Below are 121,958 nucleotides of genomic sequence, written 5' to 3' on the forward strand. Positions count from 1 at the left end.
TGGTGACTAGGAATTCGAAGCGATCATTAGAAAGTCTTCATCAGGAGCTGTGTGAGGCCTTTCCCGACAGTTTCTTGGCCACCTCTGTGCTTCTCCCTGGAGCAGGAAGGCCTGGGTGTTCCCTGCAGGGGAGGCCGAGGCTGAGCTCATTATAAGGATCAGCTGGTCTCTGCCTTGCCTGAGTCATCATCAGCACTCCACTGAGCCCTCTAGCAGACACGGTTCTGGAGTGGCACAGCTTCACTCAAGACAGGGCTCTGGGTCGACCCCCAGACGACCGTATTGTTTTGGTCATGCCTATGAAATGACTGCTGGCTGGAAGGCGTTAAGAAATTGCACCTCGGGCCCAAGGCCAAAACAATTGCCTCGTGCGGCGCTCGGCTTCCGATCTTTCGCGTGGCAGGCAAACGAGCCCCTCAGGGGCGGGACACTGGCAGGCCGCCCGGGGCTGTGCCACGACCACGGAAGGCGCCACCCCGCCCCGGCCTCCTCGCACAGCCAATCGCAGAATTCGTCCCCGCTCACGTAAGGCACGTCGGCAGATTCGGGTGGGAACGCAGGGCGCGCGGGGTGTGCGGGGTTGGGGTAGAGGCGCGTCATCGCCCGCGGGGCCGAGTGGCGGAAGCCAAGGGGGCGGTCTCACGCCGGCCTGCTTTCCGGCGCGGCGCTCAGCTCTTGTCCACGAGGCCCGGCAGCGGCAGCGGCAACGCGGGAGGAACGGCGGATCGGCGCCTGGTGAGAACCGCGCGCCCGCCGGGGACTCGGGGGAGGCGGGCTCGGGGAGCGCAGCCTCCGGGCCCGCACCCCGAGGCCTCAGCTCCCCGGCTAGAGGCTCCGCACCCGGCCCGGGCCTGGCTCTGTCTCCCGCGGGCCAGCACGCCAGGGCCGCTCTTTAGTTCCTATGTGGGCTCAGCCTTTGGCCCGTGGAGCAGACGGGTTGAGTGCGGATCCCGGGCGAATAACCGGGAGTGGGGCGCGGGGTGTTAGAGGGAGGCCAGCTGCACTCCATCCCACCGGCTGTCCTGAAAGATAGCAAGCATCCCGTCACGGAGGTGTGCAGGAGAGGGCGGAGAGCTCCGTGACGGACAAGTGGCCCCGGGGTGTAAAGGGTTGGACTGAAAGATCATCTTGAGGGTCTGCGCCCCACCCTGACTGTATTCTGAGTCTGGGCTTTCTTGGAAGCTTGATATGCGTTTATTTTCCCTCCAGTCCGGAGCACACTTGTAAAACACGAAAAAGTTTTTTTTTTTATTGGAATTCTGATGGAGAAGAGGGGTGGGGTACAGCTTGGCATTTAGAGATAACTGGTTAACCCGATTGTGGGATCTCAGGAAGAAGTCACACCAGAGTATAGCTCAGGATAGAGTTCTGAATTTCAGACCCTCCTGATTCCTGTGTCATCCCGTCTGCACTGAGGGAAGAGAGTGATACATCATATGTTCCCTTCATTTCCATGGTGCCTGGCAGGACCAGGCATAAGGAAGGTTCTCACTCATGGGTGTTTATGAAATGAACAGACACAGGCAAACACTGGATATGGGCACTATCTTGAATGCTGATTTGGTGTTTGGTTCTGGTAATTGTTAACTGTGATTTGGGGCAAGTAAATTGGTTTTCACTGTACCTCATTGTGCCCATTTGTGAAATGGGGCTAATAAGATAGGGCTGTGAGGATGAAGTGAGTTAATGCTTGTAAAGCTCTTAACACAGTGCCTGGCAATTGTTTACTTTGATGGTTTCTTCTGCTCAGAGACTGCTTGAGCCAAGTGTTTGTCTTTTTCTATAGTTGAGTGGGACAACAGTATTTATTTTTCTGGACAGGGTCACTCACCTTTTGTCAGTATTAATAATGGTCAGTCTTGAGAGAATGCAGGTTTCTCAGAGATTGCCAGTGAGATCAAGGTGAAGTTGTATTTTTCGGGTATTTTTCTGGTTTTAGTGGCTCTGGTTACTAACTATTAGGGAATTGAGTGAAATGGATGTAAATGTCCAATCCATGTGCTTTCTGAGCTTTAGGCTTTAAGGACTGTGGACAGTGCAGCTTCAGTGTCCATTTAAAAGATTTCTTGTTTTTAATAAAATATTTCAAATATGCTGAAAAGGGGGCTTCCCTGGTGGCGCAGTGGTTGAGAGTCCGCCTGCCGATGCAGGGGACACGAGTTCGTGCCCCGGTCCGGGAAGATCCCACATGCCGCGGAGCGGCTGGGCCCGTGAGCCATGGCCGCTGAGCCTGCGCGTCCGGAGCCTGTGCTCCGCAACGGGAGAGGCCACAACAGTGAGAGGCCCGCGTACCAAAAAAAAAAAAAAAAAACATTAAAATGTCATGCCCAAGGATCCATTTTTGTTTGTTTTTTGCGGTACGCGGGCCTCTCACTGTTGTGGCCTCTCCCGTTGCGGAGCACAGGCTCCGGACGCGCAGGCTCAGCGGCCATGGCTCACGGGCCCAGCCGCTCCGCGGCATGTGGGATCTTCCCGGACCGGGGCACGAACTCGTGTCCCCTGCATCGGCAGGCGGACTCTCAACCACTGCGCCACCAGGGGAGCCCAGGCATGGCATTTTATACAGAACAAATAATAATGTATACTAGGCGGAGAAAGAAAATTTGTTAATTTTGTTCCTCGTGCTTCTGTTTGGGAAAGTGAACTGGTAAAGATCTACTATGTGGCCAGGTGTCATGTACTAGATTGTAAGTTCCTAAAAATCAGAGGTGAGGTCTTTCTCAGCTCTGTCTCTCAGTTTTTGTTTTGTTTTGTTTTGTTTTTTGGCCATGCCATGTGGCATGTGGGATCTTGGTTCCCCGAGCAGGGATCAAACCCACGCCCCCTGCATTGGAAGCGTGGAGTCTTAACCACTGGACTGCCAGGGAAGTCCCTCTCAGTTTTCTTTACAGTGCACTGCACAGAGCCAGTTCTCAATAAGTGTTTGTGACATTGGTCATTTTTACTTCCAGGGCTCTCATAACCCTACATATATTTGAAAAGCTGATGGCCAGCAGTTTTCAAAATTGCACTTTTAGGTTTGATATTTCTAATGCCTTTGAACTTTCCCATTTTACTACTTAATTCAGAAACATAATTAAGAGCAGTTAAAAAACAAGGTATGCAACAACAGTGTAGCATAAGTTACTAATTGCATGACACACACTCTATGTATTTATAAAATATATTTATATGTGTGAAGAACTATGTATTTATTTGTATATGCATAGTTTATCTGCAGAAGGATAGATAAGAAACTAGTAATTCTAAGCATTCAGGGAGAAGAACTACATGTCTAGGAACACAGATGAGAAGACATTTTGCTCTATAGCCTCCTGTGCCTTTTCAGTTTTAAACCATGTGAATGTACTACCTAATAAAAAAAAGTTAAATAAAATTTTTTTTTTTGCTGTACGCGGGCCTCTCACTGTTGTGGCCTCTCCCGTTATGGAGCACAGGCTCCGGACGCGCAGGCCCAGCGGCCCTGGCTCATGGGCCCAGCCGCTCCGCGGCATGTGGGATCCTCTCGGACCGGGGCACGAACCCGCGTCCCCTGCATCGGCAGGCGGACTCTCTACCACTGCACCACCAGGGAAGCCCAAGAATTCTCCTCCTAACAAAGGATTTTTACCATTATTATTGTTTTTTCTAAGATTTAACTTTATTCCTTAAAAAAGTTTTGGCCTTAGTAACATTGTTTTGTTTTTCATAGTTTGTGTATATGGCTACCTTACTTTCAGTTTTGGTATAATAACCGTTGAGTTACTTGGTAAATACTAAACATTTTAGAATTGCCCAATGGAAAGTTTACTATTCTCTTAAAATAAATACAAATTTATCAACCATGAATGATTTGCTTTGCCTCACCCAGCAAATTAAATATCACCAACAATTTATTCAGCTCACATTTAATGATGAGTGGAAAAAGATTTATGTACAAGAACACTTAGGACAACTGTTTTTGGAAAAATATTTTTGTCTCTTTGGTTAGGTAGTGCTTAGATCTCACAAATACAACTCACTTGACAGAATGCTCGCTTCACTATCTTAAAAATGCTTTCCATTGGGTGAAATTAGCTCTTACTGGAGATTATAAATTCTGAATGGGCCTAATGATGGGCAATTTGTGTGATTATAGAAGTTCTAGCCTACGAGAGATGAGATATCAACAGCAGAAGGCTACTGACGAGATTTCCACTGAGTTTCAGAGTCTGCCCTGATTGAAAAGGCAGCTTCCCTTTTATTGGCGTCCTTACTCAAGCTTCTCTGGATTCCTGATTGCAAATTCTAAATATTGATACACTTCCAGAGACATAAGCATTGAGATGAGTCCGTGAAGTGAAATTTTACATTGATATAAGGAAGTTTTAAAAGCTCCTTGAAACATAGCTCTTATCCCTTGCTCCTGGTTTTTACTTTTTGAAAGGAGGGTATAGAATTGTGGGGGGATGGGTGGGCAAAGGAGTTGAGCAATAGTATATGTGTGTATGATGGGGCCACAGTGCTCAGAGGGAGGCAGCCACGAAGAGGGGTGGAGTAAGGAGGAACTGAGGTTTATGCGAAGGCCTTCCAGAAGAGATGACACTTAGCCTGAGTTTTAAAGGATGAGGAAGAATCCAGGCAAGAGGGAAAGCAAGTTTTAGGTAGAGGAGCTTGCATCTACAAAGGCACAGAGATATGGAGACCCACTGGTTGAACTGCAGGCACTTTGGCATGGCTTTGGTTCAGAGTAAGGATAGTTGTAAGGGGACAAATGGTTGTAAGGATGAACTAGGTCCAGATCAGCAATTTGCAATTTATCCATAGGTGGTATATCCTGTAATCAGATTTATAAACTTTGGAAAGATCACCCTGAAAGTTTTTGGGAGGCAGGGCAAGACTAGAGACAGGCAAACCACTTTGACAGCTGTTAGAATAGCTCTGACCTAAGATCAGGGATTGGACTAGGGGATGTTCTGGTGGGTGGGGATGGAGAGGAGATTGATTTGAAAGATATTCATTCCGGAGGTTGAACTGACAGGACTGAGGAGGTACAGGGTGAGGAGCAGAGAAGACAAGGATGTCAAGGCATTTGGATGAATGGAAGTTCATAACAGAGTTAGAGAATAAGGAAGGAGGAACAGGTTTGGAAAACCAAGTGAGTTCAGTTTGGGACAGTGACTTTGACGTGCCTATGGGACCGGAGATAGCTGGTAGGTATTTGGAGTTGTCAAGTGTGTAGGTACTGGCTATGGATGCTAATGAGACCTTGAAGGTAGGGGTTTTTGTTTCATCTTACTCATCTTTTCCTTAGCACTAATCACAGTGCTTTGTATATAGTGTGTAGCGTGAGGGTGAATAGCTCACATTGCTTATAGGATGTGATCTTGAATGTTGGGGAAGTAATTTCCTCTCTTAAGACTTGTGTTTTTCTCTTTCTGTAAGTGGGGGAGTTGAACTAGATCAGTGGTTCTCAACCAAACTTTCGCTCTAATCTTGTATGTTGGGATCAATTGTGAGGAATGGCAAGTAATTTTTAGTTAATAATAAAGAGCTGATGTTTGCTTGCCTTTTAAATGAGAGTTGATTTATATTAAACTCTTTTTAAATTGCATTCCAGCATGCTTTCTTAAGTGTAAGAGAAAAGGGTGGAGTCATAGTTGGTCTGCTGGAATTTCATAACTTGATATACCAGTGGGTGTGTCACACAGAAGTGGGGTGGAAAAGTTAAGAATCACTATACTAAACGGTGCTTAAGGACTTAAGACTGCAAAATTTTACGTTTATATCTAGGACCTATCATTCTGATTATAAAGAATTTTTATTTTTTGTGTCTATAATATCTTTTTTAAATTCATTTTTTACTGAAGTATAGTTGAACTACAATGTTGTGTTAATTACTGCTGTACAGCAAAGTGACTCATTTATACATATATATACATTCTTTTTCATATTCTTTTGCATTATGGTTTATCATAGGATATTAATTTTTATTTTTGCAACTTCAGGAACTCTATTTTAAGAACCTCTCAAAAAGAAAACAAGTCATGGAGAAGAAGGAGAATAACCGAAAGCTTCGGGTTTGTGTTGCTACTTGCAACCGTGCTGATTATTCTAAACTCGCCCCAATCATGTTTGGCATTAAAATGGAACCTGAGTTCTTTGAACTTGACGTGGTGGTACTTGGCTCTCACCTGATAGATGACTATGGGTAAGATGAAAGCATTTTCTTATGATATTCTTCATTGCAACACGATGTACCAGTGAGAACTTCGGTCTTGGAGCTGTGTGGACCCGGCTTCAAATCCCAATTCTACCACTTAGTTTTTAGGTGGCCTTGGAGAAGTTGCCTAGCATCTCTGAGCCTCAGGTTCCTCAGTTATAAAATGGAGTGAAAACTTGTGTTGTAGGTTATTGTGAAGAATGGAAATAGTGACATAAAGTATCTATACAGGGATGCTGCCTGTTAGATGGTTGGTAAATTATAGCTATTATTATTATTACTTTTATTTGGTATTATATCCGGAAATGCCATTTATAAATATATGTTGTGTGACTATAATGTGATTCTATGTAATCTGTTTTGTGAGTTCTAATGCTAATCCTATATTAAAAATGCATATAAAGTAGTAGATATGGAACAAGATTTTTAAAATCTAATTGATCCACAAGATAAAGTAGAATTTTATAATACCGTTACCATTAATTCTTACTTTGGTGACATTAGGTTTGTTATCGATCACACCCTAAATATGAAAAACGAAACTTGGGAAATCTTTGAGGGAGCAGGTGTATAAACCAAAGGTGAACATTTTGTTACATGTAATAAAGTGGCATTTAGTGCACCCTTGTGGCATGAAAACATTAATGCAGCCACCAAAGTATTAAATATGAAAGAAGCTTGTGTTAAGGTAAAACTGTCTTTTTAAATGTCCTTTAACAATAAGATAATAACAGCAAAAACAAATAAAAACCTGCCCCCAAAAACCAGTTTAGCAATTTGCTCTAAGAAAATACTTTTAAAGACAAGAGAAGAAACTTATGGAGAGCTCAAAAGTTCACAGATTTTTAAAATGTGAAATGAATTCTGGCTGTCTAAGAAAATCCACTTGGGTTTTCTTACATTATTGAACAGAGATAGGACAAAGTAAAGGAGAAATTTTAGCTAGAGCCTGAGGGGAAAGTCTAAGTGTGTTCTTTTACTTCTGTGAGAAAAGTTTGGCAGAAGACTAGTGGGGGAGAGGCTTTCAAGGAGATTGTGGTAGGTTTCTTATCTGCCTACCACAGTAATTAAGCGGGGAAGGTAGTATTTGTCAGGTGAGACTGCTGAAATGGAAACTTGACTAGTACTTAATGGAAATGTATGTCTACAGTGCATTCTAGCACAAGAAATTGGTTGCTTCTGGGGAGAAGAACTGGATAACTGGTAAAACAAGTGAGAAGTAGCCTTTTCACTGTACAAGCTTTTGTATCTTGAGTTTTGTTTTATTTATCTATCTATTTATTTATGGCTGTGTTGGGTCTTCGTTGCTGCGTGCGGGGCTTCTCTAGTTGCGGCGAGCAGGGGCTACTCTTCGTTGTGGTGTGCGGGCTTCTCATTGCGGTGGTTTCTCTTGTTCCGGAGCACGGGCTCTAGGCGCACAGGCTTCAGTAGTTGTGGCACGTGAGCTCAGTAGTTGTGGCTCATGGGCTGTAGAGTGCAGGCTCAGTAGTTGTGGTGCACGGGCTTAGTTGCTGTGGCATGTCTATTCTAAATGTCATAGTTTGCATCTACTAACCCCAAACTCCCAGTTCATCCCTCTCCCTCCCCCACCACCCCCTAGGCAACCACAAATCTGTCCTCTATGTCTGTGAGTCTGTTTTTGTCTTGTAGATAGATTCATTTGTGCCATAGTTAATTTAATTTAATTTATTTGGCCACACCATGCGGCTTGTGGGATCTTAGTTCCCCGAGCAGAGATTGAACCTGGGCCGTGGGCAGTGAAAGTGCCAAGTCCTAACCACTGGACCACCCGGGAGTTCCCTGAATTATCTATTTTTTCTTGATTCAGTTTTGGTGGGCTGTATGTTTCTAGAAAGTTGTCCATTTCTTCTAGGTGGTCAAATTTGTTGGCAAATAATTTTTCATAGTGTTCTTTTATGGTTTTTTGTATTTCTGTGGTATCATTTGAGATTTCTCCTTTTTCCTTTCTTATTTTGTTTATTTGGGTTCTCTCTCTTTTCTTCTTGGTGAGCCTGGCCAGAGGTTTGTCAATTTTGTTTACCCTTTCAAAGAACCAACTCTTGGTTGTATTGATTTTTTTCTATTTTTTAATCTCTATTTTATTTATTTCCTCTCTGATCTTTATTATTCCCTTCCTTCTGCTGACTTTAGGTTTTATTTGTTCTTCTTTTTCTAATACTTTTAGGTGGTAGGTTAGGTTGTTTATTTGAGATTTTTCTTGTTTTTTTGAGGAAGGCCTGTATCGCTATAAACTTCCCTCTAAGAACTGCTTTTGCTGCATCCCGTAGATTTTGTATGGTTGTGTTTTCATTGTCATTTGTCTCACGGTATTTTAAAATTTCTGTTTTGATTTCCTCATTGACTCATTGGTTTTTTAGTAGCATGTTGTTTAGTCTCCATGTAATTGTTTTTTTCTCATTTCTTTTCCTGTGGTTGATTTCTAGTTTCATGCCATTGTAGTCAGAGAAGATGCTTGAAATAATTTCTATACTTTAAAATTTGTTGAGGTGAGTTGTTTTTTGTTTTTTTTTTAAAATTTATTTATTTATTTTTGACTGTGTTGGGTCTTTGCTGCCGCACCAAGGCTTTCTCCACTTGCAGTGAGCGGGGGCTACTCTTTGCTGTGGTGCGCGGGCTTCTCATTGCAGTGGCTTCTCTTGTTGTGGAGCACAGGCTCTAGGCATGTGGGCTTCAGTAGCTGTGGCATGCGGGCTCAGTAGTTGTGGCTCGTGGGCTCTAGAGTGCAGGCTCAGTAGCTGTGGCACATGGGCTTAGTTGCTCCACGGCATGTGGGAATCTTCCCGGACTAGGGCTTGAACCCGTGTCCCTTGCATTGACAGGTGGATTCTTAACCACTGCGCCACCAGGGAAGTCCCGAGGTGAGTTTTGTGCCCTAGTATGTGGTCGATCCTAGAGAGTGTTCCATGTGCACTTGAAAAGAATGTATATTCTGGGTTTTTTGGATGTAAAAACTGTCCTGAAAATATCAGTTAAGTCAAACTTGTTCTATTGTATCATTTAGGATCTCTGTTGCCTTATTGATTTTCTGTGTAGAAGATCTGTGCATTGATGTGAGTGGGGTGTTAAAGGCTCCTACTATAGGGCTTCCCTGGTGGTGCAGTGGTTGAGAGTCCACCTGCCGATGCAGGGGACACGGGTTCATGCCCCGGTCCGGGAAGATCCCACATGCCACGGAGTGGCTGGGCCCATGAGCCATGGCCGCTGAGCCTGCGTGTCCGGAGCCTGTGCTCCACAATGGGAGGGACCACAACAGTGAGAGGCCCACGTATCGCAAAAAAAAAAAAAAAAAGTCTCCTACTATTATTGTTCCCATCAATGTCTTCCTTTATGTCTGTTAATATTTGTTTTAAGTATTTGGGTGCTCCTGTGTTAGGTACACATATGTTGACAAGTGTAAAATCCTCTTCTTGTATTGATCCTTTTATCATTATATAGTGTCCTTCTTGATGGCCTTTGTTTTAAAGTCTGTTTTGTCTGATATGAGTATTGCAACTCCTGCTTTCTTGTCATTTCTGTTTGCATGAAACATCTTTTTCCATCCCCTCACTTTCAATCGATGTGTGTCCTTTGCCCTAAAGTGGGTCTCTTGTAGGCAGTGTATTGTTGGCCCTTGATTTTTAATCCAGTCTGCCACTCTGTGTCTTTCGATTGGAGCACTCAGCCCATTGACATTTAAGGTAATTATTCATACATATGTATTTATTGCCATTTTAAACCTTGTTTTCCAGTTGATTCTATGTTTCTTCTTTGTTCCTTTCTTTTTCCTTTAGTGGTTTGATGATTTCCTTTTCTTTTATGCTTGTGTTTTCTTCTTTTTGGTTTTGTGAATCTGTTTTATGTTTTTGATTTGTGGTTGCCCTGTTTTTCAAGTATGTTAACCCCTTCCTATATTTGCTTGCTTTAGACTGATAGTCTCATAGGATCCGACACATTCTTAAAAAAAAAAAAGCAATCTACATTTTCTTACTCTCCTTCCCCACATTTTGTGATTTTTGATTTCCTTTTTTACAACTTCATGTTTATCCTTTTGCCGTTACTTGTGTTTATCGTCACTTTCACAAATAGGCTTTTTAAAAAAAATCTGTATATTGGCTTAAGTGATTTACTTTCCTACGGTGATTTCCTATATCTTCTTGCTTCTTTTCTATTTAGAGAAGACCTTTCAATATTCCTTTTAGGATAGAGTTTGTATTGCTGTATTCTTTTAGTTTTTGCTTGTCTGAGAAATTCTTTATTTCTCCTCCTAAATGATAATCTTGCTGGGTAGAGTATTCTAGGTTGCAGATTTTTCCCTTTCAAGACTTTGAATGTACTTTGCCACTCCCTACTGGCCTGCAGTGTTTCTGTAGATAAACTAGCTGATAGCTTTATGAGCATTCCCTTGTAACTAACTCTTTGTTTTTCTCTTGCTGCCTTTAGAATCCTCTCATTAACTTTTGTTTTGTTTTGTTTTTTGTTTTGCGGTACGTGGGCCTCTCACTGTTGTGGCCTCTCCCGTCATGGAGCACAGGGTCTGGATGTGCAGGCTCAGCAGCCATGGCTCACGGGCCCAGCCGCTCCACGGCATGTGGGATCCTCCTGGACCGGGGCACGAACCTGTGTCCCCTGCATCGGCAGGCGGACTCTCAACCACTGCACCACCAGGGAAGCCCCAACTTTTGCCATTTTTATTATGATATGTCTTGGTGTAGCTCTGTTTGGGTTCATCTTGTTTGGGACCCTCTGTGCTTCCTGTATCTGGATATCTGTTTCCTTCTTTAGGTTTGGGAAGTTTTCAGCCATAATTTCTTCAAATACATTTTCAATCCCCTCTTCTCTTTCTTCTTCTTCTGGAATTCCTATTATACATAGATTGGCGTGCTTTATATTTTCCCATAGGTCTCTTATATTGCTTTCTTGTTTTTTTTTGTTGTTGGCTTTCTGTCTGCTGTTTTGATTGGGTAATTTCCATTATTCTATCTTCCAAATCACTTACCTTTCTTCTGCATTATTCATCCTGCTATTCTTTGCTTTTTGTTTAGCTTTTACCTCAGCAAATGAACTTTCTAATTTTTCTTGGCTCCACTGTATAGTTTTTAGTTCCTTTGTACAGTACTCTGCATTTCTGTGATAGCCTTTCTTAATTCCTTCAGTATTATCATTACCTCCTTTTTGAACTTGGTGTCTGTTAGACTGAAGAGGTCTGTTTCATTGTTTGTTCTTTCAGGGGAATATTCTTGGTCTTTTAACTGGGAGTGCTTTCTCTCCTTCTTCATTTTGCTTATATTTCTTTTACTCTGTGAGTTTAGGTGAAAAATTATCTACCCTGGTCTTGGAGGGCTATTTATATGTGGGAGCATCCCTGCATAGCTTGTGTGGATTTAATTTTTTTTTTGGCATGAGGGCTGTTTTTAGTTTGGATGCTTGCCATCTCTTTCCTCAGCATGTGCTCACTGTTATCCCCTTGATAGGGGGTGTGCAGGTGTACGGCCCGTGTGCGCTCCTGGGAAGGTGGGGGCAGCGGATGGCACCTGGTCGAGGGATTCTTGGCAGCAGTGGTAGCAGGCCATGCACGCTCCCGGGAAGGTGGGGGCAGTGACCGGCGACTGCTCACAGGACCCTCAGCGGCAGCAGTGGTCCGTGCCTGCCTCTCGAGTCTGAGATGGCAGTGGCGGCTCTCACCTACCCCTGGGGCTCATGTAGGCAGTGCCCTGCCGCTGGCTAGTGTGTGAGCAGAGAAAGAAGCTCCTATGGCGGTCCCGCCCGTCTCCTTGTGTGCCACCCAGCAACGGCACCCTGCCTCTCTGGCGGGCCCAGGCCTTCTCCCATACGACACCCTAGTCCCGTCAGGCTGTCTCCACGCAGCCAACCCCAGTCCTCTCCCCAGGGAGTGACCTCTGAAGCCCGAGCCTCAGCTCCCAGCCCCCACCCGGCCCAGCGGACGAGCGTCTCAGGCTGGGGAGTGTCGGGCAACAGCGCTGACATTCGGTGCAGGTCTCCCTCCCCTCTCCCCTCCACAGACCGCTTGCTGCACTGTCTTCTGAGGCATCCCGGCTGATCTCCCCACCAGTGAGGGGACTTCCCAGTGTGTGGAAACGTTTCCTTTTTTTGCTGGTCCTTCCCAGCGGCGCAGGTCCCATCCTGATTCCTTTCTCTCTTTATTTTTCTTTTTTCTTTTGTCTTCCCCAATTACATGGAGATTTTCTTGCCCTTTTGGAAGTCTGAGGTCTTCTGCCAGCATTCAGTAGATGTTTTGTGAGAATCGTCCCACATGTAGATATATTTTGATTTAAACATTTTGATATGTATTTTCCGTAATATCTTCCATAAGATGTTACGGGAAAACCCGAACGAACTTTTTGGCCAACCCCATATTTGTGGGAGAAGCTAAGCTCCACATCCTACTCCTCCAGTTTGACCGATCTCAGCACATTTTTTTAAGAGGCGAGGGATGTTTCTAAACATCCTACAGTTCACGGGTCAGCCCTCCACGACAAAGAATCTGTCTGGCCTAAAATGTCAATACTGCTGACATTGAGAGACCTTGCTCTATGGTATTTCCCCCACAGAAACATGAAGAAAATGATGGGAACAATGCTGTATTTTGGTCTGAAAGGTTGGCTTAATCATTAGCTAAGTGACTTGCTCGCCTATTAAGGTTAATGTCAAATAGGTGGGATTCAAATTCATGCTTGGCAAAATTGCACATGACTTCACGACCTGGTGCTTCAGGAATGCTTGAGAATTTTAAAGTCATGCATGCAAAAATCTGCTGTACTTTCTTTTCTGTGTATGTAAGTAAATAACCTTCTTTCTCTCTCTCCTCTCTCTCTCCTCAACACACAGTATTTAACACAGATAGAGTGCCCTGCGCTGTATGCTCAACTGGTGCTCATTGCCTTGTGAAGACTTTCCCATACCAACTAGTTTCTCATTTAGAGAGGGTTAAAAATGACTGTCGTAGACTCAGAAGGATTAATATTCTAATAAGTAAAGGAAGTTGCTCTGGATAGGAAGTGAAAATAAAACAAATTAACGTGAAAAACTTAGAATAAGACTGTCAAACATGCTAATTAATTGTGGAGGTGGGAGTATCTTCTCGGGAGGAATTGAGTAATTTTTAAGTCTAGTTGACTCTAACAGAATAAGTATCTAAAGCACAATTGTGCATAAGTTTGGTATCTCAAGACAGCAGATAGTTGGCACTCCTTATGCAGCTGTCTGAGCATTTTTCTGCAGGAAGAAACATGGTAGGGGGACCATCCCAAATGTAAAAGCTGAGGAGAAAGCTTAAGTCCCTCAAGGATCAGATTCCTTCTGCTATTGGAGAGGTGAAGTTTGAGAACTGCTAATCATATTTCTTTATACTTTTAATATGCAACAGCACAAAGAAAAGAAATAATCAGAAAACAACAACTGATAGATCATTCAGCTGATTTTCATCTAAGAATGATGCTTCCAAATTTAGAGACAAGGTTATTTAAGAGGAGGAGGAGAGGTACTATCAGTAAAGATTAATCAGAAGATTGGTTGTGGTGGTGTGGGTACCATGACAGCCCCTACTGCTGTGAAGAGGTTCAGTTTGGGGACTTAAGACAAATGCACTGGATCAAGTCTAATTTCATTTCGAGATTATATCGGTGGCCTAGTTTTGTTACAGTCCCACAGTTTTTGAAAATCTTCAAGTTTGGCAGCAGTTCAAACTAAATACTTAAAACATGTTTGTTTAATACCTGTTTAATACAGAACTTAGTTTAAAAATAAACTCAATATTTCAGTTTAATTCAGGGCTTAGCAAATTCTTCAAGTATATTTGGTGTTATGGGACATAGTGTTTTGTTTTTTGAGATGCTATTTCAAGGGAATTCTGATTCTGGTTCCTGATTCAAACAGTTAGGTATGAACATTCTGTAGGCAGGACAGTCTCAGAATTAAAGCTATGTTGCAATCTTAGAAGAAATACTGGCCAGAGGTTTCCAAATTTGGTAAGAAAAAACAAACAAAAAAAAATCGATGTACAGATCCAGAAAGGTCAACAACCCCTAACAGATAAATACAAAGAAAACTACCTGTAGACAATAGCATAGTCAGTTTGCTGCAAACAAGAAAATCTTGAAAGCAACAAGACAAAAATTACATTTCTTACAGGGGAACAATGATATGAATGATAACTAACTAACTCACTGTCTGACAGTGGAGGCCAGAAGACAGTGGAGCATCTTTAATGTGCTCAAAGGGGGAAAAAAAACTCCTGTTAACCCAGAATTTTTTATCTGTGAAAATATCTTTCAAAAATAAAGTTGAAGAGAAAAGCTAAGCAAATTATCACCATCAGGTATATACTACAAAAAAATGCTAAGGCAGATTCTTCAAACTGAAGAGAAATGATACCTGTTGGGAACTTAGATCTACAGAAAGGAGTGACTAGAAATGGTAAAGTACATGCATACATGTAAAAGAAAGAATGTCTTTAAAAAATAGACCTAATTTTTTAGAACAGTTTTAGCTCTAACAGCAAAATAGAGCAGAAGGTACAGAAGTTTCCCATATACCTCTCTTCCCCTATACATGCATAGCATCCCCATTATCAACATCCCCTACCACACGTCAATGGTACGTTTTTTACAATTGATGAACCTCCACTGACGCACCGTTATCACCCAAAGTCCATAGTTTACATTAGGGTTCTGCTTGGTGGTGTAACCCAGCTTCTCTGGGTTTGGACAAATGTATAATGGCATGTATCTACCATTATAGTATCACACAGAGTCATTTCACTGCCCCCCAAGTCTTCTCCTCTACCTATTCATCCCTTCCCCCCAACAGTCTCCTGGCAATCAGTGATGTTTTCACCATTTCCATAGATTTTTGCCTTTTCCAGAATGTCATATAGTTGGAATCACATATTATGTAGCCTCTTCAGATTTGCTTCTTTAATTTAGTAATACGCATTTAAGTTTCCTTCATGTATTTTCATAGCTTGATAGTCATTTCTTTTTTTCACTGAATGATATTCCATTGTGTGGATGTATGATAGTTTATTTATCCATTCCCGTACTGAAGGATATTTTGGTTGCTTCCAAGTTTTGGCAATTATGAATAAAGCTGCTATAAACATTCGTTTTGCAGATTTTTGTGTGACATAAGTTTTCCGCTCGTTTAGGTAAACCAAGGAGCATGATTGCTAGATCGTATGGTAAGAGCATGTTTACTTTTGCAATAAACTGCCAAACTGTCTTCCAAAGTGGCTGTATCATTTTGTATTCCCTGCAACAGTGAATGACAGTTCCTGTTGCTCCACACCCTTGCCAGCATTTAGTGTTGTCAGTGTGCTGGATTTTGGCCATTCTAATAGGTGTGTAGCAGTATCTCGTTTTAATTTGCATTTCCTTGATGACATATAATGTGGAGTATCTTTTCATATGCTTATTTGCTATCCTTATATCATCTTTGGTGAGGTATATGTTAAGGTCTTAGGCCATTTTTATTTATTTTTAAGTAAATTTATTTTTTTTTCATTTTTGGCTGTGTTGGGTCTTCGTTGCTGTGCGCAGGCTTTCTCTAGTTGCGGCGAGCGGGAGCTACTCTTCATTGTGGTGCGCGGGCTTCTCATAGCAGTGGCTTCTCTTGTTGCAGAGCATGGGCTCTAGTATGGGCTTCAGTAGTTGTGGCGCTCAGGCTCAGTAGTTGTGGCTCGCGGGCTCTAGAGCGCAGGCTCAGTAGTTGTGGCGCACAGGCTTCATTGCTCCGCAGCACATGGGATCTCCCCGGACCAGGGCTCGAACCCACGTCCCCTGTATTGGCAGGTGGATTCTTTTTTTTTAAAGTGAAATGTGATTTATTGCAATGTTTTTTTAAATTTAGTTTTTATTTTTTTATTTTTGGCTGTGTTGGGTCTTCGTTTCTGTGTGAGGGCTTTCTCTAGTTGTGGCGAGCGGGGGCCACTCTTCATCACGGTGCGTGGGCCTCTCACTATCGTGGCCTCTTTTGTTGTGGAGCACAGGCTCCAGACGCGCAGGCTCAGTAGTTGTGGCTCACGAGCCTAGTTGCTCTGTGGCATGTGGGATCTTCCCAGACCGGGGCTCGAACCCATGTCCCCTGCATTGGCAGGCAGATTCTCAACCACTGCGCCACCAGGGAAGCCCAGCAGGCGGATTCTTAACCATTGTGCCACCGGGGAAGCCCTTTAGCCCATTTTTATTTTTTTTTATTTATTTATTTACTTTTGCGATACGCCGGCCTCTCACTGCTGTGGCCTCTCCCGTTGCGGAGCACAGGCTCCAGACGTGCAGGCTCAGTGGCCTTGGCTCATGGGCCCAGCCACTCCGCGGCATGTGGGATCTTCCCGGACTGGAGCACGAACCCGTGTCCCGTGCATCAGCAGGCGGACTCTCAACCACTGCGCCACCAGGGAAGCCCCTTTAGCCCATTTTTAAGTCGGGTTTTTTATTGTTGAGTTTTAAGCTCAGGGGTCAAACAAGAAATCCTAAGGGAAATTAGAAAATGTTTTGAATTGGATAATAAATATTGCAGTGTATCAGACTGCAATGGTGCAGTGGTTAAGAATCCACCTGCCAATGCAGGGGACATGGGTTTGAGCCCTGGTCAGGGAAGATCCCATGTGCCGCAGAGCAACTAAGTCTGTGCGCCACAACTACTGATCCTGCGCTCTAGAGCCCATGAGCCACAACTACTGAAGTCCGTGCACTGAGAGCTCGTGCTCCACGACAAGAGAAGCCACTGCAGTGAGAAGCCTGCGCACAGCAATGAAGAGTAGCCCCTGCTCACTGCAACTAGAGAAAGCCCATGCACAGCAACGAAGACCCAATGCAGTCAAAAATAAATAAATAAATTTAAATTAAAAACAAATATTACAGTATATCAAAATTTGTGGGTATAGATTAAGCAGTGCTTATGGGGAAATTTATAGCTTTAAATACTTACGTGAAAAAAGAGAAATTTAGGGTCAAGGATCCATTTCCACTTTAACAAACAGGAAAAAGAAAATTAAGCCCAAAGTAAGTAGAAGGGAGGAACAGTAGAGTGGAAATCAATGAAATGTAAGAGTAGATTAAACAGTAGAGAAAATTAATCGAGGCAAAAGTTATTTCTTTAAAATAATAAAATTGATTTTATTATTTGGCTGCAGGATTTCTTGTTCCTGCAGAACAAGAAAAAGGGAACACAGTATTTACCAATATAGGATAACAAAGAGGATATCATCTTGATGTTACAGCCATTAAAAGAATAAAAGGAGAATATTAGGCCAGTAAATTTGACAGTCAATTTAGATGAAATGGACAAACTCCTTGAAAAACACCACTTACCAAAATTGACAGAAAAAAATAGAAAATCTCAATAGCTCTATATTAAAGAAATTGAATTCATTATCAAACACTTCCTATAAAAATAACTTCCTACCAAGTTGGCTGCACTTTTGAATTCTATCAAACTTTTAAGATCCTATATAAACTTTTTCAGAAAATAGAGGAGCCACGGGACTTCCTAGATTATTTAATAAGGTCAGCATAATCCTGATATCAAAACCTGAGAAAGACATTATAAGAAAATTCAGATCAGTATCCCTCATGAATTAGACATAAAAATTTTAAACAAAAAATTAGCAAATCATATCCAGCAATATACAAAAACAGATAATACGTCATGACCAAGTGGGTTTATCTCAGGAATTCAAGATTGATTTAACATTTGAAAATCAATTAGTGTGATTCACGTATTAACAGAGTAAAGGGGGAAATCAAATGGTACAGATGAACCGGTTTGCAAGGCAGAAATAGAGACACAGATGTAGAGAACAAACTTATGGACACCAAGGGGGGAAAGTGGGGGTGGGATGAATTGGGATATTGGGATTGACATATATACACTAATATGTATAAAATAGATAACTAATGAGAACCTGCTCTATAGCACAGGAAACTCCACTTCACTGTACAATAGAAACTAACACAACATTGTAAAACAACTATACCCCAATTAAGAAAAAAGGCGGTGGGTGGGGGGGACCAACACATTCATCTCAATAGATATTAAAAAAGCATTTGACAAAATTAAACAACTAGTTATGGTAAAACCTTTAGCAAACTTGGAATAGAAAGGAAATTCCTCAGTCTGATAAAGACCACCTGTGAAAAACCTATAGCTAACATAAAATTTGTGCTTTTCTCCAAAGATTGGTAACAAGGTAAGCACATCCACTTTCACCCTTCTCTGTGTACTGCATGTAACAGCCAGTGCAATGAAACAAGAGATATAAAGGCACAAGATTGCCTTTATTTACAGATGACATCATAGCTTTTGTAGGAAAATCCAAAGGAATCTATAAAATGACTACTAAGGCATCAGTATGATGTATGTAAAGAATCCTTCATGATCTGAGAAAATACAGTGTTAAATGGATTAACTAGATTACAGAATTTTACTATGATGTGTTCTCAACCATGTTGAAATATTATGCATAAAATGGCTAGAAAGAAATCAAAATGGTAATACTGATATTGCCGAGTGGTAGGTTTATGCATGATAATTTTCTGTATTTTCCAATTTTTAAATAATAAATGTATATTTAGAAAAAGTCAGATCTTTTAAAATCTAGTCATAACAGGCAGGAAACTTTAAGGCACTGAGAATTGCTGTTGTTACTGAAGCATGAAACAGACCTGAAACTGCATTTCACAGCCAATTTAAAAACCTACATTTTCACCCCAGTCAGAATTATGCTGCATTAATGGTAACATACAAAGAGAATTCACGAGATAATTTCCATCATTCAGAAATTTATATTATAGTGACATGTCAGGTATCCTGGTTCCATACTATTTTTTTTAATGAGCTCTGCTTTTATAAGTAATTTTTTTCTATTAAGTAGCATATTTCTTTTTAAAAATTTATATATATTTTAAAAAAGAAAGAAATAGTTGTGACCACTGTAAAATTTACTCTCTCTTTTCCTGATAAAAACATCCTCCCTCCAATATTCCTCCCTCCAGGTGCTCACTGAAGGGGGCACAAGTGAGACCTCCCAGGTGTGGGATGTGTTGATCTGGGTGGTGGCTAGAGGGGTGTTTGTGTAGAAAAATTAATTAAGTGATCTGTATATTTATGGTCTGTGCTTTTATTTTTGTGTGTAAGTTACACTTCAGTTCATTTATTTTAACAAGGAAATTTCTCCCTTCAGGGTTAATGTTGATGTTTTTATAGCCCTATACTTAAGAACATGCTCTCACATTTTTATTTCTCTCCTGCTTTAGAAACACATATCGCATGATTGAACAAGATGACTTTGACATTAACACCAGACTACACACAATTGTCAGAGGGGAAGATGAGGCAGCCATGGTGGAGTCAGTGGGCCTGGCCCTTGTGAAGCTACCAGATGTTCTTAACCGCCTGAAGCCTGATATCATGATTGTTCATGGAGACAGGTTTGATGCCCTGGCTCTGGCTACGTCTGCTGCCTTGATGAACATCCGAATCCTTCACATTGAAGGGGGGGAAGTCAGTGGGACCATTGACGACTCTATCAGACACGCTATAACGAAACTGGCTCATTATCATGTGTGCTGCACCCGAAGTGCAGAGCAACACCTGATATCCATGTGTGAGGACCATGATCGCATCTTGTTGGCAGGCTGCCCTTCCTATGACAAACTTCTCTCCGCCAAGAACAAAGACTACATGAGCATCATTCGGATGTGGTTAGGTATGTATCAGACTTCATTCAGTCTAATGGTTGCTTTTGTCCGAAAGTTTGGGTATGCTTCAGTCCTTTGGAAGCTACTGTGGGTAGAATGTTCCATTAGCAATCAGAAGGCGAAGGTTTTTAGTTCATAGATCTCGCCCTATGGTATGACTTCACCTCTCTGAGACTCACCTTTTCTATAAAATAGACTTAATGGATTGAATTTTTAAAATCTGTGCTATTTTTATACAATGGAATGCTTTTAATCCATTAAATATAATGTTATAGGTGAATATTAGTTACAGGGACCAATCCTGATATATCAAAAAGGAAAAAAAAGCAAGCTATAAAATTATACATATAATGATACATTTTTATAAAAACAGTAACGTAGAAAGGTCGGTAAGTATGTGCACCAAGTCATTTATAATATTCACTTCTGGTTAGTAGAATTAAGGTTTTTTTTTTCCTTTATTTTGCTTTTTAGCTCAATGAAACAAATTGTTATTTTTTTTTTTTTTTTTTTTTTTTTATGCGTTACGCGGGCCTCTCACTGTTGTGGCCTCTCCCGTTGCGGAGGACAGGCTCCGGACGCGCAGGCTCAGCGGCCATGGCTCACGGGCCCAGCCGCTCCGCGGCATGTGGGATCTTCCCAGACCGGGGCACGAACCCGTATCCCCTGCATCGGCAGGCGGACTCTCAACCACTGCGCCACCAGGGAAGCCCAAAAATTGTTATTTTTAATTTTAATGCCTTTCTTATGGGCTTGTTGGAATACTCAGATGAGATAATGGATGTTGAAAGCAGTTATAAGGGATTATGATTATTATTAAAAAGCAGAAGTCATAGTTGTACCATTAGAGATTGTTACCTCTGTAAGTAAGCCTTAAGGTCTGAAATCTTCAATGATCAATGATCTAGATTTCTGGAAATTATTTTTGCTACTCAGAGGCAAAGAAGATAGGTTTACAAACAATGTCTATTAGTTAATTTATAGTGAGAGTACTATTTAGAGGGCCAGTCAGGACTAATCGTCTATTTAGGTATTTAGGACTTTCCTCTGTGAAGAGGTAGATCTGTTGAATAATGAAGTTAATAGTAAATTAATTTGGTGATTGTGTAATCAAAGTGATTGTGTATATTTTAAATCCAGATCACATTAGAACAGGAAATAAATTGGGTTTTTCTACTATATAAGTAAGTTAATCCATTCTATATATTTCTTATCCTTGGACAGATTCATAGCTATCAGGGAACCTGTCAAGATAATGCTGATGGAACAGGCTTCTGTCTCTTCAATCTCCCCTTTCTGCATGCTTCTAAGTAAACATTCTTGCATTCTGTTCTGATTATAGTGTTAGCTCACTATGTCTTCTGAAAAACTTTGTATTTCTGAAAAACTTGTAATGAATAGAAAATAACCCTTATAAAGCAGAATACAGCAAAATTGTACTTGTAGGGCTTAAGGTTCTCTTTGGAACCTTTTAAGCAGTTTGTGAAAAGAAGAATGACGAAATAGCAAAAACTAGATTTTTTTTTTTTAAACCAGTGGTGGGGGGAAAAGACATTGAGCCAAAGCCACCTGTCCCTGGCAATAATACCTTTTGTGCAAAGCCTGTACCTGCTTCTCAACCTGCAATTTCTGACATTATCCTTCTGCTTATAAGAAAAATAGTATTGGGTAAGCCACTCAGAACTCGCAGCTTTGTAACCAGAACATTAATAAATAACAGTCCTAATAAAGATATTAGCAAAGTTAAAAAGACATGTTACATTCCTAATACTGAAAGAAATACCACAGTAAATATAGAACTTTTTGACCCAAAACCAAGTAATGGTACCATAATGGAAACGGTTGTGTGGAAGGGCTGAAGCTGCTGAGTTATAGAGACAAAGGCAGATAAATGTCAGAAGTCATACATCGAGGACCAGGTGCAGGCTTTGCACAAAACGTATTATTGCCAGGGATGGGTAGCTCCAGCTCATCGCTCTGTGCTTTCTTTTTCACTGTTCTTTTTTTACTACTTTGAACAAAAATTTAGTAATTATATCCCCACCCCACCCCCAGTTTAGAACATGATATCGGACCAGTCATTTTTTAAAATAAAATTTTGGAGCCTGTAGTCTTCTAAATCAAATACTACTGAAGATTCTTAGTAAAAAATTTCTGTTACCATTAAATCATGAAAAGTAACTGCTGGGCTTCCCTGGTGGCACAGTGGTTGAGAGTCCGCCTGCTGATGCAGGGGACACGGGTTTGTGCCCCGGTCCGGGAAGATCCCACATGCCGCGGAGCGGCTGGGCCCGTGAGCCATGGCTGCTGAGCCTGCGCGTCTGGAGCCTGTGCTCCGCAACGGGAGAGGCCACAACAGTGAGAGGCCCACGTATCACAACAACAAAAAAAAAAGGTAGAAAAAAACAACAAAACAAACAAAAAAATAAGTGAGTAGAGCTAATCTTCAGTTTTATAGGATAATATAGGCCCTGTTGCAGAATTCTTTGTGTTATTTGGCATGGCACTGTCCATCCAAATCTTTTACACTTTACATTTTTGCTGAGGAACTGTCCTTGGGATCCCAGCCTGGGGATGAGTGAAGCCTTTCTAGGCCTTTGAACAGAGTTAGAAACACTGGTGGTTTGTTGAATCTGGTGGGCGATAGTGGGGAAATGCCTATGCATTATACGAAACTTATTTCATGCTCAATCAATCTCTAAACGCCCTGATTTGCAACACATTATTACTCATTAATATTGCTGATAATTCATTAGAAACACTAGTTAGAAATTGGGAAGAGTCACAGTTTTCTAACGCTTTGAAATATTGTGAATTTTAAGACAATGAAGTCTAGTGTCTCCTATTTAAAATTATATATTTTGTTTGTGGTAGCAAGCACCTTTGTAAAACGTTAAGTTCCCTGAAGAATCCTTGGACTTGTTGCTGTAAGTTCTTATCCTTTGATCCGAATTTGGATGCCCTGCTTAGAACGTGACAAATTGTTTTTTCCTCAGAATTTTAAAACATAGACTTTGGGGTCTTGCATTTTAGAATTTGCTTCTTCCTCCTTTAAGATTCTTAACTAATGAAGCAATGTGGTTTGATTTTTCTTTAAACAGGTGATGATGTAAAATCTAAAGATTACATTGTTGCACTACAGCACCCTGTGACCACGGACATTAAGCATTCCCTAAAAATGTTTGAACTAACATTGGATGCACTTATCTCATTTAACAAGCGGACCCTAGTTCTGTTTCCAAATATTGATGCAGGTAATTTAACTTCAAAATGAAAGTATGCCACCTACCTTTCCAGTTTTATGTTTCTATTATGTCTTCTTTTGACCGACCTTCCTATCTTGCTCATCTTATCATTGAAGGCCATTCTATTCTGAAATGCATTCTGATTTTCAAAGGATCACCGATTTTGCAGTAGATTGAGGAGTTTGTGATATTATTGTCTAGTAGAAACTTAATAGGAAAGAAAGAAATACTTTAAAAAAAACTCAAATCTCCATTCTAGTTTCATGTTTAGTCTCTTCCCTCCAGTTTCCATCAACGAAAAAATGCAATAGCCAAAACCATTTTTTTTTTTTTAGATTCCATATATATGTGTTAGCATATGGTATTTGTTTTTCTCTTTCTGACTCACTTCACTCTGTATGACAGACTCTAGGGAGGGAGACACAAGAGGGAGGAGATAATGGGGATATATGTATATGTATAGCTGATTTGTTATAAAGCAGAAACTAACACACCATTGTAAAGCAATTATACTCCAATAAAGATGTTAAAAAAAAATGCAATAGCCAAGAGATATAAACCTTAGAAGCTGAAAGAGTGTCTCTAGGAAAGTAATGATCCTACTGACTGCAGTAAAATAGCCATTATTTTTATTTCTTGTTCTCTTATTTATGTTAGCTATACCTTAATTTAATCTTGAGCTTAAGCAATTTCGATCTCTAGCTCCCAACCAGTTGATCCTTAAGCCTAACCTGATTGATCACCTACTGGTGGATGGAACCAGTGCTAGTAAGACCTTAGGTTAATGGTAGGGATATATAAATGGGAAATGCCAGAGCAGGGCCTGATACTGAGGGATTTTCAGATACTGGTTATTATTAGCTGATACCACTCATTGCTGAGCTCTTAGGCATTTTTTGGTAAAGGAGGCAGGATCCCTTCTCTGCAGTGCCAAGATGTCAGCATCTTACACTGAAAGAATCCTTCCCTTAGTGTGTCTTGAATAATCTTTTCCGTTAGGGGGAACAAAATAGGGTGTTAGTAGGAAAAAAAACTTTAAGACCCCCAACCCAGATTTCATCCAGGTTATGTATCAATATTTCAAAAACCTTAATATTTATTCTTTTCTAATCCCTTAAATTTTTGCATAAATATTTATAATGTAATTATATCTCTTCTTCAGTATTCATTGTCAGTGATATTCTGTTTGTAATATACCTTCCTTATTGTATATACTTTAGAATTTGAGATTTTTTTACCCCTATGAAAGGAAAGGGTCCCATGAATGCCTAAATCCTGTCTGCCACTCGCCTCTCCTTTTCACAGGGTTTTGGATAAAATATACACAAGGAACAAGAGGGAAATAAGAATCAAGGCATCACTTTCTCATTATCTGACTTAGTGCCCCATTCCCTAATGTAGGCTTTTCTGGAAAACAGGTTTAGTGCCTGTCGTATAGGGCCAAAGAGAAGCCTTCAGAACCCAAATCTGAACCTTGGAATAGTAGCAGCTTCTGGCGTGCCCTGCACTACACGAGTTCTAGGTAATGACTGGCATGTTCTGGCAGGAGAGAAGTGGCCGGGCCTGCTCTAAGGACCTGAGTCTGTTGCCTGCCTTGCCATGGAGAAAGTTAAAAGGAGAACACATGCATGCCCAGCTTCTGTTAAATTCGCGGCTCCTGCACACCAGTGGACACGGTGTGGTCGTCGTCCTGCCTTGTAACTGATCAGATTAGCCTCCTTGCCCACCTTGGTCACAGCCACTAGGAAAGGGTGAGTAGAGAGGCAAGCAGAGGGACACTGAATATCGTCTCCCCCTCACACATCTGTAACTTTTCAAAACAAAGTCATGCATGTAAAGTAAAATATCAGCCACAGTATCAGAATCTGTCTGTATTTGCTTAGAGCTTGTTTAGTCCACGTAAGTGGGAGTGCTTGCTGTCCCATTGAGCTGTCCTTAATGTAGATGTGAGCATAGCTGAGGCAGAGGCCCTCTGATCGGCTTGGTATGTGGAGCCCAAGACCTTTCCATTTAGGAACTCCTGGCTTAAGAGATAGAGACTGTTGGCCTGTCTTGAGCCTCTCAGTTGGTAAGGTAAGAGCTTTTACTGGGGAGTTAGTATTTGCTTTGTGGAGTGCTGTTTGAAGAGACCCACTGCTGCTGTTTAAAGTTTCTAGACGAGTTGAAACAGAGGGCTGACCAGATGTTTTGGATGTTCATCATTCATGAAAAGATCAGTAACTAAAAGGACTATTTCCCTAATAACTGTTATGAGTTTTTATAGGGGATATTTCTTTAAGTGGGGCTATACTTGCCGATGAAAATTGTTCCTTTATCTCGTAAACCATTTAACAGTTGGTTCTTTTCATTTTCACAGGGAGCAAAGAAATGGTTCGAGTGATGCGGAAGAAGGGCATTGAGCATCATCCCAATTTTCGTGCAGTTAAACATGTCCCATTTGACCAGTTTATACAGCTGGTTGCCCATGCTGGTTGTATGATTGGGAACAGCAGCTGTGGGGTACGAGAGGTTGGAGCTTTTGGAACACCTGTGATCAACCTAGGAACACGTCAGATTGGAAGAGAAACAGGTATTTTCCTTTGCTTATATTTCAACTGACTAAGCTTAATACATTTGTATGAGTTATTATAAAGTATGCACGTATCAGTGCCGGCATATGTGTTTATCAATAAGTGAGTGAATGAGGTTAATGACCAATTGTAGCCTGAAACCTATAGGTAGCACACAATGATTACCAAATTTTTTATTGTCTTTGTAATATCAGAGCTAAGAGTTTCTTAGTTAATTATGGTCTCTGATGGCTGTGTTTAAGAGAGAATGTGGTTGAATGTGTTATATGAATGCCAGTCTTTCGTTTTCATGTGCCCAGTAAAATGAAGAAGGGAATCAACAATAACTCTTACACTTTTGGTTTGAGTAGTGGGGGTATTTTTCCTGATATGGAGTACCCTGAGGATGGAATAATTTGGGAGTGGGTAGAATTAAGAGTTCTCTAATGGCCATGTTAAGTTTGAGATGCCTATTAGATATGAGTGGAGATGGCAGGTTGGCAGCTATGTTGTTCCAGGGAGAGTTGAAGTTGAAGATACAAATTTGAGAGTGATGGCGTATAGATGGTGTTTAGTTAGGATATCAGTTCAGCTGCTGTAACAGAGAGACCCAAAATAATAGTGCCTCAAATAAGTTAGATTTTCTTTGTTTCTCACTGGTAAGTCATCAGAGACTTAGCCTCCATCTATCTTCTTGATGGTTGCTCCATCTCTTGCTGTCGAGTGCACATTTTAGCCACTGGGAAAGGAGGAGAGGGGAAGATATCCTTCCCTCTAAAAGCACAACTTGGAAGTTGCAAGTATTTCTTCATACATCCTATCAGAATGTCGTCACATGGCCACATCCAGCTGCAAGGGTAGCTGAAGAATACATATACGCTTTAGCTGGGTGATTAGATGCCAAGCTAAAAATTCTGCTACTGTACAAAGGATATTGAGGATAATGACGCACTGTGCCAGAAATGGTATTTAAAACCAAGGGATGAAATGAGATTACCCAGGGGGAACATGTAAATAGGGAAGAGAATGGAGCCTAGGACCAAACTCTGGAGCCCTTCTGATGAGGAGGGAAGGGCCAGGAGGGAAGACTGAAAAGGAACTGCCAGAAAACTGGGAGTGTGATATTATTAAAGCCCAGAAAAGAAAGGGTTTCAAGGAGATGGTGTTGAATGATGCTGAGAGTTCAAATAAGATGTGAACATTGGGTTTGGTACCAGGGTCTTCTATCAAAAGCAGTCTGTCCTGGGACTTCCCTGGTGGCGCAGTGGTTAAGAATCCACCTGCCAAGGCAGGGGACACGGGTTCGATCCCTGGTCCAGGAAGATCCCACATGCCGCAGAGCAACTAAGCCCGTGCACCACAACTACTGAGCCTGTGCTCTAGAGCCCACGAGCCACAACTACTGAGCCTGCATGCCACAACTGCTGAAGCCTGCACACCTAGAGCCTGTGCTCCACAACAAGAGAAGCCACCGCAATGAGAAGCCTGCGCACCACAACGAAGAGCAGCCCCCACTCACCTCAACTAGAGAAAGCCCGCGTGCAGCAACAAAGACCCAATGCAGCCAAAAATAAATTTATTTTAAAAAAAGATTTCTCAAAAAAAAAAAGGCAGTCTGTCCTTTCTGCCACCACACTTACACAAACACACGCCCCTCTATCCTTTCCTTCTTACCTTCTTTACATTGGAGGGTGTGGGGTCACCCCTGCCTGCCCACTGCTCTGCCTTCTACCTGTGTTCTAAATCCCCACCCCTCTTGGCTTCTCAAGGACGTTTCTCTTCCATGTATCTTTAGCCTCCTCGGCATTTAAACATGCCTAAGTCTCTGGTATCTTCAAAACAAAACAGTACAAAACAACCTCTCCCCAGCCACCACCCTTTTGCTTTTCTCCTCTTCATAGCCAAGTCTACTGAAAAAACATGTCATTGTCACTGTATTTACTCCCTCAAATTGGTCAGAAAATGTACGGAAAGGAAGTGACTGCATCAACAGCTGACTGGCCAGTTGACTAACTGGCAACCTGGCCTGACCAGGTGATCCCACGACTGGCTGAGTAGGTGGAAGGTAGGGCAGATGGAAAGAGTGGACATGCTGGATGAACAGATGAGTGGCAAGTGGATACTGGGTTAATTACCTTATTTGTTCCAATAAACAAACAAGAGCTTGATTTATTCTCTTTGGGAATAAAGGAACCTACGGCTCCTTAAGTATCTGATATATGGAGATCTTGCTGAGAGTGCTTTAAAAGGTATAAAGTAGAAAAGTTCGTCTCTCTAATAGAAGACTTGTTTGAAGCCTTCTGGGTTATAGGGCTACTTATGAGCACGACACACTGCTCATTTCTATATTCTTTGGTTTCTCCCACTTCTGAATCACTGTACGGCACTGGATTTACCTAGGGGAGAATGTCCTTCATGTCCGGGATGCTGATACCCAAGACAAAATATTGCAAGCGCTGCACCTTCAGTTTGGTAAACAGTACCCTTGGTGAGTGTGTACTTTTAAAGTGATTTAAAACAGGAGCTGTTTTGGGCACCATTTTCAAGCTGTGTAGTCACCCTAATGGTGCTCGCTCTCTGCATCCTTAGAGGTCCCTATCTGCTGGTGAGACAGGGCTTGCTAATCTACCCCCTGTTACTCTACCAAGGGTTCCAGTGGAGAATAATTTGTCTCAGTTAATACAGCACTTCTGCTAGGAACTACTGCTTTAGCCTATTTTGAATTTCTGTAAGTATTAGAAAGTAATGTAACGATTTTCTTTAAAAATAGTATAGTTCAGCATTTTAATTTAGACTATCCTTTCTGTTTCAAATTAATCAGATTTTCCTTTATGTGATACTTTTTTTCTGAAAATAATTTTTCCCTACAAAAGTAAAGATGAAAACCAAAAAAGCAAAAAAAATTTTTTTTACTGTCCCAAACTATGATATATTCTGAAATTGGCTTAACAAAGATAATTTTTCTTTGATCTTACAGGCAATTTCAGGAGGAAATAGTTGTATTGCAATCAACAATGGTTTTAGATATTCTGTTGATAATATGAAGGTATTTAGTTACAGTGTGGCTGAAGAGATCCAGATGTTGTTATTTTAAAAGAAGAAGCTCAAACTATTTATTACCTGAAATTTCAGATTCCAATAATACTATGTCCTCAATATAATTTAATATGTACAATTTAATTGACTTTTTGGACATTGCAGTTCCAAGATATATGGGGATGGAAATGCTGTTCCGAGGATTTTGAAGTTTCTCAAATCTATTGATCTTCAAGAGCCACTACAAAAGAAATTCTGTTTTCCTCCTGTGAAGGATAACATCTCCCAAGATATTGACCATATTCTTGAAACTCTAAGTGCCTTGGCTGTTGATCTTGGTGGGACGAACCTCCGAGTTGCAATAGTCAGCATGAAGGTAAAATAACTCCTAAGGTTTTAACTTTATATCCCATACGAGTAGTTGATTTTTAAAAAGTGTGGTTGGAAGGTAGGACTAGAAACATACACAAGAGCTTGTAATCATTTGTCCACAGTATTGGCTTTTGGTTCCATTACAATGTGTGTCTCACTATTTTACTAATCACTAACATTTTTTTTTTTTTTTTTTTTTTCTGGTACGCGGGCCTCTCACTGTTGTGGCCTCTCCCATTGCGGAGCACAGGCTCCGGATGCGCAGACTCAGCGGCCATGGCTCACGGGCCCAGCCGCTCCGCGCCATGTGGGATCTTCCTGGACCGGGGCACAAACCCGTGTCCCCTGCATCAGCAGGCGGACTCTCAACCACTGCATCACCAGGGAAGCCCTCACAAACATTTTAAAGAAGTAAAGTTCTCGGGGAATCCAAGTTAGTAGACTTGAGTTGACAATGGGAGATCCACTAGGCATCAGAGAGAGCATCTGCCACCCAGGAGACCTGAAATTCTATACTTGGTAATAGCTTGTAGCATGGAGTATGTTGATTACTCTCACTACCCAGGGGAGGGCGTCTGCAAATGGTGAGGGGAATTGCTTCTCCTCTAGATCATGATTTCAGTTGCATACAGCATACCTTCAACTCTTAACCAAACCATCACCACAGTGTTGACAGAACCTTTATAGAACACCAAACTGTCCATGTTAAAATGATCTCTGGGGCTTCCCTGGTGGCGCAGTGGTTGAGAGTCCGCCTGTCGATGCAGGGGACATAGGTTTGTGCCCCGGTCCAGGAAGATCCCACATGCCGCAGAGCAGCTGTGAGCCATGGCCGCTGAGCCTGCGCGTCCGGAGCCTGTGCTCCGCAACGGGAGAGGCCACAACAGTGAGAGGCCCGTGTACTGCAAAAAAAAAAAAAAAAAAGATCTGATGACTTAACAAGGAAGAATAAACCTAACAGAAAAATCTTTGTTTGAAGCATTGTAGATGTGTGAAGTTTCAGGAATCCATGAGAAATACAGAGGATTTTAAACACAAAGTTGTTTAGATCAAATAAAAGCAAAACAAAACATAATTTTAGTGAAGACAAAGGCCTCCTTTATAAATACTCTTTAAAAAGTATTAATAGAAAAATATTTTCTTAACATAAAGGTGATATATTCCATATCAATGGCGAACACCCTCTGTAGTGGCATTCCTATTAAAATCAAGTGGAAAAGAAGGATGTTTTCTGCACCATTTAACATAATTCTCAAAGTTAGGAAGGGAATAAAGCAAGGAACAAATAGCAAAAATGGCGATTGTGGACAGGGTAAAACAAAGCATGTTATTTATAGACAATATGAATAAACCAACAAGCTTGTAGAATTAATAACACAATTGAGTAAAATGGCTAGATATGATAAATATATAAATATCAATAACTTTTTACTTACATGAAATTGTAGGTAAAGATTTGAGTTTTTCTGTAGGTGAGTATTTGTCAACCCTGATTGCACATTAGTGTTACCTGGAAGCTTTAAAAAATATATGGATGCCTGGCTCCCACCCCAGACTAGTTAGATGCCAGTGTCTGGGGGGAGGGACTAGGCATCAATATTTGTTCAAAGCTGCCCAGGTGATTCTGATGCACAGTGAAGGCGGAGAAGCACAACTAGGTTTATTTTTAATGACAGTCATTAGTGACAGCTTTAAGCCTTGTAAACGGATAAAAATCCATTAATAACAGAAGAATGGAAAAAGTGATCCTATTTAGAACAACAGAACTTATAAAGTTTTCTGGTTTCCTAAACCAGAAAACTATGTGATCTATAAAAAGAAAATCTAAAAACTTTAAAATATAAAGGCTTGAAAAATATCCTGGTTAGGAGTGCTGAGTATTTTTTTAAATGTCAGCACTTTCCAAATTGAATTATGAGTTTAACGTAATTCTAGTCAATATTTCAGTGAGGTTTTTTAAAGTTTAACCACATTATTCTGAAATTTACTTAAAATAATATACAAGTGAGAAGAGCAAAGAAATTTAAAAACAAGAATAATTAGGAGGGACTGTCCCTGACTGGTATTAAAACATATCACTAAGCACAGTAATTTAAATATCGTGGTTCCATACCATTACTGACTTCAGTTACGGCAGATGATTAAAGCTTAATGACTTAGGATATTTATTTAGTTGCTTCAGTATTTAAACAAGGAAATTTTGTCAACCTGAAAGAGTTAAAAATGACCTTTTAATGACGATTCAGATTAGCCAACATTCACCTTATGTTTAAGAGAGGGCCCATCTGGTTGGCTGTGGAGTTGTCATTGCTTCAACGGCCATATACTAGGTTGTCTTCCCAGGAAATTACCTGAGTGTATCCCAGGGCTGGCCCAAGCCAGACAGTGGATCCCTTCCCCAGCAGTCATCTGACTCTGCAGTACTGTCCTAGAGTAATGTCTGATTTATTGTGAAAAAGGTCAAAGATTCAGTGTATGCTCCTTAGCTGAGACCCATGAGACAGATCTGTTTTTTCTCTTTTAGGGTGAAATAGTTAAGAAGTATACTCAGTTCAATCCTAAAACCTATGAAGAGAGGATTAATTTAATCCTACAGATGTGTGTAGAAGCTGCAGCAGAAGCTGTAAAACTGAACTGCAGGATTTTGGGAGTAGGTGAGATTGTAAATTACATACCTAAGCAATGTTCATTTTAATGTACAGTTTGCTGAGTTCTGATGCATGATGGAACATCAGGTCACTGTCTGCCCTGTGTGTAGATGGCTCCAGGTCCTGTCTGTGGGCCCCAAGCATGGGGCCTTCCTGGGACCCCAACAAACATTGTGAGAGAAGCATTGATGGAACTGTCAATCTATGGGGAGCCACAGATTTAGCTCAGAACTGCCTTACATTTCCTTCCAGTCCTTGGTAATGTTTGTTTTAGGAGATCTTGGGTGAATTAATTTGTGTTCCAAGCCCAGAAAGTCAGCACACTTTTCTGAGATTGCTCATTAGAATCATTTTCCTTGTGTTTGTGGTGGAGCTCAGGCATTTCCACAGGTGGCCGTGTAAATCCTCGGGAAGGAATTGTGCTGCATTCAACCAAACTGATTCAAGAGTGGAACTCTGTGGATCTCAGGACCCCCCTGTCTGACACTTTGCATCTCCCCGTATGGGTAGACAATGATGGCAACTGTGCTGCCCTTGCAGAAAGGAAATTTGGCCAAGGAAAGGGCCTTGAAAACTTTGTGACACTTATCACAGGCACAGGTAAGAGGAGTAGAGACGGCTGCTTCAGGAGCTAGGGTGTGTGTTGGGGCACGTGCCTTTACCACTCAGCCAGGCAGTTTACAAGTCAGCTTTCACCTTCACTTCCTGCTTGAGTAGAGCCTGAAGGTGAGAGTGAGGGCCCGCCCAGGTCTTTTCTGAGCATGTGCCCTGCCCTGTGCATGCATGTGGCCTTCTAAATTCCCAGGAATCGTCTGAGCTATTCAAAGCCCTTATTCCCCAAAGCTTCTCATTCTCCAGGATTTCCTCCTACTCTCTTTGGTTAGTATATTGTTTGTCACAGCTGTTGTCCATTGCCCTAGGCAGTAGAGACTAATAACTATATTTTGCCTTTAAATGTTTTTGATGAGTGCCCCCTGGATAGCCCCCTCAGCCCTGGGGAAGTTCTGGGGTAGGTGAGATAAAGGCAAGCCCTTTGAGCTGGTCCTCCGGGAGCCACCAAGCAGGTCAAAACAAACCACCACAATTTTTTGAGAAGGTTCATTCTGCTCTCTCCAGTATTGCCATCTGTACTGGCAATGTAGGCTATTATTCTAGGCCATCGCCAAGCTGGGGGGTGAGGGGTGGGTGTGATGGGACCAGAAAATGCCAGAAATCTCTTACTAAGATTCAGCCGGTTTTTTCTTGATTAATTGTTCCCCTGGTTGTTGTAAAGTTTTGGTTAGTTTCCAGAGTTCCAAAAAACTCGATTCTGACAGTTTTTGCCAGTTTGTTCATTGCTTTAGTGAAGGGATGGGCTTTTGGAGTTCCCTACTCTACCACTTTTGCTGATGTCCCAATTTGTTTTTTTTGTTTTGTTTTGCGGTACGCTGGCCTCTCACTGTTGTGGCCTCTCCCGTTGCGGAGCACAGGCTCCGGACGCGCAGGCTCAGTGGCCATGGCTCACGGGCCCAGCCGCTCCGCGGCATGTGGGATCTTCCCGGACCGGGGCACGAACCCATGTCCCCTGCATCGGCAGGCGGACTCTCAACCACTGCGCCACCAGGGAAGCCAATTTTTTTTTTAAATGAGAAGACGGGCTCAGGTAGTCAGTGTTCGAGGCAGCACTTGGTCCCACATATGCCTAACTTCAAACCGTGCATGCTCTTTTTTTGTTTTTAATTAGGGTATAGCTGTTTTACAATGTTGTGTTAGTTTCTACTGTACAGTGGAGTTCCCTGCGCTATCCTAATATGTATAAAACCGTGTGTGCTCTTAAACTCCACATTATACTACCTCCCTAATGCTGAGCTCATGCACTTCTCTTAGTCTCGGACACAGTTTTAGCAAGCTTGGATATCATTTCCTAGTTCAGAGCAGTAATAACCTGCAAATTAGAGGAGTGAGGGTTCATGAGTAGGTGCCACAAGAAGTAAGAGATGGCAGGACAACTCTAAAATGCAGACCCTATTAAAGCAAAACGCCCTTTACCCCTTACTAGCTCCTCAACTCCATAACAAAAAGTACTCATCGATATTCATAATTATTGAATCATAGATTTTTAGACATGGTGGCATTATGAAGGGGCAAAACCATGTTTCATATTCTCTGTTTAAGAAAGCAGGTGGGGGCTTCCCTGGTGGCGCAGTGGTTGAGAGTCCGCCTGGCGATGCAGGGGACGCGGGTTCGTGCCCTGGTCCGGGAAGATCCCACATGCCATGGAGCGGCTGGGCCCATGAGCCATGGCCGCTGGGCCTGTGCGTCCAGAGCCTGTGCTCCACAACGGGAGAGGCCACAACAGAGAGGCCCGCGTACTGCAAAAAAAAAAAAAAAAAAGCAGGTGGGGTATGAAACCTTTCAAAAAGATTGTCTTATCTTGGGTTTCTCCCACAGCGGAGCCTGAGACAAGGAGTTCAGTGTGGGTATTTTATTTTGGAGGTGATTCTGAGAAGCAGGAGTGAGGGAGTGGGAAGAGTGGGACAGAGCAGGGGAGCCATTAGAGGATGTATTATCAAAGTTGCCTTGAGGACAGTGGGGGTTGAAATCTACCAGAACCTCCCAGAAAGCCTGCAGAATACTACCCAGAGTTGTCCACTTAATCTGCTGGCTACTGTCTCTTCTTGGTTGACAGTTGCTTCTGGGCAACTGTGTGTGCATGGCTACTAGGCTCTTACTTGAGTGTTGGAGAAGGCCTTGGTGAGAACCAAGTTGAAATCATAGTGAGCCAAGCAGATGCAACACAGGGCATTGGAGGATCAGCTAAAAATATTTCCATACAAAATGATTCCAGGTAAAGCTTTGGTACTTAGTAAGTTTCAGCTATCTAGGAAAGTAGGCACCATATAGAACCTCACATTCCAAAGCTTTGCTAAACAGAGGAGGCATTGCCATAGCACAGTTTTCTGTTTCAGGTGCAGAGCCACTTCAGTGATTGTCGTCTCTCACTATAGGAATTGGCGGGGGGATCATCCATCAGCATGAACTGATCCATGGTAGCTCCTTCTGCGCTGCGGAGCTTGGCCACATTGTGGTGTCCCTGGATGGGCCTGACTGTTCCTGTGGAAGCCATGGGTGTATTGAAGCATATGCCTCTGGAATGGCCTTGCAGAGGGAAGCAAAAAAGCTACATGATGGTCGGTTTCTTTCACCTGAGGAATTAAATAGCCAAATGGTAGACAAGTACTTCAAAGTAGATATTCCAAAGAGAGCTGAACGCTGACACCAGAACTTTTAACCTTTTCACTCCCTAGAGGAAAATCAGGGCTCCACATACTGCAGCTCAGAGTCTTCTTGGTCCTGACCCATATTAATACCCTTCCTCTCCAGCACTGGGAGGGCCGGGGTCTTGAGCTCCAGGATAGCAGGGGAGATGTCTTTCCTTTTTGCCTTCTCAGCCCCTAGCACAGGATGGGTACTTTATAGAGATTTTAATGGAGAATTAAATGGATGAATATATTAGTTTTTCAACTCTGAGAGGTTTATTTGAATTACACCTATTCCTGGACATGTTATAAATGTCAGGATGGTTTCTAGTCTAATTCAAGAGGGAGTCATTTAATATCATTACAACCTGGTGTGTCAAGTGCAATAAGAACGATGGCCAAGGAACATAGATGCATATAGGAAGGACACCAGTGTTCCCTCCCTGCCCTCTCCATACAGGGAAGGGAGCGTTAGGGTGCTGTCCTGGGAGTTGAGAGTCAAGAGGGTAAATAGAATTATTGAGGCAAGTTTGGATGAGCCAGGGAGCATTTCCAAGCATAGGAAACAGTGGTGTTGGTGCATAAGGGCAAGGCAGGGTATAGTGTAGCAAGAGGTAAGCCAGGACCAGCAGTTAATGGAAAAACCACTAAAAAATTTTAGGGAAAAGACATAGAGCCAAATTTTAGATTCTTCACCACACTTTTTTTTCTAGTGGGAAAATGGTAGTTGAATGGAGGCTGGCTTCAAGGGGGACAGTTCTAGAGTGACTTCCAGTTTTCTGGGTGGACACCTTTGGGGGTGGGGACATGAGAGGAGGAACAGGGCTTGGCAGAAGCTGACAGTTGGGAACCAGTGGGACATGCAGGTGGGAGCGTGCAGGAGGCAGCTGGCTGCAGGGGTCTGATGCTCAGGAGAGGGGACAGGACTGAAGTCAAGATTTGGAATCATGGGCATTGAGGTGGCCATTAAACCTGTGAATGAGACTTGCAGTGAGATGAGAGTCCAGGGTGGAATCCTGTGAAATGTCAGCACTTGAGGGCAGGGAGGAAAACCAGGAAAGGGTGAAGTCACAGGAAGCAAAAAGGGAGTGTTTCAGGGAGAGCAGTGGGTAGTGTCAAGTGCTGAGTAAGAGGAAACCAGAAAGTTCATTGGCTTTGACCCTGAGGAAGGACATCATTTGAAGCCCTGAAAACAGTGTTTATCTTTCAGTCTCATTTTTATCATCACCCCCCCCACTAAGGAGCCTAAATGTTTAGACAATTTTTCCTAATCATTCAACCCCATGAAACTTTAATACCACAGATACATTGTTTATCTGTTGTTTGTTACTGTCTGTATAAAAAGAGTAAGAATTTTTTTGCCCACAAGAACCAGTTTTTGCCCCCATGGGGGTAAATGCATATCTTAAAGAAGTTCAGTCAAGTGAGGAGCAGAAGCCTAACTACCCTGAGTAGGAGCAGAAGTGAGGGTTGAGAACACAGGAGGGGAAGGGTGGAGGAGCCCTTACAAAAAGGCCCCTGGGGAGGGAGGGAGAGATGAGCTGTGAAGCCCTGGTGGAGGGGCGAGAGAGGGAGAGCAGCGGGATGTGGGAACACAGGCCTATTTATAAGCAGGGGCAGAGGAGTTAGGGAGTTCTACCTGGAGGCATCCTTTATCTGAGAGGTCAGAAATGGGAAAATCTCTTGGTAGCGGGAGCTGGGATAGACGGTCTGAGGAGATGAAGGCTGAGAAGGGTAATGAACAGGAATGGGAGAGAGTGGCCAGAGCAGCTGTGAGGGCCCTTGGAAGATAGGAGACCACCACTTGGTGTCTAGGTAACCGTCTGCTTGGTTGGGATTTTCTCCCATCAGAGCCCAAGTAATAGCAGATGAGGAAGGAGTTTGATCTGGGTTGGTGGCTGGCAGTGTGAGGGGCAGAAAGTCAAGGACTACAGATAACTACAGAAATATCTACCATTCATTTAGCATTTACTCTGGCCAGCACTTAACTTGAGTACTTAAGTCCATTTTCTCATTTAATCCCTAAAGGAATCCTGCTAGGGTTGGTATCATTACCCCAGTCTTAGAAGAGCAACACGTGGAGGTGACACGGGCAGGGTAGTGCAGCCCGTGGTGGTAGAGCTGACAGCTGAACCCAGGTCTGTCCGTTTCTGAGGTGCTGTGCCTTCCTGCCACTGTGGGTCACTGGCAAATAATACAGCCTTGCATCTGGCATAGATGAGGAAGGAGAGGAATGCAGAGGAGTTCTGGTAACTTGGGGGAAAAAAACACTTCAAGGTTGTTTAATATGGAAGGGGGAAGTGAAGGAGGCTCTGGTCAGAGTTGAGGATTTCCAGTTAGAGAAGTTCTGGATGATGTATAATCAGGCAGCAAAGCCCTCTGGCAAATGTATATGGATATTTACGAATGATAAAAAGCTTTGCAAATGTGAAAAGAGATTATCATCTTCCCACTTGGAGGCTTACCGCCCACAGGCATAATTATGAGCTTGGCCTTCCGAAGCTCATGAATGACTGCTTCTCCTTCTCACCTCTGCTCAAACAGAAGACCAGCTCTTGGTGGAAGGGATGTCAGTGCCAAAAGACGAAGCTGTGGGCGCACTCCATCTCATCCAAGCTGCGAAACTTGGCAATGCAAAGGCCCAGAGCATCTTGAGAACAGGTGAGCACGCAGGTCTGGGCAGCTCTGACAGCCCAGGGCTCCGACAAACGCCCAGCCCTCAGGACCAGTGCAGAGGTAATTTTCCTACTTACTGTTCAAGGTATTTGGTAGCGTTGCCTTTTTAAACAGGCTTTTGTTTTGTTTTACAACTATGAAAAAACTACTTGTTCATTTTCTGGAAATTTAGAGAAATACAGGAGAGTAAGAAAAAGTATCTTTTAGTTTTACTGTTCAGAGATATCAACTATTAACATTTCCTTCCAGTCTATTTTTTTTTTACATAGTTGAGATCATATAGTATAGTATATGTACAGTTTTATATCCAGCTCTTTTCATTTCAGAGTATCACATAATCATTTTTTCATATTAAGGATAAATCGTAAACAGCTTTAAAAGTACTGCTTCCATGAGGTAGTGTGAACGAACTATTCCTGGCTGGTGCTCTTTTCCACCTTCCTCTTTGACTTTGGATTTGGCTCTCACCCCGAAAACTTGTTTTTAATTTTTGTTTTCCTGTAGCTGGAACAGCGTTGGGTCTTGCGGTTGTGAACATCCTCCACACTATGAATCCTTCCCTTGTGATCCTCTCTGGAGTCCTAGCCAGTCACTATATCCACACTGTCAAAGACGTCATCCGCCAGCAAGCCTTGTCCTCGGTTCAGGACGTGGACGTGGTGGTTTCGGATTTGGTGGAACCCGCCCTGCTCGGCGCGGCCAGCATGGTTCTGGACTACACGACTCGCAGGATCTACTAGTCCTCTGAAGAGTGGAGGTGGACCGAGATTCAAGAGCTCCTTGGCAGAATCAGGTTGTCTTCTAGATGAGCATTTCTTAAAAGGCAAATTTGGTATTTCAATTTATTTGGCAGGCGACTTTGGCAGAGTTTTTGCTTTTAGTCTCTTCCAGAGTCACTTTTCCCCACCCGTTTTTGTAGATGCTGCTCCTTGTGGGGTCATTTCAGCTCAAACCTTGTCACAATCTTCTGTGCCAAAAGGAGCTACAGTAGTAGCCGAGGAAGCCTTAGGACTCTGCTTACTAGATGTACCACTTAGACCTGCAGGCCTTGCTTGGGGTGTGACCTTGATACTGGAGTTTGGATTATTAATCCTTCCTCCTCTGACCCTAAGTTCAGAACACAGAAAGGGATCCAGTCAGGGAACAGAAGGAAATCTCACCATGAAGGGCTTAAGTAAACCTTTTAAAAGCAGTTTTATTGAGGTATTTTTTAAAGTGCACAATTTGGTTGAGTTTTGACATATATATACCTATGAAACCATGGCCACGATCAGGACATCAGGTGTACGTATCTCTCGCCCCCAAACATTACTTGTTGAAAGATGTTATTTGCTATTACTCTCTCAGAATCTTGAGCAACTTTAGATCAGGGATCTGAATTACAGTGGCCTTAGTGACCTTGTCCTTATCTTCTTAAGGCCAGCTAAGAAGCCATAGGACTTACAGCCTCTGAAAGATTAACCATCCCAGAAGGATCGTTGCTACTGACAAGCAGACACCTCTCCCTTCAATAGCTTTTCATACTATGTTGAATATGACCCTGGAGTGTTGATTAAGGCAGTGTTTGTTGTGTGTCATACCTAGAGCCCACATCTGTGAATCTGGATTCTGACTAAATAAGATTCCACACTCGAATTGGTGTCAAGATAACAAAGGCCAAGGTTCTTGCTATTAATTTCAACCTGGAAGAAATACTGATAGCCACCATTTATTAAGTGCCTACTGTGTGCCAGGCTCTGAACTTGGTGCTTCATATGCATTATTCTAAATTCTCACAACCAGTAAGGTAGGTGTTTTAATTCCCATTTTATAGAACCCCAAACTAAGTCAAGTGGTGTGCCTAAAGCTGCGTGGCTAATGAGTCTTAAAGACAGGGTTTGACCCGGGTCCCTCTGTGTTTTTTCTGCTAAGCCACACAAACCTCTCTTCATATCAAAAACTTCCAAAGTGCAAATATATATATATATGTATATAATATATATATATATAATTTATTCCAGGCTACCAAGAGCTTTGACAAGAATATCTCATTAGCAAATGAATCGATTCATCCTTGACACTATCTCTCAGTGGTGAATTTAAAAAAATATTCCTGTATGCTGTGGAAATTTTGCCAGTACAGTATTTGGTCTAGTGACAGGTTTTTATGGGTACTTTTAGATGACCTAAAAAAGGACATGCGTATGTTTTTCAGATTGTTTATTATTTTAGGAAAACCTGAAGGTTTCTACAACATTATTTCTGTGTTCACATATAAAATGAAGGAATCAAGTTTGCATTTGAATTACTTCCTTCCTGGTGGGTTAATGTGAACAGATACGTTGGCTGATTCTTAGAACTCTGTCAGCTCTGAAATAATCTCCAGGTCTTGGTTGATTCCTGGGAAGGAAGCTAGTTGGCTTGGCCATCAGTGTCTGGGGCGGGTCGGTATACCATGAAGGGGCATCAGCTGTTCTTTGACAAAACCTACAACCACTGTATACACCAGACAGTTGCACTGCTACCAAGTTTCATACCAAATATTTGGAAGGATGGTATTGAATCTGAACCCAAATCTTAGTTTTTATTAAATTCATGGAAAGGCTAATATATTCCAACATAATTATTACATACAGTTAAATGATCACGTCTTAATTTATTTTAATGTAAATATTTTTATTTTACTGTTCTGAGCCAAATTCTAAAAAAATAAATGTATTTCCTTGTGGAAATCCTGCCATTTTTGTATTTTGTTTTGTTCTTAATTAGCTCATTAGCTAAAAGCATTCCCCTTCCCAAAAGAGATTTGTTGTGCTCCTTACTTTCTGAAGGTCATATAACTTCAAGGCATTTAATATTGATTTAACAACCACCCCACCAAAAAACTTTAATAGAAAGCATTGTTATATAACTTTAAAATATATATATTGCAAAATGATCACCACACTGTCTAGCTAATATCGTCACAATACATAGTTAAGAGCTTTTTTCCCTTGTTAAGATCTACTTTCATAGCAACTTTCAAATACGCCATATAGTATTGTCAACTATAGTCGCCATGCTGTACATTACATCCCCATGACTTATAACTGGAAGTTTGTACCTTTTGACCCTCTTCACCCACTCCCCACCTCCCAACCCCCCACCTGTGGCAACCACCAATCTGTTCTCTATGAGCTTGGTTTTGTTTTGTTTTTTTAACATTCTACATATAAGTGAGATCATACGGTATTTGTCCTTCTCAGTCTGATTTCACTTAGCATAATGCCCTCAAGGTCTAGCCATGTTTCACAAATGGCAAGATTTCATTTTTTTTCTAATGGCGGAATACTATTCTGTCATATATATTTACACATTTTATTTATCCATTCATCCATTGATGGACACTTAGGTTGTTTCCATTACCTTGGCTATGTAAATAATGCTGCATGTAAGAGTGCATATATCTTTTGAGTTAATGTTTGTGTTTTCTTCAGATAAATACCCAGAACTGGAATTGCTGGATCATATGGGAGTTTCATTATAATTTTTTGAGGAATCTCCATTCTGTTTTCCATAGTGGCTGCACCAGTTTACATTCCCACCAGCAGTGCACAAGGGTTCCCTTTCTCCACCTCCTCTCCAACACTTATTTGTCTTTTTGATAACAGCTATTCTAAGAAATGTGAGGTGGTATCTCATTGTGGTTTTGATTTTCATTTTCCCTGGTGATTAGTGATGTTGAGCACCTTTTCATTTACCCATTGGCCAGCTGTTTGGCTTCTTTGGATAAATGTCTATTCAAATCCTCTTATGTTTAAATTGGATTATTTTTATGCTATTGAGTTGTATGAATTCTTCACATATTTTGGCTATGAACCCTTCACTGTATGTATGATTTCCCTTTTAGTAGGCTGTCTTTTCGTTGTCGATGGTTTCTTTTGCTGTGCAGAAGCTTTTTAGTTTGAATGTAGTCCCAGTTATTTTTGCTCTTGTTGCCTTTTCTTTTGGCATCAAATCCAAAAAAATCATCACAAGACTGATGTCAGGGAGCTTATACTGCCTGTGTCTTCTAGGATTTTTATGGTTTCGGGCCTTATAGTCAAGTCTTTAATCCATTTTGAGTTTATTAATTTTTCCAATCCATGAGCTTGGGGTCTGTTTGTCTTTAGTTTCTTTCATTGGTGTCTGATACTTTCCAGTGTACAGTTTTTTCACCTCCTTGGTTATACTTATTCCTAGGTGTTTTATTCTTTTTGATGTAATTGTAAACGGGATTGTTTTCTTCTCTTTCTGATAGTTCGTTATTAGTGTACAGAAATGCAACAAATTTCTGTATACTAATTTTGTATCTTACAACGTAATTCATTTATTAGTAGTTATTAGTAACAGTTTTTTTGGTGGAGTCTTTAGGGTTTTTTATATATAAAATCATGTCATCTGCAAATAGTGATAGTTTTATTTCTTCCTTTCCAACGTGGATGCCTTTTATTCTTTTCTTGCCTAAGCGCTCTGGCTAGTACTTCCAATACTATGTTGAATCCATTTAAAATTTGACATAAAAATCAAAGTGGTCCCAAGAAAGAGGTTTGAAACTAAATACTGAGCACTCACTGAGTTTCTGAACCAACTCCTTCCTTTTTAATGAAGCCCCATGTGAGTAATGTAGGCGTTAGAAACAATCCAAAGCTACTACTGCCACCTCAAAACTTAAGAGGCTTACACGGTGATCACTTTCTCTCGTGGTTTCTGTGGGTGAGGAATTTTGGAAAGGCTCTCCCTGGCAATTCTGACTCAGGGCATCAGATGCACGTGCAGTTAGACAGTGGCTGGAGCTGGAACAGGAGGTTGGAATAGGGCTGGCCATGCATCTCTCTTTGCTTGTAGTTTCCCGGTCTCTCCACGTTTGGTTGATTTGGGCTTCCTCATAGCATGGTGGCTTCAGGATTGTAGAACTTTTTACATGGTGGCTCAAGGACTACCAGCTTGTGTGTTCCAACAAACCAGCCGTAAGCTGTGTTGCCTTTTACAACCTAGCCTTGGATGCATATAGCATTACTTTTGTCATACTATCCAGTCACCTCTTGATTTCGAGAAAGTCAGACTTTACTGACATCTGATTAACGGCCACATCCACCCTCAAGAAGCCCATCCTGTGTGGGAGGCAAGACAAGTCCAAATGACACCAAGACAATATCAAAAGGTAAGCTGTTGCACGTAGAGGGCCATGGGAGCTCAGGGGAAAGGAAAGGCATTACGGAGGTGGCCTTTCAGCTAGTTCTTAAACCAGATTTCAACATTTTCAAGGGCATTAGCAAGGCCCAGAAGCAACTAATGGTTGCTTGCAAGTGATTGCTTGATTACAAGCAGAGGTGGCTAAAGGGGAGGAATAGCGAAGAGGCCAGAAATGCGGGCCAGATCAAGGAATGCCCAACTAAGATGCTTGGAGAGGGGAAGGTAGGCAGAAAAGTAAATGTTCCTCTCCCTTCCAGACATAATTACCATAGGAGAGATGGTGGACTTTCCTTCTCGGCAATGGCAAGACCTACCCCTGCTCTACCTCCTGAATGTGGCATTACATCAATCTCCAACTTGGACTAGTATCAGGTAACCATTAGTAGCAGATTTCTGAAATACAGCTTTATCAGTCACTCGAACCATCACCTAAAATGTGACAGGTTCTGAGAGCAAATAATGAATGTGTTGATGCCTGAATGGAACACAGTCTCCTACAGGCACCTATTGTGTGGACCACTGTGGTCCAGAACATTCTATGATGATGTAAATGTTCTATAATCTGCCCTGTGCAATCCGAATGCTACCTAACTACATGTGGACACAGAGCATATGAAATGGAGCTAGGGGCTAGAATTGTATTTTTAATTCTGATTGACTTAAATAGCCACCTGTGGCTGCTGTACTGGCCAGCAAGGTCTAGATGAAGGACTTGACAACAGAAATATTAGCAAAGTGCTAAGGATGGCACAGATCCCAATGTGTGCTACAGGGATTCCGAGTTAATGGGGCCAGCCACATTCATGCCATCCTGACTCAGGTTTACTGGCTGAATCCAGAGGAGTAAGGGTCTCACTAGCTTTATTTCCTAGAGAGACCCCTGCTGAAATATACTATCCAAGATCCTACAGTAAGGGACGGTGACAAACAAGAGCCACCTGGGAGAAAATGTCTAGGGTGGTGTGGGGATTCAAAGCTCTATCTTTTGGTGGGCAATAGCAATAAGGGGTTAACTTTTAGCCAAGGAACTCCCTTTTCAATGGAAACTTCCACAGACTCCTACTATAGACAACAGAAACTCAGAGCTATTTTAGTTCAAGGCAGGGGTTGGCACCCAGTGGCTGTGCCTCAGCCCTAGAAAGGATAAAAGGAAATTCCTCACCAACCTCACTCCCAACTGCAGCATATCTTGTGGTCAATAATGAAGCTTCATGTTTGTTTATTGTCTGAAACAGAAATTTATTCTCAGAATAACGCACGAAAGCATAGGTTGAGGCTGCCATTGGGAGGCTTCCCCTCCCTTCCTCCGCCACCTCCCCATCTCTTTGAATGCCAGGGACAACACAGTTGAAGGAAACATGCAATCACAAACAATGATCAACTCTAAAGACAAAAGGTTTGGTCCAAAAGAACTCAACATAATTAATCCAATTACCGTGAAGAGCTTCACTGAGTAGGATTAAGATATTGCAGATGTAGTGTTTCCACAGGGTGGCTCTTCAGTGCACCAGGGGGGCCTGCTTGAGGGAGATGAGGACAGAACGCATGCGGGAGACATCTTTGGCCTGCTTGCTGGACTTGGGGTTAAAATCACACAGCCGGGCCACCCGCTCCCACTCAGTGCCTGGGGATGACTCTTCAATATCATTTACAAAGGCTTCTTCTGCTGCCCTGGAAGCAACAAAAGATGTTGGTTTAATGTAGAATCCCTGGTAGCTACCTGGCAGCTGCCCTGTTATGAAAGCAACTGCCTCTTTATGCCTGACTTAATGGCATTCTGGTTTTCCAAAGAGTAACAGCCCCTGGCCCAGGTCAGAATCGGGAGCAGACATACGGCCAGCTTTCCTAGGCACAGGGGCCCCGGACTGCTGTGTAAAATGTTGGAATACAGGTGTTTGGTTCAGGACTCATTCTGTTGATAGAGAATTTAAAAAGCCAGTCCTTAGCCAGCTACTCACCGCCTTCATTAGCAAGGGCAAAGCAGCAGGCTGGCCAAGAACTTGAACAGCAGTTTATGTTGGGCTGTACTGAGTTTCAAGTAAATTTAGAGACCTCCAAAGAAGCCCACAGGTCACTGCACAGTAGCCTCTGGATTTATTCCTAAGGCTGGAGAGAAATAGGGCAGCTCAAAAGGAATTCAAGACAAAGCTCCCATGCTAGCAGGCACTAGAGACTAAAGCCATTCTGGAAGGGGTTTGTTAGGACATTCTCCTCAGCCAAAAGTTTGCCATTTTCCCTCCAGCCGGGTACCATGGGCCTCTTGGGGCACTCTGGCAGGGGTGGGCGCCCAACGGCCGAGAGCCAACCAGTGTGAACTGCTTTTTGGTAGGATGCTGCTCCAACATTTTTTCACACCAAGGTCAGCCCATCCCCAGTTGGGAACTAACTTGTAGGAGCTACAGCCTAAAAGGACAATGCTAAGAGGAGGAAAGACACTACTTCATCTACTCCAACAGGCAAAACAGGCAAAGCGAAAGCAATGGAGATGACTGGTCTGTGGGGACAGAGGGGTGGCACTCTCACAGGGATGGCCGTGGCAAACACCGCTGAAGCCCAGAGCCACTACAACACTGCGACTTCATGGCACACACAAGGGCAGTGAGAAAGGTTTACTTAACTGTTCTAGGCTGTAGCAAGGATGGTTTATGTTTGTGCTTAAAGGTGAAGAGAAGAAAAGAAATAAGAAAAACTTTAGGTCAGATACAGAAAATGAGAATGAGCTCAATGCAGATGGTAAGCTAGACATGCCCTTGCCACTCTGTACTCTTGGGGACGTGCGGCTGGCTTTGCTGGGCCACCCTGCTGCCCAGCAAACCCAGACTTGACTTTTCCAGTCTCCATTTCTACTCCAGAGAGAATGTGCAAAAAGTAAATCCAACACCACCTGTAAGTCCAGCATTTCACAAGTCTCATTGCAAATGCACCCACGGGCCCAGGAAACCCAGCTCTATCTCCTAACGGGATGAAGGGCTCAAGGTCGTGCACCCTAAGAGGCTCTACAGACCTGAGCCTGTTGTCTACTCTTCCCACAAGTTCCTCTCTTCCTTCATTCCACCCTCATCTCCCTTACATCAAAAGCCTAGTCCTAATTTTCAAGGAGGAAATAAGCAATTCAGCAATACTGCTTTGACAACAGAAATCCTTAAACCAAAACAAAACAACACTTTTCCAGAGAAGTTGCAGTTTTCTTTAGGAGGAAAAGCCACAGTGGCCTGTGTCATACAGCTCTGGCTATCTCGACCTCAAAGCTGGGGGTCTCTTTATGCCAGAGTGGGGGACAGGGCATCAGAAGCTGGCCACTAAACAACAATTTCTGGTATGAGACCACAGAGGAACAATTACAGACCCCACGGGAGACTGCCCCCTCTGCTGACTCTTCTGCCCCAACCCCACATTCTTCAAAGGAACCCAGTGTAGAAAATGCTGCCTTCACTGGTTCCTAACCCAGGGCTTCTTCCCCCTCCCCAGGTGGGGACACTCCCCCTTCCCACCTGGGGCAGGGAGGCAGCAGTGGCAGCAGTAACAAGAGGTCAGAGCCCTCCCCAGTCCCAAAACCTTCCCAGACAAGATCACGAATGACTCACATTTTGAAAGTGAGTTAGCTTCCTTCCCTCCAAACCCCAAAATGAAAAATGGCAACCAGAGCTGCAGGGAGTCGTGGTTCTGTGAGACAATCAATGGAACATTCCCCCAGCTTATCAACTCTTAGGCAGCCCCCACAGTGCCAGTTTGAAATAATTTTAAAAGCAAAGCAACTTGTAACATAAAAGGAGCATTAACTATAAACAAAAAGTAGGAACAATCAAGACAAGAAAAGGAATTAGTTTTGCAACATACACATAACCAATCACGTCAGCGAAGGGTTGTTTGTAGAAAGCTTCATCTGCCACCCTAGACAGCAAGAGGTCCAAAAGGCAGGCAAGCAGGCAGGAAAAAAGAGAGAACGTTGAGAAGCAGAAACATCTCAAATCCACAATAGAGGCACGACTGTGCTCTGGGGAGCTGCTCCCAAGGCTCCATCCTAACTGAGTGAGGCTTCCAGCACCAGACACTCCAGCAGGTGAGGCTTCCTACTGGCCTTCCCCGCGGGATTCTCCAGGGTGAGTGCTGCCAGCTTCATCCCCAGGCCTTACCCCAGCAACCACGAGCATTTCCTAGGTACCCACTTATGGGCTGAGCCCTCTGACAGACATTGTGTCCATTCCATCCTCAACCCCAAACAACCCAGGACGCTGAGTGTTCTCCCCGCACTTTACAGATGACGTGATAGGGAAGGGAGGCCTCGAGATGAAGCAACCTGTTTGGCAACAAGTAGCAACAGGGGTGGCAGAACTCACAACCAAGGCGGTCTGGCTCTTTTCACTGTAAGTTATTGCTGCTCCCCAGCTGGTGTGCGCTCGGGAAGCCACGCCTCCTTCCTGCCAGCCTCAGTAAACACCACTGGGCACAAACGCTGCCAGACGCCAGGAACGGTAGGGCCCAAAGCCAGCTCAATCTTGGATTATGCGACTACTGCTTCCCCACACTGACTAGCTGGGACCAACTGCCAGTATCCTGGGAACATAGATGGTCATTTCAAAATGCCCACCTTTGAAAAAAGAGGAGCTAGAAGCAAGCAGTGAGAAGACCTGCAGGCAAGGGTCCTAGCTCTGGCGTACTGTGTGTCCCTGAACACAACCATCAGTCCGCTCAGTCCCTGCCGGACTCGACTGCTTTGACAACGTACAGCCCAGAAGCCAGAACTTCATCCCCGCTTCACTCTCACGTGGGAATGGACCAAAATGGCAACTCTGGGACAAGAAGGAAAGGGGGGCAAGCTTGGTGGACAAGTTCACAAAGCAGGGGACAGGCTGAATCCCTGGGCCCAGCCAGCCCCCCTCATCCAGCATGGGTGGGCGGGGAACCTCCCTCAATGAGTCTTACCCTCTCCTTTGCCCAGTGGGTTTGGGGCACAGGAGTGGGAGGGACCCTTTAAGGACAGTCATGCCCGGTCATTAACCTAAGCTCGCATATTTATTTGAAGGGAAATTCTAGTAATTTTATTTTTAAACTCACACATACCCTTGCTTCTCTCCCATTCTGGTTTATACATAGGAGGTGTTTTGTAGAAATTTAAAGAAAGCAAAAAGAACAGCCTGATTGTAACTCCAAATAAGTCAGCAGGAAAACAGAGTAGTCTGTGGGCACAATGAGTGGGAGGAAAAGGAAAGGCAGGCCAGCTTGTAAACCCATAATCCTTTTAGTTTACACACAGGGCTAAACCTAGTCAATTTCAACTTGTGCTTGCCTCTGCTGGGAAAGAATAAAGGTTTAATGACTCCTGTTCAAAGCATTACTGAGACAACAAAAGCTTGCTGTCAGGCTTTTGCTCCTTTGCAGCTAGCCCAAGAGGAAGGAGCTGTTGGTGACAGGACAGCACAGCCCCATAGAGGCTACAGCCCCAGAACAAAAGGGAAACCACACACACGAAAACTCAGCTGGCCCTTCCACCTGCTTAGAGGGGCCTGAAAGCAGCAATCCTCAGGCAAGGCAGGAAGGGGACTCCACACCTGGAGGGTCAGCCTGGTTTTACCAAGTACTTCGGAGCAGATGCATGGCCTGAGGCAACTCGCCAGGGTAAACAGGGCCTCACAGGGTTCCTGCACAAAGCACCCCATCCATCCTTCTTCAGAAATCTGAACTTGCATCTGGGGGAAATCATCCTGAATGAGCACAGGATTAAGGAACCTGGACCCGTCAGCACTTCAAACTGACCACAATCTCACAGCAGAAGCCCCGGCAGCTAACGCTACTACCCTCAGCAACTCAACCCCGACCAGAGGGCCGCCCCACCATACTTGTCACAAAACTTCAAATGGAACCTGACAGGCACACATGCCCCACAGGAAGGTGGCCAGGACAGAGGCTCGAGGCAGTGACAGAACCAAGAACGGGCAACGGGAGACAGGTAGTCGAAGGCTGCTGCACAAACAGTCCATCTGTTCTGCCGCAGCCGCCCCACAACGGCAGAAACTGTCCGGCAAAGAGGTTAGCTCCCTCTCTTCTGGCAGATTTCCACTTAAGAGCTGCCAGAGACAAGGGTACTTAAACCCACTCCTGCCTCAGAACAAGGACCCAAGGCTCTTTACCATGAAAATTACAAACAGCTCCAGGCCAAGTCTAACCTATCTTTTACACTTAAATGGGTGGAGTGACTATGAAGTGAAAGCCAGTTCCCAGTCTCGAGCCTCACAGGGGAAGCAAGCCCATCGGCCTGCGCCCAGGTGAGCAGTGCTGCCCCCATCTCTCTCTGAGCTGCTTCCAAGTGGACTCTGAGCACGGAGCATTTAAAGACCACAGCTGCTGGTCGGTGGTGAAGGAGAATGACACTGTTTACTCCCTACAACTACTTAATCTTCAGTAAGTGAGTAAATTCTGAAAAGAGCATTTTTAAAAAGTCAACTCAAGATTTTCTTAGACACAGATAAGCACCCAGAGAACCCTTAATTCTGAAGTCACTTGGCTACCTAATGACGAAACATACATCCCTACTACTGGACCCTGTGGGGAGCAGCCCTCAGAGGCAGGGGATGTGACATGACTGAGTCTATAATCACCTCCAAAGTACTGAGATCCTGGAATAGTCCTGAAAGTGGCCTTTCATTCCAGGGTTACATTTTTACATGTGGACTTGATCCCGTGAGATGACACTTCCTTCTGCAGAATCATACCATTACAGGCAGTGCATACTAACCAAACTCTCAGCTGCAGAGCTAGACTCACTACAACTAGTGTGGCGAAAAAACAGGCTGAATTACCCTCACAAGATCCAAGAGACTTGTAACCCTTACATTTCAAGTATATTTTCGAAAACCTGCAAAGACATTTCACACTAAAAGACGCGGCAGCTGAAAACCTAACACTGGCTGGTGGCAACGGACCTGATTTTGTCTTGGCAAACGAGCTGTTCTAGAAGCAGTACGGACTGACCTGTTATTCGCTTTCGTCTTCTGTAGCTGCTCGTCCTGCCTCGCATACCACTCATCTAGCTCCTTTATTGCTTTTTCTTTCCACTCTGCTTCTTGCTTCCGAGAATTGGCATCTTTGAAGGGAAGGAAAAGAAAGACAATACAAATGAGGCGAAATGCAAATTTTAGTCCGCTTCACCGTGTATTTGGGCTTATTAATCTCATGCTGTGTGCGGGCGCATGTGTGTGTTGGAGGGAGAACAGTCGGGAGGGAAGATAAAATTCTCTTTTCCCTGATTGTATGTCCAGCTCTCGATCTTAGCAATTCTATCCAAAGTGTTTCACCACCATTTATCCCAGTCCACCTACACGTTAGTGGATCACTAGGTTTGGGGTTTTTTTTTGAGGTGGGGGAGAGGTGGAAATACTGACTTTTAGTTTTAAAAAAGGCTTTTGGGACACCAACTGGGGAAAAAGCAATTACAGGTGATTCTTTTTTTTTTTTTTTTTTTTGCGGTACACGGGCCTCGCACTGTCGTGGCCTCTCCCATTGCGGAGCGCAGGCTCAGCGGCCATGGCTCACAGGCCCAGCCGCTCCGCGGCATGTGGGATCTTCTCGGACCAGGGCACGAACCCGTGTCCCCTGCATCGGCAGGCGGACTCTCAACCACTGCGCCACCAGGGAAGCCCCACAGGTAATTCTTTAATGATGCTGCCAGTTCAGGGTGGACTATTCATATTAAATAATCTTTTAATAAAATCTCCTCACAAACTATATTCCACACAGGTTGGACAATTAATGGTGGATGCACATCTATGAAGCAGGGAGCTATGAGAAAAATTATCAGAGGTAGAGATAATTCCAGAAGCAGGGAACAGTAGGGTATAGATGGAATTGATATAGGGGAGCACAAAATATCTACTCCTGCTTAGGCCACAGAGCGAGTCTGTGGCAGAGCTAGGGCAGAACTAAAGGAGAAACTCCAATGCGGAGAACTGTGGGGGGAGAGGTGAGGGTCGTCATGAACAGCTATCCAAAAGGTTCTAGGTGAGAGAGAAAATGCACACCTAGCAGGTGTGCCAGATTGGGTTCTCACCCACAAAGTTTCTCAGGACTAAATACAAGTTTCCCTAAGATACTAAAAGAAACATGTCAGTAAATGGTAGAGAGAAGGAAATACAGGTCATACTTTTGCCACAGTTGAGACCGGAAGTCACCCTAATACCTAAACTTTAAGCACATTCTTAAGGATGTCCTCTCTGGCAGGTGTTTTACAGACATCTCATTTAATCTTTACAACAATCCCAAGAAGGTAAACTAGTCCCATATTCAGCAGTGAGAAAAGCTACAGCTCCGCAAGTTTGAGTAACGTTCCCAAAGGTTATAATAAGTGGCAGAGCCAAGATTCACACCCAGGTCTGACTCTAAAGCTCACACATTCTTACTTCACTGTGCTGCCTCCAAAGAGAGGGACGAGGGACGGAAAGGGAGGCAGGCCCAGCAACAGTCACAGATGTGACCAGCAGATGGGCATCAGTGATCCAGACCAGAGTCTGGACAGTGCAGAGCCAGAGCCCAACCTGTAATGAGTGTCCTTGAGGAGCAAAGTACAAAGCAAACAACTTCTTGAAGGGAAGAAAGTAAGCATTCAGGGGCAATTATAGGGCCTTTGCAAGAAAGGTCTTGTAGTAACAACCTGCAGAAGACTTTGTAACTACTAGAAATAACCTAGTAGCAGCTAGAAACTCCCGCAAAGTTTCAGATTATAAAGAACTTTTTACCCTGTTATCTAACTTATCAGAAGGTGACATACTGGCTCAGGAGGAGAATTATTTCACTCAAATTTTCCACTGATGACTCAAGTATACACAGTAAACTTGTGATGTGTGTCTGTCCATGGCATTAAGTGTATGTGGAATGGAGGGTGCTGTGATGCAGTGGGCCGACGGTGCCCTGTGGACAAGAAACTGAAAAAACTTTAAAGAATAAGGTCTCCTTTTCAGGAGTTGTGAAATTACTTCCAAAGAATTACTTTTTGATTGGAGAATATTTTCTTTCTGTATAGTCTAATGATCATTTTACTGCATAAAATAGTTCCTTTAAATCATCTTCTTTTATAAATTTATGAAGTAACACTGGCAATAAGAATTTAGAATTCTTAAACGCTTAGCTTGATGGAACAAAGATCCAAGCTGTAATACAGCGTCTCTGAATCTGGGAGGGAGAAGGGAGAGGAGAGGGTGAAAAATCCTCTTAGAGAGCAGGGTACACTGACAGCTGTCTTCTCTGTCCATACGCATTAATGTTCACAGAAGATTATTGGAAAACGTAGCACACAGCTAAGCTTAAGACCATGGACATTGCTTCTCTATTTTTAGCATCTTGCACTTTCTCACAGTTCTTGCAACAGAAAAATGTGAAACTGCAGAAACACCTAATTCACGGACCAGTTTAATTCGGTTCTACTGGAATACGAGGCCAAATGTTTGACTTCCCTCAGGAAGGCAACATGAGTTAAGAAAATAGCACTTCATGGAATATTCCCAAAGGGTCCAATTTGATAACTGAAAAAGAAAATGAAACTTTTCCAGACACCAGAGTGTACACTCCTCCATGGAGAAGACAACTTTGCTAAACTTTGGGGAAAGAGAAAAGATAAAGCTGGGTTCTGCATCATGAAAAAGACTCCAGTAGTACTAATACCTGCTAAGTCTTGCCTTTAAGTCTACTCAGAAGAGATGCTCAAAGAAGAACAAGCAAGGACCAAGGCTGTTTGCACCAAGAAGACCTATCTTCATCTTTCTAAAGCTGCACTATCCAGTACAGTGGCTACTAGCCTCATGCGGCCATTTAAATTTATTAAAATTAAATAAAATTTAAAACTCAGTTTCTCAGACATAATAGCCACATGCAGTTAGTGGCTACCATACAGAACAGCACAGATATAGAACATTTCCATCATCAAAGAAACTACTATTGGATACTGCTGTAAAGGTTAAATGTAAGTGTGCCCTCTGTTCTGAAAGCCACAGAAACTGGGCTGGAGAGACACTAATTGGCTGTATTATCTGGGTCAATTCCTTTCCTATTTCTGGGTGTCCTTTCCTATTTCTACACCATCTGAGTCATATTTTCACTAGTTCAGCGATTCCCAGGAAGGAATAATAATGCTGACACTGTGGTAACATAGAAGCATGTTGCTATTTCTAGTTGTACAATAAAATATTTAGGCATGATGTATGTGGTGGTGTCTGTATCTTAAAGCGGATCAGGAAAAAAATTATGTGTATATTCACAATACACATATAAATGTATGCACATGTGAGTGTATAAAACATACACATACATGCCTCATTTATACAAAGACAACCCAATATGGCAAAATGTTCATTACTGAATCTGGAGGAAGGGGCACACATGTTTGTTTTACTCTATTCTGTGTCTGAAATTTTAATAAAAAATTGAGAAAAGAATACCCTCTGGATAACACCCCCCCCGCCCCTCTGCCACACCTTTCCAACCCACGTGTACAGATACCAAGTCTCTCCTGATCTTGACCAACAGCTGACACTCCATGGAGAAGGCTCTTCAGCAAAGGCCAGGCTGGCTAGCACTGATTCTCAGGCTCGGCCTGCCCCTCGAGATGGCGTACACTAAATGCAATGCGGCTGAAGGGATGGGTATGGATTCTGAAGCAGAGCAGACTTAAGCTGAAATTCTGACTCTACCACTTCTAGCCGTGGTGATCCGAAAACTTACTCTTCCTCTGATCCTCACTTTCCTCACCCATAAAAAGTAAAAACTTACAGGGATATTAGGGTAAGAAAACCAAATCGTACATATTACCTAACATCCTTCACATTTTCCTCTCAAGCATTTCTTTAAATCCAGCCTTCAAATGGTAAATGGACTGTGCAGTCCCTCACATGGATATGATACCTTCAGGTTTACAAAGCACTCTCATAAATACCATCTCAGACTACCCTTGGGGTTGATAACACTGATCTTACTTCACAGATGAAGAAACAGATTCTGTAAGGTTTGAGCAACCAAGTGCCCACAGCTGATAAGTTACCACTGGGCCTGGAGCCCAGTCTTTCACTCCAAGTCCAAGGCTCTTTCCACAGCACCACTCTGCCCTTCCTGAGAGGACAGATGCACCGTGGCTCTCCGGGCTGCCTGAATCCCCACACAGCGGCCTGTGATTAAGCATCTCCATGTGGTGGTCTTGTGACCTTGTTGGGAAAGATACCTTCCCCAAAACTGTACAAGAACATTATGGCTAATTCATGTTAAAAAGGGATAAAAGTAGAGTCAAGGTCAACTATTCCACTGAAAACAGATACCCAAAGACAGAAAGGGATTCCTTACCAAGGGCTTCCAAGCGTTCCGTTTGCTCTTCTCTCCATTTACGGATACTTTCAGGCTCTGACTGCAATCGATCCACTTGTGAAATAGCTGCATAACTGTCTGTTGGCCCATTACTCTCCTTAACACAAAACACAGTTGTGCTCTATCAGTACCAAAACCTCCTCCCAGAAATGCGCTTCACCCGTTAGAACCGCTGTTTATGTGCAACACTGATGGCTGTGGTAAATGTAAAGGATTACCTTACAAGCACCACCACCACCTTACGTGCCAACAGGGAGCTTTCAACATTATGCACTCAATCCTTGCAATCCACAAGGGAGCCTGAGTAGTTCTTATCCTGTTAATAAATGGGACATGAGTGGGAGATGGGAAAGCTGGGGAAGTGAGTAATGGACTTACTAGGAAACAGTGTGATCAGTTTTATTTTCCTTACTTGACACAGAGATTGTGATATCTTCAAAGTAACAAAGGTAAATACACAGCACGGCAAGGCCTAGAACCTGACACTTCTAAATGTTATTATACAATACAGGGAAAAGTACACTTCATACCGCCTAATCAAAATATAGTGAATTCTAGGAAAAAGAGAGTCCAAAAGAAAATGTATAGTTACTACAGTCACACCAAAGAAAATAAAAAGGCAGGCCAATGTGAGTCACAGCGTACGGGATGGGGAGGGAGACACACAGGTTCTTTATAGTGGTTAAGATTGGGAAGCTAATAAATAAATTGATAAAGATTCAAAAAGAATCTAATCTTTATAGAATTATTTCACCTACTAAACTAGGGAATATTACCAGCTTAACTTAACCAGACTATAAACAAAGATGGAAAGAAAATTATTTACAGTAGTATTTATTAGTAACTAACTTATTGTTAGTACTTTCCATGTTTCAGCCACATAAAAGCTTTATCTCCCAAACACCTTGCAAGTCAAATTTTTATTCCCATGTCAGCAGTCGGGGGATTAAACTGAGGCGCAGAGAAATGACATGTCCAAATTCACAGCTAGTAAGAGATAAAGCCAGGACTGAACCCCATTCCATCTCACTCTAAAGACCAAGCTCTAAACCAGGGACTGGAAACTATAGCCAGCTTGGCCACCTGTTTTTGTAATTAAATTTTACTGGAACAGAGCTACGCCCATTCATTTACATACTGTCTACAGATGCTTTCATGTTACAGCAACAGAATAGGTTGACAGAGACCTTATGACCCACAAAGCTTAAAATGTTTACTATCTGGTCCTTTACAGCAAAAGTTAGTCCACCTTTGGCTTAAACCAATTAGACTAATCTCATCCTTCCTGACAGTTAACTGGTTGAAGGGTGGGCAGAAACCCAGGCAGAAGCAAAGCACCACGCTATTTCCCCAGGCTACAGTGATTACTTCCATCTGGTCAAGAGGGAAACATAGGACTTTTGTTGAGTGGTTGGGAGAAACCTCCATGTTGTTCTAGATAGTATGACATGCACATGTGAGACCCGGAAGTGCTGTAGCCATTCTGCCACCGTGAAAGAGTATAAAACTGCACACTCAGCTGGCAGAACCAGAGTCCTAGAGGAACTGAGTCGGAATCCAGGTCCGAGGACCCCTAGCCTATCTCAGAGTTCTTTCAATTACATAAGCTAGTGAATTCTCTCTATTTAAGCCAATGCAAGTTGGGCTGGTGACCAAAAACTCAGTGATACAGAGGGAAAATAATGGTAGTCGTCACAAATACCAGTCACCCCCCACCCTCAAGACAATCTAAAAGCTGAAAAGTTCCAATGCTGGCCCCACCACATACTACCTTTGTTACTTTTAGACTCCTGGTTTAACCTCTGTATGCCTCAGTTTATTCATCTGTAAATGGGAATAACAATAGTTCAGGTCCCTCAGATTGTTGTGAGAATTAAAGAAAATTCAATATAAACAGTGCTTGACACTACATGGCACAGTGTTTAAATCAGCCACCACTGCCACTGCCACCACCACTGCCATCATCATGAAGGGTCATTTCTTGAGAATAAAGTTGGTAACACTAGGGTCAGGTCAATCACATTTTAAAAGACTACTCTATCAGTGTTACCTCTCTTCAAATCTTTCCACTTTGGCAGGTAACATACCAGTTACTAATACATCCAGGAAAGTCAAAGGAGTGGGGTCCTTTCCAGGTCAGTCAATTCAAATCACAGGAAAGGAAGACTCTCAACACTATCATGCAACATAATCAGAGTACTCTGTACCTGGTAGTATTCGCCATTCATGATTCCTTCAACAGCATCTGCAAGACATAAGATTTCAATCTGTCAATCAGGGCTGGTCATATGCTGGGCCAAAGGGTTACAGAGTATGACACAGTGCTGTAAGTACTCTAAGTTACTATCCCTGTGCTAGGTACCAGATAAACAATGGACAACTTTCTATTTAATGAAATCAAGATGTGCTTACACAAATGACTTCACCAAAATGTGGACAAATCTGTCCAAAAGCTTTTGATAATTGTCTTCTGGCTTAGAGATAACACTTAGAAGCCCAGCAGAAGAGCCTCACAGAGCAACAGTTTCTCTATCAAAGTTCTAAAGAAGGCAAAGGATAAGGGTGGCCCGGAATCCTTCACAGTGAGCAGAGATATGCAGCTTCATATTTAAACCAAGGTACTTTCTTGGGGTCAGGACTCTCCATCCTTTGGCTAGAATAGGTTTGGCACCTGAGGGTCTACACTTGAGACTTCTTACTAATTCCTCAAGTCTACTTGGAATTAGTCCAGAACAGTAAGCTTTGGGCATACCAAATTAAATTAGTGTTTTCAAGGATGCAAGTTACAAAAACTCAGATTGTATACAATCTGATCTTATTGGCACAATTAATTGTTCATGAGCTAAATGAGAAAGTCCATCTCAGAAATATGAAAAATGTCTAAGACTCAGAGATTATCAATCCATACAGTACAAAATGGTGGTCCACAGGCTGAACATATTTTATTTAAAATACAAAGCACTAAATCAGGAAATTTCACAAAATCAGGATTCCCAGTGTGTGTGTGTGGGTGTGCAGACAGAAGATCTGGCAACACTGGGCCTGCATTCCTAAATGAAGGCAGCCTTTACGTGCAGCATGCTCTGGACAATTTGCCAGTCCCCACTAGCCCCATTTTTTTTTTTTTTAACCCATTCTGTGTGTCACTAATTCAGTTACCTGACTGGCCCAATAAGCATGTGTTTCTAACCTATGCCCTGACCCAACAGCCATCACTGATACAGCCTGTACCAGGCTGCACACCAGCCCTTTGGAGTGGCTGCTCTGCCTCCCCTTGAAAGCTTCAATACAGGCACCATAAAAATGCAGCGTCCACCTACATATTCTATGTATTCTCTATCTGTTGGCTGACCCATATTTACTGCCTACTATGTAGGACTTACAGTATTTTGTCCAATTGTTTTCAAACTATGATAAAATAATTTATCATAAATAATTTATCATGTTATTGCATGGGATGGGAGAGGGAAGAGGAGAAAAGAGATGAACCTAAAAGATACAAGAACCCAAGTAGTAAAAGGAATGCAGAGCAGCTAGTGTGGGCCACCATCACAAGGCCCTCAGAAACATCAGAGGTTTTCCTAGAAGCCAGAGGCAGGGTGCTCTGAGTCGCATTCTTTCCTTTGAACAGGCAAAGATTTCATCAAACCACTCCAGTTTTCTTGGTTCCTAACTAATTAAACCCAACTTGAACCGCCTATTTTCCAAATCAACCTCATTCTCTTGCTTCTCCCAATTACCCTCCTCTTAGCTTTGGGAGTACTGAAAACTTTCATTTCCCCAGCATGCCTCCCTGATACCAAAACATTGTTTTAAAAAAAAGGAAAATGGAGACAGAAGAAAATGCCACATAATTTCATTACTCAGCCTATTGGTTTCTATTTTTTTACTTTATCTAATGCATACACATAAAATTTCTTCCCGCAAAATGACTCCTGTAACAGATGCTTTTTAGTAATCCATTCATCTATATCATTAAATTCTCAACTTTTTTAGTATGAAAACACCTACTACTTACTGCTTCCAATGTGCCAGGCACAATGTTAAACACTTTCTATACATTAAGTTTAATCCTCACAACAAATCTGTATGTATCAGCACTTCACAAACGACCTTAAAATACATGTAGGGTTGGTTCCTTGAGAGGTAAGTAAGGTGTTCTTGAAGGGGCAGATAACTAATCACAGTATTTTCACTCTTAAATTTATTTTTTATGTTTAAGATATATAAGAAAAACATTAAATGCATGTATCATGAGATAATCAGCATTTAAAAAGTGGTGCAATACCTGGGCAAGCGAGAAGTCAGAGGAAGGATCATCTGATAACCTGAGGCATGAAGACAAACCACAGGATCTAAGCACTTACCAACCCATCACAGCTCTGATCCATGTTTCACTTGCTGGTTATCTATCAATCATTTCAACATATTTCTCGTACTTTTCTTAATTTCCTTACTTGTTTTACTCCTATGCTTTATTTATAAAAGTACAAAAATGAGTTTCTTGTAGTTTTTGTCCGTGGCTTTTTTCTACGTTAAGCTGTTTCTGTGCCACCTATCCCTATCATTTTTAAAATATTCTATCAAGTTTTGAAAATGTAAATTTAGCAAAAAACTAATAAAAGTATTTGCAGAGGGCATATTCAATCCTTCCTCAGCAATAAATTTCTTGACACAGAACTGATGGATCACAGAATATATATTCTAAAGACCTCTAAACACCAGCCATTTACCTCCTTTGGTCCACCATTTGGTGGACCAAAGCATCACCACAAGTGCCCCATTTTTCAGACCTTCATTGCTACTAGAGACTGAGTTTTAGCGTGTTTTAAAATTTTTGCTAATCTGATAGCAGGAAAAAAACCCTTAAGGTGGCTTTGTTGTGCCAATCTTCTGTGAGGTGATCACCTGACATCTGATTTTCTTCTTTACTAAACTGCCTGAGTTTTGCCCATTTTTCTGCTATCTTTTGATTTCTAAGTATTCTTTCTGTATTATTTGTTTTCTCACATTGCAAATATTTTCCCCATTATCTTTTTGTATGGTTTACAATAGTTAATGCCTAGAACTACTTAACTTGTATGAGACACTATCAGTTTTTTTTTCCTTTATGATTTCTCTGTCTGCATTTATGATGAAGGCCTTTCCTACTCTAAGATAAACATTCACTTTTCTTCTGGTACTTAAAAAAAAAAAAAAGCCTCTCTTTAATCCACCTGGAATTTATTTTTTTTGAGTAAAATTTAAAAGTGAGACACGGGTTTGAGCCCTGGTCCAGGAAGATCCCACATGCTGCGGAGCAACTAAGCCCATGTGCCACAACTACTGAGCCTGTGCTCTAGAGCCCGAGAGCCACAACTGCTGAAGCCCGCATGCCTAGAGCCTATGCTCCACAACAAGAGAAGCCACCACAATAAGAAGCCTGCGCACCGCAACGAAGAGTAGCCCCTGCTCACCACAACTAGAGAAAGCCCATGTGCAGCAACGAAGACCCAATGCAGCCATAAATAAGTAAGTAAATACTATTTTAAAAAGTGAGATAATTTTAAATCTTCGGGCCTACAATGGCTAGTCTGGCCAGGCCTACGTTTTGGTTAATATATTACAACTAACACACCAACTATCCAGTTAATATTTATTTCAACCCAGGGCCACTGTCAGTAGGAGAGACCTTGGTCACTACTCCAGACACAACATCAGAAGCAATTCTCATCCCATAGCTCTTTCTAAGTCACATGTTGCCTGTCCTTTAGGTCTGAAGATTCATCCAGACTCACTGGCAAGTGCTTTGAGCTTTTATTAGTTACTGTACTACTGTACTGACATTCAACTGGCTCAAATCAAAGGATCATCTGTTGCTACAGAAACATGCAGAAGAAAGGCCACCCAGGGCCTTGATTTATTAGGACAACTAAGCTAACCAACTTGATGCCCCAGAAGGAAACTTTCTAGGGCATCTCTAGAACTCCAGACAGAAACAAGGGCCAGAATAAGTTTCCAGAGATGAAAGACTCTTTATCCCAAACCCACCTTCAACTTTCCATGTTCCCCAACCAATGGAAGTCAAGCAGACCTGGGTCTGAATTCCTGTGGAGTCATGCATTAGCTTGCCACTTTAGGAACCCTGCTTAACTTCCACAACCATCAGTTCTCACCTGAAACAGGATGACACTACCACTCTGCCTGCAGTTACTGCATGGATCTGAAAGTACACAGAGAACCTGGGGCACAGCAAATGTGCAGTATCACTAAGGATCATGCATGCAATTTCCCCGAACTTCCCTCCACCACTGCTACCAAGAAAATTACTCTCCACCTCCAGAAAGCTTTCCTTTATGTACCTCTCTTCCTTTGATGAGTGCCTCACTGCCATACTCTCTCAGTAGCTCCTTAATCACCTCTCTTAGCCTCCTCCATCCTCAGCCCTCACGATTGAGGGCTTTTCCTCAGCTCTAGACTCGCGCTGCCTCTTTCCTGACCGTTTGTTCTTACTCAGTATCCCCAAGCCACTTCACTTAGCTGGTTACCTCCCACCTCTAAACTAATGTTCTTCTCCGGATATCCTAACAACTGAGGGCGCCATCCAAGGCTCAGGCCTAGCCCCTCCTCCATGGGAGTTTTCCCCAAGGCTGGGAGAGTTTAGGTATGTTCCTCTCTCCTGCCTATATATCTCTGTACGGTAACACATCAGATACAGAGCTCCCTCCTAAAAGCTGTGTCTTCAGCACACCCCAAAGCCTATAGGCTTTGTAACACCTTTCTCACCTCACTCCCAAGGAATAATAGGCAGGGACTGTGTGTAGTCATAACATACCAGGTTCTGTGTGTAAGCACTTTATGGGTGCTCTCCAATATAATCCTAGCAATCCTGTGTGGTGAGTATCCGCACCTTTTACAGAGAAGAAAACTGAGGCAGGGCAGTGGCAGCGATGGTTATGTAAGTTGTCTGAGACCACAAAGCTAAACACATTCAAGCAGTCTAGGACAGCACAGAATCTTAACCCCTAGAGAGAGAGAAGAAAAGAGAAAAAGAAAGAAGATAAAGTGTCCAACTAGTGCTCTAATCCTCAAAGGAAGTGCTGAGCATTGCACTATTTTTTTTCTGACCACTGCACTATTACCAACCTCAACTACACTGTCAGAGATCTGGCTTTAAGTCACTAAATGCTTAGTTCACTAAGAAAGCCCTTCCTAGGAACTAAGTCAGCAATCATCCCTTCCTTCCCTTTGCTGAAAGCTTGATGCACAAGGGATCTGCGTGTCCAGCTCTATTCTTTCCCTTTTACCCCTCCCATCACCAAGATCTGCTGGTTCTATACAGGACCCCTGTACCTGACATTTTTGCACATTCCTTTGTACCTACTGTGTGCCAGACACCCTGCTAGGCACCAGGGATACAACAGTGAGCAAGAGTCAACACTGTCCTTCAATCAGGACAGTCTTCTATGAGTCCTGATACCCCCAACTGTCCTCCCCAGGGCAACCACAACTGCCTTTCAGAAATGACAATCTCTTATCCCACGCCACCCCTGCTTAAACAACTGCAACAGACTATGGCACAGTCTAAGGTGGGGGGACTTGGCGCTCAGCTATTAACTTGCCCTTTTTTCTTAAGCAAGTCATTTCTCTACAGGACTCAGTTCTCTCCTTCTATTCAATGAGTGAGATAAACGAAGGATCTAAAAATATTACCATTCTCAGGCAAATGCTGAAGACCTCCTGACAACAACAAAGAAACCCTAATCACCTAAAGCCAAATTCATTTTCCGGCCACAGCCTAGTTCAGCCCAATATAAATTGCATTTTCAGGTATACTACCCATTCTCCTGTAGATTCTTATTGGGCAACTGATTTGCTCAGGAGGCAGCATGATGTAGTATAAAAATTCAGGCTGCAAACTAGCGGTCTCCCCACCCCACTCCCCGAACAGGTTCTGTTTGGCTGAAGACAGATTTCGGAGTCCGAATGGTTTTACGAAGACCACTCACTACTCTAGTGCACCAAAGCTGCAGTCTCCAATACTCCTTATTACCTCACACCCGCATGTTTCTCTCATTTATGTTACCTGCCTGGCCCCTTAAGGTCTGAGTTCAGGGTAGCATAAACACCTCTATCTGTCCCACCTGTACCTTATTCTCCCTTAGTTGGAACGTTTTTTAAAGAAATGAAAAAGCTGCGTCCCGTTTCTTGTAGCTCATTTCCTACTTCCCTATACGATTAAAAAGGTCTCTTAGACTCATCCTTTCCTCCTACCGCCACAACCCGAAGCACTGCACACAGGTAAGGCATTCAGAAGTCAGACTGGCAGCCTGCCACGCTCGCTTTCTCTTTTTTGCTGGAGCTTGGCTGGGGAAAGGCCACACTACTTTTTCCCTTCACCTCATGGAAGACCGATCCAGGCTAATCTCAGGTTCTGCTTAGGCAACACTGCCTACCAAAGCTCTTCCCAGAGGAAGGAGAGCTCCGGAAGTCCTAGCAGTGATACGTTCCACAAGCGGTAAAACTCTTGCCCTCTTTGGCCACAGTTTCTCCAGGGCTAGACCGTCTTTCTCGCCTTCCCTATTCACTCCTCCTTCCCCCCCCCCAACATTCTGTACACCTTAAGTGCTGAAACACTGAACTGCATTGCCATTTTCGTTTCTGTCTCGAAAACGATACGATTCTTTTTTTTTTTCCCCCCGGCCTTCCTTCCTACTAACTGGTCTGTGTTAGGCTCAGACTGGCCTGTAAGTCTGGCCAAAGTGCGCCAATGCGGCTGTGCCTCTGAGGCCAGGCTCAAGGCACAGCAAATGCTCAATGAAAGATCCCTGCATTGAACGGGCTTCTTCGGGCTCCTCAGCTTATCCTATTTTCTTGACTTTTTCCCCCGCCCGTGCCCGGGAGCGCTCAAACACACTCACAGAACGGACCAGGCTTGCCGAGCCTGCGTTTCTGCATGACTGAGCCGGGGTCCCGTTTCCTTTTTGCTTCCTCCTTAACCTCTCGCTCAGCGAGGTACAAGAGTTACACAGAGCTTCTCAGACCCGCTCCGGGCCGAGTTTCCGGACAAGTGCTCCCGCCCCGAACGCGCCCGCACTCACCCGGACCCCCCGGCGGCTCGCCGTGCGGCTGGGGCCCGTGGGCGCCGCCGTCCAGGATAGCGAAGGCCTCGTCGTTCTCTATGCCCGCAATCTCGCTCTCCTGCTGCGCCAAAAAGGCCGCAGCAGGGTCCTCTTCGCCGGCCACTCCGTTCCCCAGCGCTGGGCCGCTAGCGTGGGCGCCGAACGGATCTAACTCAGCCATGGCGGGCAGTTCAACAGCACAGTCACCGACGCTGAGAGACACACCAACCGACCACCCAACTCCGCGCCCGGCAGCGGCCGCTGTGGTGGCGACTGATATCAAGCGGGAGGACGAAGAAGACGGAAGCGGAAACCCTGCCCCAATATCCGGTCGGTCTGGGCTGTGTTGGAGAGCCGAAAAGGTAATAACCAATCAGAGGACAGAAGTGGTTCACGAGCTAACCAATCAGCCGGAGGAGGGTTGGGCCCCCGAGTGAAGCTCGTGACTCGGGAAGCACCTGCGAGGAGGGTGCTGAGCCCGGCCGGCCCCCGGCAGGAGGAAGTGGTGCGTGACTTAGAGCAGCTTTGCCTGACCCGCCTTTGTGGCTGGACCGACCCGGGACCGCCACCTCACAGAGGACTCTGAACCGGGAAGTGAGGTGAAGTTAGGGCGGCGATGATTGGCCGACTGCAGAAGAGTCAAGCCACTTAGGCTTTCTGAATCTCAGTTTCCTCATTTGTAAAATGGGAACAAGAATACTGCACTATCTCCCTCCCAGGATTACTGGGAAAACTGACTCCTATTACGGCTGTGTACTGGCTTTCTAAAAAAATTTTTATTTGTTAACTCATTGACCCAGTCTGGGTTGTTTTCTCCCCTACAGCCGCCTGACTTAAATGTAATCAATTCAAATACACTCTGACGTTTCTCCCCTATAGTATTGTTATAAAAAGGCGAATATATCCCCTTATACAAAGCCCTTTTGCAGCCAGTACTCTTTTCAGAGCTAGACAGAAGTTTCTAGGACTGAAAAATTCCTTAAGGATCATCGGGTTCATAGGGAAGCTGAGGCCCCCATGAGGGGTCAGTCCCACAGGAAGTCAGTGGCCAAGAGGAAACCCTGGTCTCCTGGGCAATCCCGAATGGTACTAGCCACAACATCTTATATGTGCGCACCCTTCCCACCTAAGGACAGCAGGAACTTGCTTAGAAAACAAAGTGCTGTCAGTATTTCTTTAATATCAGGGACATGTTAATAACATGGCTAGTTAATTTTGTCTACACCCTAGGGAGGATAATCCAGTGATTCCAGTTTCTCGTGCTCATGTTGAGGAGGGGCTTATCCACTGGCCAAAAGAAGGACCTTTCTCCTTCACCACCACCACCCTAAAAGTCGAAAACAGAAACAAACCAAAAGAACCAGCCAGAGGTCAAAGTTGCCTCCAGAGGTAGTCAGTAAGGGACAAGAAAGTGGGTCCTAAAAATATACACTAATCTTTGTTGACACAAAAGGGTAATTGCTTCCTTAAAGCATGTATTTACCTTTAAAGTCGTTTAAAGTATGAAGTGTAGGAAAGTTTTGAAGAAAATCATTTAAGAAATTTAAAATTTTAGGGCCTGCACCTGACTCAGTTTCCCCCCCTCTCTTTTTGTTTTAATGCTCATCCCTAACATAAATGGACTCATCCCTAACAGAAATTGGCAACAATGCATGAAGTAGTTTCACATTCCTCTTCTCTTTGAAACAATATATCCTGCCCCTGTTAGGAGGATAAGGGACAGAGACTACCCTGAGAGGGCCCAAGGAAGACAACTTTTGGTTGCTCACAGCAGTAGTAGCTGAGGGCCAGAGAGCATTCTCTTGGGGGCAAGCGCGTAACTCTGGGGAAGCTGTTCTGAGAGTCACTTGCTAGAGGGGGCACCATCTCTCGTCATGCAAAATCAGCAAGTGTTTATTCACTCAAAATTGAGGAAATCAGCTCATCGTTTAGGGATGACTTCACAGGGGAGGTGGCTTGGAGTTCAGTTATGATATTTGGGTAAGGTTTAGAAGAGTTACTCCTGGCACCCTAATGTTACAATTGTGCAAGGTTTCATAGCTTGGCATGTCTGGGGGACAGAGAGTAAATTAGTTTGGCTGGGCCTGAAGGGCTTAAGTAGAGGAATAATTGAAGGTAAATATGGAGACATATGCTGGGGTCTTGAATGCAGTCCATGCTAAAGAGGCTTATTAGCAATAGGAAATTATGGAAAGTTCCAGAAAAAGGAATGCTTTGATCAAAGTGCTGCTTAGGAGGTTAATCTGATCCCTGGGTGCAGGATGGATGGAAACAGAGGCTGTGGGAAAGAAGTTGAGGAATGGCATGATGAAGGTCCAGGCAGGGCAGTGATGTGGACTTCAATGATCTGGGGAGCACTGATGGGAAGTCCCTACCTACCACAAGAGGTAGGGACTGGGAGAGTTGCAGGGGGAAAGGATAAGGTCATAAATCATACCTGAAATCACCAAAGCCACTAGTTTATGCCCTCTGGGGGAGTTCCAGTAATTGCCAGGAGACAGAAAAGAAGATTTAGGTGATATCCAGAAGGTGGCTAGAAGTATACACAAGGAGGGGAGCTCCTGGCTGGAGTGGGAGAGATGGGGAGAGGGAAGTACTGGGTGACACAGCTGGGAAGAACCCTTGGTTCTAGGGAGAGGCAGAGATTGGACTGTGCAGGGTCTTTCCACAGCACTCTGCCAGAGCCAGACCAAGGGCCACACAGTGACGTCTGATGGGTCTTGGTTGAGAGGTTAAGACACAGACCCCACTCTCTAAAGCCAAAAAGTATCTGATCCAGAAGAAGGGTGGTAAGAAATGCATACAAATTACTCTAAGATAGGTGCAAGTGGTGATGTGGTATGGGTGTGGAGAGGGCAGTGGTGAGCAAGCAAAGAACTGAAAAGACGGAAGGGAGGCGAGTCACATTTGGTTGAGAAGTCCTAGAAAAGTTTCATACGGGAGATAAATGCAGTGTCTATCTCTCATAGCTTGGCATGTTTGGGGGACAGAGAGTAAATTAGTTTGGCTGGGCCTGAAGGGCTTAGTAGAGGAATAATTGAAGGTAGATCTGCTGGGGTGAGGGCAGGGGCCATGTATGCCTTACTTATCTTTGTATTCTTAGGGTCTAGCATTATACCTGGCACATAGCAAGTGTTCAATAAACATTTGTTGCTGGAATGGAGTGGCATTTGAGATGGATCTCAAAGGAGAAGGGTTGTGAGATATATATGATGGAGAGGAAGAAAGGCAGGCTGTGCTCTGGGAAGTGATTTGGCTAGGTGATGGAAGATCAGGAAAGTAAATGGATACAGCTGAAGAAAGTGTGTTGGAGTCATATCATGGAGGACTTGAGAGCCCAGGTGAGGATTATTACTACATTTGCAGAAGCTGTGGGGAGCCTTTGACGGATCTTACCTGGCCAATGACTCTGTCAGAACCCTGTTCTGGAAGAATCTTCTGGCAGCTCAGGCAGTTAGCATGGCAGAGGGTTCTAAAAACAGGGAGGACAGTTAGGAAAGACTGCTGCAGTGGTTCAGGAGGGAGATGCAGGGGGCCAAGGATGATATTCTAGGAAACAGCAGTGGGCTCAGGTGGAAGGAAAATAATGGAGGTAATATACATAATATAATACTTGTAAGTAATAGCAGAGAGAGGAGGGACAGAGAGAGAGAGGAGATTCACAGATAACTTTTATAGCTTGTGAAACTATGAACAGAAATAGCCACAACAGGAAAAGCCGGTTGTGTAGAATGGGAGGAGATGAGGCAAATGAAGAGTTCAGTGTGGACATATTGAGCATGAGGGACCTGTGGGATATTCAGGAAACATTCCAAAGGATATTGGAAATCTAAGTCTGAAGTTCAGGAGAGAGGAGGATCTAATTCCAGCAATGGTGGGCAAGTTGTTCTGGGCCAACTGTTCTGCTGAAAACAACTAGAAGATCTGGGCAAAAAGTTTTAAAAATCTCTTTGAAGGCATCAGAGGACTACCAAAGCAGTGAGGAATTGTGGGCCAAAGTTCTAGAAGGGAAGGGAAGCCAAGAAAAGTGAGCCTAACATTTGGAGCCATTTTTCCTCTCAAGGAGACTGTTAGTTGTAAAAGCAGAGGCTGAGAAGCTGAATAGTTGAGGGCCTACCAAGAAGAAGGGGCCCTGATAAATGTACCAGGCTTTTTGTTGGGACCCCAAAGGGCTACCTACTAGGAATAAGGGGGGAAAAGGCCTTGACTGAATTAAATTGATCCAGGCTTTCTAGTGCCTTTACCTTAGAGCTGCCTGTCAAAAGCAAGAGTAAATTCTCTCTGACAGAAAAAAATTTCATCCAAAAATAAATAAGCACGAAAAGACAAAACATGTTCAGAAATATTTTCAAGGACAGGCATACGATAGAAATTCCAGAGGATTCAGATAATGGAGTTATCAGACCTAGACTTTAAACTAGCTATGATTAAAGACTTCAAGGAATTAAAATAATGAGAATTTCAGCAGTTCAAAATTTTGAGAACTAAAATTCACAGTATCTGATATTAGAAGTTCAATGGAGAGGTTTAATAGTGGATTAGACATAGCTGAAAAGAGAATTAGTGAACCAGAAGACAGAGCAGAAAAATATCCAAGCTGAAACAGAATCAAAAGGATGAAAACCACAGAAAAGAGCATAAAAAACATGGGATATGAGGGACAAGTTTTATAATGTACTTTTAGCAAGGAGAGGACTTCCCTGGTGGCGCAGTGGTTAAGAATCTGCCTGCCAATGCATGGGACACAGGTTCGAGCCCTGGTCTGGGAAGATCCCACATGCCGCAGAGCAACTAAGCCCGTGCGCCACAACTACTGAGCCTGTGCTCTAGAGCCCGTGAGCCACAACTACTGAGCCCGCATGCCACGCCCACTGAAGCCCGCACGCCTAGAGCCTGTGCTCCACAACAAGAGAAGCCACCACAATGAGAAGCCCACGCACCACAACAAAGAGTAGCCCCCGGCTCACTACAACTAGAGAAAGCCCATGTGCAGCAACGAAGACCCAACACAGCCAAAAATAAATAACTAAATTAATTAATTTAAAAAAAATTTCAGCAAGGAGAGTAGAGAACGAATGGAGCAATGTTGGAAGAGAAAATGGCTAAGAATTTCCCAAAATTGGTAAAGGAAATCAAACCACAGATTTAAGAGAATCACCATGAACTCCAAGCAAGATAAAAAGAAAAAAACCCAAAAATGCTCCCTAAGAGAACTGTTTAAAATCTACATGCCTCTTGTGCATTTTAAAACTGACATCTAATTTTTTTCATAACTTAATTAGTTGTAAGGGATATAATTTCTCATATCCTGTAATAGTGATCCTTTCAAATAAAATCGTTGCATTTCTCTTTTAAATGTATCTGGTAGCATCTAAATACCATAGTGATTTGATACTCACCATAATCCATTAAAAATGATAAAGCTTTTCATTAATATTAAATTTCAGATTCTTACTTTTTCTCCATAACACATACTACCATTCCAAGTGCTATAGGGGCATAGCACTTGCCCCTATCATACTTCCTGGTAACAAAAATATGTAATATAATTAACTTTTTAAAATATCCTATGACCATAAGGCTCTGAGTGTTAAAATTTTGTTTTGCATTGACATCATTATTAGTAGTATACATTTAACCAAAGCAACAAAATATACCAGAAAATTTTATAAATAATTACTAAGTATAAAAAGTAAACTTTTATTAGAACTTCATGTCTTAAAGATCTTGATGGGCTTGTATTATCTATTGTGTAATTAGAATTTAGTACCTTAAAATAACAAACATTTATTATTTCACATAGTTTTTGAGGGTCAGGAATCTGAGGGGCATCTCTCATGAGGTTGTCTCACATGGCTGTTGTCAGGAAGTGTCAGTTCCTTGCCACATGGGCCTCTCCAAAAGTTTGCTCATGACACAGAAGTTGACGTCCTCCAGAGTGAGTAATCCAAGAAAGAAAGAATGACCAAGACAGAGGCATGGTATCTTTTTAATAACTTTATTGAGGTAAAATTCACATACCATACAATTAACCCATTTAAAGTATACAATTCAGTGGCTTTTAGTATAGTCACAGAACTGTGCATCTATCACCACTATCAATTTTAGAACCTTTTTATTACCCCCCAAAAGAAACTTTGTACTTTCAGTCTCCACTTCTCAGTACTCTCAAATCCCCCAGCTCTAGGCAACAACTAATTTTCTATTTTCTGTCTCTGTAGAGTTGCCTATTGTGGACATTTCATAAAAATGGAATTATACAACATATGGTCTTTTGTGACTGGCTTCTTTCATTTAGCATAATGTTTTCAAGGTTCATCCATGTTATAGCATGTGTGAGTACTTCATGCCTTTTATGGCTTAATAATATTCCACTATATGGATATACTACATTTATTTATTTATGAGTGGAGCATTTGGGTTATTTCTACTTCTTAACTATTATGTATGATACTGCTATGAACATTCATGTACAAGTTTTTGTGTGCATATATGTTTTTATTTCTCTTGAGTATGTATACCTAGGAATGAAATTAATGGGTATGTACACCCAGTATATATATTACTGGGTCATATGGTAACTGCATGTTTAATCATTTGAGAAATTGCCAGACTTTTTTCCAAAGTGGTTGTACTATTTTACATTCCCACCAACATTGTTTGAGGGTTCCAGTTTTTCCACATTCTCACTAATATTTCTTATCTGTTTTTTTTTTAAGTTATTATAACCATCCTAGTGGGTATGAAGTGGCATCTCATTGTGGTTTTGATTTGTATTTCACTGATGGCTAATGATATTGAGCATCTTTTCATGTGCATGTTGGCTATGTGTGTATCTTCTTTGAGGAAACATATTCAGATCCTTTGCCCATCTTTAAATTGCTTTTTTTCCCTTTTATTACTGAGTTGTAAGACTTCCTTATATATTCTAATACAGGTTCCTTGTCATATATGTGCTTTTCAAATATTTTTTCCATTTGTGTCTTTTCACTTTCTTGATGGTGTCCTTTGAGGCACAAAAGTTTTTAATTTTTATGATGGTTCTTTATGTTTTTGGTAATATCTAAGAAACTACTGGCTATCCAAAGTCATAAAGGTACCTATGTGAGACTGATAAAAGTTTTTTAAAAATTCAAAATCAGGAATAAAAATAGGATCACTGAAGAGCCTAAAGACATTATAAAGATCATAAAAGTATATACAGACAATTGTATGTTAATAAATTTGAAAATGTAAATGAAATAGAGAAATTCCTAGAAAATACAACTTAAAAATAACATGAGGAGAAATAGAACTGAATATTCCTATAACTAGTAAAAACATCTTAATAAAACACTTCAAAGAAAATTTCATTTGGCTTCATTAGTGAAAATTCCAGTCTCCACAAATTCTTCCAGAGAATTTTAAAAAGGAGAATACACTTCTTAACTCGTTTTATGGGAAGCATAATCTTGATACAAAACCCAACAAAGACAGTAAGAGAAAGGAAAATTATAGGCGAAGTCATTCATGAATATAGTTGAAAAAACCCTGAGTGGGAGTAGGATGGAGTAAGCACATCCCTCTTGGTCTTTCCCACTGAATGGAGCTATAAAACCTAGCCAGAATAAACGGAGCAGAAGCTATCTGAGGACTCTGAAAAGGACTCTGGCAAATTGGGGAAGACTGAAATATGGAGCTCTGAACTGGCAACGAGCTCACCATTTTTTATCCTCTGGTCCTCTGCCACTTGACTGCAGACATAGGCACAGCTATGAAAATGCATGGCAGAGTGGGCTAAGTAAAGCTCTAGCTTTTACTTTACTCTGACTGGCGAATCAAAAAGAGTAACCCTGGGGAACTGAAGAGTACAAGGGAGATCATAGAGAGTGAGGAGCTTGGGAGAGTGACCCCATAAAAAATTGTTTACAAATTCCTGGGCTCAGCCCTTACCTGTAGTTTGGTTGATCTGGTCTTAGTCGGCATATAAAAGACTTCCAGAACTGAATTTACCATCATCCAGGTCCCAGACTGGCCACTGGGTTGTGCAAACATGGGACAGATCCAAATACCATTGCAAAATCTTTGAAGATTGAAATGAAATTCTAACCACAGCTCACAACAGGTCAGTTGGAACTTATGTCCTGAAACTAATTAGGTCAATTGCATACTAATACAAAAACATCAACATTCTTCATAGGATTTAAATAAGACTAGAGTCTCATGTCATGGTATTCAAAATATTTATGATACAATCTAGAATTACTTGGCATATGAATAACCAGGAAAATCTCAACTCACAAATAAAAAGTCAATCAACACATGTCAATGCCAAGATGACTTAGATATTGGCATTATCTGACAAAATCTTTACATCAGCTATTATAAAAATGCTGTAACAAATAACTGTAAACACCCTTGGAACAAATGGAAAACTAGAAAGTTTCAGTAAAGAAATGGAAAATATAAAGAATAACAAAATGGAAATGTTTGAACTGGAAGATTTTAAAAACAAACTTAAAAACTCACTGGATAGACTCCAAAACAAAATGGAGATGACAGAGGTAAGAGTTATTGAACATGAAGATTGATCAGTAGATATTAGTCTGAACAGTGAGGGAAAAAAAGAAAAAAGCTGACAAGAGCCCCGGGGACTTGTGGAACCACAACAAAAAGTCCAACATTCGTTCCATCAGACTCCTAGAAAGAGAAAGGGTGCAGAGCTGGAAAACATATTTGAAATAATAAGAGCTGAAAACTCGCCAAATTTGGCAAAGACATAAATCTACAGATTCAAAAAGCTCAGTGAATCCCAAACAAAATAAATCCAAAGAAATTTATATCTAGACTCATGATAAAACAGCTGAAAGCTAAAGAAAATAAAAAATCTTGAAAGCAGCCAGACAAAAATAACACATTACTGACAAGGAAACAATGATTTGAATGAATGTTGAATTCTCATCAGAAACCATGAAGGCCAGAGGAAGTGGCACAACATTTTTAAGGTGTTGGAAAAAAGAACTATCAAGCTAGAATTTTATATCCAGTGAGAATATTTCACCTTCAGTGAATATTTCATGAAGATTTCATAAAGATAAAATAAAGTCATTCTCAGGAGGAAAAGTAAGAGAATTCATGGCCAGCTGACATGTTCCAAAAGAAGTGCTAATGAAAGTTTTTCAGAGAAAAAGGAAATGACACCAAAAGGAAACTTGAAACATCAGGAATGAAGAAAGAGTGACAGAAATGATAAATATCTAGGTACATGCAATAGACTATTATTTTTCTCTTGAGTTCTTTAAAATATGCTTGATATTTGAAAACAAAAAAACAACAGTGTCTGATGGGGTTTTCAATGTTTGTAGGTGTAATATATAAGACAACTATAATATAAAGAAGGGAAGTAAAAGGATCTATATGGCAGTAAGGTTTTTTTTTTTTTTTTTTTTTTTTAAATTTATTTATTTATTTATTTTTGGCTGCATTGAGTCTTCGTTACTGTGCGTGGGCCTCTCACTGAGGTGGCTTCTCCTGTTGCAGAGCACGGCCCCAGGGCGCGAAGGCTTCAGTAGTTGTGGCTCGTGGGCTCTAGAGCGCAGGCTCAGCAGTTGTGGCGCACAGGCCCAGCCGCTCCGCGGCATGTGGGATCTTCCCGGACCAGAGCTCGAACCCGTGTCCCCTGCATTGGCAGGCGGACTCCCAACTGCTGCACCACCAGGGAAGCCCGGCAGTAAGGTTTTTATATTCCACTTGAAGTAGGAAAATATTAATTTAAAAAAGACTATTGGGAAAGGTGGGAGGGAGGGATAAATTAGGAGTTTGGGATTAACATATACACAGTACTATATATAAAACAGATAATCAACAAGGACCTACTATATAGCACAGGGAACTCTACTCAATATTCTGTAATAACCTAAATGGGAAAAGAATCTGAAAAAGAATAAAATATATGTATATGTATAACTGAATCACTTTGCTGTACACCTGAAAGTAACACAGCATTATAAATCAACCATACTCCAATATAAAATAAAAAAATTTTTTAAAGACTACTAAGTTCAGTATGTACATTGTAATCCCTAAAGCAACCATAAAGCCTTTATACAAAGAGATATAGTCAAAACACAATAAATTAAGATGGGATACTAAAAAATTTTTCAAATAACCCAAAGGAAGGCAGACGAATGAAAGAGGGAAAAGGGGGAAAAAATAAAAAGGTAGACCTAAATCCAAATGTATCAATCAATTGCATTAAATGTATTTTAAACACACCAATGGAAAAAAAAAAAAACAGAGGTGGTTAGAACAAATAACAGAACAGGAACCAATTGTATTCTGCCTATAAGAAACTCACTTCAAATATAATAATATAGATAGATTCAAAATAAAATGATGAAAAAAGATATACCATGCAAACACTCATGTCAGACAAAGTAGACTCAAAGCAAGGAGAATTACAAAGGATAAAGGCATATATTACATAATGATAAAAGGATCAATTCACCAAGAAAACACTACAATTCTAAATATGTATGTAAAGCAACAACAATCTCAAAATACATGAAGCAAAAAGTGACAGAAGTGAAAGGAGAAACACAAATCCACAATTATAGTTGGAAAAAGTACAATGTGTGTTCTCTGATTGTAATGGAATTAATGTAGATATCGCAAACAGAGCAGAATTAGGAAAATTCCAAACCTTTGGAATTTAAACAACACACTTCGAAATAACTCAAAGTCTCAAGGGGAATTGGAAAATATTTTGAACTGAATAAGTGAAAATACAACATATAGAATTTGTGGGATGTAGTTTTTAGAGTGAAATTTATAGTATTAAATGCTTATATTCGAAAAGAAGAGAGGTCTCAAGTAACTAATCTAAGTTTCCACCTAAGAAACTAGAAAAAGAAGAGCAAAATAAACTCAAAGCAAGCAGAAAGAAAGAAATAATAAGAGCATAAACCCATAAAACTGAAAAATAGGAAATTAATGAAATTAAAAGCTGGCTCTTTGAAAAAATTCAATAAATCTCTCATAAGACTGGCAAGAAAAGATAGAGGGCATAAATTACCACTATCACAGAATGAAAGGCTTGGCAAACATTAAAAGGATAATAAGCGAATATTATGGACAACTCCATGCACATAAATTTGACAATTTAAGTGAAATGGACAAATTCCTGAAAGCCATAAGCTACTCAAACTCACCAAAGATGACATAGATACTCCAAATAGTCCTATAACTATCTAAGAAATTGAATTTGTAGCTTAAAACCTTTCATGAAAATAAACCTCCAGACCAGATGGCATTGCTGGCCAGTTCAACTAAATATTTAAAAGAGTAAGACAAATTCTATACAATGTCTCCAGGGGAAAGAAAAAAGAGAGAAATACACAATATCGTAAATCAACTATATTTCAATAAAAAATTTTTTAAAAGAGAGAGAGAGAAAAAGGAGCACTTCCCAACTCATTTTATGGGGCAAGCATTACTCTGATGCCAAAAGTAGACAAAGGTAGTACCAAAAAAGAAAAGAAAACTGTAGATCAACATCCCCCTAAGAACAGAGATGCAAAAATCCTACAGAATGTTAGCAAACTGAATCTAGCAACATATAAAAAGAACAATATATCATGACAAAATGTAGCTTATCCCAGGATGCAAAGCTGGTTCAATATTTGCAAAATAAATCATTGTAATCCACCACATTCACAGTCTAATGAATAAAACTCACATAATTATATTAATTCACACAGAAAAAATATTTGACAAAATTCAACATTCATTTTTTATAAAATCTCAGCAAACTAGGAATGGAGCAGAACTTCCTCAGCCTGATAAAGGACATCTATGAAAAACCTATTTAATGGTGAAAGACTGAATGCTCTCCCCCTAGGATCAGGGATAAGTCAAGGATGTTCCCATTCATCATTCCTATTCAACATTGTACTGGAAGTCCTAGCCAGCACAGCAAGACAAGAAAAAGACATAAAAGGCATACAGATTAGAGAGGAAGAAATAAATTTGTCCCTATTTGTAGATGACATGATTGTCTACATAGAAAATTTCAAGAAATCTACCCAAAAAACTCCTAAAATAAGTGAGTTTAGCAAAGTTGCAAGGTATATGGTCGACACACAAAAATCAATTGTATTTCTATATAGTACTAGCAGTGTATTATTAGAAACTAAAAAATTGAAAATACCGTTTATAATAGCTCCATATGATAACTTTACAAATAAAAACCTGAGTGAATATATAGTGGATGGAATCTGGTAATATTTTAAAGAAATTATATAATTACTGAAGCCAATAATTATATAAATGTATATTGTATTTTATATAAAAATATATATGTCATAGGCAAGTTAGGTTTATTCCAGGAATGGATGGATGGTTTTACATTGAAAAATTAATAAAAGTGAATTGTCCTAAAACAAGGAAAATACATGCTCATTTCAATAGATTCAGAAAAATATTTGATAATTCAACATCTATCACAATAAAATCTTTTAGCAACTTGGAATAGAGGGAACTTCCTTAAAAAAAACCAAGTCATTATTTATACATGATATAATTGTTTATATGGAAACTATGGAAATATCTCCAAATAAATTATTACAAATTCTTTCTATATTCTGGATACAAGTCCTTTGCCAGATATGTGATTTGCAAATATTTTCTTCAATATGTGGCTTGTCTTTTCATCCCCTTAACAGTGCCTTTCCCAGAGCAAAAGTTTTTCATTTTGATGAGGTCCAATTTACCAATTTTTAAATGGATCATGCTTTTGGTGTCATATTTAAGAAATCTTTGCTTAACCCCCAGTTACAAAGATTTTGTCCATGTTTTCTTCCAGAAGTTTTGTAGTTTTACATTTTACATTTAGAGCTGTGATTCATATTGAGCGGAGAGAAGATATTTACCACATGTACAACTGATAAAGGGCTCACATCTAGAAAACCTAAACATCTCCTACAATCTGCTAAATACATAATGAATATACAGAAATCAACTGTATTTCTATAGACTAACTATAAAAAGAGGAAATGGATTTTAAAAGAATACTATGTATTTTTAAAAGAATATAATATACATAACTATATATATTTTAATAATATTTGTTAATTTTAAAACATCAAGTACCTAGGAATAAATCTAACAAAAGTTGTGTAAGACCTCTACAAAGTATAAAACTTTAAGAGGAATTAAAGAAGGCTCCCCAAAATGGAAACATACCAAGTCCGTGAATTTTAAAACTGATATTCTAAATATATGAAAATTCCCTAAATTGATCTGTAAATTCATTGCAATCACAACCAAAATCCCAAAAGTTTTTTTGGGGGGGATCTTGACAAATGAATTCTAAACTGTATAGGATATGTTAAAGCTATAGAAATGGAGGCTGTGGTATTGGCATAAGGTCAGACGGATAGACTAATGGAATAAGAGAGCTCATAAGCATGTCCACCCACATATGGACATGTGATTTACAACGAAGGTGGCACTGCAGAGAAGTGGGAAAATTGGTACTGGGACAATTATATATCCATATGGGATATTCGTGTCCTCTGGGTAGAGAATGGTTTCCTCAAGTATCACGAGCAGTAACCAAAAATGAAAAGACAAATCAGACTAACTAAAATTAAAATATACCATTATGAGTGAAAGGGCAAGCCACAGAGTGGAAGAAGATATTTACCACATTTGAAACTGGTAAAGGACTCATATCCAGTATATATTAAGAATTCCAACAAGTCAAAAAGAGAAAATAGTCAACCAAATAGAAAAAAGCAAAGATTTCACAAAAGAGGAAATCCAAATGTCCAATAAATATTAAAAGGTGCTTAACCTATAATTATCAATCAAGAGAATGCAAATTAAAACTGCATGGAGATAATACTTTATAATCTGATCGGCGATAATAAAAGTCGGACAATACCAAGTACTGGCAAGCATGTAGAAACAACAGGACTTCTCATGTACTGCTGATGGCAATGTAAATTGGCACAATCACTTTGCAAAATAGTTTGGCATTATCTAGAAATGAAGACAGCAATTCCACTGCTAGGTATATGTCCCAGATAAACTTGAGTACACGTGCACCAAGATACATTTACAAGAATAGCATTACCTATAATTGTCCAAACTGGAAACAACCCAGATGTCCATCAACAGGAGACTGGATAAATGAAAGGATACGTTCATATGACAGAAAACTATACAGAAGAGGGATGGGAAGAACTACACCTACATAACAACATGGATCAACTGTGAAAACAATTTGAAAGAAGCCAGACACAAAATAATTCACACTGTACAATTCTCTTATGTAAAGTTCAAGGACAGGCTAAACTAATCTGTGTATTAGAAATGCTTACTTAGATGGTAAACTATATAGAAAAGCAAGGAAGGCATTATCATAAAGGTCAGAGCAGAGAGAAGGGATATAATCAGGAAGGGGGCCACATAGGAGACTTGAGGTATTGGCAATATTCTATTTCTTGAACTCAATAGTGGTTACATGGATATTTACAATATTTACAATAATTCGTTAAGCTATACAATTATGTACTGTCACTTTTCTATGTGTGTTATATCCCTAATAAAAAAGGTTTTAAATGTTTCTTACAAGTCTGAATAAAGCATTCTAATAATAAAATTTTTTAAATTTATTTTTGGCCACACTGCACGGCATGTGGGATCTTAGTTTCCCGACTAGGGATCAGACCCATGCCCCCGGCAGTGGAAGCACAGAGTCTTAACCACTGGACCACTAGGGAAGTCCCAAATTTTGTTTTGATTTTTTAAATTTTAATTGTAATTTTTTTGGCCATGCTGCACACTTGAGGGATCTCAGTTCACCGACCAGAGATTGAACCCGGGCCCTCAGCAGTGAAAGGGCGGAGTCCTAACCACTGGAGTGCCAAGGAATTCCCAATAAGCGTTCTAACTTACAGTTGATATATTTACTTTTGCTCAAAGATATAACACTGTTCTTTTGAAAGTAAACGTGGGGGACTTCCCTGGTGGTGCAGTGGTTAAGAATTCACCTGCTAATGCAGGGGACATGGGTTCAAGCCCTGGTCCGGAAAGATCCCACATGCCGCGGAGCAACTAAGCCCGTGTGCCACAACTACAGAGCTTGCACTGTAGAGCCCGCGAGCTACAGCTATTGAGCCCATGAGCTGCAATTACTGAAGCCCGCGTGCCTGGAGCCCGCCCCGCAACAAGAGAAGCCACCGCAATGAGAAGCCCCCGCACAGCGACGAAAACCCAATGCAGCCAAAAATAAATAAATTAAATAATAAATTAAAAAAAATTCTTTTAAAAAGTAAGTAAATGTGGAACTTTTTATGTCATCCTTTAAATGCTACCAAATATGCAAATAGACCCAGGAGAATGGGAGTGATTTTTTAATACTGAGAATGGTGAAAATGCCGAGAGGACATGCTTGGTAGTAGATATTTTCTAACATACTTTCTAAAATCTTAAATATTCTAAGATAGATGGCTAGGTAGGAAGGCATAGAGACTTGTCATGATTCTGTGGCCTGAATGAAATAATGCACTACAACTGTCATGTTTCTGAGCCATGCTATCTTTGTTTTGACTTCACAGAACTCTTCCTCAAGAGTAATACTTTCTCTCCTAACAGTTGAGCACAGAAGAGGCAAGGTTATTAAACAACTGTAATCAAAAATAAGCCCCTGAAAAGATATCCAGCATCATTAGACATCAGGGCAATACAAATCAAAACCACAATGAGATGTTACTTTCTCCCACTAGGATGACTATATTTGGGAAGACAGATAATAAAAAGTGCTGGTGAGGGCTTCCCTGGTGGCGCAGTGATTGAGAGTCCTCCTGCCGATGCAGGGGACACGGGTTCGTGCCCCGGTCCAGGAAGATCCCACATGCTGCAGAACGGCTGGGCCTGTGAGCCATGGCCACTGAGCCTGTGCGTCTGGAGCCTGTGCTCCGCAACGGGAGAGGCCACAACAGTGAGAGGCCCATGTACCGCAAAAAAAAAAAAAAAAAAAAAAAAATCACTAAAAAATTAGAACCCTAATACATTGTAGGTGGGAATGTAAAATGATGCAGCTCCTCTGGGAAACAGTCTGGCAGTTCCTCAAATGGTTAAACAGAGTTAAAATTTGATCTAAAAATTCTATTCCCATGTATATACCCAAGAGAAATGAAAACATATGTGAACACAAAACCTTGTACACAAATGTTCATAGAGCACTATTCTTATAGCCAAGAAGTGGAAACAACCCAAATGTCCATCAACTAACTGATAAACGGATACATAAAATGTGGTATAACCTCACAATGGAATAGTATTCAGCTGTAAGAAGGAATGAAGTTCTGGCACATGCCACAACATGGATGAACCTTGAAAACCTTATGCTAAGTGAGAGCTAGAAAAAAGGTCATATTTTATATGAAATGTCTAGAATAGGCTAATCCATAGAGACAGAAAGTAGATTAGTGGTTGCCTAGGGCTGGGAAAATGAGGGGGTTGGAGTGTTACAGGTAAGGGGTACAAGGTTTTTTTTTGGAGCAATGAAAATGTTCTAAAATTGATTGTGGCAATGATTGTACAACTCTGTGAATATATAAAAGCCATTGAATTCTACACTTTAAATGGGTGAATTGTAGTATGTGAATTACACCTCAATAAAGCTTTTAAAAATATGTCATCGTACCATTGTGCTATTTAACATTTCTGAAAAACCCAACTTGGACCAAAATACCCCAGTTTCTAACACCAGATTTCGTACCTTAGCAGAAACACTGTCTAGAAAAGCCAGAAAAATACAATAAACCCTTCTTTGGATATTGGTGTCTTGATGAAAGGAGTCTTCGCCGACACTTCACTGACACCAGTTTATACCCTTATGTGGCATCCGGGGAAGTGCATCCTGGGAAGATTTGGGATGGTTAAAGTTTGCTCTGTGTGTGTGTATGTAAAATGTTTGACAGATAATTTTGAAAGGGAAGATGGGAAAAGGGAGCTAGAATGAAATCTCCACCACAGGTGTATTCTCAGATCAATTTTAGGAAAAAGTTGAGGATCTGGAAACTGATTCCCTTAAAACTACGAATGTCTGAATTTCCCTTGGAAAGACTTCATGTACCCCAGTTTGAAGACCTGGATTGCAGTACAAAAGTCATGTCTTTCAAGACCATAGTCTCTGCTATGAATTGCTAAAGTTCCCCTAGCAACAAAAGAATTGGACTCTGATTCCTACATTCAGCTGTGTCAGCCTCCTCAAGGTGATAAACCCTGATGCTTCAGCCTCATGGTCTAATTTTAATGTGGGAAGGAGGAAGGAAAGGCCACATTGGTTAATATATCAAATTATAATCCCACGATGCTAAACAGCTCCCATTTTAGCAAGCACTCTAGTGATTGTGCCGCACATGGGAGTGCCCAATACTGTCCAACACTGCAAGGAAAAGAAAGAATGCTGAGAAAAAGACAGAGGACAGTGTCATCAGGAGACAGTTTGGTGGCATGGTGGGAACAGAAGCCAGACTGAGTGGGTTAGAGATTGGTCTGGAGCCAGAGAGCAGAAGCAACATTTAGGAAGCTCAGCTGAGGAGAGATATACACAGCAAGAGGCAGACCTCAGAACTGAGGAGGGTTTGTTTTCAGAGAAGGAGAACCTTGATAGGAGAACCTTTACGGGATGAAGAGAAGACATCAGGAAGGGAATGTGGAGAGAGATGGGCACTGGGGAGCCTGAAAAGTTGTGAGGTCACAGAATGGAGAGACAGGGAGGGGGGCTTCCCTGGTGGCATAGTGGTATAAGAATCCGCCTGTCAATGCAGGGGACATGGGTTCGAGCCCTGGTCCGGGAAGATCCCACATGCCGCAGAGCAACTAAGCCCGTGCGCCACAACTACTGAGCCCGTGCACAACTACTGAGCCCATGAGCCACAACTACTGAAGCCCGTGTGCCTAGAGCCCGTGCTCCGCAACAAGAGAAGCCACCGCAATGAGAAGCCCACGCACCACAACAAGAGTAGTCCCTGCTCGCCGCAACTAGAGAAAGCCCGCGCGCAGCAACGAAGACCCAACGCAGCCAAAAATAAATAAATAAATAAATTTATTTTTAAAAAAAAAGAGAGAGACAGCGAGGGGTCAGCTTTGAATCATGGAAGGACACCTCTTCCTCTGAGGTGCAGAAAAGAAGCAGAAGCTCTGGGGGATAACAGATTGTTTATGGTGCTAGGTAATTTGACCTCTATTTCTTTGGAGTTCTGGTGGCAGAATGAGAGGTAAGTGGCTGAGAAGAAAGAGAAAGGAAGGGCCAGGCCCCAGGACACCAGAGAAGGTTGGAGAATCAGCACTAGGGAATGGCATCTGGTGTCATAAGAGGTGACTCTGGGGTCAGCCAAGCCTGCTGGGGTGCTGACGGGGCAGCTGGGCTTAGCTGCGTGGGTCTCTAAGACCCTGTTCTTCCAGCTGGGGGACACAATGAAGTGAGCAGAGGCGGGGGCTGCCCAGGATTGGAGAAGTGAGAAACGTGGGAGAAGTTCCAGGGGAGAGCGTGTCAGCTGTGACGTCCAAGGTCCTTGCCTGCAAGGAGGAAAGTAAGACTTGGGCAGAGGGGTAGGCTTTGAAGAGGGAGGCCACCTGTCAGCGAAGTCAGGAAGATGCTTCGAGGCAGGTGGAGTAGGACTGAGTGGGAAAAGGCAGGGGATGGAGCAGATTTGAACCATGAGGATATGTAAAGTATCCTGCACTGTATAATACAGTCGCCACTAGCTTCGTGGGGCTTTATGTATGTAGTGAGTCCAAAATAAGCCATGCTGTAAGTGTAATACACACTGGCACAGGGACCTGCACAGAGAGGCCCCAGTGACTGGCGTGTGTGTGTGTTTGTGTGTGTGTGTGAATTGATGAGTGGACAAGTAAATTCATGAATGAACGAGTGAATGGGTGAATGAGGATTACATATAGTGTTCGAGGACGTCCATCGTTGAGTCAGTTTCTTCTAAATTGTTGAGGATTATATGCAAGTACACGAATGAAAGGGAAGAGGGAGTTAGAATTGAGGAGAGCTCACTAAGACTTTGAGGTAGGGAGTCTCAAAGAACATTTTATGGAACCTAACTTAATATAAAGACCCAAGAACCTAGACCCTTGCCTCACTCCTCTTTTTTTTCTTTTTAAAAAGTACTCCCACAGCACTTTAATATATGCCAGGGACTGTCCTAGGCATTTTGCACATCACATCACCCTGTTAGGTAGGCGCTCTTATTGTCCCCCTTTTACAGATAAGGGAACTAAGGCACAGAGATGTCAATAGCTTTCCCAGGATTACCCAGTAAGTGATGGAACTGGTATTTGAACCAGGCCATCTGTCCCCAGTGTCCAGACCCCTAACTGCTACACCATCCTGTCTCTCATCCCATCACCTTATTGCCAATCTTCTCTCCAACAGAGATGCAGGTTCCTTTTTCTCTCCCATTACTCACCTCTCTTCCACCCCCAGCTCCTCAGAACTTGTATTCCTGGAGAAAGTTCCCAATGAACCTTGTTTACTGGAAACAATTGTAAGTAAACCCCCAACTTTCCCACAAATGAGACATAAACACACCATAGCTGCGTGGCCAAACACAACAGCCAAGTAACCCTGCCTCCCCTCCCATCCCAACCCCACTCCCTTTGCCCGCATCCCTGAGCCTGGCTCACACTGCCTTCCCTCTCCCCAGTCCGGGAGGCTCCTCTCCCAGACCTGAGATTGGCCCTCCCCTGCCTTCCTAGGCAGACTCAAGGGAAATGAGTGTTGGAGGAGTCTGAGGCTTCACAACTCTAAGTAAATGCTTTAACTGTCAGTCTAGCAGATGCCCGCAAGGTGACTACAGGGGTATAGAATAGGGGGCCTTCCAGACATCACCTTGGCCAGTGCCTGGGAGATGCCTCAATCTCACCCACCAGGGATTCCCTTCCAGTCTCTGCTTGGATCTCTCCAGTGACGGGGTAGCCCTGAATTTCCACCTACTGGGAGCCACTACCCAGGAGATGCCTTGATCCCACACATCAGGGACTCTTCCAGCCTCAGCTTGGATCCCTCCAGTGACAGAGTGGCCGTGAATTTCCCCCCACTGGGGGTAGCTGTAGCCCAGCATCTCCACCTTTAGGGCCAAACAAAGACTAAGAAGGAACCAACAGGCCATCTTCTTCTCTTTCTCTCTCTCATTAAATTGTGAATAATAATGCATTTACTTATTCTCCCACTTAAAAAGCCATTTAAATCCTTTGAAGAATCTTGCAAGGTAGCTTGGCTAGACAGCAGGCAGGACAGTCCAGGGCCTCTGGTGGGGGGGCCAGGGTCTTCCACTCACCTGCGTTTTGGTCCAGCATGTAGGCGTTTGGACTGATGGTGTAGTCCTTTGTCTGGACATCACTGGCTGTGGTGACACCTCCACATACAAACACCCTGTTGTCTCCAATGGAGCATATAGCATGGGACACATCCAAGGGGCAGTTGTTGGGCAAGAGAGGCACTAAGGTAGTTGTCTTGTTGGCCTTTATCTTCTGCAGGTTGATTTCCACACTCTGCCGGTGGCTGTACACGCAGAGTATGTCGTCCTGATGAAAAGAGAGCAGGGGCCGGTGGTTGAACTCAATGGGGAAGGTGATACACTGGACCACGTCCCCAGTGTTGGTGTCAAAGCAGTCCACCACCCCGACCCGGGAGATGCAGCCCTTAACCAAGCACCGCCCAGTGACAATGTACAGGTTCCGGTCACCCTTGGTGATCACGGCTGTGCCGTCCATAGGGATGCTCATCTTCCCTGCCAGGTACCAGGCCTCCTTGCGCTCATCATAGCGATAGATGTTAGAGATATACCTCCTTGGGGCAATGCTCCCACCCACTGAGTACACTGTCCCCCCACAGGTCACCATGGTGTGGAAGACAAGCCCAATTGGCAGGTCGGGCAACTTGGTCCAGGAGTTGTCATCCATGTCATACCGCCAAGCCGTCTTCAGCCCTGAAATCTGCTCAGTGGTACCACCAGAGATGTAGATGTAGCGACCAGCAGAGGTGGCACTAAGTGCTGCTGCCCGATAGGGCATCTCTGAGAGCTTCAACCACAGGTTCTCCTGAATGATATAAGCAAACACTCCATCGTTGAACTTGCCGTGGGCCTTTTGGCCACCTAGGATGACCACCGAATCAAGCAGGGCCCCTTTCCGCTGGTAGCTCAGCAGGCTGGTTGGCCTCTCCTGCCTGCGGTCCACAAGGACACTCTCAATCAGGGTTGCGTGGGCTGAGCTGTTCTCCATGCCCATCAGCTTGTTGCTGGCATACATCAGCGTCTTGTTGGAGACAGCATTAAGATTGATGTAATTGAAGAACTTCTTGAAATACTTCTCCCGCTCATCCTTCCGGAAGTACACCCAATTGATGAGCGCATTGAGAGCCTGGTCCTCGTTGAGCACATGCAAGTTTTCATCTCGGAGCAGGCGGCTGAAGATGACAGGTGGACAGCGCATGAAGTGCATGGAGGCCTCAGGACTGGCCCAGTAGTGAAAGTTGTCGCGAATGCCAGAGTAGGCCAAGTCTGATATCTCTTTGAGCTCAAAAAACTCAGCCAAGAAGAGGTAGCGCAAGCAGTTGGCATGGCGGATGGACTTAATCAGGAAGTCACTGCAGTGAATTCGAAGGCGTGGTGTGTTGAAATACTGGGCCCCACGAAGCAGCTCCTCCACATTCTTCTCTGAGATTACCACCTTTCCGCTGTAGAAGTAGTCCAGGAGCTGGTCCACCGTGGTCGGACTCAGGTAGTTGGGGTCAATGGTGATAAAGAGCTCATCAGTGGTCTTCATGTCGTGGTTGGAGATGAGACTCTTCACCAGCGGAGAGACTGCGGCCAGCACATTGCGATGTGCAAAGAAGACATGGTGGTCCACGGTCAGGGCCATGTCCCAGTACTCTTTGCGTTTTCTCTGTTTGTTCAGGTTCTGAAGCACGAAGCTGTTGTAGTTCTTCTCGGTGAACTCCAATTTCATGGTGCTTCTTGCTGGCTGAGGCAGGAGATCAGCAGCAGGTCCTGGAGAACAGACTTTCTCAGGCCTTTGGGATTCAGACTGATGGTGGTTTGCAGAGCAGTTGATCAGGGAGGAGCGGGGGTGGGAGAAAGGATGATGTCACAGAGTGGATGAGGTTATCACAATGCAGGGCCCCCAGAGGTCTTTCTCAGAGGCACAGGGCTTTTCTCCCCTCTGATGGCCCTGAGCTGCCAAGGCCAGATGCCCTGCTAGGGCCTAGTGTCAGGGCCTAGAACTCAGGAGGAAACTCAGAGATGGGTCACAACTCCCACCTGGGACCTTCAACCTCAGTTCAGGGCTGCTTCCGGAATGTCAGAGCCAGTTTGGGCAGGGGTGGTGTGGAGAGGGTTAGGAAGGCCGGGGGTGGGGGGAAGGAAAGGGATTATTAGATCATCTAGAAGAATGTACATTGTACAGGAGGGAAACTGAGGCCCAGAGAAGAGAAGGGACTTGCCCAAGATCACATAGCCAGTTGGAAGCAGAGCAGGGCGTGGAACCCAGGCCTTCTGTAATATAGGAGTTTTCCCTCCCTTCCAGGATGCTCGTAACTACTCAGCTTTCCTCTGTCTCTGATTCTCAAGCCCCAAGGCACATTCCTCTGCCAAGGCTCCTGGATATCAGAGAAGAAAAGCTCTGTCCTTTGGCTTCTGACCTTTGTGGTTACAGATACCATTCTTTATAAAATAGAGGGAGAGGCAGAGGCCACTCTCAGGAGCAGGGACACAGGAGTAAGCTGTGTACTGGGGGGACCTTCAAAGCTCTGATTATTTCAGTTCCACCGAAAACTGAGACATTCTCTCCACATTTCCAAGTCTCTAGCTTGTAAAATATTGGGGGTTGTGATGGGTCTGCTCTCTCCATCAAGTGTGGACTTCTCTCTAAACCTCAGTTTCCTCCTCTGTGAGATGGGAATAATAATAGTACCTGCTTCAAAGACTAATAAGAGGGCTTCCCTGGTGGCGCAGTGGTTGAGGGTCCGTCTGCCAGTGCAGGGGACACGGGTTCGAGCCCTGGTCCGGGAGGATCCCACATGCCGCGGAGCAACGAAGCCCGTGCGCCACAACTACTGAGCCTGTGCACCCTAGATCCCGTGCTGCGCAACAAGAGAAGCCACCGCAATAAGAAGCCCGCGCACCGCAACAAAAAGTAGCTCCCCCGCTCACCACAACTAGAGAAAGCCCGCGCACAGCAACGAAGACCCAACGCAGCCAAAAATAAATAAGTTAATTAATTTTTAAAAAAAGATGAATACGAGTTTCCAAGAGAAAAGGACTAGAAGTGTTAAGCACAGTGTTTGCCTCGTAACAAACCTTCAAAAGTTGCTAGCCGCCATTACTTTAATATTACACCAGTTCGCCAAGCTCCGGCGTCCCTGGCTGGCTGCTCCCTTCGAAAACCCTTGTGGTGGTTCTCAGTTTGCGGTGGCTGGGAAGTCTGCAATCCCCATCCCCTCCGGCCGGGCTCCATGCGCTCCCTCGGCCACGCGGTGGCGCTAGAGGGTCATCTCCCGCCTGGGAGCGGCGCACCGCCCCCCATCCCCTCCTCCCTGTAGCCGGGCCTCCTACGATCAACACAAAACACAAGTGTGCCCATTTTCCAGAAGCGGGCATTGAGCCCCAGACTGCGGACGCAGGGCCGGGCGGCCAGAGAGGAGCCATCCAGACCGGGCGTCCCCCTCGGCGCCCCGCGGGGTGGGGTGCTCGCGGGCTCGGCCAGCTCTCACGTCCACTGCACTCCCCGCCTCCGAGCGGGCGTGGGTCCCTCGGGGTTCCCGAGGCGCGGCTGTACCCAGGAGGGGATAAGGACCAGTCGGAGCCTCCCACGGAGGAGGGCCGGCTCCTGCGGGCCCCACCCGGACCAGCCTTTGGGGGCTCCCAGGAAGGGGCTCAACACGCAGACCCTGGCGGCCTTGGCGTGGTCGTGCAGAGAGGACCTGGCCTCGGGCCGCGTCCTTGATCTCCTCCAACCTGGGCCCTGAGCCCCAGTCCTGACCCTCAGGCCGTCCTTAGCGTCCCTGCTAGGAAAACCGTCATTGCAGCCTGGGGAATGTGAGCCTGCCAGGTCTTTCCCTCCCTGGTGTAGTCAAGTTCTCATTATCATTCACTGTCTCCCCCTCATCCTTTCATTCCAGACCTGGCTTTTTCTTAATTTGAAAATTATTTTAAAGTACCTACCTTTTAATGCTGAATTTGTTCACCTTGATGTCTTCAGGGTTAGAGGCACTCAGTCTCTGGAGATATGTGTCTGCACAGGACTAAGACTTTCTGTTTTCCCCAAAGGAACAAACCTTGGCTTTCAGCCCCTCCACAGACTAGCTGTGTGGCTGAGGTGAGTCCCACCTGGTCTGTTCTCTCCCTGTGAGGATAATTGAGCTCTAATTGCTTCTCCAGCTCTGATCTCTGGAGAGGGGCGGCGAGAGGAGGATGAAGTCTCTTGGTGCTGCTGTCAGACACTTGTCACTCCCACTGGCTTCCAGGCCTGCCCACCCAGGGTCGGGCCCTGGTGCTTCACCACTCCTTTGCCCGCACACCCACTTTGGTGGAGGAGGTGGCCATGCCCCTCTGTTTTTGTTTCAGGTCCCAGAACACCGTGGAGGGAAGGTCTTTCATCAGATGCTTCCTTCCAGTTAAGAAAGTTGGGCTTATGGGCTGTCATGGAGACCTGAGAGCATCCAGTAGACTTAACTCCATGTGCCAGACCTTGTACAGATGGACAAATTGGGGCCCAGAAGGGGGAAGGGGCTCGTCCAACTCAGTTCACAGAGCTAGGGCTGGGAGCCGGGGTTCCCAGCTCCTTCCTCTGCCCTCTGGCTGCAAAGGAGAGCCGGCAATCTGGCTTGTCTTCTCCTGTTGAACTTGTGGGAGTTGCCATCTTTAAGAAATCCATTAAAGAAGTTAGATTTGTGCCCACCCGCTCAGCCAGCTTTGTTGTCTGGCTTGTCTTCTCCTGTTGAACTTGTGGGAGTTGCCATCTTTAAGAAATCCATTAAAGAAGTTAGATTTGTGCCCACCCGCTCAGCCAGCTTTGTTGTCTGGCTTGTCTTCAGCCTGGTAAATCTCCCCTGGTCAGCTTGTTCCTTACTCCAGCCTAAAGAGGCTGGCAGCCTGCCAGTGTCCACCACCTCATTATGTATGTGTGTATTGGGTAGAGTGTGTCCCTAGGAGCCCCAGGAAATTCAATGACTGGTCATTGAGTTTGTGTTGTTCGTGGTAGCTGCCCAGGTGTGGCCAGAATAAGACCTCATCTCAAGGCCCTCAGCTGGGTCTCTTTACTCCATCCATCCTCAGCTTCCTGCCCAGCTCAGCATTTTCTGTTCACAGAAACTCCCTAAGGGAGGGGACTCTAATATTCTAATCTTCTGGGGACCATCAGCTGATATATCAACTTGTTGGGAAGCCCTGAAGAAAATGAAGGGTATGTTTTAAAGATACAGATTTGGCCTGGAACTAGAAAGGTCAAGAAGAGTCTTTCCGTATTTCCACCTGTTTTATACCTCTGACAACTGGCTTTCTCACTTCTATATATTTCCAACTCATAACAGGGCTTGCATATAGCTTTGGCTTGCCGTGGCCTTAATTCAAACTCGTGGCACCTGTATTTTTTCAGTTCTACTGGTAAATTCTCTCCATATTTCTTGGCTCAAATTCCCAGTCCATGGCCAGCCTAGGGATTGGCTGCCCTTGGATCACATGTCCACTCTAGACCAGTCAGCTGTGTGATGGTAGGTCACGTGATTCAAAACATAGCCACCTAAGGAGCATGGTCTACAGGGGAGAGGTTGGAGGTATTCAGAATCTTGAGTTACCTAAGATGGGAACTCAGAGTTATGGATTACCTTAGTCATTGATAAAGAATCGGGCATGAATCACATGGGAGTAAGATATTACACAAACAAAAAAGATTTTTATCAATATCCCTGCGTGAAATGAAGGGCACAGAATGAGCCTGTGTTCACAGTGCCACAGAGACCTTCAAAGACTGGCCTGCACAGACTCCCAGCCCTGCCTATCTCACCAGCTGGAGATGCCACGGTTTCAGGGACACACAGCTTGGCACCTGGGTTGGTCCCTCCCACATGGACCACGTGAAGTCGTTATTCAAGAGGACTTTGTGTAGTTTTGAGGCAAAACACAGAACTAAATTAGCGACTCTAAGCCCCCGCATGGGAGACATCTCCCTGGAACATTTGGGCCTGTCACACATTCCTGGAGGGAGCAGCAACACAGCTGCGGCCACAGCTGCCAGGAACACGCCCCGGGCTCCCACCCTGTGTGCTGCGGGGAGGGCAGAGGCTGGAGGGCTTCCTCCGGGGGCCCTGAGTGAGCTCACCCTCACCCCCACGCTCACTGACTTCATCCTCCAAGGCTGCTTGGCCAAGAGCCCAGGCGGTGTGAGGGGCTTTCTCCCAGAACAGGCCCTGGGCCACCAGGCTGAGTGGGGGATGGGTGAATCGCAGGCCTAGCCCAGCTCCCTAGAAACCAAGGTGGTGCTGGAGGGCATACTGAACTCCGAAATGCCAGTGGATTTTAAGAAAAAAGGGAGGGTGGTGGGTGGGCAAGGGGCGGTGGAAGGTAGAAAAATGCAAGGAAGTAAAGCTTTTTTCTCCATTTGTTCTTTGGCAATCCCACCAGAGAATTCCAGGAGGCGTGCAGATGACATCATGGCTTACAATGGAGAAATCTCAGTAATTCTGTGAAATGGAGCCCCTGCCTACCCCGTGTTTCCGATGGAAGCTGCTTTATATTTATGTGTTTAAAGCTGTATCTTGTGTCACATTTGATGAGGGTTTAATATTCTTAAATATCTACCAAAAGTAGATTACAATGCATGAAGGTCACATAAAATGAACTTCATTTTCTCAGCATCACAAACATTTGGAATACAGAAAATCCAGGGACGGATATTATAAGTAAGAAAGGTACAAAAGGAGTTTGCTTAAAAAAATTTTTTTAAGTTTAAAAATTGATTCCCCCCCACCCAAAGTCCAAATAATTGTAGTCTAGGGAACCACCAAGGTAAAGCCTTCGTATGCTCATTTCTTTGGTAAGAATAAATTCAGGCAGAACTGTAAAACCGAGCGTGTGCTCAAGAGACTCATAGCATCACACAAGCAAGCACACACACCCACAGGGACAGACACACAGCTGAGTTTTTGTTGTTCTAGGCACTTCAAATCCAAGTTCTTAAGTCTGCCACCTTCCCGTTACATTGGGCAAATTACTTCTTTGGAGGCAGGACATTTTCTTCAAAGAAGCCCTGGTTGACGACATTCCCTGCTGGGAAGTATCTAGCCACCACGAAGGAGGACCCATCACTTGCAGATGCCTTCCCCACTCCCATCTTCTGTGTATTCTTCCATACCATGGCAGTGAAATGTCCTGTAGGGGAGCAGTCATGGGGAGAAGGAAACAGATTAGTTAGCAAAGCCTGGAGAATGATGTTTTAAGGGACTCTTGAACCCCTGTGCCGTCTTGCCATGCTGTGAGAGGCTTGATCTTCAGCCACCAATCAGAGGAAGGAGACACAAAACACTGACCAGTTTTCTAATGCGTCAGGTCCTCTCAGTCAGCCACGAAGACCCTACTCATCTCACTCTCTGATGCCCAAAGGTTTCATGGTCTCCCAGAGATCATGGCAAAGCCCAGAGACCCCAACAATTAGGATGCCACCCTACCTGGCACCTGCTTCCACCCCTCCCCCCAAACTGTACTCTTCAAGGTCACCAATGATCTCCATGTTCCTTCCCAATGGTCACCTTTTGTCTTCATCTTACTTGACATCTCAGGAACATTAATGGAGTCGACTCTTCCACTTTTCAAAGGACTCTCCTCTTTTGGTTTCCTCACTTGGCATTCCTCCCATGTCACTGCCTCTTCCTCTTCCTCCTCTATCTCACTTGTGAATATTGGAGGACCCGCATTTCCCAAGGCTCAATCCTGGGCTCTCTTATCTTTTCTTTTTGCACTCTTCAGGCAATTTCATCTTTCCCTGGCTCCCAAATTTCTTTCTCCAGCCCAAACCTCTCCTCTGTGTTCCAAACACAACTACTTACTTGACATTTCCACTTGGATGAGTCACAGGCCTCTCAAATTTAACCTGCCCAAACCTCACTCTTGATTTTGGTCCCTCCCATTTCCACGTCTGGTACCTCTGTGCACAAAATCCTCAGGGTGGCTCTGTATTCCTCCCTCCTGCTCATTTCCCCACAACAACCCATCATTCAATCCTGAAGAAGAATCGGAAGGGTAAGCTGTGACAAAGTGAGAGAGTGGCATGGACGTATATACACTACCAAACGTAAAATAGATAGCTAGTGGGAAGCAGCCGCATAGCACAGGGAGATCAGCTCGGTGCTTTGTGACCACCTAGAGGGGTGGGATAGGGAGGGTGGGAGGGAGGGAGACGCAAGAGGGAAGAGATATGGGAACGTATGTATATGTATAACTGATTCACTTTGTTATAAAGCAATTACACTCCAATAAAGATGTTAAAAAAAAAATCCTGAAGAATCTAACTCCAAAATACATCTCTAGTCCATCCACTCCCCAAACCGTGGTCTCAACCGCAAACTTTTCTCACTTGGGACCACTGCAACAGCCTTCGCCTGGCTCTCCAGAAGCCACACTTGCTGCCTCAATTCACTTTCCACTGACATAGCCAGAGTGATCATTTTGAGACATAAGTCATATCTGTTTACTTCTCTGCTTAAAAATCCTTCCATTGTTTAGTCGTACCGAAAACGAGAGCGAATGCTTTGCCCCAGTGGCCTCGTTTCCATTCCTTGAACACATCCGGTTATTTCTGACTATAAAGCCTTTGCACACACTGGCCGCTGTATGCAACGCTCTTCTGATGACCAGCGTTTTCTTGTCCCTTAGGTGTCAGCCCAAATGGCACTTTTTCAGGGGCTTCCCTGGTGGCGCAGTGGTTGAGAGTCCGCCTGCCGATGCAGGGGACACGGCTTCGTGCCCCAGTCCGGGAGGATCCCACATGCCGCGGAGCGGCTGGGCCCGTGAGCCATGGCCACTGAGCCTGCGCGTCCGGAGCCTGTGCTCCACAACGGGAGAGGCCACAACAGTGAGAGGCCCGCGTACCGCAAAAAAAAAAAAAAAAAAAAAAAAAAGTCACTTTTTCAGAGAGGCCTTTCACAATTACTCTTATTTCCTGAACACCTCCCTCCCCAGAGTCTTATTGCATCATTTTCCCCCTCGTATCATTCTTACCATCTGCAATGATATATTTGATTATTTGCTAATTGTTTGGCTCCTTCACTAGGCCATGAGCCCCACATGGGCAGGAACCAAATTGATTTATTCATCAAAGTACATGCAGTGCCCTGGCACAGCCTGACACATGGAAAATGTAAAATAAACCTTTGTTGAATGAATGAATGGAATGAATGAGTGAATGAATGAAAAGCATATGGAAGAACCATCTTGGACTAAGTTCTGGCACCACTGGAAATGCAGGCTTTCTACAGTTTGAGCTCTTTGAGACCTTGACAAGTTAGAGCCTCCTTCAGTTCCCTCTGCTCTGAGCCAAATAGCCCAGTTCCTTCTCAAGCTACTGCCTGCCCCTCCAAGTGCTTCTGTGGCTTGCCAAAGCTTCCCAGCATCATTCTCTCACTGTTCAGGCCGCCTGCCCCTCACTCACTGGTATTTTCAAACTGCTAACATAGCTTAGCTTCTAACTCCCCTCCTGCTTTGGGGTCAAAGAGCTGATGCTGTAACATACTCTTTGCTCAATGACCATAAATTCTCGTCTCCTGGGAGTAGAGACTGGGAGTTCATCCTTTGCACCTTTCTCATAGAGATCCTTTGACAGGTCAATGGGATATTTACAGAATGGCATGTCACAGAATGGCATTCATTTTCGAAAACAACCCCTAAGAGATTATATTTCCTCTTTGAGGGCAGGCACCATATCTGTCTTATTGACCATTGGGCTTGGCACATAGTAGATGCCCAATTAATATCTGATGAAGAAAGGAAGAGACAGAGGGAAGGAGGAAAATTGTGATCAGAGTAGCTAAGCTTCCAGTGGCTGGTTAGGAAAGAAAGAAGGCAACCGCTTTATACCTGTTAAGATGGAAATTATTTAAAAAACAAAACCAAATAACAAATGTTGGTGAGGATGGGGACAAATTGGATCCCTTTTGCTTTGCTGATGGGAATGTAAGATGGTGCAGCCACCGTGGGAGACAGTATGGCAGTTCCTAAAATAATCAAATACAGAATTACCGTATAATCCGGTAATTCCACTTCTAGGCATACACCCAAAAGAACTGAAAGCAGAACTCAAATATTTGTACACCAGTGTTCATGGCAATATTATTCACAACAGCCAAAAGGGGGAAAGAAAACAACTGCCCGTCGACAGATGAATGGATAAACAAAATGTTGTATGTATACACAATGGAATATTATTCAGCTTTAAAAAAGAAATAAAATTCCGACATATGCTACAACATGGATGAACCTTGAGGGTATTATGCTAAGTGAAATAAGCCAGACACAAAAGGATAAATATTGTAGGATTCTTACCTATATAGGTAGAATAGTCAAATTCATGGAGACAGAAAGTAGAATAGTAGTTACCAAGGCTTGGGCTGGGGGTGGTAGGAAAGGACAAGAGTTATTGTTTAATGGGTTTAGAGTTTCAATTTGGGATGATGAAAAAGTTCAGCAGATGGATGGTGGTGATGAGTGCACAACGACATGAATGTACTTAATCCCACTGAACTGTATGCTTAAAAATGGTTAAAATGGTAAATTTATGTTAAGTGTATTTCACCACAAAATAAAGAAAGAAAGAGAAAGGGAAAGAAAGAGAAAGAAAGAGGAAGAAAGGAAGGAAGGAAAGAGACAGGCTGGTACCCACACTCTTCCATTCAGGGAAGAGACAGAGTTGATATTTCCCATTGTGTCTTGTATTTGGTAAGGACTAAATAAACCTTCATTAATTAAATTGTGTTGTTTCCCCCTATAAATGAACTCCATTTTTATAATTTTGAAATTTAGGTATAGTTTATTTCTTTGTCTACATCCCTAAAAGATTTGAGTTTACTAAATTCTTTATGAAAATAAGCAAACATAAACACTAATCAGTAGGGTTGATGTGATACAATCAAAGCAAGAATTAAAAGAAAACAAACACTAAGTACAATTATGCATCCTGACCACTTATCCTTAAGCTCATGTTAACTGCTGCTCAATACACTTTGATTCTCACCTCAGAAAAGAAGAAACACTACTTTCCAATTCACCCTTGGTCCTTACACTTTTTTTGGGGGGGGGGGGTCCTTACACTTTTGAGTCACGTTTCTTTCTCATCTCCAGGCTGTCAGCAGGTGTCACTGCTTCTATAGACTGTCTTGTCTTTTCTTCCTCTTCTTTTCTCTTTTGTTTTTTTTAATTTGGCCACACCATGAGGCATGTGGGATCTTAGTTCCCCAACCAGGGACTGAACCCAAGCCCCCTGCATTGGAAGCATGGAGTCTTAACCACTAGACTGCCAGAGAAGTCCCTTAGACTGTCTTTTCATTAAGGCTCAGGCCCTTTTTCATACAAGGCTTTTCTCCAAGAGACCACATGCTTTGGCCACTGACCCACCCACTCTCTCCGTCACCCAGACAAGGAAGAGCTGCCATTTATCCACTGGTTGCCAAGAAAATAATTACAGACACCACATGCGCACCAGCAGTGTGAATGCCCGTGGAAGCCTATTCCAAATAGATGAGACTAAGTAATCCTTCTTCTGACTGGAGAGGTTTCTGTCTGCACAGAGATAATTAAGCCTGGGTATTTAGAGATGAATTAAAGGACACAACTTCCTTAGCAACCATCAGATACACACTGGTTTCTAACCCTAAACTACTAACAGCTTCCTTCTTTTTCCTTTTTTTTCCTAAAGGGATCACATCCTCTTTCCTGCTATGGACCCAAACTTCCTAGAATATGCATTTGAAAAACAAGTTGAATAAGTTACAGTACATCCTTGCAAGAGAATAATGCATAAGAAAGAGAAATCTCTTTCTGTATTGATATGGAACAATCTCTGCCAAGCTGCTGTGTGAACAAAGCCAGTGCAAAACAGATCATCTATCTGACACCAGAGTATAAAAAAGGGAAAAGAGAGCATTTACACAACTGTTGGTTCAGAACATCTCTAGAATGATCCACAAGAAACTGGTATTACTGGTTGGGAGGGAAAGCGCTGGAGGCCAGGAACGGAAGGAAGACTTTCCACCTTATACAGCTTGCAAATTTCATGTCATATAAAAGTATTATTTACTCAGAATAAACAAAGCCTACTCATTAAAAGAAAACATAAAGGGACTGCAGGAAGCTATTTTTCTCCGCTCAGCACAAAGCATAGAACAGTGTCCTTCATCACAAGACTTTGACCCAGGTGGGGTGCGGTAGGGACAGATTACAGGATATTTCAAAGGCCTTTGCACCTGCAACATGGACTCAGGTCAGGGAACCCCGGAACCATGGTGCAACAAGAAGCAGCTCTGGGGGAGGCTGACTCATGGGGGATGGGCCCAAGCATCTTTAACGGTATTGCGAGCCCCGCTTATATCACCACCCAAAGCTGTGCTCCTGTCTGAGGATCAGGCTCTGTGTGACCCAGGCATTGTCCACTGGCACCTGGGATGGCATAGGGGCTGGAGGCCCTGGGGTTTTCCTCTTTAGGGCTGGGAGATGTGGGGCAACAGACAGGATCACAGGGGGTCAGTGGTCACGGAAAGTTGAGTCCCATCTCCAGTTCTGACACTTGAGAGATTCCCACCTTGGAGCAGGGGTCATGTAAAAAGCATCAGATTGAGGATAGAAGGGAAACAGAAGTCTCTTCCCCTTTCTGGGCCTCAGTTTCTCTTCTGCAAATGGGTGGAATAAAGCCCCACCTTCAAATGGTGTTGCAGGGTTACGTGGCCATGGAGGCAGAGATGCTTTTCACTGTCAAGTGGCGTGCACACACGAGCAACGCCAATCACTCGCTCTGACACATGTCTGATTGCCCAAGAATCTTGCTCAACGGAAAAGGACGTCCAGATGCTGTGAAATAAAACGTCTTCTGGACACTGATCTTTATGAAAAGAAGACCAGGTTCTGCCTACACGTCCTTAATCACTGGTAGGAGGTTGTCACTGTTCCCTCCCTCACCTCTCAAATCTAATTGCCACAGAACCAGCAATTCTCACTCAGGGCCTGACAGTGGCCTCCTTGTCCTGCCCCACAGGGCAGATGCTTCTACCTCTCCCCACACGACTGCAAGAACCCCTGCCCAAAGGCGTGAGCACAAACCACAGGAAACGGTGACTGGCTCTGAGAACATGTCACTTCCTGCTTCTGAAGAAGCCTCCAGAGGGTAAGAAGCCGTAAGTGGCTCCATCCATGGGTGGGATGGGGTGGGGTAGAGGAATGGGGGGTGGACAGAGAACCCCCTTTTCAGTTTCCCTGGTGCCTTCTGGTCAGAGAAATTCACAGCCCCTTCCAACCCATCCCGGGCCCTGGGTACATGTGAGTCGGTCCTGAGGAAAGACAGGAGCCTGGTGATTGCTGCTGAGGGGCACGGGGGAGCCCAGAGCTTGGAGCAGCTGCCCGGGGCTTAGTAAGCTAACCATTTACTGCTCACCGGGGAGGCCTATGCAAAGGCTGATGGTCCCGTGGCCAGTTCCCTGCATCTAAATACCGGCTCTCAGAACGTCCCATAGAGGCCTCTGCCTTGTCCCTCTCCCTTGGGGACAGGGAAGAACAGGGAGTCGACCCTAGTTCACACAACTAATAGTGCCAGAGCTGAGACTAGATCCAAGCTTTCTGCATTCCAGGTTCTCCTGAATGACAAACTTGAGTATAAACGTGAAGGGAGAATGCCTGGGAGGCTGTGAGGAGTGAGGTGCAGAGAGGAAGGATGTGAGGGTGTGGGGGGAGGAGGGAGCTCAGACCAGAAGAGCCAGCAGCTTGGCCCTTTTCTCGATGGCCCCAGGAAGCCACTGGCAGCTTAATCAGGAGAGCAGCGTGGGCAGAAAGGGTCTTAGAATATTCTGGCTGCTGGGGAGCAGGCTGGAGCAGAAGCGGGATGACAGGTTAAAAGCGCTGAGGCATCACTCCTGGAGAGGAACACTCAGCGACCTTTGAAATCCACAGCCTCCTTATATCACACTCCAGTCAGGTGAAGAGCTTTGAGCTGGTGGGACAATCGGCAGCTTGGGTGCTCTTAGATGGAGGGATGTGTGTGTGTGTGTGTGTGTGTGTGTGTGTGTTGGGAGAGGTGTTGGGGAAAGAGGGTTTTGCCCTCTGGGCAAAGTCAAACCAGAGAAATATGGAAGAGGTGAAACAGGAGAGAAATGATTGATTTAGGGTTAGCTCCTCTCTGAAGTCAGACCCAAACGGCAACCCAGCGCAGGGCCGGGTCACTGGTGTGACCATGTCACTCACCTGTCCCGGAAGTGAAGCCAGGCTGCTGAAAGTTGTAGCTCTTTATTTCACTGTACCATCTATCAGCCACCTCCTTTCCTGTATGGAAGAGACAGTTTAAAACTCCCTATTCCTTCCATCTCCTCCCATTAACCCCAAAGCACCCATCCCACAGTTAGACGTCTCATAAAGCACCAACGAGCTGACATGGGGACTTCTGCCCGTGAGCACATCCAGGCTGCGGGGAGGGCCTTGTTAGGGGTTGGAAAGGGCCCTGGCCTGAGGTCAGGGGACCAGCATCTGTGTCCCTGCCCTGACACTAATTCACTGTGTAATCCTGGGCAAGGCCTGCCCCGTTCTGTACAATCGGGTTGAATGCAACGTACCCCAAGGGCTTCTAATGATGCTCTGAGTTTCCGGGAGACCACACCTTCATCCCACTGCAAGTCTGGCTCCTGAAACACCCACAGGAGGAAATGTAATTGGGCCGGTGGGTCAGGGTCTCCACTGCAGGCAGAAGGGTACTCCCCTGGAGCATCCACTGGTCACAGCATTTCCCTGGGAGCGGCTGACTTCAGGGCCAGAGAGCTAGGAGCCTTGGACCTCAGAGCAGTAAGTCCTGAACTTGAATGAGTGCACGAATCACCTGGGGCTCTCGTTAGAATGCAGATTCGGACCTTGGAAGATCTAGGGTGGAGCCCTGAGTCTGCATTTCTAACAAGTCCCCAGGGGCTGCTGCTCATCCGTGGACCACACTTTGAGGAGCAAGCCCTTTGAGAACAGTGGCTACACAGAGGCCGCAGCTGGGGAGCTGTTCAAAATTACTGATGCCTGGGGCCTGCCACAGGCTGACCGTATCAGTGCCTCCGGAGGAGAGATCCAGGCACTAGTATTTTTTGAAAGCTCCACAAAAGATCCCAGTGTGTAGCCAGGATGGGGAACCACTGCCCTAGAGATGTCCTACCCAACCCCTCTCTGTAGAGATGGGGAAACTGGGGCCAGGGGAGGTAGCAGATTTACTCAAAGCCCCCCAGGGAGCCAGCGCGAGGAGCCCTGTCTCCTGCTGGCTCTCTCCCACCACTCTCCCTTCTCCCCGACAAGGCCCACAGTCTGAGCCTGGGGAGGGGCTGCGGGCCTCAGGCTCCTGCTTTGCCAGGGAGCAAGCGCACACTTCTCCTGGAGGGACTCTGCCCCAGGGAACTCCCAGGAATGTGAGGCCGGGGAGGGAGCAGTCATTCTCCCACGGGAGTTTGGAGAAAGCTTCAGAGCACGAGGTAGCTCTCTCCAGCATTTTTCCTAAAAAGCCACGACAGCCTTGTCAGAGCCAGAAAGCTCAAGAATGTTCGGTCAGTGTGGTGGGACCACCATTCCAGGCTGTGACCTTGGATGAGAAATTGTCTTTCCCATTATTATTACTTTTTCCAGCACGGAAAAAAGCTCTATTGCATTTTTTCTCGTGAAGAAAGTTAATACACAAGCACTGTAAATATTTCCAGAAAAACGTGAGGAACGTGAAGTCCTTCTGAGGCCGGGGATGCTTCAGGGCCCGCAGGGTCAGGCCGAGACTCAGCACAGAAACGGTCTGTCTCCCCGCCCTCACTCTGCTGGGAGCTCTTCTGGAAGGTGGGTGGGGCCGGGCAGTCTGACTCATCTCTGTGTCCCTGGCAGCCAGCACAGGCCTGGCCCTGAGCTGGCCATCGGAGACCTTGTGGTGAGCTGCAGTCAGCTCCTGGGAGCGGACAGACAGCTCTGGGGTTCTCTTCCCTTTTTCTGGGCCTGTGGCTGCATCACGGCGACAACACCACGGAGGGCGCTGGGGCCAGGAGGGGCGTGCATGATGGATGTCCTAGGCCCGGCTCAGGCAGGAGCGGGGAGAGCCGAGAAACGACTCACCTGTCTGATCATAGGATGCCCACGCCAGGTTCTCCCCGCACTGGCCACGACTGGACTCCGGGCTGTGCTTGAGGATCCTCGTGCTGGCCAGGGCCTCTGAATACCTGCCGGAGTCCACGGTGCTTCCTTAGAGCGAGTACGGCCCAGGGAAGCCCCCAGAGTAGGAGCCCTAAACCTGGTGTGGCTGAACTTCCTTCCCTGCCCTGGGCTCGCAGAGGCAATCGGGAGCATCACACCTGCAACTCGTCTAAGCCCCCACTCCAGTCCCATTTTACAGAGGAACACACAGGCTCAGAGGAACAATGGGACCTGCCTGGGTAAGTGGCAGAGTGGTTATTCAAGTCTGGCTGTATTTGCCCCCAACCCACATCCCTCCTGCCTTCCAGAGCCCATCTGGGACTGCAGCAGTGGCAGCACCGGGAAGGGCCCGAGTTGCCCGGGGCCCCGGGCGGACTCACTGCTGAGCCTCCCGGTTGAGCTTCTTGCAGAGCTTCAGGGGGGCGACGCCATGCTGCTTCCGGTACTCATTGTGGGCCTTCAGGACCTCGTCATTAAACTGCTTGGAAGCTGCAATGATTTCAAGATGGAGACTCTCAGCGTGGAGAAAAGAGCCAGCAGGCTTCAGAGCAAAGCCCAGCTCAAACCTCAGGCCACGTGCCCAGGCTGCTGCCCCGGTCTCTGCACATTGATGCCCCCTGGACTACGCAGGGCCCCATGGGGCATGTTAGGCATTTGGATCTTTATCCAAGGCAATGGGAAGCGACTGAATGGGGGCGGGGGAGTAAGCTGAGGAGAGCTGTGTTTCTGGAAGACCCTGCTGGCTGCTGAGTGGGGGACGGGCTGGAGGTGCAGAGCAGATGGTGGGAGGCAGGACAGGAAGCAGCAGGACTTCTGCAAGAAAATGTTTGAAGGAGACTGGGTAGCTCAGAGCGGACCTACAGTGCATGGTCAGGGGGACTGGAGGTGGGAGCCCAGAGAGAACAGGCCTGGCTGGGGTGGAGGGGTGCCTGCACTGTCCCGAGAGAGAGGGACAGATGAAGAGAAGAGGACCAACCAGGGTAGGACAGCATTGGGAAGCAGAGAGAGGGGAGAGTGTGGGAAACAACGCGGTGGTGGGATGGGATCAGCTGGGCTCAGGCTTGCAGGTGAGGGAAGAGGTGGGGCCTGTGTCCAACTGGGTCACAACCTCAGAAAAAGCAAGGCCAAAAAGTGGTGAAGCCAAGGGTAGGCCAGGTCAGTAGTGGACAGAGGTCACTTCAGTTCGGATCTGAAATGGAACCCCATCCATCCCACATCCTCCATCCATCTCTCCACCACTCATCCATCCACCTATTGATTCATGATCTAAGCATCAACATCCAACCACCCATCCATCACCCATCCAATCCCAACCCATCCCTCTGTACATCTGCTCTCTGAGTGCCTCCTCTGTGCGAGGTCCCATATTGTACGCTGGGGGTCCAGAGACAAATCAGACATGTCCTGCCCTCAAAGAGCTCACACACAGAAGGGAGACAGCCTTGTAAACAGACACTAGCCAACAGTGTGGTAGGGCCAAGGTGCAGGTCAAGAGGAACTCAGAGAAAAGCAGCCTAACATGGTCTGGGAGACCAGGAAGGTGACCCCTGATTTGAGGCCCCACAGATGTCTGGACAGGAGCTGGTCAGGCTAGGATTGTGAAGGCGCAGAGCGCAGCCTTAGGAATCTGGGAGTCCCCCCTCTCCCTCCCCCCACCTCCCCCACCATGGAAACGGGGGGTGAGCTGGGTGAGTTATGAGCGATGGCCACAGAGGGTCCATAACACTGAGCTAGTCCCCTCTGGCGGGAGCCTGCCCCTGAGGCCTGGCCATGGGCAGGGAGGGTGTAAACCGGAGGATGAAAGAAGCACCCCTCCATCCACTAGCCCAGGCACCTTCACCAGCCACCTTTCTGCTCCTCTGCTGTCTTCCCCCAGAGGCCGTGGAGATGAAGCAGCAGGGGTCCTCTTCCCCTCCCTCAGCCAGATCCCTCAGGTCTCCTGGACCTTCAGATAGAATCCCACTGGGCCTCTGAGGGGATGTGAGGGAAGAAGACCCAGGGCTTGCCCTCCAGAGCTTTGGGCTAGACGCCAACCCAGCAGAGGGAAGGAAACTGCAGGCTATGCCAGTGGTGGTCGAGCTTTCCAAGGGGTTTCCAAGATATCGGACAGCGAGAGGTCCTGACCTCAAACATTCCAGGGCCCGGCAGGGCAGTGCAGTGGGGTCCAGTCAGAGTAATGTGGAGAGAGACAGGGACAGCGGCGGGAGGGGCTGCTGAATGCCAGGATCTGGGAGATCTGGGTTGACAGGCAGAGATGGGGAGATGCTGTGACAAAGGCGTGGAGGTGATGGTAACTGGGCACAAGGCAGAGGGTGGAGCTACCACCTGAAGTCTCAGGCCTCTGTGGCCAAGAGGCCGGCCAAGCCCCTGTTGGAACGAAAGACAAGGATTTGGGGTTTATTGGAGGGAGGGGGGAAAAGGGAAGATGCTGTCTAATGGGTATAGAGTTTCAGATCTACAAGATGGAAAAGTTCTGGAGATCTGTTTTACAGCAATGTGAATATACTTTACACTACATTAAAAAATGGTTAAGATGGTAAATTCTATGTCATGTGTTTTTTGCAATTAAAAAAAAAAGATTTGGGGTTTAGCATGTTCCTGTGGATAATGGAGTCACAGAGACTTTTAAAGAATATCTCAGGAGCTTCGCTGGTGGCGCAGTGGTTGAGAGTCCGCCTGCCGATGCAGGGGACGCGGGTTCGTGCCCCGGTCCGGGAAAATCCCACGTGCTGCGGAGCGGCTGGGCCCGTGAGCCATAGCTGCTGAGCCTGCGCGTCCGGAGCCTGTGCTCCGCAACGGGAGAGGCCACTACAGTGAGAGGCCCACGTACTGCAAAAAAAAAAAAAAAAAAAGAATATCTCAGGTGCAAGTGGTGGGAGCCACAACAACTCACGGGAACCGCACTGGGGCCTCGCTGACAACACGCTAAGGAGTCAGCTGGGTGGCGTGGCAGCCAGAAACCCACGGGGCGATGTGTTGCACAAGTCAGTGTCCAGCTGGAATGCTTCACCCAGCCCAGGCCCCACCTTGCATTAGAGGCAGTAAGAATCTGAAGTGTGTTCAGAGATGGTGATGAGGTGAAGGAGGGGCTGGATATGTGGTCTTATAAGGGATGGTTGCAAGTACAGGAGAAGATCAGACTTTGGAAGACACCGTAGAGGGCCCTGCTGAATTCTGGGGCCCCACAGGTCAGCGCTGGGGCCAGTGGGTGGAAAAGCCAGGATGACAGATTTCAGCTCAGCCTAAGAAAGATCTTTCTCTCCATGAACGCTTTCTGAAGACTGAAAAGGCTACCTCGCAAGGTAGTGAGCTCTCCAGCACTGGGGACAAACAAGCAGGTGATGCCTCTCAGAGGGATTCAGGCACTGAAGACCCAGTCAGATGACCTTTAAGTCCCTTCCAACCCTGAGATCCCATAAGGTCCCATCAGGGTAGGGGTGAGAGGAGGCAAGATGACCGACTGACCCCAAACTTCCAGGAGTTCATAGCTTGTCTAACGAGTGATCAAGGTAAGTGTATGTGTCCATGCAAGGGCAGGTGTGGATACACACAAAGTGGCAGAAGGTCTCTGAGTGTCAGACCTGGCCAGGCCCATACTAATATCCCTTCCAGCTCCTATGTCCCAGGTAGGCCACGGTGGGACACTACGGGAGATGCATGGGACTGAGTGGCATGGGCAATGGTGACCACAGATGTATCAGGGAAGGCTCCCTGGAGGAGGTAATGAGGAGGCAAAAGCGCAGAAAGGGCCAGTGTGGAAGGGACCTGATGTATCCCGGGGCTGTGTGGAGGAGGTGGAGATAAGGGGAATGGGTGGGTCGCTAAGGTGAAGCCCGTTTAAAGACAGCTCTGAGTGCTGGGGTGAGATACACTGGACTCTGGAGTGCTCAGGCCCTGCAGTCTCCTTGGCAGAGGGGACATAAGACTGCTAAAAACTAGGTCACTGCACTCCCAGAATGTGGGAAGTAGTGAAACAAAAGTGAAAGTTCCTGCGCCCAACCTAAGCTTGTAGCCCAGAAGCTGAAGCCAGTCATTGATCCCAGCAGAGCCAGTGCCCTGGGCCAGGGTTCCTAGGAAGGGGTCAGGAGGGGTGCCCTCTCTCCCTGCCCCTGGCTGGGAGGCCTGGGGGCCCCATGACCACACCCCTGGCTGACTCACTGGTCCCCTCTCACCACGGCAGCCAGTCCCAGTCCAGGCGGCCCCTGTGAGCAGAACCTCAACCTCAGGGAGGCAAGATACCAGTGATGACCACACCCAGAAAGAGGCACACCTCACTTCTGTAGAAAAACCTGAGAGCAGATAAACATAAGGAAAAAGGAGTCAAAGAAAACCCACCCATCCCTGCCTGATGCAGGGAGAGCCCTCAGAGCCACCCCATGGCTGTGGGGGGAGAAGAAGGGAGGGATTATGCCCACATTTTGTGGGAGGGTAAACTGAGGCTCAGAACCCACACAGCCTCAGGGTACCAGCCTGGAATGAAGGAGGACCTTTCTTCTGCTCGATGGCCAGCCATTCTAGGTGCCAGGCCTGTGCAAGATCTGATTTACTTCTCACCACCATTGTGGGAGCTTCCACTACTGTACCCATTTTTTGGATGAGGAAACTGAGGCTCAAGAAGGAAATAACCTGTCCACATTCCTACAACTGGTCCAGAGGTAGGCCCACGAGGAGAGAAAGCCTGCCCTTAACCCCACCCCACCCCAAGGGTCACGAGACAGAGGAAATCATTGAGAAGAGAAAGATAAGGCCACCAGTCCCAGGAGGAGGATCAGCCTAGTGGGGTTGGCAGCCGCCTTCAAATCTCTGAGGGGAAAGAAGAGGAAGAAGGAAGAGGAGAAAAGAACTAAGGTTTCTCAAGAGCCTCCTCTGTGCCAAGGCCTTTATAGACAGACCGTCGTGAGGGGCCCCAGAGGAAAATCAGGGGCTGTGGAGTAGAAGCTCCAGGGGGCAGACCTGGGGCTTAAGGCCAGAGCTGTTGAAAGGTGGAAGGGGCTGCCTGGGCCTGGCGCCTGCGGCTGAGGGAAGGCGGCTGGCCAGGGCGGTCTCTGCCGCTTGGAGGGTGCAGGCATCTTGGGTGGGGCTGGACTGGGGACTCTTGAAGGTTCTTTAGGGCAGAGCTTCTAACTGTTGAATAAAGAATCTAAGGAGGTCCGTGCCCCTCCTCCCTCACAGCTGGTGGCTGGGACGGGCTCCTCCCTCAGCATCCATCCTCTTCGGAGGCCTCCCAGAGCCCAGCTGACTCATTTCTCAGCCCTCGCCAGACTCCCCACCAGAGAGGCCCAGGACCGTCAGGGGCCAAGGCAGGAATTATGGACAGGCCCCTTTGGTCCCCTGGCAAGAGGCTAGAAGGCCTTTGGGGCAAAGCTGGTTTTATTTGGTCCCCTGGCAAGAGGCTAGAAAGCCTTTGGGGCAAAGCTGGTTTTGCTAGTTTATCAGGAAGAAAGAATAAAAAGTTGATTAAAAACCAAACATATGGGCTTCCCTGGTGGCACAGTGGTTGAGAGTCCGCCTGCCGATGCAGGCGACACGGGTTCATGCCCCGGTCCGGGAAGATCCCACATATCATGGAGTGGCTGGGCCCCTGAGCCATGGCCGCTGAGCCTGCGCGTCCGGAGCCTGTGCTCCGCAACAGGAGAGGCCACAACAGTGAGAGGCCCGCGTACCGCAAAAAGAAAAAGAAAAACAAAAACAAAAACCAAACAAGCATATATACACTAATATGTATAAAATAGATAACTAATAACCTCTGTATAAAAAATAAATAAAATAAAATTCAAAAAACAAACAAACAAACAAAAAAGCAATGAGTTCCAGATGAGTAGCTCTTTTCAGCTTGGGTTCCAGGAAATTCAAGAGGCAAATCCCAGCTCTGCCTTTTACTAGCTGGGTGACCTTGGACAAGTTGCTTCATCTCTCTGTGCCTCGTTGACTCCATATACAAAATGGGGACAACAGTATTCACCTCATAGGGTTGTTGTGAGAATGAAATAAATTAATCTGCGTAAATGCTTTAGAACAGATCTGGAGCAAAGTGAACAACTATAGTTCAACTAAATGTCAGCTATAATTATTATCATTACTGTTGGGCAGAGGAGCCTTTAGCCTCCTAAAGGAGGCTAAAGTCCAAAGTTCCTCCTGGCCTTGGGGGAAACTGCCCCCATCAGATCCCTTCCCAGATTTTAACAGGAGCAGGGCTGCTGGTATTTAACCTGGCCTTTGATGAACTCTTTCAGTACCTCTGAGCTCAGATATTTACTGAGTAAGTGAGCACAAGAACAAATGAATGAGATTCTCACACCATCACTGGGTAAGCCTGAGGACAGGATTCTTCTCATTACAGAGGAGGAAACTTTGGTCTTTAGGAGGACATGTGAATTGCCCAAGGTCACACAGTGAGTCCACATTAGAGCCAGATCTAAGAATGTCCCTCCTTTGCCCGGGATCTCACACACTTTCCACCTTACATACATCTTCCTTTCCCTAAGCAAGAACGACAAGGATGTCCCAGTGTATCGGCTGCCCCTTTGTGATGGGCAATAGTCACTGAAGGGCTGAAGAAGCCAGGGCAGAGAGAGAGCTTGCTCTCACCAGCAGACAGGTGGTCCCCTCTCCAGCCCTGCCTGCCACCACTCAGGCCTGCCCGCCAGCACTGGGCAAGTCCCTGCCCAGTGCCAGGGCCCTGCTTCCCCACCTGTGTGAGAAGGAAGGATGACATCTGTGGTTTTCAAAATAGCTTCAAAGCAGGGAAACCCTTTCTTTGAACCTCTCTTTGGAATCAACAGATGAAAATGGTACTGCTGGGACTGACCTGGCCACATGGCCTCCCCCTGCAGAGGTGTGAGGGCCCTGCTCAGTAGAAAATTCGGATTAGTTGGTCCCTGAAGGTCTTTCTGCTCTGATAACCTCTGGGGCTGGGAGATGTGGGTCAAGGGATAACAAGATTCTTAGAGACAATTAGAGGGTGTGTGGATGTCCCTAAGGGCCAGAGTCCAGGCTGAGAAGCAGAATGACAAGTGGTCATTGTGGTAGAGGGGACAGCACCCAGCTGGGAAGTCAGAGAGCTGGGTACAAATCCCAGTTTGTCTACTTATTGGTCAGGGTGTGAGCTTGGGTGAAGTACTCAACCTCTGTAAATCTATTCAGCTGATAACAACTGCCTCACGGTGCTGTTACGAAAGTTAGTGACACATGTGAAATACCCAGCTCCAAGCCTGGCACACAGCAGGAGCAGAATAATTGGTGATCACTCTTATTAGGGACTATATTAGAGGCTTTCACTGAGCCCCAGGCCATTGCCTTTCTCTGCCCGGCTGCAAACCGAAGCCCAGCAGGGAGACCAGGGTCAGTGGCCGGACCTGGAAGTCTCTGAACACTGGGCCAAGTGACTCCTGGAATTTAAGCTGTTTTGGTTATGTGACACTTTTCCAGCAATGCCCGCTACCCCAACAGCTCTGGGGTATATCTGAGGTTGAAGATGAAAAAGAGATGGGCTCCTAGGCAGGGATGAGGAAACTGAGGCCCAGAAGAGGCAGGCTCCTTATGAAGGTCTTTGTGGAACCACAGAAAGCCCCTGGGTGGATACACATCTGTGATGCCGCCTGTCTTTTGGGCACAGACAGCCTCAGGCTGGTGGCCCGGAACATCAAGGTTGGGCCCGTGTCACCCAGAAAAGTCATTTTCTCTTGGGGACCCTTAGGGGAGCCGGATACTATCCAGGGGGCTCAGAGTCTTCGGGGCGGGGCAGGGGGGAGACAAATAAAATGCATGTGGCTAAGGGCCAGCATTCTGAAAGGTCCCTGGGTATATGTGGAGGGTGGGCATGGGAAGGGGGGTGGAAACTGCCTGAACCACCTCTAACCTGTCTTCCACCACCATCCTGCTTGACTCTGCACCTCCAGTCCTGGAAGGTGTCATCACCTTCCTGCACCCAGATTCATACCGCTGACCTTTCTTTCTTATTCACGGCAAGTTAGTCACCAAGTCTGCTCGAGGCTACCATTTCAAAATTCCATCGCCGCTTCCTCTCCAGTCCCTTAGATGTCTCTGTCATCTCTTGCCTGAGTAACTACAGCAGCCTCTCCCTGACCCCCACCTCCACCCTCTTCCCATCTGATCCGCCCTCCACCCTGGAACAGCTCTAGTCCTGCGGCTTTGAGATTGATGCTTTTCAATGGTCCCCCCAGGTCCCATCGGAGAAAGTCCAAAGTTCCAAGACACTCTGGGGTCTGACCACCTCTTCCAGGAGCCTTCACTGGATGTTTGGGCAGAGATTTTCCCCTCCCCTGAGCTCCCACTTCTCTTCACCTGTACCTGTCTTGTGGCTTAGATCACTTTCCACCTCTTACTGGAGCCATGTGGTGCCTGTCTATCCCCCCAATCCGCTTTATGGTGCATTTCATAATCCACATGAACACTCCTGAGGGCAGGGGCCATGCCCTCCGCAGCATTGGGTCCACAGCTTGGTACAGAGCTGATAGATGGTGGAATGGAAGGATGAGAGGGAGGGAAGGAAGGATGGAGGGAGGGAGAGAGGGGGAGAGGGATGAATGAACAAATAGAAGATAGGCACCCAGCAGTTCTGGAAAACTGTTTCTTAGGGAAGAAGCCAGAAACAACTGATTAAAATGTAGCTGTAGAGAATTTGTGGATTTTCTCCTAATCTATAGAGAAAGGAACTGATTTCCCAAGTAGGGATCTCAAAGTGCCCTCTCACATCTTCCATGCTCGTGTACCTGCCCTCCTCTCCCCACACCCGCCACCTATCACATTCTTCTTTAACTGCAAGTCACCTTTCCATACTGTAAAAGACCCTGGGGATGATATAGGCCATCCTCCTTGCATAGATGAGGAAACTGAGGCACAGAGAAGGAAAGGGCTTTGATTGAGATCACACTGCAAGTGATTAGCAGAGCCAGGGCTGAAAGCCAGACCTGTAACTACAGATAAGGGCAGGTTAGGACCAATGCCAGAGAAAACTACTTACTCCCAACACTGGTACCTCATAAGTCCAGATCTTGAGGACAGATTCAAGAAGAGACCCAGCCTTACCCATCTGAGGCTGACAATCTCAACTTCCCATGAAGCAGGACTTCTGAACTCTGTTCAAAAGCTGTTCATTAAAAAGCCTCCTGTGAAGCAGGAACTATGCTGAGATAGACATGGTTCCTGGCTGCCAAAAGTGAGGAGTCTGTGGGAAACAGATCTTTGGCTGGGTAGTGTCACAACCTGACTGCTGGGAGGGCTGCAACAAAGAAGACACCAGGTGGGGAAATCGGGGAGGGCTCCCAGCACAGGAGTTGAGCCTAGAAAGATGGGGAGGATTTTCAACTTCACCGAAGTGGGAGAGGTGGAGTGCTGGTGGTGGTGGTGAGCGCTGGGAAAGGGAACCCAGCGGAAGAGCTATGCCCAGAGCACAGCTGAGTGCAGGGGGAGGAAAGGGGCGATGATCAACTCCCAGAGGGCCCCGCCGTGGAGCTGAAGAATGTGTACTCTTTTCACCTGCAGACAATGGGATGGAAGGTGTTAGGGAATGACGGCACTTCACCGGGACAGCCACCGTGGTGAGGATGGGCCGCGACAGGGCAGAGAGAAAGGGGAAGCCGTTGTTGGCAACCGTGTGTAGCCTGACTGAGTCTGGCACCGGGTAGGGGTGGAGGGGCACTTAAAGGAGGAGGGACAACGACCGAAGAAAAGGATGCTCAGAGCTGTCTTTCGGAGGGTTGGTCGGGGCAAGCTGTTTTGCAGGAAGAGAGGCTGTCACAGTTCTGTGGCTTTTTCCAACTCTAACCCTGTCCTGAAACAAAGCAAAAGCCACGCCTTGGCCGGACGCTGAGCGCTAATCCCATCAGCGCCTGGAAGCCCTCCCTGACGCAATCTCTGGCTCGCAGACAGGAGGACCCTCCCTCGGTCTCGCCTTCCTCCCTCTCTCCCGAGGGCCCGACGGCCACCCCGGCTTCCTGGCTGCCCCGGAAATTGCCCGCGTCGCGAGCCCCTCCATCCCGCACCCAGTGGTCCCGGAGCGCAGCCGGAACCGTGTCGCCCCGGCGGAGGCTGTCGACCCGCTCCCCGGGGATCCAGCCCACCGCGGGAAGAGTGACAGTGAAGACCCCGGAGCCTGGGGCTCCGAGCCATCCCCGCACCCCGGCCCGGCTGGCACAGCGGGCTCACCTGATTTGCCCATGGCAGGCTCCGCGCGCTCTTCGGCTCCCGCTGCGCTCCCTGCCGGCCCCGCGCCGCTCCGAGAGCCGAGGAGGAGGCCGGGCGGCCGCAGCTCCTCCCCCGGCGCGGCCAGGCCCCCGCCTTATAAGGCAGCGGCAGCTGCAGGAGGAGGCGCCTGGGGCCACACCGCCGGCTGCCTGGAGGAGGCACCGCGCGCCTTCCCGCCCTGCTCCCGAGAACTTGCCCCGAGTGGGGACCCCAGCGACCGCTCAGGGCTCTCCAGGTGCGGACGAGGAGCCCAGGGCGTATTGGATACCTGTCCCTCTGGGACACTGAATGGGGATGCAGAGGGAAGACCACGCCTCTCACCCTGTTCCTGGTAGATGCTCAGCAACTGATGCGCTACGGGGACCGCGGGGCTCACAGTCGAGGTGTGAGGGTCGGTTCCGACCCGCGTCACCAGGGGTCGGTGCTCTTCCCGCCGCGGCCTGACCCCCACAAACCCCTAAGGCCCCGAGCATGCCGCCTTCCCCTCCCCAGTGACCCCGGGCTCCGAAGGGCATCTTCGTCCTCTCCCCAGCACACACCCTCTGGTGCGAGTCCAGGTGGGAGATGGGCACTCCCCAGCCCTCCTGCGTGGCCGTCCCAGGGAGGCTCCTGCAGCCCCGCTCTGACCTGTCCTCTTGTCCCTCGTTGCCTGTCACACCAAGCCAAATCCCCCACCCCTGAAGTCAAACTAGACTTTTTTGCGGGGTTGGGAGGGCTCGCCAAGCGGCTTGCGGGATCTTAGTTCCCAGACCAGGGATCCAACCCGACCTGGCAGCGAAAGAGCTGAGTCCTAACCACTGGACCGCCAGGGAATTCCCCAAAGTAGACTTTTTGATATTCCTCAAACATGTTCTGAGATTCCTCGCCTCCTTGCCTTCCTCAGGCTGTTCTGTCAGCATGGGCTGCTGGCCCATCTCTGCCCATTCAAGTCCTACCCTTCCCTCAGGACATATGGGTCCCTTCAACTTCCAGAGGTCCTGACCTTTTCTGGCCTTGGGGCAGTGGTCAGTACACACCTGGCACTGGGGAGACTTGGTCTCAGTCACAGCCCCACCCCGTGTGAGAAGAGTGGGGAATAAAGACATAGCCTGGGGCACCTGTGTGAGAGTCCCCAGAGTAACTCCTTATTGGGGAAGGGGCTCAGTAAACCCTAATTGAAGGAAGCTAATTTTAAGACCTTTCAACAAGTGGGCACTGAAGTGAACTGACTTGCTTATTATAAGGGTAGACCTTTTTTTTTTCTCTTTTTTTTTTGGGCTGTGTTGGGTCTTCATTGCTGCACGCGGGCTTTCTCTAGTTGTGACAAGCGGGGGGCTACTCTTCGTTGCGATGCACGGACTTCTCATTGCGGAGCACGGGCTCTAGGTGCGCAGGCTTCAGTAGTTGTGGTGTGCAGGCTCCATAGTTGTGGTGCACGGGCTTAGTTTGCTCTGCAGCATGTGGGACCTTCCCAGACCAGGACTCAAGCCCATGTCCCCTACATCGGCAGGCGGATTCTTAAACACTGCGCCACCAGGGAAGTCCCTTAAGGGTAGACTTTTTAACACCAGGGGCTTCAAATATCCAGTAGGGCAAGGCTGAGCACTGCCCTCTTTATTCCCTCCCCTACGTCAAGCAAATACATTTTCTGTAGTTTCATACTTTCAAACAGCATCAGAGGGGACCAAGTTGCTGCCCACTCTAAATCCAAAGAGACTTCTGGTGCTAGGTGGGGGTCTAATTCCCTCTGTTCAATTCCTCTCCCATTTTGCCAACAGATCCCCATTGAAATGACCAAATGAACCCAGTAGGAAGAATTCCATGTCACCTCTAGAATCTCTAGAAGGTGGTTTCCATTGTAAACAAAACTTCAAGGTGGTGCATGGGCTGAGATAGCTGAGTACAGTGGAGCCACTCACTGCACGAAGCCAGAAGCCCTTGTGGGAACCAAGTTTCACTCACATCTCCTTGTATAGAGTTGAGGGCTAGAGGTGAGAGCCTGAGAATGGGTGGGGGACAGGATCCTAAGTAGTGGCATCTTTGGAGTCTGTGTAGGGTGGGATGCTGTGGGCTTTAGCAGCAGGCACGGGGAAGGGACAGTGTGCTGAATGTCAGTGCCAAAGTTGACCCCCTACCAAGGGCCCTGGGCTGGTTGGAGGGGGAGTCGCTGCCTAGCTGGCCCCAGAGAAAAGAGATATGGCAACAAAAGTCATACGGAAAGAGTGTTTGACCTAAGTTATTTTTTGTTTTATGTCCTATTTAAGAACTCCTTACCTACTCCAAGATCATGAAAAGTTTCTATATTTCTTCTAGAAGTTTTACAGTTTTCGCTCTTACATTCATTTTGATTATGGTGTATGGTGTGAAGTCAGGGTTGTGGTTCTCTCTCTCTCTTTTTTTTTCTTATTTGGCATATAAATATCAAATTGCTCCAATAAAATTTCTTGAAAAGATTATTCTTTCCCAATTGGCCATATATATATATGGGCTCTCTATTCTATTCCATTGATCTATATACCTATTTTTACTAATATCCCACTGTCTAGATTACTACAGCTTTATAATGTCTTGAAATCAGAGTGTAACTCTCCCCATTTTTTCTTTCCAAGGTTGTTTTGTTCCTTTTAAGTCCTTTTTATTTCCATGTAAATTTAAAAATCAGCTTGTCAATTACTTTAAAACAAAACAACTAAAAATACCCTGCTGAGATTTTGATTGGGATTGCCTTGAATTTATAGATAAACTTGGGAAGAACTGTTACCTCTTAACAATATTGAGTTTGCTGATCCACCAGCATGGTATATCTTTCCGTTTATTTATATCTTCTTTAATCCCTCTCAGATATGTTTTGTAGAATGTTGGTCTATAGTTAGTTTGCTATTCTTGTAATGTCTTTTTCAGACTTGGGTATCAGGGTAATGCTGGCCTTAGAAAATAAGTTGGAAAGGGTTCTCCTATTTTCTGGAAGTTTGTATAGAATTAGTATTATTTCTTAAATATTTGCTGCAAATCATCAATGAAGCCATCTAGGCATGGAGGTCCTTTTTTGGGGGTGTGGTTTAAATGATAAATTCAGCTTTATTAATGGATATAGAACCTTTCAGATGATCTATTTCTTCTTGAGTGAGCTTTGGTAACTTTTTCTTGGTGGTGGTGGTGGTGGTGATTTTCCTCCTTAAAATGACCCCCAAGTGAAGTGCTGAAGTGCTGTTTAGTGTCCCTAACTGTAAGAAGGCTGTGGTGTGCCTTAAGAAGAAAATGTACATTAGATAAGTTTCTTCCAGGCATGAGGTATAGTGCTACTGGCCATGAGTCCAATGTTGATGAATCAACAGTATATATTAAATAGAATGTCTTTAAACAGAGACACACATAAATCAGGGTTATTATTGATTGTCGGACAAAAAAATGTGACTAGAAGCTCACAGGAACCTAACCCTGTACTTTCTCTAGGAGCAATGGTTCAGTATTCTCTAATTCAGTGTTCCCGGCAACTTTATAAAGCATAATTACTGCAAATAATGAGAATCAACTGTACTATTGATCTCAGAAAAACAGCTTTTGGGTTAATTGATTTTCACTATTGTTTTCCCATTTACAATTTCATTGATTTCTCTTTATAAATATGTGTGTGTGTGTGTGTGTGTGTGTGTGTGTGTGTATATATATATATATATATATATATATATACATACATACACTTACTTTGGGTTTAATTTGTTCTTCTTTTTCCAGTTTCTTAAGGTGCAAGCTGAGGTCACTAATTTTAAGCCTTTCTTCTTATTTTAAAATAGTTAATTAATTAATTTTTGTCTGTGTTGGGTCTTCGTTGCTGCCCACGGGCTTTCTCTAGTTGCGGCAAGCGGGGGCTACTCTTCATTGAGGTACGTCGGCTTCTCATTGCGGTGGCTTGTCTTTGTTGTGGAGCACAGGCTCTAGGCACGTAGGCTTCAGTAGTTGTGGCACACAGGCTCAGTAGTTGTGGTTCACGGACTCTAGAGCACAGGATCAGTAATTGTGGTGCATGGGCTTAGTTGCTCCACGGCATGTAGGATCTTCCTGGACCAAGGCTCGAACCCGTGTCCCCTGCATTGGCAGGTGGATTCTTAACCACACCACCAGGGAAGTCTGAGTAAGCCTTTCTTCTTTTCTAACATAAGCATTTAGTGCTATAAATTTCCCTCTAAGACTGTCTTTAGCTGCATGTCACCAAATTTGATATGTTGTGTTTTCATTTTCATTCAGTTCAAAATAATTTCTGACTTCCCTTATGACTTATTCCCTGTGACTTATGGGTTATTTTAAAATGTTATTTAGGGACTTCCCTGGTGGCGCAGTGGTTAATAATCTGCCTGCCAATGCAGGGGACACGGGTTCGATCCCTGGTCTTCCCAGACCATGCTACGGAGCAGCTAAGCCCGTGTCCCACAACTACTGAGCCCGCGTGCTACCCGCACACCTAGAGCCCATGCTCCACAACAAGAGAAGCCCATGCACCGCAATGAAGAGTAGCCCCTGCTCGCTGCAACTAGAGAAAGCCCGCACACAGCAACAAAGACCCAACACAGCCAAAAAAAAAACCAATGCTATTTAGTTTCTAAATATTTGGGAAGCAATATTGTTTAATGATTTCAATCTTTTATTACATTTACTGAGAGTTGTTTTATGGCCCAGAATGTGACTTATCTTGGTAAATATTCTGTGTACCCTTGAAAAGATTGTGTGTTCTATTGTTATTGGGTAGAATATTCCACAAATGCTAATTAGATAAAGTTGATTATAGTGTTGTTCAAGTCTTTTATATCCTTACTGATTTTTTGTCTGCTTGTTCTATCAAATATTGAGAGATGTTGAAAGTTTCAGCTATAATTGTAAATTTGTCTGTTTCTCCTCTATCCTAATCAGTTTTGCTTCATGTATTTTGAGCCTTTAAATAAAAAGGTAATGCTACAAATAAGGAGCATAAATATTGACAATTCATGTATCATTTTGATAAACTGACTCCTTTGTCATTATGCAAGGACACTATCTCTGGCAATACTCCTTCCTGTGAAATCTCTACATTGTCTGAAATCAATATAGTCGTTCTAGCTTTCTTTTAATTAGTGTTAGTAGGTTCATTTAATTTCTATCCCTTAACTTTTCTTCCTTCTTTCAGCAACCCAGAAGACTACTGTTTTACATAGCAAAACACCATTTTGCTTTAGTGTTTTATAGAATTATAGCCTTATTGGCATAAAACTTGATATTGACTTATTTGGAAGGTTGTATATATTGACTGGTATACAAAAGACAAAATTTGCACACATAGGCAAAAACTGTATACTTTTTGCTTTATGGCAACATTGTTCACACTAAGTCTAATACATGTGAAGTACTTAGAACACTTCTTGACAATATTAAGCACTGTAGAAATGTTTACCACCACTCCATTCTTTAACTTTTAACACAGCTGTTTCTTTACATTAAAAATGGCCAGCTTGCTTCCCTGGTGGCACAGTGGTTGAGAGTCCGCCTGCCGATGCATGGGACACGGGTTCGTGCCCCGGTCCGGGAAGATCCCACATGCCGCGGAGCAGCTAGGCCCGTGAGCCATGGCCGCTGAGCCTGCGCGTCCGGAGCCTGTGTTCCACAATGGGAGAGGCCACAACAGTGAGAGGCCCGCATACAGCAAAAAAAAAAAAAAAAAAAAAAAAAAAGGCCAGCTTGTAGTTGACAAGATGTAGTTGGGTCTTTCTTTTTATCCAGTCTGACAATATCTGTCTTTTAATTTGTATTAAGACCATTTCTATTTGATAACATTATTTTCAAATTTCTATGGAACAAATACAAGGTGGACCAAATATAGGCCTTAAAGTAAACCATGATAAATTCCCGAAAGTAAAAACTGTTCAGTTAAATTTTCTGAACACAATATAATAACACTAAAATTTAACAAAATATTAACTGAAAAATTTTGAGCTATTTAGAAAAATTTTTAAATCCCTTCTAGAGCACTGAAAGGTGAAGTCAAAACAGGTGTTCAGAGATGAATGGCAATTAGAATACTCAGTTAAGAGCCTGGGGCATGGACTTGAAGTCATGTGGCCCAAATCCATGTTCTGACTCTGCTGCCCACTGACTGATTGTGATCCAGGTGCTTGAAATGAAGACAGTAATAACTACCTTAGAGGATTTTTAAAAAATTAAATGAGATGCTACTTAAAAGCACTCTTTAAAAATCATTTATTTTTGTGTGTGTAATATTTCACAGTCCCAATTTAGATATGTAATAATGTAACTTTTTCTCTGTATAGATCTAGTCCAAATTCTGCTGATGGTAGAAAACTTAAACTTGCATATTGACAGAAACTCAGTCACATCTATTTTAGTCTCTTGGGGGTAAATATTCAAGCAATCCAGAACCTTTCCTGGCCCCTCTCTACACCTCTGGGTCAACTCTTCCAGACTCAGATTCTTGGGCAGGAGCATCTGTTTGGCTGATCCTGAGTCACATGCCTTCACACAAGCTTTCAGAAAGAGAAGAGAGGAATGTCTGCCCCCCTTCAGCTTCCATAGTTAGATACAAGATCTTTTACACTCATACAGAGACTTCCCTACATGCTGAGCAGCCGAAACCCAGAAGATGTCTACCATATCTCCCTTTTCGGAAAGGGAAATTTTGTTTCTGTCCTAAATGTTTGCCCAGAGTGTGCTGCACTCCATGATTCAGCCTTTCTCAGTGTCTAAAGTCTTATATTCTTATGAATTCTTCCCTAAACTATGGTTTAAGATATGTATAATGCTTTAAGCTCTTCAGCCTTTGGGTCTTGATCTGCAGAGTTATTTGGAATAAAAAATTCATTGTAATAGTTCAATGGGTAGAAGGGCATGGCAACTAGAAAAGTGGGGGAAAGAAAAACCTTGGCAGAAAATCTCCTTATTTTATTGGGTTAGGCTGTCTTTGTTATTGTTGTTAGAAAATACATGGGATGCCGCCAAAGCTGTACTTAGAGGAAAATACACAGTATAATAAATATGAGTAGAGCTTTGAATTAGACCTAAGTTCAAAATATCCCTACTCTGCTACTTACCAGCCATGTGACCTTGGAGAAATTATTTAATCTCCTCAAGCCTTAATTGCATCAACTGTAAATGATATTAATAATACTATTTAACTCAGAGAGAGGTTGTGAGAATTGCATGAGGTAATTCATTTAAAACACTTGACCACTATGCTTGTGTGAAAGGAATCCTTGGACAATCTTGAGAAAATGGTCTAGGAACCTTCTTGGTCATTCTTGGTCATTTTTCACATGATAATTCTTCCAGTGGGAACCGTCAGTAGAAGAGCATGATACACAAGGCTTAAGCTATACTAGTTCCATGAGATAATAGATGTAAGATATAACCAAGCATGGAGTGTTTGCTAGATTTTACATTTTGCTGATTTGTAGTATAGTATTCCTGTTAACATACAGACCAAGTTCATCTCTCAGTGTTCCAGATGGAAAGAAAAGCTGTAGTTAGATGACATCACTGTCAAACTTGGATAAGCAAAGGAAGGTAAGGTGGAAGGGAAAGAAGCAGTCGCCACAGCATATCAATGGAGCCAAACTCTAGATAAGTCTCGTACTGTATCCCCTTCTTAAGAGAGGGGACACACCCGACTCTCTGCCCAGAGCTTGGAAACCAGTAAAGACAGAAGCTTCACCATCAAAGGGCTGAGAAAAATGTCTATAGATAGTGACTTATTACTGCTTTTTTTTGGCTGCACTGGGTCTTTTCTTCATTGCGGTACACAGGCTCTTCATTACGGTGCGTAGGCTTCTCTAGCTGCGGCACACGGGCTTCTTTAGTTGTGGCTTAGTTGTCCCGCGGCATGTGGGATCTTAGTTCCCCAACCAGGGATCAAACCCGTGTCCTCTGAATTGGAAGGTGGATTCTTAACCACTGGACCACCAGGGAATTCCCCGTGACTTATCGCTTGATACTTCTTTGATTTGAAAATAAAGGGACTTCAAGGAAAATCCCTTCTTACTGATAACTGTATTGCTGTAGACAATGTTTGTGTCCTGCTGAAATTCATATGTTGAAACCTAATCCCCCAATATGCTGGAATTTGGAGGTGGGGTCTTTGGGAGGTGATTAGGTCATGAAGGTAGAGTCCTCATGAATGGGATTAGTGCTGTTATAATAGAGACCCCAGAAAGCCAGCAACCTATTTTTTTTTATATATAAATTTATTTATTTATTTTTGGCTGTGTTGGGCCTTTGTGCGAGGGCTTTCTCCAGTTGAGGCGAGCGGGGGCCACTCTTCATCGCGGTGTGCGGGCCTCTCACTGTCGTGGCCTCTCCCGTTGCGGAGCACAGGCTCCAGACGCGCAGGCTCAGTAGTTGTGGCTCACGGGCTTAGTTGCTCCGCGGCATGTGGGATCTTCCCAGACCAGGGCTCGAACCCACGTCCCCTGCATTGGCAGGCAGATTCCCAACCACTGCGCCACCAGGGAAGCCCAGCAACCCATTTTAAAAGCACCCAAGTATAGACTTATTTCACTAGACACATGATCAAATTCATTTTATTATGAGGATTTTGTCCCTTCTTTACATGAGACAGCCTGGGCTGCTTTAGGAAGAAAATGAATACTCACGTTGAGGAGGGTACTTGCTCTTGGGCAGCTCCTTGCTGATGGGGAAGGTGAGCTGGATCCTGAAGCCTGGTCCTCTGCTTGGGAGGGGAAGTGTTCTGCCATAGCCTGAACAAGCACAGCCTGTAACTCTGCTCCTGTCTGGAGCGCTACAGGCTGGGAGCGCATTTGTGTGACTCAGGAAGGGGCAGAGGGCCTGGATCCTTTCTAGGTCGTGGAGGGGTGGGGATTCTCGGGGAGCTGGGGAGAGAGTCTGGGAAATGTGGGCATGAGGAAGGGCTATGAGAGGAAGATAGAGAGGAACTGAGGAGGCTGAGTGAGGTCAGGAAGGTAGGTGTGCTCAGCGGGACCCCTCCAAAAGTTTAAATCAAGAGGGAGGTGCACTGGAATGAGGGGGCAGATGCTGTCACATCTCCCGTCCTCTTACTTGGCATTGCCCTGTTGTGCTGGTGTCTTCTTTCGCTCCACTTCCTTCCCTAAATTGACTCTGCGCCCTGCTGTCTGCTGGGAAGGCTGACCTGTATAGTTGCAGCAGGCCCCCTTGTCCTCTGGCTTCTGACAGGGCTCAGCAACAGGGGGAGACCTGAGGGTGGGGCAGGACGCCCGCTCCATGCAGCACTCCCCCTGGGCTCTGGTAACAATCTCACTGATTTGGGCTAAGGGGTGCTAGCAGCCCCATGTTATAGCTCATACCCTGCACTCTTCCTGTGGTTTCTTACATCCTGCTCACACCTTTGTAAATAGTCCCTTTATTAAGCCTTCCTCAAATTATCCTGATTTGGGTGGGCCACCTGTTTTCCTGTTGGGTCTTGATCAATATAAATGCCTCCATGACTCCTTAGTAAAACTGCGGCTCACATCTCCAGCAGAGGTCAGAGGGAGATTGTCCAGGGAAACAGTGAGGCAGGCTTCAGGCATAGGACAGCTGATGACCCGGCGAGGTTCTGGCCGAGATGCAGCTTCCACCTGCGAACCATTAGGCAGGGAAGTGCCAACCAGCAGGCAACGTCCCAGATGTGAAACCATGGTCCCGGGGTAACCACCTGTGCTACCACGCACACAGAGGAAGGACCCTGCCCCAACTAGGTACAGAGACAGCTCTAGAAGGATTCTGCGCTCATTTGTAGAGGCAGGGGAAGGATGTAGAGGCATCCTTGAGGAATGCACTCAAGGAAGGTGCATTGAGGGTGACTTTTTCCTTTGTTTATATTTCCAGGTATTTGGGAGAACGCACACAGGTTACTTTTTACATTAAGAAAACAACAGAATTTCATTTAGGAAAAATGAAAGAGTGGATGGAGCTGGGGGCAGGGGTGTTAACACGCTTTCCCATGTGAAGGCTTCCTGCCTTACCCTTACCCCCACCAGCCTAACTTCCTGAGAACCTAACCAGACCTTAGACTCAGCACGTGCCCTCTCTGTACCGTTTTCTGTCACAGAAAGGGCAGGAGAGCTGTGTCTGTTACGTTTATGATCCCTGTTGCTCCTTGGACCTGTCAGACCCCACTCAGGTGCCTGCCTTTTCAGCCTGACCTGATGCTGAACCTAGTTCACTCGGGCCACTCCTGGTGTCCACCTTCGCGGAGCTCTCCTGCGTGGCTGGTTCCATCCCTGAGAAGCACAAATCCTGCCCGGCTGCCTTGTGCCGGGGAAAGCCCAGAGCTGGCCTCAGGCTTGGCTCTGCCCTGACTCGCAGTGTGACCCTGGGCTAGTATTGCTTTCTGGGCCTACTGCCCTCTGCGTACAAAATGGATGTCTGCTCCCCAGCTCCAAGACTGCTGGACTGGGGAAAGGAATTTCCTTAGGAATGATCCCTCAGCATTCCCTTTCCCTCGCCTGGCAAAGCTCACATGCAGCTGGGAGGGAGGGCGACAGGAGCAGGACCTCTGGTCCCTTTGAGAAATACAGTTCCCTCTGTGGGAATGTGTGGGTTCGACTCCCATCAGCCAGGGCTAGAGCAAAACCATTCAATCAAATGAAGGAAAATAAAATGTCTTCTACGGATTTTGTGTCAAGACTATCAGCGTTGTTGGAGGGTTTAACTTTCTTCCCAAGGTGGAGCTGAAACAGACCCAGGCTGAACCCTGAGGGAGGGCACCAGGCCGAGGGGAAGCCTGGCACCCAGCCAGGCTCAGTTAATGTTTCCTCCGTAGAGTCCAGGATGTTCACAGGACAGAGGAGAAGGGAGCACAGCCCCATAACAAGATCAGTGGGTGATCTTGAAGGTCTCTCTGGACACTGAAGTTGGATGGCCACGGTCCTACGTACACCAGAGCTGTCCAGTCAGCCAGTATAGCTGGGAAGGCAAGGCCAGAGGCTTTGGGTGCCATTCTGGTCTGGCATTCAAGGCTGCACACATGACCTGCCTTATACCTCCCCTCACCACCCCTCCCCAAGTTGTCAGCTCCACTGTGCTACCACTGGGACGGACCCAGACTCTCCTGCTTCTGTATCTTTGCTTAAACCGTACCTTCTACTTAGAATGCCTCACCTCAAAGCAATCTGGCAGAGCACCCCTATTTCCACCAGGCCCAGCTCAAATCAAGCGCCTTGGGAAGCCTTCTGTCTGCTCCTTATTAGATTTTCTCTCCCTCTCCTCACACTTCCCGTGACACATTGTACAGTTAGGTTACCTATTCCTGTCTTGTACAGGCAAACCATAGCTGAGGGCAAGACCACCGAGCTCTTGGTTGACAAGTTTTCTTACTAGAAACTAATGTCCCACAGTTTGTACTGAAGTCATCCTAACGTCTGTGACTGACGCCACTAGTGACACCATGATAAGCTCACCGACGCACTGAGAAGTAAGCCTTGCCTCTGTTGGATGCAAAAAGACCATCCCTGCCACGCCCCTACTCTAAGCAAGCATCTAGGCCAGAGGAGGTGGAAGAGGCCTTCACATTGGATATGGGATTGAAGATTTAAGATAACCAGGACAGAGGCCTGAGAAATGAAGTGAGGCTGTTTAAGTAACTGGAGGAAACCACTAAAGTTATGAAATCAGCCAGCCGTTCTTATGGGGTTCCACTACCTAGTTAGACACAGGGGTCCACCTAGAACAGCCGGGGGCAATTACTGGAAAAACAAAACTTTTCATATTTATATTCTAACAAGTTGAGACTGTAGAAAACTGGCTTTATCTTAAGGCGAATGCTGTTGGCGGCCTTGACCATCTTACTCTTGTCCTCCTGCAGCTCGACTTGGTTGGGGCAGCAGTGTGCGCAGCCCCTGACTAGCCAGCTACGGCTATCCTGCTCCTCTTGGCCAACTGACTTGGGTTGGGAATATTACCTGATCCTGAAGGAAATACAAGGGACAACTGTTGAGGGATTTCTGAGAGATGTTTTTTCTTACTCATAAGAGGCGCTGCCAGGAAAAGAAGGCACCACGACTCTCATCCCC

General features: G+C 44.7%; 4 protein-coding genes across 10 annotated transcripts; 1 reads left to right on the forward strand and 3 right to left on the reverse strand.

Moving 5' to 3' along the window:
• The first annotated feature begins 307 nt into the window (after nucleotides 1-307).
• Nucleotides 308-54,127, forward strand: GNE (glucosamine (UDP-N-acetyl)-2-epimerase/N-acetylmannosamine kinase). Of its 3 annotated transcripts, XR_004350234.1 has the most exons (14): nucleotides 624-735; nucleotides 5,967-6,169; nucleotides 19,453-19,904; nucleotides 22,998-23,150; nucleotides 25,498-25,710; nucleotides 28,091-28,178; nucleotides 28,892-29,102; nucleotides 31,623-31,752; nucleotides 37,530-37,646; nucleotides 38,166-38,454; nucleotides 39,246-39,447; nucleotides 41,117-42,822; nucleotides 43,112-43,226; nucleotides 52,201-54,127. XR_004350234.1 is itself a non-coding variant. In XM_032633944.1 (12 exons), the coding sequence occupies exons 2-12, from the start codon at nucleotides 6,006-6,008 to the stop codon at nucleotides 38,399-38,401; spliced, it is 2,169 nt and encodes a 722-aa protein (XP_032489835.1). In that variant the 5' UTR covers nucleotides 308-735; nucleotides 5,967-6,005; the 3' UTR covers nucleotides 38,402-40,578. The 3 variants fall into 3 exon arrangements, 2 of the variants coding, with proteins under 2 accessions (XP_032489835.1, XP_032489836.1); XM_032633944.1 differs by lacking the exons at nucleotides 41,117-42,822; nucleotides 43,112-43,226; nucleotides 52,201-54,127 and adding exons at nucleotides 32,125-32,346; nucleotides 34,734-34,916 and having other exon boundaries at nucleotides 308-735; nucleotides 38,166-40,578; XM_032633945.1 differs by lacking the exons at nucleotides 41,117-42,822; nucleotides 43,112-43,226; nucleotides 52,201-54,127 and adding an exon at nucleotides 34,734-34,916 and having other exon boundaries at nucleotides 38,166-40,578.
• Nucleotides 44,069-63,613, reverse strand: CLTA (clathrin light chain A). Of its 3 annotated transcripts, none has more exons than XM_032633947.1 (5): nucleotides 63,275-63,613; nucleotides 56,402-56,439; nucleotides 54,174-54,291; nucleotides 49,824-49,935; nucleotides 44,069-44,960 (listed from the first exon to the last, which is right to left on the reverse strand). In XM_032633947.1, exons 1-5 carry the CDS (start codon nucleotides 63,474-63,476, stop codon nucleotides 44,867-44,869), a joined length of 564 nt encoding a protein of 187 aa, XP_032489838.1. In that variant the 5' UTR covers nucleotides 63,477-63,613; the 3' UTR covers nucleotides 44,069-44,866. The 3 variants fall into 3 exon arrangements, with proteins under 3 accessions (XP_032489838.1, XP_032489839.1, XP_032489837.1); XM_032633948.1 differs by having other exon boundaries at nucleotides 44,069-45,508; nucleotides 63,275-63,612; XM_032633946.1 differs by having other exon boundaries at nucleotides 44,069-44,525; nucleotides 63,275-63,609.
• Nucleotides 63,614-83,454: 19,841 nt separating this feature from the next.
• CCIN (calicin) lies at nucleotides 83,455-85,421 on the reverse strand. Its single transcript, XM_032635880.1, has one exon. The coding sequence runs from the start codon at nucleotides 85,310-85,312 to the stop codon at nucleotides 83,546-83,548; it is 1,767 nt and encodes a 588-aa protein (XP_032491771.1). The 5' UTR covers nucleotides 85,313-85,421; the 3' UTR covers nucleotides 83,455-83,545.
• Nucleotides 85,422-90,179: 4,758 nt separating this feature from the next.
• GLIPR2 (GLI pathogenesis related 2) lies at nucleotides 90,180-110,021 on the reverse strand. Of its 3 annotated transcripts, XM_032634807.1 has the most exons (6): nucleotides 109,912-109,986; nucleotides 108,793-108,985; nucleotides 100,125-100,233; nucleotides 99,667-99,770; nucleotides 97,795-97,872; nucleotides 90,186-90,729 (listed from the first exon to the last, which is right to left on the reverse strand). In XM_032634807.1, the coding sequence occupies exons 2-6, from the start codon at nucleotides 108,794-108,796 to the stop codon at nucleotides 90,569-90,571; spliced, it is 456 nt and encodes a 151-aa protein (XP_032490698.1). In that variant the 5' UTR covers nucleotides 108,797-108,985; nucleotides 109,912-109,986; the 3' UTR covers nucleotides 90,186-90,568. The 3 variants fall into 3 exon arrangements, with proteins under 3 accessions (XP_032490696.1, XP_032490698.1, XP_032490699.1); XM_032634805.1 differs by lacking the exon at nucleotides 108,793-108,985 and having other exon boundaries at nucleotides 90,180-90,729; nucleotides 109,912-110,021; XM_032634808.1 differs by lacking the exons at nucleotides 97,795-97,872; nucleotides 99,667-99,770; nucleotides 108,793-108,985 and having other exon boundaries at nucleotides 90,663-90,729; nucleotides 109,912-110,021.
• Between the last annotated feature and the right edge of the window lie 11,937 nt (nucleotides 110,022-121,958).

This window comes from Phocoena sinus, chromosome 6 (assembly GCF_008692025.1).
Source record: "Phocoena sinus isolate mPhoSin1 chromosome 6, mPhoSin1.pri, whole genome shotgun sequence".
Classification (NCBI taxonomy): domain Eukaryota; kingdom Metazoa; phylum Chordata; class Mammalia; order Artiodactyla; family Phocoenidae; genus Phocoena; species Phocoena sinus.

Bases quoted from the DNA above. Each gene is read 5' to 3' on its own strand.
- GNE (XM_032633944.1), top strand. From the start codon at position 6,006: ATGGAGAAGAAGGAGAATAACCGAAAGCTTCGGGTTTGTGTTGCTACT. The intron at 23,151-25,497 runs GTAATTTAACTT...TCATTTTCACAG, and splicing joins GTTTCCAAATATTGATGCAG to GGAGCAAAGAAATGGTTCGA. The intron at 31,753-32,124 runs GTGAGATTGTAA...GGTGGAGCTCAG, and splicing joins CTGCAGGATTTTGGGAGTAG to GCATTTCCACAGGTGGCCGT.
- CLTA (XM_032633946.1), bottom strand. From the start codon at position 63,476: ATGGCTGAGTTAGATCCGTTCGGCGCCCACGCTAGCGGCCCAGCGCTG. The intron at 56,440-63,274 runs GTGAGTGCGGGC...TATGTCTTGCAG, and splicing joins CGAGCCGCCGGGGGGTCCGG to ATGCTGTTGAAGGAATCATG. The intron at 54,292-56,401 runs GTACAGAGTACT...TTTTGTGTTAAG, and splicing joins TGAATGGCGAATACTACCAG to GAGAGTAATGGGCCAACAGA.
- CCIN (XM_032635880.1), bottom strand. From the start codon at position 85,312: ATGAAATTGGAGTTCACCGAGAAGAACTACAACAGCTTCGTGCTTCAG.
- GLIPR2 (XM_032634805.1), bottom strand. The intron at 99,771-100,124 runs GTGAGTCCGCCC...GGACTCCGGCAG, and splicing joins CTCAACCGGGAGGCTCAGCA to GTATTCAGAGGCCCTGGCCA. The intron at 97,873-99,666 runs GTGAGTCGTTTC...TCTTCCATACAG, and splicing joins GGCATCCTATGATCAGACAG to GAAAGGAGGTGGCTGATAGA.